This window comes from Bidens hawaiensis, unplaced genomic scaffold (assembly GCF_021521415.1).
Source record: "Bidens hawaiensis isolate Kalapana, Puna unplaced genomic scaffold, B.hawaiensis_p1.1 tig00012283_1, whole genome shotgun sequence".
In the NCBI taxonomy this organism is placed as follows: Eukaryota; Viridiplantae; Streptophyta; class Magnoliopsida; order Asterales; family Asteraceae; genus Bidens; species Bidens hawaiensis.
The window spans coordinates 568,317-712,495 of record NW_027491999.1 but is presented as its reverse complement, the minus strand read 5'-3'; the positions used below and the strand labels follow the sequence as shown (position 1 = coordinate 712,495).

The 144,179-nt window shown below is 35.9% G+C and overlaps 7 protein-coding genes and 2 pseudogenes across 9 annotated transcripts; 5 read left to right on the top strand and 4 right to left on the bottom strand.

Moving 5' to 3' along the window:
* Positions 1–8,748: 8,748 nt before the first annotated feature.
* LOC143540611 (bidirectional sugar transporter SWEET14-like) lies at positions 8,749–10,238 on the bottom strand (annotated as a pseudogene). Its single transcript, XR_013136617.1, has 6 exons — positions 10,088–10,238; positions 9,974–10,010; positions 9,683–9,893; positions 9,423–9,583; positions 9,226–9,345; positions 8,749–9,134 (listed from the first exon to the last, which is right to left on the bottom strand). The product of XR_013136617.1 is annotated as a bidirectional sugar transporter SWEET14-like (transcript).
* Positions 10,239–49,371: 39,133 nt separating this feature from the next.
* Positions 49,372–51,780, top strand: LOC143540630 (bidirectional sugar transporter NEC1-like). Its single transcript, XM_077033635.1, has 7 exons — positions 49,372–49,537; positions 49,630–49,666; positions 49,747–49,957; positions 50,048–50,204; positions 50,547–50,572; positions 50,690–50,809; positions 51,496–51,780. Exons 1-7 carry the CDS (start codon positions 49,381–49,383, stop codon positions 51,778–51,780), a joined length of 993 nt encoding a protein of 330 aa, XP_076889750.1. The 5' UTR covers positions 49,372–49,380.
* A 3,828-nt stretch (positions 51,781–55,608) lies between these two features.
* On the top strand, positions 55,609–58,652 carry LOC143540631 (putative protein S-acyltransferase 7; annotated as a pseudogene). Its single transcript, XR_013136624.1, has 5 exons — positions 55,609–55,755; positions 56,622–56,804; positions 56,896–57,166; positions 57,251–57,484; positions 58,054–58,652. The product of XR_013136624.1 is annotated as a putative protein S-acyltransferase 7 (transcript).
* A 901-nt stretch (positions 58,653–59,553) lies between these two features.
* On the bottom strand, positions 59,554–63,002 carry LOC143540610 (putative serine/threonine-protein kinase At1g54610). Its single transcript, XM_077033625.1, has 7 exons — positions 62,696–63,002; positions 61,926–62,210; positions 61,534–61,851; positions 61,234–61,461; positions 61,055–61,155; positions 60,088–60,211; positions 59,554–60,012 (listed from the first exon to the last, which is right to left on the bottom strand). The coding sequence occupies exons 1-7, from the start codon at positions 62,954–62,956 to the stop codon at positions 59,665–59,667; spliced, it is 1,665 nt and encodes a 554-aa protein (XP_076889740.1). The 5' UTR covers positions 62,957–63,002; the 3' UTR covers positions 59,554–59,664.
* Positions 63,003–71,278: 8,276 nt separating this feature from the next.
* On the bottom strand, positions 71,279–73,728 carry LOC143540609 (ubiquitin-conjugating enzyme E2 27-like). Its single transcript, XM_077033624.1, has 5 exons — positions 73,551–73,728; positions 73,312–73,360; positions 72,229–72,388; positions 71,753–71,842; positions 71,279–71,533 (listed from the first exon to the last, which is right to left on the bottom strand). The coding sequence occupies exons 1-5, from the start codon at positions 73,726–73,728 to the stop codon at positions 71,426–71,428; spliced, it is 585 nt and encodes a 194-aa protein (XP_076889739.1). The 3' UTR covers positions 71,279–71,425.
* Positions 73,729–75,471: 1,743 nt separating this feature from the next.
* On the top strand, positions 75,472–76,543 carry LOC143540582 (uncharacterized). Its single transcript, XM_077033600.1, has 2 exons — positions 75,472–75,702; positions 75,926–76,543. Exons 1-2 carry the CDS (start codon positions 75,472–75,474, stop codon positions 76,541–76,543), a joined length of 849 nt encoding a protein of 282 aa, XP_076889715.1.
* A 2,758-nt stretch (positions 76,544–79,301) lies between these two features.
* On the top strand, positions 79,302–81,115 carry LOC143540608 (CASP-like protein 1F1). The gene is made up of 3 exons (XM_077033623.1): positions 79,302–79,507; positions 79,600–79,723; positions 80,870–81,115. Exons 1-3 carry the CDS (start codon positions 79,305–79,307, stop codon positions 81,089–81,091), a joined length of 549 nt encoding a protein of 182 aa, XP_076889738.1. The 5' UTR covers positions 79,302–79,304; the 3' UTR covers positions 81,092–81,115.
* Positions 81,116–115,885: 34,770 nt separating this feature from the next.
* LOC143540607 (V-type proton ATPase subunit C-like) lies at positions 115,886–120,397 on the top strand. Its single transcript, XM_077033622.1, has 11 exons — positions 115,886–116,002; positions 116,082–116,150; positions 116,257–116,384; positions 116,460–116,559; positions 117,066–117,133; positions 117,211–117,352; positions 117,457–117,573; positions 117,999–118,124; positions 118,849–118,932; positions 119,024–119,103; positions 120,273–120,397. The coding sequence occupies exons 1-11, from the start codon at positions 115,886–115,888 to the stop codon at positions 120,367–120,369; spliced, it is 1,128 nt and encodes a 375-aa protein (XP_076889737.1). The 3' UTR covers positions 120,370–120,397.
* A 17,804-nt stretch (positions 120,398–138,201) lies between these two features.
* Positions 138,202–140,108, bottom strand: LOC143540606 (basic helix-loop-helix protein 80-like). The gene is made up of 8 exons (XM_077033621.1): positions 139,687–140,108; positions 139,405–139,578; positions 139,231–139,296; positions 139,025–139,093; positions 138,829–138,915; positions 138,564–138,746; positions 138,342–138,451; positions 138,202–138,217 (listed from the first exon to the last, which is right to left on the bottom strand). The coding sequence occupies exons 1-7, from the start codon at positions 139,951–139,953 to the stop codon at positions 138,362–138,364; spliced, it is 936 nt and encodes a 311-aa protein (XP_076889736.1). The 5' UTR covers positions 139,954–140,108; the 3' UTR covers positions 138,202–138,217; positions 138,342–138,361.
* Positions 140,109–144,179: the final 4,071 nt, after the last annotated feature.

Sequence of the window (144,179 nt, the reverse complement as noted above, 5' to 3'; positions counted from 1 at the left end):
TCAGGTTGAACTGTTCATTAAGCCCAAGGTAGGATTCTTTATGCTCCATTGTTTTAAGTTTGGATGAACGTGTTAAATGAACAAAGGCGACAAACAACGTCACCCGCATCACAATAGTTTAGTGGCTTATAAAAGAATACCAAAAGCCTACGAAAACACCTGCTTTAAGGCCAATAATTAGATAATGCATCGTTCAAATAACGACATATATATATAAATAATTAGTGTGTGAAATTTAATTGGAAAAATGATTGGTATCGATCGGTTAAACTTTAGGCTATTAGGCTACACTAACTAATATGTACTTAGGTTAATTATTTAATTATATAGTTAGATTATTTAGTCAATGAAAACGGTTATGCTTGGTTAGTTAAAACCGTTATATGTTGTGTTATATGCTGTCTCTTAAAGTCTTTTGTCACAAAGCAATTTGTCAAAATGTGTCCATCGGAAGCCCGTCGTCACTAATCATGCATTCGGATCCTTTCTTTGATTTAACAGTTAGAAAATTGACCCCTAATAACTACGGAAAAATACCTTCAAATGCAATGAAACAGTTGAATACTTGAATACGTCATGCATTTGTCTTGGAATAGTATTTAATTGTGAGGGAATTGATTTAAATTGATTTAAAAATGATCTATATATTAATGTGAACTAAACGGAGTGAAGTAATAATAAGAGCAAAAAACCTATATTTATAAACAAAAGAATTGGAAAGAGAATAAGGAATATAGCTTAGGGCTGGAAATTAAAAATAGAAAAGGTTAAAGTGCAAATAAACATTTGGTCGAAAGAATGTATATAACTATATATGTTATAATTTAGTACACTTTGAGCAAACAATAAAGCAACACCACAACCAACAAGAAACGTTATCCATATACATCAAATCAACGCTTTAAATTAAAGAAAGTGGCAAGCAAGCAGCCACAACCAAATGATTGATAGCAATCCAGTTAAATATCTAAACAAATGACTAATGAATTACTGAGATCATAAAATAGCTAGATTCTTACCCGTAAGTTGCCACATGCAGGCTTAATGTTTGGTGTTTTTTCTAAGCTTAGAGGAAATGGAATTAGAAGGTGTGATAAACTAACCAATTAATAAAAACTGAATAACAAAAAGAAGATCTTTTTTGATGAATCGGTTTACCAGACAACGCTATGGCCTATGAAGTCTTTTTAGGAATCAAACCTATAACACCCGTAAGTGTTAGCAAAAATCCCGACTATGGGCCGATTAATCATCAATTAATCAATAGTCCTCACTTCACAGATTAATTTTGGGCTAATCAATCAAGGCCAAAATTGACGGTTTCCAGCGAGATTCCGACCAAAATCGGTGGTTTCCGGCAAGATTCCGACCAAAATTAGAGGTTTCCGGCGAGATTCCAACCAGTGGTCTCCGGCGAGATTCAAGGCAATTTCCGGCAAAATGTGTTTATGTGTGTATAAAACTGAAAATTACATATAAAATGTGTGCCTACATATATAAAATTGAAATACATTAAAGTCTAATCCGATTAATCCAATCAGCAACTAGCGATTTTTACAACACTGCTTATAACACACACGCAACAACGTGTGAGTATAAGAATTAGTTATAATTCATTTGAAAATTATTTTCCTTATATTTTCATATTTTAATCCTCTTAAATAACTATTTAATAATTATTTCAATTATATATTTTCCTTTATGTTTATACTTATACTAAAACTAGTGATTTACCCGGCACATTGTGCCGGAACAGATCAGTAAAACCCAGTCGAACGGTGGTAAAACTCAAGCGCTGAGACGGTAAGTCGATTTGAATTTAGCTGGTTTTGGTTATTGTGTTATTGTACTGGAACTAAACCATAAATAAATATAAAAATTGAGGTGGACCGTGGACCAATCATCAATGGGTAGCGTCGGTCGGTCAAACTCGAGAGTTGGTAAAACCCAACCGTTGTCGATCCAGGGTGTTGAAGCGATGAGTCTATGCAAATTCGGTCAGTTTTCTTCATGTTCGTTACCATACTGGAATTAAAAAAAATTGGCATTCGGTTGTTTCATTACATTCGTTACGGTATTAGAACTAAAAGAAAACGCGGTAAGTTTAGCGAATTCGGTCGGTTTTCATCACACTCATTACGATACCGGAACTAAAAAACTAAAAAATAAATTGTCATTCGGTCGATTTACATTACGTTCATTACGAAGCAAAAAAAAAAAAACAAACAAACAAACAAGCTTGCACCAATTAGGTGCCACTAAGTGCACCAAGTGGCCCAATAAAGTCCTTGCTACACCAAACCTTTCAATTTTGTATAGTAATAATGCTTTTATAAAGTGAAGACTTAATTGCTAAAGTATATGCTCATTAACTCCTACATAAAAAGTAAATAATACGACGATAATTATGATAACAATAAGCAAAACAAAAGTATAGTAGCAAAATAGTTTAATTTAAACATTTAAATGAATGTTGAAATTATCCTACCTTTTTTGGTTTTAAATCAAAAAGTCTTTTTCTTTTAATATATATAAAAGAAGATGGTATAACTATTAACACGAGTTCTAACAAGAATTAAACTCATCCCAGCAACCTTTGTTTTTCTGGCTTTTGAATTGACCTATTTAATGATGTTACAACGTACTTTGTATATATAACCAATGGTGTAATATCTGCAAAGCAAAACACATGAACCGATCAAACAATTAACTCTGAAGTCGGGGAATACCCCACTAATTGAAGGGATGCGTATGCTTATAGTTGTGGTACCATAAAGAAGTACTATCGATGAATAATGCACTTTTATAAGATAAAAAGGAATTCACAATTAATAGATTTTAATATTTTATTATTTTATGCTGAGGCCATCCACTTAGTTGGCACTCAAGTCATGAATGTATCCTAGTTGTATTTGCTTTCTCTCCCATTCAGTCACCTAATTAAGTGCCGGTGACTATAATTAAAGTTAGATAATATGGCAAATTAATTGGATTTAGATATATTCTTTAAGGTGACAGGTAGAAGGCACAAATCTTCCATTAATTGGTAGGGAGAAAAGCAAAAGCAGAACTTCTTAACCCACTGAAGTACTAAAAGATATATGAGTGAAAAGATTAGTACTGGCTGTTTAAACCGAAAAACAAACCTTTGAAAATATTACACTCAATATGAAGAAACCAATTACAAAAGAACAATATTTAAACTTAACTTAATTACAGGAAGAAAACTTATTTTAAAACTCATATTCTAATTCTAAGTAAACAAAAACAACAAAATATAAATTAGTACTTTTCTCCGAGCTAATCTATTTTAATATAAACGCCGTTCATACCCGTCTCATTTTTTTATCTTTCATTCACATGTGAACCGTCTCCTTAGGCTTAAACTTTTCCCAAACTAATACAAATTCTGGCAACAAAGTGGATTTTATCAATAACGTCACAATGAGTCAATGAGTGAGCAATTATACTATCCTTTTTCATAGGCCAAGTTATGTCTATAACAATTGTTCATATTAGATAGGCATCCATATCAGACTTGATCTAAGTTGGATGATTATCGAATCTTGGTTGGTCTATAGGTCGGCCAAGTAATGACTGCCGGATGAGATGTATGTAACACACCAACAAAGATCAAAACAAAATGCTAGTGTCAATGGCATGTAACCATAAATCATAATGTAAATCAAACCACCGTTAAATGTAATTTGATGGTCAAATTAAAAGGTTATATATGTTTAATGCCTTTTTCTTGAGGTAGACCCTCATAAAAAGGTTCCTGAAGAGGTATGGTCCTACATCCACCTAAAGGACAATGGAAGCTTCCGTAGACGGATCCCACATCCACCGCAGAACAGTAACAAACACTAAGGTACGGACGTACATGGCGCCGGAGGGAGTCTAACCTTATGCCAAACATTCCCTGACGTCCGAGGAAGATTGACTTCAAAGATCTTCCTAGGTATGGGCAAAATGGCAGTATCTTGGCGAAAAGAACTTCCGGCCAATAGCATGCCAACGGTGCATCGGCAATAGTACGACATAGTACAAGCATCGCCATCAGTCAGCTACTTTATTCACCAACTCCCTTGGGCACGTACAAGCCCCACGATTGGTGGATTTTCTGACATGACAGGCGATCCATACCTTCTCTCCTCCCATCCGATTATAAATATCTCTCCACCTCCAACGGTAAAAGGATCTAGACTCTTACGCGAGAATCCCTAGTGCTCTGCGATTACTTGTGTTTTATACATATTCGGTCTCCAATACTGTTCTCACGCTGGAGGGTGGTTACGAGAAGACCCCCCATCTCTTTCTCGTAACGAGCTCACGGTGTTCTGTTTTGTAGGTGTTATCACTTAGATCTGCCAGATTATATTATAACCCTTGTGAAAATGACTAATCTTAATCTAAGAACTAAATGATTAGGCCGAAAGTTAAACTAGTGTTTCTTTCAGCTCTCCTTTGTTCTTTCTTTTTTTTTCACCCTGTGATTTCTAGAGTTCCCACTTGTTTTGTAATTGTCAAGTTACTAGTGCTTGGTCCATTGGCCTCTTTCACTCTTTGTAATATTGTACGCGTATATTAAATAAAGCAAGCTAGCTAATAATTCTGGTCATTTTTGGTGGTTGTGACATGAAGATAGAATTGTTTACCTTTTCCTATAGTAAACTTATTTTTCCTTTTTTTTCATAGCATTTGAAACTACCCCGGCCAATATCTGGGTAAGTTTTCCTCCGACGAAATGCTAACCATCTATACTGATTTTGACGTTTCATGCTTGGCTCAATCAGGAAAACGTATTATGATGGAAGAAACCCACCACTATGAAAAACCTCTTTGAGTCAGGTTCTAAACTTGACCTTAAAAATCTCAAGCCTTAACTATATAACATCCCTATGTTACTGAACCAAAAGGTCACATATTTTACCTTCTGGCTCCTCAATAATGATTGTAATATAAATTTAGAAACTCTAAACTTTATCATATATATAAAAGACAACAAAATAACCATTAAAAACCTAATTTCAATAGAACTATTTCTTTAATCTTAAAAGTCCACAAGATATCGAATTTGAACATGATTTACTTAAATTCATTGAAATATAAAACGTTATCATTTTGATTCTAGGATTATATTATACTTCTTGCATAGCAACGGTTTGTCACTATATACGTTCTTGCTTCTTTGCTTTAAAGATAAAGAATAGAAATGTTAAATTATCTCTAATTTACATGCGTAGTTAGATAAGCTTACCTAAGCGAATCTTGTTTCATATGTGATATGTTTGATTAGCCCACTCACAATTGACATCATTTTTATATTAGCTAACTCACGCGAGTGGATCTCTCTTCTTATTTTTTCTCTATTTCTTTTTCTATTTTTATATTTTCAACATCTCTGATTTCATACATATCTTCATCTTTGTACAAATTAGTATCGGAAGGTTGAAAGCATACTTATATTAATAAAAACTTAAACTAATAGTTACAATAAAGATTGCATAAAAAATAAAATTATAAAAAAGCTATTTTAAATCATTTAAGTATTACTATTGTAAATTCTATTTACAAAATAAACAACTTTACAAAATTAAAACAAAATACTAATGGTAAAATTCGAAAAAGGTTGTTTTTTTAACAGCAGTACTTTTACAAATTCGCTATTATCTTTACGCTAATTCCATATATTTTGGGTGGTCTTAAAATTAGTAAAAGTAATTTAACGAAAAAGTATTAGGTTTAGTATCGTTTATAATGAATTTGTTTAAAAATCAGTAAATTTTATGACGGGTTTATTAGAGAAAGCTTTTTTTAATGTATTCGCTCGTACTTGTTTAAGCATATTTGTGTGTATATATCATTTTATATAAAATTTTATATCATAAAGCATGATAGCTAAGTGTTATAAAAAGTTATTAAAAAAAGTAAAAAATGCATGTAAAAATTTGGTTTAGTGTATTTGAAACAAAGTCCGCATAAGTTTATGGGAAAATAATTAGGAAAGTGAAAAAACACTAAAGAGGTGTTTGTTTTTTTTCTGAGAAGCTCTTTCTAATCTATTATGTTTGCGCCGCGTAGACCACGCACAGACGTTTAGGTCTGCAGTATGTTTGTTTTTTAGAAGACATTTCATCAAGAAATGCTTGCGTGTGGTTTTCTTGAAACAGACATGCATGGATCATAAGCTTGAAGCCTCTTCTCTTCAAACTTAAAATAACCTCCTGATCATTTCTTCATATCTCCACCGATGTTCTCCACCTTTGCCCTCAGCCTTCGCCGCCCCCTCCACACCCTCTGCCGTCCACACCACAGCCACTGCTGCCCATCACACCCGCCGGCCACCACAACCTCAGGCCACTATTACTTCTTAATTCCAGCTATCACTGCTACAATTCATCACCAAACGACAAGTCCAAGATTTAGGGATTTTAGCTAATACATGTTCATTTAGGTATAAGTGATGTTAATATTTGGGGTTTTAGTTATAATTATACATGTTAATTTTCTCGATTTTAGGTATAATATATGTTAATTTGCAGCTTTAGTCTAAACTGAACCCAAACTCAAGCCCATAATTGCAGTCTGTAGACGTTAAAAGTCAAACAGTCTTCTTCTTGCAGATAGCAAATGTTTGGTCCATTTCTTTTGCAAACTACAGACATTTTACCTCTGAAAAAACAAATAACACCTAAATACTTTTATGAGCCATTGGGCTTTATTTTGATTGTTTAGTTATTTTGATTGTATAGTATTTATTTCTATCCTTAGCTCTTGTTATTTTTCACGGTTAATTAACATTCTCTATCTTTCTAATATAAACTTAAGGGTGACTCCTAACCTTTTTTTTTTCCAATAGCCAATTTCATATTGTTACACATTAATTCAACCATTAAAAGTAGTGATTGCATCGAAACAGAAGATAAGAACGAACAACGTACAAGCTGTATCACCATCTTCTTTTAAATTGCAACACCTAATATTTTAAAGCTATTTTGTTTTAAGCTGAAGTTTTGGTCCTTAAGTTTTGGGCCTAACCTCGTTTAGTTTTCAAATTTTGGCAAAATGAGCAAAATGATCGGTATAGTTTGATCTTTTATTTTCCAGTAAAACTCACTCAAATTTATATATAAGAAATCATTAGAAAACTAAAATGTTACGAAAAACGAGAACTAACAAATTAAATTTTATAAGTTCTTTATATAATAAATATACAAAAAATAATATGTGCAAAGCTCATGAAGTTTTACATATCTATACTATATATAATACATAAGTTATGGGCAAATTAAGACACCTCTTTTTTAAGTAATTTACAACTTATAATGCATAATGCACACATTATATAGCATGTAAGATAAGAACAAACTTGTACATTAAAAAATATGCCTATAAATAGTTACAACATTACCCTCTTAACTTTACTCAACTTTTGTAAATTTAAGAAATAATTACAACTTTGGACCTTCATCTTTACCAATGTATTTATTTTAAATTTAATTGTTAACAAACTTCCCACAAACTATTTTCCAGCGGCCGTAACTTTTTCGTATGTTAATATTCTTTTAAGAAAATTACACTATAAAAATGAGCATTTTATTGTCTTTAATTTGGGTATGGTATTGCTATAGTTTATTCCAATTAAAATTAGGATGTTACGTATGGATTTTCATAATTCGGTTTTAACAGCTTCTAAGTTAAGCAATAAGTCAAACCGTCGGTTCATATTTTTTCATTGAAAACTGAAACTTCATCGTTGAAAATTCAAACTGAATCGTTACTAATGGTTTGGTTTCACACATTGAGCTTCAATAATAAGTTTACCAACCGGCCTGGTTTTATATGACCAATTTTCAGTATAAAGCATAAGCTCAAATTAATGTTGTACGAATTTGTAACGGCTTCACAAAAAGTATGAAGGCCAAACTTAAATCGTGGGTATAACCGTTAGCAACGGGTTTTTGTCGAAAACCAAAAATGACCGGCCAGAAGTTAATGAAAAAAATCAACCGTGAAATCAAGCCATTGACCAGCTTGAATGGTTTCACGGTTTTAAATCAAACAACGAACAACCATAAACTTGTTACATGATTACCAAGGTATGTGTTTCCCGCTGTATCGCGGGCACCCGCCTAGCGCCTAGTATATGTAACTTATATGCTACAGATTTTTATTTCATATGAGAATGCTAGGGATGTATGGAGATTATGAATTAAGAATGAAACCAATCAATGAGGGATTCATCTCATATTAACCAAATCTATGAAGATTCCGTTGGGGACGCCTCGAAGATCATGAAGGTTATTTTTTTCTCCAATTATTAAATTAAAAAGGCATGGAGATCGATTATAGAGATTTAGTTGTGACACCAGGAAGATCATGGAAATTTATGGACATTTAGTTACCAATTTAAGCGCATTTAGTTGTTAACGATCACATTCACCATTTACGTTTGGTTTCACCAAACCGATTTAACATGGAGATTCTCCTTGGAGAAGCCTAGGTGGTAGTGTTGCTGATATAACCGAGGAGACCGATTCACCATAGTTGCCCTGAATACTCTAAGCAAGAAAATGTATATCCGTTTTCTACGGTAAGGATTTAGAATCTGTTTTAGGTTTCAAAAATTGTTGAGTCACTTGTATGTTTCAATTACTAAAGTAAAATGCTAGGTGTAGGAAAATCTCAAGAGCAAAATCTAAATACTAATGAAGAGTGCAAAGTTTTTAATTGCATAGATCAAAACACCACGTAAGCAAATATCTTACAAAAGATCCAGAAAACTATACACGAGGGATGGAAACTAATTATGCCATATAGAAACAAGCATTACTGGAATAGTTTCATGCACCAACTTCAATGGTGTGATTTGGTATTTTGTGGAAAGCTTGAGGTTCAGGGGCTGCATGATCAAGCTTATGAGCGTTTTTCGCAACCACCGGAAGAATCTCTGCTTGCATATAAGCATTCAACTTTACAACATCGATGATTTTCTGATCTTTAATTAATTCTGGAATCTTTTGCTCTCCGATATCGACATTCTTTTCATGTGTAACTGGCTTATTGTTTTTGTACATAAGGTATGGTATCATTTGAATGATACCAGATGTGAACCCAAGTACATTTGGAATCTGTAAAATTAGTATCAAAAAGCTCATTAAATATTCTAATTCTACTCAAGGAGAAGATGCTTGAAAATGTGTTGTATGTTTAATGCCATACCGCAATATTAAAGTCACCAAGAAGTAGGCCATAAAAGAACCACATAACCGCACTAAGGGTGAGTGCTACTGAGAGTAGAATGGGCATGTACTCCACACTTTTTGTTTTAATCACTTGTCGCTGCAAAAATATGTGGATATACGTTAACAAAACACGAGTCACAAGATCAATATATGCTTGTTATCAGGCACACTTACCAGAACTCCCAAAGGAGCTACAAAACACATAATGAGAACACAAGGCAAATCCACCCAACTATTACCCCACGGGTTACTCCACTCGCAAGGAATTGAGTCAAGACAACAATCAATCCAAAACCAACAAATATTAGCAATATTATAAGCTTCAAACTCTCCATCTACATAACCGAGACTTTTTTTGTTAGTTAATCTTCTTCACTGATAGCTAGCTATATATGATTAGTAAATTTCATTGTAGAATATTGATTAAAACATACCCTAGCCTTCTTTGGTGCATAGAAGAGGAAGAATACAATGTACACGGTTTCAATAACGCAACCAAACGTGTTAATGGTGATGAGAAGCAGGACATTGGTCTTAAGCAATGCATAGTATATCCAAAGCATGGCACTAAATAAGCCTACGACATAAGGGGCTGACTGAAACCCTTCGGTTGATTTCTTTTTGTAAACTTTATAAAATGTTGGTCTGTAATCGTGCCCGAGAAGTTAGGTCAACTGTAGTACATAATAAAACGATGATTAAAGGAAAAAAAATATGAGGCTTACATTGGTGCAAGAAATACCATAAATGAGACGATATTGCCTGAAAATATTACGAAACAAAATGTTTAGTACATCATAAATATTACTAAAATGTTTAGTAATGAAGAAAATTTATACCAAGAAGGCCAAATGCAAGAGTCAAGTGAGCCAATGTCCCGGTCATTTCCGCAATCGGTTACTTATACAACTATTTCCCTCTTTGTCCTTCCTCTTTAATTAACCAAACCAATATTTTTCAAAATGGTGCTACCTTTTTCCCTCTCTTTCTCTCTCTGGTTTTCCTAAGTATTGCATAAGATATGGTAGAGAGATCCCTTTATATATACTAAGCAAAGTGGAGGACATGAGATGGCGGGTCCACCAATACAGTAAAGACTTGTTGTGGCCAAAGTAGCTAGAATATGATAGTTTTAGCCACAATTAGATGGACCCTTTTCCGGTAAAACTAACCGAAAGACTGATGTATCTTGCATACTTTACTAAGAAAGTTTATTTGCCAAACTAATAGATAACAGTACATGTACATATACAGCAACACATTTTCCAAATGTTCTGTCAAATCTGAGACTCAAAATACTATCGCTTTAGATCATCAAAAACAGTTGAGCTACTTGTGCTTCAATTCACATTGCAAATATTAGTTTACCATCAGTTTTACACAATTTCTCTCTTTCATAAAAAGTATTTTGGTGATAAAATAACTATATAGATCAAAATTAGAGTTAGCAATGTGATAAAATGATGACAAATTCTATACAAAATTGTTATTTTTTTGGAAGCGAAACATAGTTTATTCTACAAGTTGTCATTTGGGGCAACTATATCTAGCTAAACGATTGTGGGTGTAAAGCTAATACTACTAGTGAAATATGTAATATTTTTTTTTCCCTAAATTGTTACATATTGAACTCATTGACAGATTGAATATTATCTCCTGGCTGCACTTTGTGATCCATATGTCACCCACCCATCTAGTTAGAAAACATGCGATCGTCATCAGCTGCTTTATAGGTAATAAGCTTATCCTACTTTAAAACATATATGGGTGTGCTACGTATGGAATTAATTATCGATCACGACTCTCAATCGATCAATATCTTTGTGGCTGTCTTTTATTATATAATGTGTGCATGCATTATTGAAGATAACCATTTTGGGAGATAAAAAGCGATTGCATTAATATATAAAGTCGCATGTTAAATATTGTCTCATAAATCAGCGTGTTTTCACTTTTTGTACTGGTTAATAATATTGTTTACTACAACAACGAAAAAAGTGTGATAAACATGTGTGAGCGTTGCGTCGATTAATATATGGAACAGATAAAGAAAACTCTTTCTCAATTAAAAAGAAGAATCTTAATTGGCTAATTAGTAATTATATGTTTTATTTGCAGCGGTGAACTTATTTTCAGCAAGTACAAACTTTTGGCGAATATTATGCAAACATGATTATTCATCCCAATCAACTGAAAATATATACAACAGAATAGTATCTATCTTTTCTATAATGTTGCTAACTAAATAGACTAATTCAATTACATTAAAATACAAAATACTAAATACAAATATACTTATAGTAACTAGAAACACTAAACGTATTAAGCTGTTACCGACTATGCATGTTGTCGTTAAACCATATGTCGTCACAAAAGCCTATGGTGACGACATGCCCTCACCAAAGACTTCGTCACTAAAGGGGGTAAATGGCGTCGCCTAGAGTTATTGTCATAAACTATCCCTGTAGCGAGGACCAGTGTCAGATCATGAATATTATTGCTATGGAGTTACTTTTTTGTATGCTTCACTTTCATAAAAGCTTAAATAAAAATTTTCGGATCGTTCAAGAAATACCTGTAATATAATATTTTTTTAATAACGTTTGCAACTATCCCCAACGTCCGAGCGAGCTTTTCTGAGACGGGATGTCAACGTTAATAGGTTGACAAAATATCAACTAGAACTATCGCTTTCTCATCAATACAATTAATTTTTTTTATTTGTCTTTAATGAAAGTTATCAACCAAATTTTAGTCACTACCTTACCAAATTTGTCGTGCTTAATAATTAGACTTTATTTTTATGTGCGTGTGTATGTGAACTCACACTAAATCTATCTCTAAGGTAATAAATCAAGTTGATTTATTAAAAACCAAAAACTACGAACCATGAAACATTCTGTATCAAATAGCATAATCGTATATATTTATTATTGATTGTTACAATTTAACCTCATAAGTCCACTGTTGTATTATTATCCTTGGTCATATATTGTCCGTTTCTTGAATAATCTGCAAATGCCAACAACCATTTTCTCACTTCTCTTACAAATTAAAAGCACCATAAAGGTGAAAATGTTTATGAAGAGATACGATCATGTATTTATTGACAAGTGATTGCAGCCTCTGTCAACCTGTCAGGTTGGCGGATCTATGTTCAAGGATGTGGCGGGTTTACGGGAACCCATTGAGTTTCGGATTTTATATAGAACGTCTATATAAAATATGAGAGTGAACCCATATGTAAGTTATGAGTGAAACTATAATTGAAGTGGAACCATAGTCTAATGGTAAATTCCTTGTTTTTCAATCTTGGGAACCTGTGTTCAATTCTCACACTAAACGACAATTTTTATTCTTTTTTTTAAAATTGCATAATAACATTTCTACCCAACTCTCTGTCCTCACTCCCCAGTCGCAGCACTAAACACATGTAGTACACATAATGAAACACAAACTACATAAAAGTATTAAAGTGTATCACAAATAAAAGCTTATTTTGGATTATCTGGAGGGTATGCTGATCAATTGGTTACAGACATTTTAATGTATTCATTGATTGCTTTTGTTTACTTTCATATTTTTTTCCTTTCTTGAAAACCTATGATGGGATAAAAAAAATCAAGCTTCGAACAAATTATTCGAAGCCAAAAAAAATATTTACATCAGTAAAAGGTCCATACAAGTTACTTTTTATGAGGTATGTGCCTATGTATTTGCATTATGATCTTTCTTTTCTTCCTTACTCTACTTGATTATAAGCAAGTGCCTTTGTGCCTTTGTACCTTTGATTAGATGAACTGGTGGAGAGGCAAAAAGGGTAACAAATTTAACTGATAAACACTTGAAGCTAGTGACAATATTGCGACCAAATTTAAGCAGTCGTAAATTTTGCAATTGACGATATTGACCTCAAATTGAACCGAAGTGAAACGCCAGGCCGCAACTTTTGTGACCACGCGCCTAGTTCCGGTCGCAAATCATTTTCAAAAATAATAATTCAAAAGTACATGTTGCAAATATGTGACAAATAAAGGGGTGTTAAACAGGCGTGGTTGTAGGTTGGCGGGTTCAACTTGGCACGAACCCGAAACCAAAAACCGTGTAAGACACATGAAGCCAAACATGACTCGATTGACCCAAAAATTATTTAATATTTTAACATATTATAACAAAAAAATACCAATTTAAATAAAACAATTACATTTTAAGTATATATAAAATATAGGGTTAGATTCAAATAAGAAGTTTGATTTTCCTAAGAAGGCTAGAAAGAAGGGTAATTTAGTCTTAACACTTTAATATCAAAACTGAAGAGGTAGGTCCCAGCAGAGCCCAGTTGGACCCGCAAGACTCACCTTGAACAGGGACGTCTGCGCGGTTGGACCTGCAAGACTCACCTTCAAGAGGGACGTCTGCGCGGTTGGACCCGCAAGACTCACCTTGAAGAGAGACGTCTGCGCAAAAACCAACTGGATCCGCAGGACCCACCATGCTCAGAGACGTGATGTCCTTACGCGCAGTACGCAAGCTGTTCCCGCAGGAAAAGCCTCCCAATGGTCGACGTACTCCGCCTGTTCCCGCAGCAACGAATACTAGCCATCAGGGAAGGCTACCCGCGCAGCAAGGCTACACGCACAAGGCACTTAACTCTTAAATAATTCAGCAATGTCACCTGAAGAAGGAGTGAGCAAGCCGGGAATACTCCCGCCCAAAGCCGGGAAAACTCCCGCCCAAATGAGTCAGTCCGTACGCTACTGGAGGATCTTTTGTACTGTACCTGCCAAGGTATGGACAAAAGATCTGACCAAAGCTGCGACAGCTCACTGACAACAGTACGACGAGCAGCACGCTCTACTACTTAATGTCACTATCAGCCGCTGCCTACTCACCAACCTGTCGTAGCACGTGCATAGCCTGCAGTTGGTGGAAAAGGAATAGTACACAACCGGCCTGGTCACTATCAGCCGCTGCCTACCCACCAACCACCAGCATGGCACGTGCGTAGCCCACAGTTGGTAGAACAGGAATACTATTCAGCCGGCTGTACCTGCTTGGAAACCTACCTTCGACTATAAATACTCCAACACCTTAGAACGGTATCATTATCTTCTCTCTAGCTATTTCTCTTAATATACACTTATATTCAAGAGCAATCTAGTCTGATTCTCACGCCGGAGGGTGGTCACAAGGAGGTACCCCCCCCTTCTCAGTGACGAGCTCACGGTGTCTGTTTTGCAGGTCATAAGAAGAACAACCTTCTTTGCCGGACCTAACCCTCGTGGGAAACATCTATTTAACCCCCAGATTATCCGTAATCTGCCCGGGGTCGATTAGTGTTTCTTCATTGGCGCCATCCGTGCATAAAAGCTAGAACTTACTTTTTCAGTTTTTTCAAACTTCTGGAAAGATGGTTAAGGTTACTCCGTTGCCAAGGCCAATGAGTGACCAAGAAACCCCGGTAACCACAACCCCAGCTCCTGGGGGGAACACCGGCGAGTACACAATATTTACGAACACTACCCCGGTTACCCAAGCCGGGGCAAGTGCAGTAAATTTTACGAACACTACCCCGGTTACCCGAGCCGGGGCAAGTGCAGTAAACAATCCTTCACTGGGATTCATTAATACCCAGGCGGAGAGACAACAGACAAGGCTCCCCCGCCAAACACTTGATCAAGTTAAAGCGTGGGCGGAAGCACGTCAGAAGGAATTCCAAGCTGAGTTGGACGAACGCTTACGTTCACTCCAACAGGCTGACGAATTCGGAAGCACTCGACAACGGCTCAACATGAGCAATGAGTGCGAGTTCTCGGACGATGATCGGGAGGAATCCGACAGTGACGCAAACCCTCGCCATAGGGCGAAAGGGAAGCGTAACAATTTAAATAAAACAATTACATTTTAAGTATATATAAAATATAGGGTTAGATTCAAATAAGAAGTTTGATTTTCCTAAGAAGGCTAGAAGGGAGGGTATTTTAGTCTTAACACTTTAATATCAAAACCCACTTACTTTAATTTCAAAACCCGTTTAAATTAATTTCAAAAACCCACTTATATAAAACCCACTTACATCTTCACTCATCTCCTACAACCACCACCACTCCACCGCCCACCGCCACTACAACCGTCACCCACCGTCACCACCTCGCCGGAAATATTTATGGAAATTTCGCCGGAAAATTTTACCGGAAAAGTCGTCGGAAAGTCACCGGAAAACAATCCCCGAGAAATTTCGCCGGAAAATTCACCGAAAAGTCGCTTGAAAAAAGTCACTGGAAAACGGGCGCCGAAAAAAGCACAATGGAAAACACTATGAAAAACACAATTTAAAAAACACAATGGAAAAAAACACTATAAAAAAACACAATGATAAAAACACAATTGTATGGCACAATGTAAAAAACACAATGGAAAAAAACACAATGAGAAAAAAAAACACAATGATAATACAATTGTATAACACAATTTTGGTAAAACACAACCCACTAATTTTTTAAAAAAATTTTATATAACAATATGGTACTCATATAAAAGATAAAAAGACACTCGTTATTATGGTGAATTTGTTTTTCAATAAAAACGTCGTAAAAAAAGTTATGGACGTTTTAAAATGATGGGGGAATTTGGCATGTGCCTTGCATGTGGAGAGAGAAAGTCAACAAATATGTTATTCCTTTCATGCCCTTTACCTTGTGTTCACACTTGATTTCCCCTAAACTAATCTCAACCCTCCATGTTTAAAATCAATTGACAAGATTACTTCTTATTCTTCCTACAAAAACTATACTTCCTATTATAACCTAACCCATAAAATATATATCAGTTTACTTTTTCAAGTTGCAAATTTTTACATAAGATAAACAATTTACTTCCTTACATAAAACACGTTTAAAAATAAAACACGTTAAACTCGTCAACCCGCAGACCGGCAGGATTGACTCGAGCCCAACCCATTTAGTTAAGCAGGTTCGCAGATTCGACTCGAAAGTGACCCAAACCATTTTATACCAAGCACAAACCCACGAAGTTCATGTTAGGTTCATCCCAAGTTTTCGTGTCGTGTCAGATATTCACACGCCTAAATGCAAATACCCGGTTTTCTAGCGTACTTGATCAGTGTGGCCAAAAGTAATAATACACTGTAATCAGATGTAATCATAATGTTCGCGTCTATAATCTTAACAACGCTTAATTGAGAAACAAACCTCTACTATATTACGTGCACAAGCCCTTTCTACTATTGTAGGTCAGATAACCGTGCATCAAGAAACAAATTATGATGGCCCCAATCTTGAATTTGTCTCTAATTGAACGAGTTCCACTTGGACCACCATATTCACAATCACAAAAAACACTTGTATGATAACAAGAACATATCAACCAACCTTGCATGTGATTAAAAAAAACGTGATAATACATTTACTTGTTTACAATGACAACCAAACCCTACTTAAACGAACAAAAGATCATGATGGTTTGGATGAGGACGGTTTTATGAAAATTGTCATAATTGGTTATGGGATAACCGTTAATAACCAACTCCCTATAACCGTGGCGTTTAAACCCATCCATAACGATCAGGGCCTGCCATAAGGTGTGGCTGGGTGGTCGACGGCCACAAGCTCGACATCCTGTTAGGCCCGAATTTTTTCTTTAAATTTATGTATTTTTATTAAAACAATATGTATATTTAATGTTTAAACTCAATTACATAACCACTAACTTAATCTAGTGGCAAAAGGTTATTACTCCCAACCTGTTTAATCCTATTTTTATACAAAAGTTTGTTACACAACCTAAATTATAACCAAGTAAGCCCATATTAAAATTTAATTTTTTAAACCCAAAAATATATTCCTTTTGCTTAAGGCCCAAAAAAATTTTCGCATTCGGCCCAAAATTTTTTTTACTTTCTCGATGCCAGCCCTGATAACAAGTTTGTTGGACTACGGGTTAACATACTTGTCCAGCCCATCGGACTTAAACAAAACCCAAACAGGACTAAAACATAAACATAACCATAACCATAAACCATTGTTTTAAACATTACTAAACCGACTCAACAAGTAAATAAACGAAATACATAAATTAAACAAAACACGAGCAACATACTAATGAATCACATGTCAAATTTGTTAGGGATTTTGAAATAGTAACCTGGATTATTCAGAGAGTCATGTGATAACTTTCAGATTAAAAGTTATTTTGGTCGTTCTCTAAAACACTTTAATCGGATAAAACTCTGAATTCAGACAAGAATTTAGTATGGAATTTGTGAATAAGATGAACCAGCGAACTATTGATCAAAACAAAAACCGTGTTTTAATTATCTCTAGGATGGAACCAGCGAACTTCTGTTTCGATGCAATCATTACTTTTCAGTTTAATAAAAAGTCTTGGTAAATAATTAAGAAAAGGGAAAGTCTTGGTGAAGGATTCTTCCAGCAATTGATATAGGCAACTGCACTGAGTAAAAAGGTCTATAACTAATAAAACTTAATCTAAACAGTTATTAAGATAACCCTCCACTCCCTGCATATTAATTATAAAGCATGGGACCCTAAAAAAACTATAAAGTACCTCCATGATGCAAGGAGAAAACATCTATGAAATCACCTCCTTAAAGTAGATGAGCAGAAGGAAAAGAAAAGGGGACTACGCCACTAGCAGATGATTAATTGATGTTATCTTCTGGTGGCTTGCGTTATCCTTGCAAAAGATCTAAATATAATTACAAGGGAAGTGGATTAATTAGAAGAAGCTAAAAACATTCCAATCTGAGTTTCAACAAATATACGTATTTCTAATGCAACGCGCACGATAAAAAATTTTGTTGCACCTGCATAAAGGTGTAGTGTATTGTTAATGGATAAAGGGCATGTTTGGCAGAGAGCTTTTAAGAACTTCTAGTTTCAAGCTTTTAAGAAAAAACTCTTATTCAATTAAAAGCCTTGTTTGGTTGAAGGAACTTGAAGCTTTTAGGTGATGAGAAAATGCTTAAAGCTTGAAACTCCTACTAATAGTGTTTAGAAAATGCTACAAGCTTTTAGCATTTTAAATTACTTAAATAACTTTTCAAAATAGATATATTTACTATTATATTTTTTAGCTATGCCCATTTTGGTTATTTTATACATTTTATTAAAAGATTCAGCTACTCTGCCAAACATCTAAATATATCTAAATAACTACAGCTACCAGCTTTAAACCACCAGCTTTCAGCTACAGCTACATCTATTTTTGCCAAATATACCCATTTTCTATCATGTAATCGACTTTTTCCTAAAGTTTTTAGTTGGGTTCTACATTTTATATTAGTATTCAATTAGTAGCCTCTACTTATTTTAAGTTACAATATACGCTCACTCAACAAAATTAGAATGATCTAATTATGTATGTAATGTCATCTTCTGCGCCACTTAATTAGCTACCTACAATGGGTACATCATCTATCATAATCTTGATTTTGCTAAGCAAGAAAGACAAAAGTCCTGAAGCTGGCGTGTAGCTAATTAAGAAGAAAAGCTCAACTTTTTAACGCACTATAGTTATACTCAATATGTATGTTGTAAAAGTAGGTTTTCAAGGCCGAGTACTCTCTGAGTACTCGCTACAAGGTATGGTGCCGAGGAGAGTTTCTCCAACTCCGCATAGTCACTAAGAATTGATAAAATGTGGTCAACCTCAGCCAAAATCACATCTAATCGGTCAACTTTGGCGAATTTTGACTTTAGGAATAAAATATAATTCATATTTTCTATAATATTAAAAAACATATAACACTTTTTTCAGTTAATCATTAGTAAATTTTAGAATAATTTAGTATTTAAAAATGTATCTCTCTTCTTTATATTGATATTCACTTATTTTGTTATAAATATTAGAATATATATGATATTTGACATATATATAATATTCAAAAATTAATTTTCTTTATATTTACCAATTCCGAGTACTCCGAGTACACCCAACTCCCTAGTCGACCGCATAGGGTCCGCCTAGCGACTTTTGCAACCATTTATACTATATATGATAAAATAAAGAAAGAAATTATTAAATGAAAAGGGTATGGAGGTAGAGGCCATTTGCATTTTTACTTGAGAGGTTGTCTGATTTTAAACATTTTTACAGATGATATTCCTGATTATTAGAAAATAAGATGAAACCGTCATTAATCGATGGTTGAAGTTATCTACTTTATTGAAAATTTTATCGCCGATTATTATATATGATACTGCTTAAAATTGACAAAATATACACAATATTTAGTCCTTGCACTGGCTAATACCTTAGTAATCAGCTATTATACTATCATCTTAAGCAGTCAGCTCAACTAGCTTATGCAATTAGCTAATGACAGATACTGTTAACTATTACCTTCAATGGTTTAGACACACGGTAAACCATTCTCATATATTGATTGTGTAACATCCAGCCTCTCATATAATCCGGTGTATTTTCTGTTTTGCCTACAATTAGCTAGCGATTTGTTTTCGGATGACTGATTGAGTGATTGGAAAGTTCCAAGGAGGTCGATCCATCCATTGATTGCTCTGACTCGAACATGCTTAACTGTGTAGTTCTGCTATCATCCACAACCCTTGTGACCAAAATGCGTTGATGGCATGTGAGGCGTATGCCGTTGATATCTAAGATGTGGCATTCTTTATGCCCAATATTTCACATGTGGACAAATAAACATAACACAATGACGTGGCATGTGCCTAATGTATTGCAGGTGGAGCCATCACTCTCAACATTTGCTACATATATAAAAGGGTCAGTCTAGCATCTGTTATGCACCACTCTTCAGGAATAATAAGAGAGAGAAAGATGACAAATTAGTAGTTAAGGAAGATGACGGGGAACTTAGCTCATCTCACTCTTGCATTTGGCCTTCTAAGTATATACTTCCTTAATTGCTTCCTTCGCTATCTTTTTTTCCCTCCGAATTATGTATATTTTCATGCGTGAATGTGCTGCTAACATTTTTGTTTCTAATATTTTCAGGAAACATTGTCTCTTTTATGGTATTTCTTGCACCAATGTAAGAATCTTTATGTTTCATCAATTCTAATTATATTCCATCCTTTTCATATGATATATATATATATATATATAGGCTAAGTATAAAATGAAAACCCATTTATGTTGTGAAAACTCTAAAAACACATTCTCAACCACATGTTTTTAATTAATATTTAAATCTTGTGGTCCAATTAAAGTGAATAAAAATGTAAATATAAATATACTTTTTTCTCTCTCCTAAAAACATATATAAAAATTAGTAAAAAAATGTTAAAAAATAGCAAAACATTTTTTTTTATGTTTCGATGTTTTGTATTAAATGTTACAACATATATTAAATGTAACTAAAAAAAACGATGTTACATAGGGTTTTCGCGGGTTTTCACAACTCAAATGGGTTTTCATTTTAACCTTACCCTATATATATATATATATATATGTATATGCAGACTAACGTTTTATAAAGTGTAGAAAAAGAAATCAACCGAATTTCAGTCAGCTCCTTACGTAGTGGGCTTATTCAGTGCCAAATATGCATACTTTTCTTTGATTTACAAATATTGAATTCTTAGTATGATATCATGTCTAATGTTTCATTAGAGAAACATATTCTGTAGAAAAGCATATGTATAGTGAAAAGGGTTTTTTGCATGTAACTTAAACGAATGCATATATTCCAAGGACAAAAGGAAACGTCAATGTTTTGTAAAGGTTATTGACGTGGAACGGAAGCCATAAAAATGGCTAGATACTTTATAGCAAACGATTGTAAAAACTCGTATGGAAGAACTTGTGTTACAATTCAAAAGTGGCCCTAACTATTATATATGATCAGCATTTTTTTTAGGATTTTCTATACACACTAACTAACATCTAAGGCCATACCGCTTTAAAACGGTCGTCCAGCTAAAGGTCGGACGACTATTTTGATCAAAAATTTTCATATTTTTGTTGGGTTCGTAGCCTTTGGTTAGGCAAGTTGTCAGTTGTAGACGTATGCCAGTTTAGACCGAACCACGGTAAATTCTCATGTTTGTTTATATGCTTTTGTGAGTGTTTGGTCCGTGTGTGTGCAAGATCCTAACAAGTGGTATTAGATCTTTCATGAATGCTATTCGAATATCAATATCGATGCACTGATTACACAATAACACAAAGAACCGCCAATTTATTCCCATCGTCATCGAAGAAGGAGATCCGTTTTAACAACCATGTTGTTGTTAGCGGTTAATTATGTTTTTAGAAGGCAAGATCTAGTCGGCCTTCTAACCCTTGTTCATCATCGCTGGCAGTGAGTAGAATTCCGTTCAGTTGTGGAAGATAGGTTTGAAGGGTGCTTTTTTGGTTGGGTCGTGATGTAAGGTATGCCCACATTAATTAATTTTTTTTTGTTCGGCCGTATTTGCTTAAACTGTGTTGGCTGGATATATTGGGCATTTGTTTGAAGATCGGTATTTTCTTATCGATTTTTGACTGATAAAAAACAAGCCACACGAACACTAACGGTTAAATCAAGATCTTATGTGTTTCTAAGAACCAATGTCAAATCAAAAGAAACCATATAAGTAACATCCCTAAAACTTCTGTTGCATTTTTGCCAAGTTTTGAAGTTTAAGGGCTAAGTAGTAATAAAGCTAAACTTAAAGTGCAGGGTCTAATGTGTAATTTTTCAAATTTCAGATGAGACGGACCATCAAATTATTAGACGGCCCGTCTCAAAGCAAACCTAGGTGTTAAGTTATAATTTATGACGGAGTGTCTCCTCCGCCAACATTTTGTGACAGCCTGATGAGATGGATCGTAGTCTAACCGCCCCTGTCAACAAGAGGTGTCAAAAATTGATCCTAACGTGACGATATGCGATTGTTGACTCATATTCTCATCCCTGGCCTATAAAAACACACCTTGAGGCTTGAACGTCCATTTCATAAACACTTCATACAAACCATATACCAAACACTTAAGATTGATCAAGGAAGTGTTCTTGAAGTTTTTAAGCAAGTTCAAGCTAGTTAAAGTTGTTATAAGCAATAGGAGGTTCTAATCAAGCATTCCAGTGATGTTAGAAGCATTCATAGATCATCACTAAGTTCTGTTGTTGCTTGGAAGTAAGATATAGTGTTATTAGCACTCGATTAAGTTTGTTTATTATGTTTAAGCGAGTATCGTAGCTATTATTGATCAAACCTCAATAAGAATGATTTACATAAATTATACTAAGTGTTTTAGGCATATATATGATTCTAGAACATATAAATAGATGTTGGAAACAAGCTCAAAATGATTTTATCCTTAACGGGTGTCACAGCCCCCGACCCTATACCCCGGGAGGGGAGCCGTGAACGCGAGCGGTGGTATCGATGTTAATTAATTTGGCAGCGGAAATTCATTAGGACCGTAGTTAGGAAAAATTTTATCACTGTAAAACACCATGATTTTTAATTCATAAACTGCGATAAAATCAGCATTTGTGTGTACAACGGTTTTATAGGAATAAACCCTAATTTACAAAATATGTTTCTTTCTTTTGGAGATAAGCCACTTAGTTAAGCTGGAAGGCCCGCATGCATCATTCCTTTGTCTTTAACAAGTTACCGGGAACATGTTTAAAATATTTGATCAGCAGTAAATACTGGCGAGTACATTCATTTGTTAATGACACATTTTTACGGTTACAGCATTAAGATGTTTTTACATCTTTCTGCTTACAAATTACCGAAAGGTACTTATCACTCGACCATAGCTGTGTTCATATTACTTATTGGCTAACACTTGTCCAATAAATAATGTATAATAGTCCATTAGGCAAGCCTTGTGTACAAAACCCCACAATTTCCAATAGTAACCATCCCGTAAGTCTAAAGAAACTTAATCACTATAATGTAATTAAAACTCTTTAAAAATATTTTGAAAACATTTGGATTATTTGTCATGAGTTTTAATAAGTTTAAAAATCATGACAATATTGGAAAACCAGTTGACTCACACAAATGTGAGTTGTACAAAAACTCGAATGTCTCACCTTGCAAGTTTACTATTTATGAACTTCCTGGTATTAAGCACCTAGTGTAATACATATATTTTAGTATAAACTGAAAAACTTTAACGATAAGCACGAGATTGAAAACTTTACACGATGGCACAATATCTCACCTTGTTCAAGCCGAGACTTGGATTCGTGTACTAAAGTCTCGATCAATCAGACTAGGTATCGTTGAAGCTACTCGAGGTATTATACTAATTCTCTTGTATAAAATAAATCGAGAGAGATTTGAGAAATTTTGGACGAAGAATGATGGCTTCACCTCCCTTTTACCACTGAGCTACTGAGGAACAACGGACTTAAGGAAGCCGACTCTCGTTCTTTGGACCAACCTATGACCGAACAAAAAGGAGTTTTTTTAGCATATTTTAGTTCGGTCGCGTATCGCGACGAACTCAGGAAAAGGTCATCGCATAGCATGATGGCCTTATATCTTGGTTGAGTCAGCTCTATCTATGCACGTGGCAAACAACATGTCATGGATGCATAGCCTCCACATCACGTATCGCAATGGGTCACTTAGGTACTCGTGGCGTAGTGCGATGAACACCAATTTTTCTGGATAATTATAACCCTTCGCATATCGCGACGAGGCCTATTTCCACCCGTCGCTTAGCGCACGATGCGAGCATGAGAAGTGCAAAGTGCGCCATAAAAGCGCCACTTTGTGCGCTTTGCCCATGCGTGTGCGCGTTGGGTGCGAGCACCCCGCGATAGGACCACTGAATGTGTCTTGTCATACAAGAATATTATCATACAAGCTCTCCTCCTTATAAGGAGATCACAATTTTTTAATCTAGCGATATATGACAAGAACCCACTTTCTTATTTATATCAAGGTGGAGTGATTCCATTTTCATCATACACCAATGTGGGATTCATCTACATCCCATATTCTATTCTTTTGACTATGTTACAACAGGCCAAACATGTCACACCTAACCTATGGTGGAAATGCCGGGGCGCGACAGATCTCACAGTAGCTCGCAAGACACTATTAGTTATAAAGTGACATTATCCATTTATTTAAATTTAAATAATCCAAATACATCACATGATTATCTGAATTGCAAATAAACATTATCCATAAATCAAAGCAATATTTAAAATAGAAATTTGAAATATTATTCGTTGATATCCTACGGTCCAATTTATAAGCTTCAAATTTCTTTCATCCAATATATTCATCTACAACATGCGTAAAAATATATACATATACTGTCAACACAACGGTTGGTAAGCAAAACACATGTTTTCGATATATACAATAATAAATAAAACAATTCACGGATGCAGTAGTTATAACAATTAATTGAATTAATAACAAATAAAATTCATTCATCGTGATAGTAAGTCAAGCTACTAAGATGGGTATATGATCATACTAACGAGGATGAGGATGATGTTCACCAAAATAATAAATAAACATTTTGACAACTAAGCATATAGCAATTAACGAGCAATTACGCATAAACTCATTAATATGAATTGTGGTTGAGGACTTGACGTAGGCTGTCGCGGTCTACTCAAAAACAATTAATTAAAGACTTAAATACCTATAACTAGTACGGGTAAGTAAGGTCGTCTCCTCAGGGACTCAAGGAAAGTGCAAGTTTATTTAATTTATAACTAATTATTCAATCTAAGCGAACAGACGATGTCAAGCAGTTTTTATAAAAAGATTTAATTAAGACTAATTATTACTTAAAAAGATTTTTAAACAATATTAATTAAAAATCATTCATTCTAGGTTCGGGTTATGTGTTCCATACGTCAATCACAGATTCTCTAGTATTTAGTTTTACAATAATTGCTAGTCCTATGGTTTGATTTATGATGACAAGCGATACCGAATTGTTGACACAAATGAACCCTGACACCACAATTACCAATTCTATGTCTAGGATAATTAACTCAATGATAAGATTTGATGATTATAGTTCAAGGACACAAGAGCCTAACCCTAAATGTTAATGAACAACCAAACAAACGACACAAATCAATAATCAACCAAATAACAAATTAAGCAAGACAAATCATATAAATTCAATCAAGCTATAACCATTAAGCATTAGAATCTGATCAAAACAGTACTTCACACAAAACCTTAGCCTAGAACGAACACACACGATTAGCCGGACATCGACATAATCGTTAAAGTACTTATCTTAATGAACATAAGATCTTAGGACAAACCGAAAGCTTTGGAATGATGGAAAATCGCCCTAGAACTCCTCTTTTACCTCTGGAAGTCGTAATTAGCCGAATATGGTCGAAAAATCGTTTATATAGTGCAAAACCTAACTTTTGCCGACTTTGAGCATCTTCGCGTATCGCGAAGTTGCCATGTGGTGCATCTTCTCGATACGCGAAGATGCAACTGACTTCAAATTTAGATTCCTCTCGTCGAGAAACATGAAATTCATATATTATGGATTCCGTAACTCATTTTCTAGGACAAGATATGCCCGTTTTACTAAAACACACTTTCCTAGTAACCCATGTTGTTCAGTTTTCACTTCGGCTTCATGTTTCTCATCCAATCCTCTCCCGAATCCTTCTTAACCCTCAATACATGTTTCCCCATGCTTCCATCATCTCGAGGCTTGCTTAATCTTCATCTGGATGGCTCTGAATTAGCTCGTTTAAGCTCCTTAACTTCCAATGTCCTGAAAACACATAGCAATGCTTGAAGTACCAATGTTCATTCGATTATTTAACTAAAATTAACTAGTTAATATATAAAATAAACTATTTTTACCCAACCATCAGGACTCGTTAATACTAAATTAAATAATTTATTGTACACATGTTACCCTCAAAATAAAGCATAAAACGAAGTATGAATTACTCACCCCTATATATACACATGCACACTACACTTATCTAATTAGTTCATGCGTTAAAAGTTATAATTTTATTTACAAATATGCTATTATTAATTCTGATCGTTGATTAAATGATCTACTGGTTGAGGTTTCTTCTCACATTAAAAAGTCTGTCTTGCATAAATCTAACTCTCTCTCTGTCTCATATCAGACCATGCGTAGTCCCCCCCCCCCCCCTAAAAAAAACGCTTTGGGCTTTTGTTTGGCCTTGAACGCCTCCTGCAAAATGCCATCCCCTTTGATCCTCCAACCAATCAGTTTTTTCCATAAAATCTAACTTATCAAATATTTATGTTATTTATATTTAATTTATAATAACTGAGTAATAATTACAAGAGCCTTATACCACTTGATGTGTGGGTGAAATATTATGTATTAAATGAGTCATATCACATGTTTTATGAGTTTATATGTCGGAAACACGAGTACTTTGTTTGAGTTTATGATTACAGGTGTGCGGAGCTTAAAGGAGCTAAATTGGAGCATAGGATATGGAATGGAAATGAAGATTTTATTGCATAAAATGATAGAGAATTTGAAGACGAAGACGTGGCCAAAAACGAGGCATAAATCGGAGTTCAAACGAAGAAGTTACAGGCGAAACACCATGGTGGGTGACAGGCCCACCATAGCCTACGGTGGGACTGCCACCGTAAGGCAGAAGATGAAGACCGTAGGCTACGGACTGCCCCCTGGGCGGAAAAACGCGATTTTAGGTTTTTTCTTCCATATTTAAGCCCAGTTCAACCCTATGCCGCCTATCCTTCATACCCTAATCTATTGGGACGATTTTGGGGCCATTCTCCACCATCTTAACACCTCCCAATCACCATAATCATCCATGCCATCATCCATTCAAGAATCAAGAGACCTATTGAAGATGCATATGCTAGGCTAATCCGCTCGTGACCATCTCCGTGTGTAGGGTTAAGTTGTTCATTGGATTTGTGGTACTTTAAACCTTAACTTTTGGATTTTGTTTGTATGCTTGAAAATGTTCTCGGGTAATCAATGATATTTGAAGTTTATCAGTTAATAATTTTGGTTATCAACAATTAGGATTGAGTTCTTAGTGTCATTGGCCTAGTTATCTTTAACCATAGAACTAATGTTTCATCATTACCTAAGATTTACAATCAATTAGATTATTGTTTAGCCGTGTCAATCAATTTGATTAAGTTCTAATGATCAACATAGTCAAACATCTAGTCTCTTGGTTTATTGATTCAAACAAAGGTTATAATTCAATATGCTTAATCATTTATCCAATTTACTTCAAAACCTGAAACCTGGAGATTGGTTACCTTTTTTATAATTGTTTACAAATCAATTCATTAGTGTTTTCGTTTAACAAATCTTTGAAATTGCTTGACATCGTCTGTCCGTTTAGTATAATTAGTTATTAAGAATTAAACTTGATTAGCATTTTCCACTGATTCTCTGTGGATTCGACACCTTACTTGTCCTAGCTAGGAAAGGTAATTTTTATAAATATTTTTGATTGACCTTTCGACATCGATCACCACTACATCATTTTTTTTTGCAAAATGTCTCCTTGATGTGTTGCAAAACATCCTTAGATTGAAAGCTATGGCTAAATAGAGGTGCACAGAAAACCCGAACCCGGAACCGGACTCGAAAAAAATACCCGGAACCGGTTTTTTTTATAGCGGAGTTTTTAATACCCGATCTTACCCGTAGGGTACGGATAGGGTATGCATTTTAGTACCAAAACCCTTACCCGGAACCGGACCCGATTTATACTCGGTAATACCCGAAAACCGGAACCGGCTCCATACCCGGAACCGGGTTTTCCAATACCCAAACCCAATTTTTCAAATACGCTATCAATACCCGAAAAATACCTGATAAATACCCGAAAATACTCCTAAAAATTGTAACCCCTTAAAAAAAATCCAATCTATACCCGAAAAAAACCCGAAAGAAAACCCAAAAATAGAGTTTTTTCAATACCCGGAAATAGGGCATTCAAATACCCGGTTTTTGAATACCCGGTTCCATACCCGACCCGAACCCGATGCATAGGGTATGGTTTTTAGAGACAATACCCGGACCCGACCCGGGTATTACCAATACCTGATTTTCCAATACCCGGTCATACCCGAACCCGGGTATTTGAAAAACCCGATTTATGCACCTATATGGCTACACATAGTCTTATATATGCATGTATATATCTGTCTATATATATATATATATATATATACACAATCACCTCAACTTTACATTCAACTTCTTTGTACTCTTACTTTTATTATTAAAACATGATTTAAAAAAAAAAAGTCTTCTCTACATTTACAAAGGTAGCTTTGCTTTACGAACCAGCTAGTTTTCGTTTCCAATTTTGTAAACAGTAATAAAAAGGATACAAAATATTCAAAAAAAATCTCAAAGGAACTAATTATTAAGACACCTGGCTTATAGTTAATGTCTCTAGAGTGAGTCGTATTTCTAAATATTCATTGAATAAATGTATTAAATCATCAAATAGTACTTGGTTATCATGTTCAAGTAGTTTGACTATCATGTCTTTTTTTTTTTTTTCCGTAAATTCTTAAAATAGACCAAATGAGAAGAGATATTCCAATTTTAATCTAAATTTCTAAAACTTTCCAATAATGATCCATTAAAAACTCACAAGCCATGACATTTGGGTTCGTATCTATGCGCGGACATATGATTTATTCAAAACCGAGCCGGTCAAATTTATATCGAGATATTTTTACCCGCTCGGGTTTTGAATAAATCTTATATCGGCACGTAGATTAAAAAAACACGTCTCAATGGTGTATTTAGATTTTAGTAAAACTTTATATTTTAAAGTTATATAAGAAAAACTAATCATGAGTAAAATTAAATATAATAATATATTATTAAAAAAGTACGAAAAAATTCATAAAAACTCGTCCATACTGTTTTTTACCTAAATTAACCGTCCCGACAAGTTTAGGGCATCAAAATCCTCGTCCTTTAATTTTTCTTAGCCTAAAATAATCGTCGCGTCTAGCTTTGTAAACTACTCGTTGACACCAAGAATCTAGTCATCACAAATAGTTTTAAATACCTATTTTTGGAATTCTTTACAAATAATACATAAAACTTGAAACTTATTTTTAAAAATACCTATTTTAGGAATTTTCTCTTATACAAGTTCTACTTTTGTCTCTTTAAATAACTAAATTTTGTCTCACTGTGTTTTCTTATAAGGTATTTAACAAGACAACACAGTTGATCATGTATAATAATTATATATTATATAGTTCCCGGTAGATGTAACCAACCAACCTTTGGATGAATGTCAACCATTGGATGAAGCTAAAAACAAATCTGAACAGTAATAAGTCCCTGATTTGCTTCTAGAAGCGCAAGTTGGGAGCAGTTTCAGACTTGTTCCTACGCTGCTTAAATATGAGAAACATTAATCAGTCAATCTCCCCTGTTAAAGTGTTTGTAGCTTGAATCTCAATCTCATAAGGAAGCTAACTGTATCGTATCAGGGTTGGGAGTCCATCAACCCCAAATCAATAGTCAACACCTATTATCACAAATAGGTTCTAAGAGTCTTCCTTTTCAAAATCCGACAAGGTTGAATTGTGCAACAATCTGTTTGCTTTCTTAGGAGAGGTAATAAAATTAGTCATATTTGTTTTGATTATCTTGCATTGGTAACCTTAATTTAGGCTTAGATCATGTATGTTGTAGGATCATAAGAGGGCCAGATGGTAGTAGATGAAAGGTCAAAGTCTGCTATAAGGGTTGTTTCAAAGAGGAAGAAAGATACACCTTCTGATGATGATTGCTGCCAATTTGCTTTGATAATTTCTCCATTGCCTTTAAATTATGCTATATATGGACACTGCTTTTATGGTAATTTTTCTATTAGTTTGCTGATTTTTCTATTAGTTTTGCCGATATTTTGTCAAACTCGTATTCTATTTTGCCTCAGTATTAGTATTACATGCTTTGTTTATCTGGAATAATATGCTTTTGATTGAACATATTTATTCACAGGTTTCGTGAATCTTATTTTGATTCATGGCTGGTATATGTAAGTAATAACCTTAATATCTTTTTTCTATCATTGTTATTAGCCAATACTAATCGCTTTTGAAAAAAACATTTATTCACAGGTTCAGGCAGCCTATCTAAGTTAATTGGGCGTATGCCGCTATGCTAGTAGCCAAAGAGAAGACACATCAGGTTTTGTTTTTTTTTTTTTGGCTAAAGTTGTTGGTTATACAAAACATATAAGCAGATCTATATAAATACTAAAGTGTCTATATAAATATCTAAAGTGCCTAATTTAACGTATAAATATCTTTTTGATTTCATATCTATATAAATACTAAAGTGTCTACAGGTTCGTCGGGCTGGATGTAAGGGTGTTCAGTTGAGGAGTTGCGGAAATATTTATTATATGTTATATGAAGTCATGTTGACTCATTATCATACCTGTGTGATGAAGCGTATTGTTGCTATTAAAATGGAAAAAAGAATGGTGCAGTTGGTTGATGGAAAAGTAGCATGAAGAATAATTTGGTCTTTTGTGCATTATGTGAAGGATTGGTTGGTTGATGCTGAATCTTTCATTTATTTTGGCTTTCAATGGATTACACCATTAGATGATGTTTATAATTTTGTTTAGAATGAGGACTGCACCATTAGATGAACCTGGGGCAATGATTGTGACTCGTGGGTTTTGTATTCTATAAATCCTTTTGTGTTCTATAAATCCAGTTGTGTAAAAATAAAAGTTTTTAGTTGAATTTTTGGGCCAGTACATGCCTGTGTCTAGGTATAGGTTTTATGCTTACAATTGCTTGGGATCTGGGGGATTGTTTCAAGAATTGTTGCTAAGCCCATTTTTTTCTTTGAGTTCTTTGTAGGTAAATATGTAATTGTAACTTAATAAATTTACCATGGCACTGTTCTCCTATACTAAAAAAATAAATAAAAAATTAACCCTTTCATATATAACATGAACCTTTTGATGAAGCATTCTCACACATCTTCATTTGGAAAAAATATTATTTTTAGAATGACAATAAAATGCCCATCCATCGGACGGGTATAAAACTAATTAATATAGGTTTAAAAGATAATCAGTTAATATAGGTTTAAAAGAAAAGAGCTCGTATTCCAATAGTATTTAAATTTGTATTTTAAAATATATATGTTGTGTATGTTAGTTTCTCTCGATTAAACAGAAAGAACTAATGAACAAAATAAATTTCTTTTTCTGTCTCTCTTTTGTTTTCCTCAAATATATATTCAACTAGATTTTATCCCATGTATTACGGGGGTTGTTTTACATTATTTGTTTTTAATATTTATATATATATATTTGGATTTTAATTTTATTTATTGTAAGAAAGTTAATAATTAATATACTTGAGATTTGATGATGAAATGGTTTCACAAAGGTTTATTGGATTTTAATAATCCCTATTGACTGGTATTGAACAATAATAATCTCTATTCATTTTATCACCACTGGCGGTCCCAAATTTAAAAAAGTTGGCCCCCAATGGTCCGCCGTTAAAAATGACTTAACAGTGTTATACTTTTTTTCCGAATTTCAAACTAATGTTTTAGGGCTTTTGATCGGAAAATATATTTTTCTTTTTAAATTGGATATCAAATTTTAGTATATCCCTATTTTATAGGATTTTCATATCAAATAATTGGTAAAATTAATTTTTAATTTAATGAGATGTTATAACCCGTTTAACAACTATATAGTTTTGGTAAGACCCATACCTAAGAATTTAGGTGAAATCAATGAGAGGCCTGCATTTAAAAATCAAACAATCTGATGGCTTCCATGAAAAGGAGGAGCGACCACATCGCGACACGTAGTATTTTAGGGGTTTCGTTTATATATATTACTAGCTTTTATCCCCCGTATTATGGGGGTTATTTTACATTATTCGTTTTTAATATTTATATATGTATATTTGGATTTTAATTTTATTTATTGTAAGAAAGTTTTGATGGCTTGAGAGAATGATTGTTTTACATTTGTCGTTTTTTAATATTTATTTTTTGGATTTAAATTTTTTTATTGTAAGAAAGTTAATAATATACTTAGGGTTTGATGATAAAAGGGTTTCATAAATAAATGATATGTTATAATCCGTTTAAAACCTATTTGGATTTGGTGACCGATGACCTGCTCATGTTTTTTTACTATAAAATTGTTTATTAATTATAAATAATATCCTTTTCTTTTTAAATTAAATATTAAATTTTAGTATATCCCTATTTTATAGGATTTTCATATCAAATAATTAGTAAGATTAATTTTTAATTTAATGAGATGTTATAACCCGTTTAAGAGCTATCTGGTTTTGGTAAGACCCATACCCATAAATTTGGGTTAAATCAATGAGAGAACTCCATTTAAAAATCAAACAATCTGGTAGCTTCCATAAAAAGGGGGAGCGACCATATCGCGACACATAGAATTTGAGGGTCTTTGTTTATATATATTATAGATAGATAGATAGATAGATGACAATGGGTTATAGTCACGTGCGGCAGGGTCTGACACCATGCCTATTAAAGTATAAATATGTTGGTCCTTTAAAATCATATTGATTCGTTTAAAATTTAAATCGTTCTTTATTTATTTGTTAGAGCATTCTCATCCAACCCCTCATTTAATGTGAGAGGTGTTTTTATAATTTAGAGAGTGATTTAAGGTGTTGTGAGTGAAGAGTTTTTATATTTTAAAAGAAGTAGTGATTTTTCTGTATATTTGAAAAGTTACTGTTCATCCCCTATAATTTTTTAATATATTTTGAGAGTGGTTGTGAATGAAGGAAAGAGAAAAGATAATGATAAAAGGTATAAAAAGTATTATTTAATTGGAATAGAGAGTGAAAATGTAGTGAGTTTTAGTGTAATTTTTAGTTTAGGGATAGAGGGTGGGATGAGAATGCTCTTATGCATCAAAATTCAAAGATTCATCCTTAAGTTTAGTCAACTATTGAATAGATTCTTAAACCCAGATCAATCCCAGTAATTTCTTTAACTGCTTTAGAGCATCGTCAATAAAGAACCTTAAAAACATTTAAAACATGTCTTGTCCGCTACCGCATCAGAAGAACACCAATTCTTCAAGATCTCTATATACCTTTCCAATAAGAAAACCCAAAAACATGCCAAATCATTCAAGGCACAGGATCGATCAAACACTTTATTATTGCAAGAGAAAACTGACTCAAAAACTCGTTACAATAATTCTCTATTGATCATACATCTAAAACGTCTAACCAAGCCCTATATTTATAATCCAACCCTAACTTGGTGACAAAGACATTACCATAATAATCATATTACAATTAGGAAACAAAACCAACTTGACCAACTTGTCAACTTAGGTCCTTCCATATTCACCAACTTGTGAACACGGTCCGGAATTACCAACAATCACCCCCGTAATTTCGGAACCGTAACTGTAACTCGATTTTCTTGTACAATAGCCATCGATCTTCTTGTGTTCTTGATCCAGTCCTTCGGATCACGGTTCAGATCTGACTTCTAACTTGAAATCAAAATCTGAATCAATTAACCAAGAAAATCAAAGAGCGGTCTTCTTGTCACTAACTTGGGCAGCAAATATGACTCGGCTTTGGTTCCGCAGTTCCCGGAATTAATAAACAAGATCTTTCGCAGCTTCTTGAAGCAATCAGTAGGCAGTCCTTAGATCTTTCTTGGCGTCTCTGATCGGTTGACCATAGATCTCACTTTGTAGATCTCTCCTTGTCAAAAACGATTTGCCCTAGATCTATTCACGACAGCAACAGGCTTCCATGCGGCGGCTGGATCTTGATATTAATCCCGGGTACCACGAGCTTGGGCCACGATTACACCAAGCTCTGATACCACTTCAAGGCACAGGATCAATCAAACACTTTATTATTGCAAGAGAAAACTGACTCAAAAACTCGTTACAATAATTCTCTATTGATCATACATCTAAAGCCTCTAACCAAGCCCTATATTTATAATCTAACCCTAACTTGGTAACCAAGACATTACCATAATAATCATATTACAATTAGGAAACAAAACCAACTTGTCAACTTAGGTCCTTCCATATTCACCAACTTATGAACACGGTCCGGAATTACCAACAATCATTACTACCTTTTACTTTTATTTTAATTATGGAACTTTTTTTATTTTAATAAACTATATAGGAAAATATTTACATGTTATTCGTTTGTAAATATAAAACTTAAATAAAGTTAATAAATTATTTTAAGAGTATAGTTTAGAATAGAAAGTGTGTGTTTGTAGGTTAAAAAGTAGCAAATTATAGTAAAAATAATAGACTATTTAATTTAAATGTTAAATTAATTTATTATTTTAGTTTATTAATATCTATTGTTTATAACTTTAAGCAAATTTATATTTTACAACTATGCATATAAATATATTCATATGCTAATTCATATGGAAATAATTTTTTCTTTCAATTCAGGCCCAGCCCAACCCATCCATGGCCCACCATATCCATAAAAAAATCTGTTGTAAAAGAATCTCACTTCAAGAATCAAGTCATCACAATAGGGTTGATAACTAAAAATCTCCACCTATGACTCAAGAATGCTCAAAAATCTCTTATTGGAGATGGTCTTAGAACAAATGGTTGTTAGCTTGGTGATTTCGAAATGCTTATCACCCGCATACAACCCATTTTACCCTATTTAAAAGCCTATAACAGTACAGTGGTGTTCACCTTTATTGAAATAAATTAGGACCACCAAGAGGTCTCGTATAATTGTTTGCTATAATTAGTCATTTTTAAACATATTGTGCGATGTAAATTAATAGCACACATATACCTTGATACTCAATAAAATTGTGAGAAAGGTTTACAATAATTATTTCATGATTCTCGATAATCCTTTTATGTAGCTGGTCAGATTGAAGGCCCGGTCATAGTTTATAAGTGAGCCTATCTGAGGAGAGATGTTTTAGCCTGTTAAAACCATTATGGTTAATTAGGTTTCTTGTTTGTCAAGTTTGGGTTACTCTATAAATAGATCATTACCGAGTATGGTTTGATCAAGAGAGTTATTGTAATTCGGTTTTTAGTTATTTTTCTAATTATAATAAAACGAGTTTTATCTAAATTGTTTGTGTTCGTATATTTGTTTCGTGTTCTTATATTTGTTTCAAAACCCACAGAATGATTCATTGGGGATAGATGGGTTTCCATAGATGGATTGGCATGCATATTTTACCATGAGTTTCGCACCAAAGTGGCAGATTGAAGAAAATGAATTGGCAGTTTGGCACATCGTGTTAAATGCTAAAGTGACTTATCAGTTATTTTTTCATGTTGTGCACAACAAATGGCAATTGAATTAGTACCAAAGTTTGTTGCTCACAGCTTGTTGCCCGCTTGCCTTCTGTTTCGATGTAATCCAATAAATAATTTATAATATTAACAATATGTTTATATTTATATATTAATTAATATTGTACCAAAGTCAAAACTCGGAAGTTGAATTATAATATTTTACCCAATAACTTGTAAGATAAAACGACATTTAAAATATATTAACTAGCTACGGACATATTCACCGGGTGTGAGTAAAGACTTCAACGTACTTGAAGGGGTATGCACCCGCCTTAACATCGAGCGGGGCGGGTCAACCCACAAGATATAGACAAGAGGCTTGAAATCAGGAAACATCTGCGCGTGGCGCATATCACATATGCGCAAGCGCAAGCGCAAGCGGGGCGGGTCAACCCACAAAGCCAAAACCTATGCGCAAGCGTATGAAACATCTGCGCGTGGCGCATATCACATATGCACACAACACACACATTTAGTGTGAGAATAAAGAGAAGACCTTGCGCATCCCCGGGATAGGCGCATAAAGGCCGCGCGTAAGCGACACACAACAAATGAGACAATAGTCTAATTCAAATCAGGATAAGGACAACCATGATTGTACTCATCAGGCAACCTTCCAGAAGGTATCTTTTAAGGAATAAAGAATGTGCTGATGTTGACAGCTGCCAATGAAGGGTGGACAACTCAGCAAAGCCCATGTGCCACCACGTGATGGCACATGGGTCAGGTGAAATACCTTGGTCAGAGAATAATCAATGAAAAAGCACCAGGTGTCCTAAGTACACGTGGCGCGAAGCAATAGGAGGAGGCCAAAAAGGCCCTAATTGGGTCTGAGCCCAATCATTGGAAACCCTAATACTATAAATACCACACCACCTCAACAGTGGGAAGGGGCAAGAAAATATATTCTAAGTCCTTTACTCATTTTCACATCCTGATTATCCTCTCCTACAATATTTGATTCTCACACCGGAGGGTTACCCCAAAGAGGACCCCTCTGTCCCTTTCTGAGGGATAAGCTCACGGTGCTGTTCGTTTTGTAGGTGGAAGAACTCGTATCTCGGAAAACCATCGGTGATATAGCATACTCGTACCCGAGGAACGTTGATCGTATACAAGTAAGTCGATACACGCTTCTTCATTGGCGCCATCACCTGTTACAACGGCAACAAAACCACTATTTCATCAATTTTCTCTCTGAAAATCTTCACCATGGTTTCCGGTGTTCGAAACAACGATCAAGTTCTAGAGGATAATGAGCTTGAGGATGTTAATGAGGGACATCAGGTTCTGAAGGCGCCGCGTGACACTGCGCGCACCACCAGTAACCATCCCTTCAACACAACTCCTCATAGTCAAACTGAAACTCCCCAGACGATCTCACGTTCCAAAATCTTACTGGTACAAAACAAAAAGGACCAATGGGCCCGGAAGTTGAAACCAGTGACCCTAAAGAATGGCTCATAAACGAACAACGGCGTTTAATGGACAAATACAATGAGTTGGTAAAACACAAAAAGTTAGCCTATTTAACACAAAGGCTCGCATTTGATAAACAAACCATTCAGGGAACAACAAAAAAGACGCGCGCGCTGGAAGACGGTCATTCTGTTCACACCGAACAAGCTGATATTAGTGATGAGGAAGAGGTGCACATCATGAAGAAGACGCGAGATACTCATGCAGGAGGTTCACAGCTTCGCGCACACATGCACATAGCACCTGGAGCCAAAGCTGATATGGATTTATACACGCCATGCAACCCACAAACGAAAGGGCAAGTGGACGTAACCACACCATATAGGCCAGCCATCTTGGTAAAACATTCAAAATTCGCTGAGCACATTGCGAAGGCTCCCATTCAACACAAAACCAAGATGCCAAGTGGTTTAGGCAAGTACGATGGTACAACAGATCCAGATGATTTCTTACAAGGTTTTTATAACACTGGAAACTTAGAAAGCTGGACGATGCCAACATGGTGTCACATGTTTGCTCGCTGCCTCACGGGTGCAGCGCGTGTCTGGTTCGAAAGCCTGCCGACAGGACAAATCGATGGGTTCGAAGAGCTATTGGAAAAGTTCCAGGCTCACTTTGTACATCAGCGCAGACACACGCGCGACCCCGATGACATCATGCACTGCGTACGCAGGAATGATGAAACCATTGAAGACTACATAACTCGTTTCAATCAGGAATCTCTTGCAATTGGAGGCATCACTGAACAACTCTTGCGCGTGGCCTTTATACAAGGTGCGCGCAGTGATCAACTCCGCAGAGCTCTCGTGAGCAGAGAAGGCATGCCAACCACTTGGGCTAAGCTTATGGAAGCATCGCGAGTCTTCGCGCGAAATGAAAAACAAATTGCCCAAGACAGAGCAAGAGATAAAGGGCATCAAACAGAAGCACCACGCAACAATGAAAAGAGGCGTAAACAAAACTCCGTATGGTCCAGGTTGCAACAAACCAATTATTCTCCTGCAGAAAAGCAAGCGCAACAAAGTTCACCCCAACCCCAAAAAGACATTCTTAATCGCGGAGAAGGTGACAAGAAGGAAGGCGGCAGAGAGCCTAACAGACCTCTACCAAGAATATGGACTCCCATCACCAAAACGCCTTCGCAAGTGTTAAGCACAGAGAATGTCCAGTTTAAAAACCCCAGGCCATTACTCCATAAGGGACCACCGAACAGTGGCAAATATTGTGAGTTTCACAAATCCACAGGGCACAACACCGATGTGTGCCATCATTTGAAGGATGCGATCGAAAAAAATGTGAAATCATGCAAGTTGGCTCACCTGGTAAAAAATCCAAGACCAGAGAACGAACAACCAGACGGAGCCTCAGCCAGTAAAAAATTCAAAAGAATCTGTGTAGCTGAAGGAAGAAGGCAAGGGCAAGGATCGAGGAAGAGAAGCGCGCAAATCCAAGGGGATTGGCGCGAGCAACAAGTAATCTTTCCAAGAATCAGATGAGGCCCGTCTATCAGCAGTCCTCTAGTCATCACTGCACACATCGCTCATTATGAGGTGTCAAGAGTCCTGGTGGACACCGGTAGTGAGTCAGACATCATGTATGAGCAATGTTTCAGGAAGTTGGATCCAGCAGACCAAGCAAGGCTCGAAGTTGTGAGTGCACCAATCTCGGGTGTCTCAAACAAAATTATTCACCCCCTAGGTCAGATACAATTCGAACGAACTATGGGGGATGAGAAGCACAGGCGAGCTGAAATTGTCAACTTCCTGGTCTTGCCCACCACTTCATGCCATAGTATGATCTTGGGTAGAGGAACGATTGCCCAATTCAACGCCATACCGTCACCAGCGCATGGCGCGTTGGGGTTCCCAACACCAACAGGAGTAACATTCGTGTACCGAGATCATTTATGCGCAGTAATAAGTATACCTCGAGAGGGGAGAATGAAGCTTCCAGTGGCAAACAACGCGCCAGAGGAATGGATTCTCAACCCAAAATTCCCAGAACAAACAATCACAATCGGAGCTACGATATCAAATGACACAAGAGTGAGAATGAAAAAGATTGCTCACAACGTATATGTCAGTCTTCGCGTGGCAACATTCTGATATGACTGGGGTTCCGCGAGACCTGGCGCAGCACTCTCTCAACACATTCAAGTCCGTGGAGCCAATTGCTCAAAAGAAAAGAGTCATGGGAGACGAGAAGACAAAGGCCATGAATGAGCAAGTAGAAGATCTACTGCGCGCGAATATCATTCGCCCAATACGATATCAAACATGGGTAGCCAATCCTGTGATGGTAAAGAAGAGCAATGGGTCATGGAGAATGTGCATTGATTTCAAGGACCTCAACAAGGCGTGTCCAAAAGATTGTTACCCCCTCCCAAACATTGACATGAATGTGGACTCTGTGGTGCAATTTAAGCTCAAATGTTTCATGGATGCCTATAAGGGCTATCACCAAATTCAAATGGCACCACAGGATGAAGACAAGACTGCTTTCAGAACTGACAAGGGTGTTTTCTGTTACACAAAAATGCCCTTTGGTTTGAAGAATGCAGGAGCCACTTACCAAAGACTCATGGATGCAATTTTCAACGAGCAGATTGGAAAAAACTTAGAAGTCTACGTGGATGATTTGGTGATTAAAAGCAGGGAGGAAAAACAAATGCTCAAAGACATCGAAGAAACCCTTCGGCGCCTAAAGGAAGTAAACATGAAGCTCAACCCGAGCAAATGCACATTCGGCGTGGAAGAAGGGAAATTTCTCGGCGTAATGGTCACCAAGGATGGTTTCAAGGTGAACCCAGAGAAGGTGGAGGCTATCCTCGGCATGCCCTCACCATCCACCATGAAGGAAGTTCAAAAGTTAAATGGTAGATTGGTATCAATTAACAGGTTCCTAGCAAACCATGCAAGCAAATCTACCCCATTCATTAATACATTGAGAAATTGCTTAAAGAAAAGCCAATTCAAGTGGACGCCTGAGGCCGAGCAAGCTTTCAGTGAGATAAAAGAATGTCTGATAAATCTGCCTGCGCTCACAGCTCCACTACCTGGTGAAACTTTAACGTTGTACCTGTCAGCAGGAGAGCGCGCCATTGGCGCAGTATTATTGGTGGATCGCAAGGGAATCCAAACACCAATTTATTATGTAAGTCGGGTGCTGACAGATCCTGAGACGCGCTACACCATCATAGAAAAGTTAGTTTTATCACTAACGCATGCGTCGCGCAAGCTTCACAGATATTTCAATGGTCATCCTATTGAAGTCCTGACTGATTACAACATCCAGCAAGTCTTGCGATGTCCCGCGCTCTCAGGAAGGCTGACAAAATGGGCGCTGGAATTAGGGGAGCACACGATCACCTATAAGCCTCGTCCAGCAATCAAGGGACAAGTCTTAGCTGATTTCATCGCAGAAATCCTTGAAGGAAAAGTCGAAGAGGCTCAGCGCGAAGTAGACCCTCCGCAAGCCAATAATGAAGAAAACGTTTGGAGATTATTCACTGATGGAGCTTCAAACAACGAAGGGTCTGGCGCAGGCCTCAAACTGGTGGATCCAGAAAATCATGAGTATACTTACGCAATCAGGTTGGATTTCAAGAGCACCAACAATGAAGCTGAGTATGAAGCCCTGCTGGCTGGTTTGCGCATCGCGCACAAGTTCGGAGTTAAAAAGCTAGAGGCTCATGTAGATTCATACCTGGTAGCAACACAAGTCAATGGCCTTTATGATGCCAAGGAGAACACCATGCCTCTGTATCTAGAGCAGGCGAAGAAACTCACCGAACAATTTGACTTTTTCAGAATCATACACATTCCGCGCAGTGAAAATAAGTCTGCCGACGCGCTAAGCAAGATGGCATCAACCAGCTTCGATCATTTTGGCAAAGATGTCAGGGTGGAAGTAATGAGCAACCCGTCAGTGGGAGCGAAGTCTGTTATTGTAATTCATACAACACCTTCATCATGGATAACTCCAATAATGGAATTCTTGAAGAAGGGAAAGGTACCAGACGATCGCGCACTGGAGAGGAAGATAAGACACAAGTCGCAGAACTACGAAATGTTCGATGGTACGTTATATCGACGCTCTTATCTTGGACCACTCATGAAATGCCTAGACGCTGAGGAAGCAAGCTATGTGATCAGAGAGATACACGAAGGAATCTGTGGAATACATGCTGGCCCGCGCATGGTGATCGCCAAGGCAATGAACGCAGGTTACTATTGGCCAGGCATGTACTTGGACGTGTTAAAAGAGATCCAAAAATGCAAAGCGTGTCAGAGCTATGCGCCAAATACCATTCGGCCAAAGAAAAACTTGATTCCGGTGACCTCTGCATGGCCTTTCCACAAGTGGGCAATCGATATTGTGGGTCCCTTACCACAAGCGCCAGGGCGAGTAAAGTTTTTGGTAGTGGCAGTAGACTATTTCACGAAATGGGTTGAAGCCAAGCCACTGGCAAAAATCACAGCCGAGGCAATGAAGCAATTTATATGGAGCCACATCGTATGCCGTTTTGGCCTGCCCATGGAAATCGTGAGCGACAATGGCAAACAATTCACTGACAAGAAGATATCCAGTTGGTTCAAGGAATTGCACATCAATCAGGTCTTCACTTCAGTATACCACCCTCAAGGGAATGGCCAAGTGGAACGCGCGAACCAAAGCTTGCTAAATGGGCTGAAGAAAAGGTTGGAGGGACAGTCCCATGCATGGGTCGAGGAGTTACCTAATGTCCTGTGGGCGCACAGGACATTAAGCAAAACCAGCAATGGCGAGTCCCCGTTCAGCCTAACCTATGGAACGGAGGCTATGATTCCAGCAGAGATTGGATGCCCATCCTATAGAGTGCTCATGATGAGTAAGACGGATAACGAGCAAGAAAGGAGGTTGGATCTCAATTTACTTGAGGGACGCAGAGAGGCGGCTATCATCAGTGAAGCCAAATACAAGAAAAAGCTAGAAAAATACTACAATCAGCGCGTGAAAGAATGCCACTTCAAGAAGAATGATTTTGTCCTTCGGAACAATGAAGCTAGTCGCGCAATACCCCCGGGAAAGATGTCTCCCAACTGGGAGGGACCTTATCAAGTCTCGGAAGAATTGGGAAAAGGCGCATACGCTTTAAAAGATTTAAATGGAAAGAAGATCCCGCGCACATGGAACGCAGCACAACTTAGAAAATGTTTCATGTAAAAGTTGTCAAGTTTGTAATCAAGGCTTTTTAAGCCATTATGAATAATGATACGCTCTATATGCGTTTTATTACCTTTTGCATACATGTTTCACACTTCCCTTTATTAATTTTGAGCAATATGACAACATTGTATTGACATCAAACTAAAAATAAAACGAAGTAAAACATACATGCGCGAGCTTCAAGCTCAGATGCGTTAACGAGTTTTAACTCTAAAACGTCAGGGCCTTAGCCCAATAATATGAGCCTTAGCTTAAATTACTCATAGCATCCATCCTACGTATTGCGCAGCTGGACCATAAAAATACCTAAGCACAACTAAGGCAAAGCACATGCCAAAGCATAGTTGTTAAGGTCTCAGGTCGGGGCCGCGCATGGGATTATAATGGATATAGGCAGAGTAACACGTACTGACACGTAAAGGCTAAAAAACTCATTCATAATTCCCTATAATAAATGCACGATAACGTCGCGCAAAAGAGGAATAATGAAATGCCAAGGCACGTGTCAGCATATTCAGAATATCGCAAAATAACTTGAAATATGACAACTGTTAAGGATTAAGTAAAAATAATTTCCTTACAACCTTGTTCAAGTTTCAATGTGTAAGCATACCTTATATTCAACAAGCACACACATGCAATATAAAGAGATGAATTGGGAATGCGCAAGATGCGAATAAGGGAAAAAACAAAATTTCATTCCGAAACATAGAAGTTTACAAATTTACAAATGATGAGGTAAAAACTACAAACACAAAAAAAAAAAAAAAAAAAAAAAAAACAAGAAGGGCTTTTCAAGTCTCTATGTTAATATCAGCCTCTTCATCTTCCTCATCATTATTTTCTCCCTCAGCATCTGGCGCAGCCCGCTCCTCGTCATCTTCAAACTTACCATAATCAAGCTGTTCGTCTTGAATATAGTCGTCTTCTGTCATGATAGCGTCAGGAGTAGGTCCTTTGGCCACGCCAGAGCCGCTGGCAGAGGTAGCGTTGCCAGCGCCATCATCATTGCCACCAGTCTCTTCACATTCATCAAGTAATTTCTTTAAAGCGCCAAGATCGGGCTGGTCAGCAAGCGCGGCTATCTGCAAGTCACAAGGAACAGTATAAGTACAAGAGATTATGAAAATAAGTCAAGTAAACTCATTAAGGTTAAAATACCTGCTCAATGATGGGAATTGGAGTATTCAAGTACTTCTCCCCCACCTCAGCCATGTCAGCGCAGACAGCGTCGAGCTGATAAGGGTAGTCGGATGGATTCTTCTTTAGCATGCCATATTCATAACCATCCTTAAACCCCTCAGCCCGACCCACCAAGCGCGACGCCGCATTACAGTCCATCACAAGGGTCAGAAACTCGTCTGAGTATTTCATGGCATAAGCGCAACGAGTCACACCCTGTGAAATCAGCCATTGACGGTCCTGCGCGAGGGAAGAAAAAGACGTCTCAAGAGCAGGGATTTGAGAGTTTAACAGCTTAACAGTTTCCTTGGCTTGTTTTAGCTCTTCTTTGTCAAACGCTGCTGCCGCCAAGGCTTCATTCTTTTCCGCTTGCGCAGCATCGAGCTCTTTCTTCAGGCGCGCAACCTCACTCTCCAATAAAGATTTTTCAGTATTAACCTGCGCAATAGTTTGGTCATGCGCCTCCACTGCCAACTCCAGGTCACGCGCTAGACGCGCGTACTTGGCCGCATCTGCCTCTGCCACTTGCAGTTTCTCCCGCGCAGCTTGCAGCTCAAGCCCGCGCTTCACAAAAGCAGCGTTGGAACTTGCCCGGTTCTCGCTAAGTTCTGCTTGGAGTTTCTCAGCTTTCTCTCGGGCATCAGAAAGATTCCAAACAGAAATCTTAGCCTCTTGCTTGGCCTCCGCAAGGGCATCACGTACCTTTATATAATCATTGCGAAGCTCTTGGGAGGCAGCAAAAAACGCAGACCCAGCAAAAAGGTGGTCATTAAGCAAATCCACGCGAGCGCGGTCCTCTTGAAACCTCCTTTCAGCTGGAGGAACAGAGTGAGCCCAAAAGTCTTCACATACGCCCAAGGATTGGAATGAGCTCTCTTCAGTGATACTCCAGCTCGGGCGGTATATGTGATCGGCTCCCTACAAACACAAAGCAACGCGAAGAAACGTTTTAGTTATCTAAACACTAATTTGGAAGTCTACACAGCGGAGCAAAATAAACTTATACCTGAGGAGAACCGGCAGAAAGATTAGCGCCAGCTGATGAGCTCCTGCCTGCCCCATGAGAAAAAGGCTTGCGCCACGAAATCTCGTGGCGCTATAGGGCTTACGCGGCCACCATCAGAACTTTCAAAATTAACCTCCTCATCATCCTCTATAACAGGTCTCTTCTCCAGCGACTTGGAAGAACCAAAAATAGTCTCACGAGGAGGGCTGCGCGCAGGATGAGGTGAGGGAGGTCTTGACGCTGTTAGAGCAGCGCGAAAAATAGTCTCCTACTCCTTAGTGATCCCAATGAGGGGAGATTCAGTACTTGTTGGAGCAGGAGCAGAACTAACGGCGCCAGCGCTAGCAGTGCCACCAGCAGCTTGTGTGCCAGCTATAATTCCTATGAAAAAACCAACAAGGAGAGAATGATTCATGACTTGAACTAAAGGAAAAAATCAGACAATCAAAGCGCAATAAATACCTTGGCGCACCGCAGTCCGCGATTTAAGCATCGCCATGAAGTCCATTTTCTCCCTTTTTGAGGGCAAAACAGAGGACTTCAAAACAACCTTCGGCATAGCCTTGGCACCTTGCTGCGCCTGAGGTTGAGCCACCAACGTTGCCGGCTCTACAAACATTTGAGTGAACAAAGCTTCATTAATAACTCTATCGGAATCACGCTCATAAAACCACAAAATATAAACAAAGTATACCTGTTGGAGAAGACGAAACAACAGGCCCAGCACCGCTTCCCTTGTCCGCCGCGCGCAGAGATGAGGTGGCAGCACCATACCTCGTGTGGACTGGAGGATTGCCCACACCTTGAGGCAAAGAAGACGAGGAAAACTTGGAAGTAAAACCCTTGGTTTTCTCAAGTCCCTTCACTTGAGTAGGAGGAAGATTCTGGGCAACAGAGGCATCATCGTTTTTCTGTTTTTTACTGGCCCCTGCGCCAGTTTTCCCTTTAGCCTTGCGCTTGAGTTTTTGCGCTTCAGCTTCTTCCTCCTCCCCTTCCTCTTCCACAGGCTCCAACTCATAATTAGCGAGCGCATCTACAATACGCGCAACAGAAATGTTAAAACCAAATTTGGTATTCTAAGGGCCTAAACACGAATACAAGGGCTTACCAGGCGCATCGCTGTCAAAGCAAAATTCTAAGTCGACAGGGATGAACATATCATCGAAGCTATCAGGGAAAGCAACCTCCCCAGCGTTCAGGGCGACAGAGCCACCTTCTGTATGCTCGTCATAGGCGGCGTGGATGTATTCCTTGCTTTCTGCATAAAACAAGACAAGTGATATCAGCAAAACGAATTATACCCGCGCAAAATTAATGCAATGAACAAACAACCCACCTGAGCCATCAACATGGATGACAGGCTCAGTCTCGCTGTCAGTCCACTTCTTGCTCATACCAACCCCCACCAACGCTTCCTCGCAAAAATTCTTGGCGGGGGATGGTTCAGCAATTAATTTTTTAACCCACGCGCCAGATGGATTCTTAAGAACGTCATCATCCGCGGGCGCGGAAGTAATCGCGCGCATGGTCATACGAATGGGAATAACACCAGCCTTGATATAAAAGAATTTTTCAGCCAGTCATGAAGGCTTCTGAAGGTAACAGTACATCACTTAACCTTCTGACTGCGCGGTGTGAATGAGAACCAAGAATCTTGGATTTTCGGCTTATAAAATATTGAAAGCGCCGAGGGGTGGGCTCCTCGCGCTGAGCTTTGCACATGAACTCAAAATGAGTCATGCGCACTAATCCACAGGGATGGACTTGAGATATATGAATCCCGTAAAATTGGAGGAGCGCACCTATAAACCTCGTCATCGGAAGACGAAGATTACAGCGGGTGAAAAAGTGAGAATATAAAGAGATATAGCCGGCGGGAGGATCCGCCGCCGTTTGCCCGGTCGCCGGGAGCAAACAACCATACTCAGGGAGAAAACCCTGAGAGGCGACGAGATTATCAAAATCAGGTTGTTTCAACTTGCAGGGAATCTCATCCCATCTCTTCACCGCCTTGTTCTTCCCTCCCTCCTCCGACGAGGCCTCGGCAACCCGAGTACCCTTGCCGGTTTTCTTCAAAGTAGACATAACCACTGATTTTAAACGGCCTTTACTAGGGGAAATTGTGGTGTCTGGGTTATCAGACATACAATTGCGAATCGAACAATATGGTTACTTTAAGCACGGAATTCAGGGACAAAGACGAAAGCTCTTAATCGGAATGTAAATGATAGGCAAAAGCTCTAAAAATGACAGTGGAGATGAAGAAAAAACCGTTCAAAAGGTTTGGTTTTATAGGCCCAGGGGAGAGAAAGAGAAACAAGTAATAATCAGATCTACGCTCACGCGCCCCCACTCGCATGCGTAGGCCAACATAAGCGCGACACGTGTTCCTGACACTGCATGAGGAGACGTGAAAGGCCACTGTAGCACCTCGAGCACACGAAGGGTCTGACACATAACGTCTCTATCTCTGATGCATGTCAACACCAACCAACCACGTGCATTGACGATTCGTTTTAACCAAATGGATGGAATTTCGCGCAACGCGCGTACAAGAAAAGAAAAAGAAAAAACAAGCCCTATTGAAAAAGCAAACTATTAAGTCTAATATCTATCTTACCTCGCTCGCGCGAGACAAGACACACATTAGACTGGGGGGGCTTGAAGGGGTATGCACCCGCCTTAACATCGAGCGGGGCGGGTCAACCCACAAGATATAGACAAGAGGCTTGAAATCAGGAAACATCTGCGCGTGGCGCATATCACATATGCGCAAGCGCAAGCGTAAGCGGGGCGGGTCAACCCACAAAGCCAAAACCTATGCGCAAGCGCATGAAACATCTGCGCGTGGCGCATATCACATATGCACACAACACACACATTTAGTGTGAGAATAAAGAGAAGACCTTGCGCATCCCCGGGATAGGCGCATAAAGGCCGCGCGTAAGCGACACACAACAAATGAGACAATGGCCTAATCCAAATCAGGATAAGGACAACCATGATTGTACTCATCAGGCAACCTTCCAGAAGGTATCTTTTAAGAATAAAGAATGTGCTGATGTTGACAGCTGCCAATGAAGGGTGGACAACTCAGCAAAGCCCATGTGCCACCACGTGATGGCACATGGGTCAGGTGAAATACCTTGGTCAGAGAATAATCAATGAAAAAGCACCAGGTGTCCTAAGTACACGTGGCGCGAAGCAATAGGAGGAGGCCAAAAAGGCCCTAATTGGGTCTGAGCCCAATCATTGGAAACCCTAATACTATAAATACCACACCACCTCAACAGTGGGAAGGGGCAAGAAAATATATTCTAAGTCCTTTACTCATTTTCACATCCTGATTATCCTCTCCTACAATATCTGATTCTCACACCGGAGGGTTACCCCAAAGAGGACCCCTTTGTCCCTTTCTGAGGGGTAAGCTCACGGTGCTGTTCGTTTTGTAGGTGGAAGAACTCGTATCTCGGAAAACCATCGGTGATATAGCATACTCGTACCCGAGGAACGTTGATCGTATACAAGTAAGTCGATACACGCTTCTTCAATACTGCTATTACCAATGAGTAAAGACTTCATCATCACAGTAGTTGACTCTTTTTTTCTGCGTTTAATGTAGTTTGAAAAATATATTCTAATTTTGCTTCATTTATTTCCCTTATGTGTCTTGTGTATTGTCGTGGCCATGCAATCAGCGGAACCAAAGCAAGTCGGGGTCGGTGATCATTGGGCCGCCAAAATTTTTATTAGTAGGGTACCTAATGTATTTGTTTCTTCTTCTTTTTTTTTTACATTAAAATTATTATTGGTAAAGTAGTTCAAGGGAAATTAAAGAAGTAAAAATTAAATTATCAAAAATGTTGAATTATATAATCTTTTTTGTATCTTTTATGATGCAAAAAACTGATTATATATGCATAGTTTTAGGCTCCTTATTATAGATGGTCATATTTTACGGAAAAGAAGAATAATAATTGTATTTAGATCGCTATTTTTTTCTTTAATCTTTTCATGTCTATTGTCGATTGGAATTACCGGTCAATAGTGTACCATACTCATTAAGTACTCTATTTTATTGCCGATTGGTGTATAAAGTGAACATTAGATGGATTTTATGAGTTAATTTTAGGGTGTGTTTGCGTTTAAAAATTGTATTTTTATTTAGTTACCGTATCATGCTACTTTATTGTTTTATAGATTTCTTCAACTCAAGAATGATTAGCTTTTTATTTTACTTTCTTAGGATAAAATTAAAATACAAAGAAAGATAAAAACGAGAAGTATGAAAAGAATTTGTGACTACACAAAAAAGTCCCTTAAAAAAATATTAAAAAAATCATAACTCAAAATATAAATAAAAAACGAAAAAATTTTAATAACTAAAATGTTTCCCCGGTCATTCATGTTAAAAAAATGCCGAAAAAAGGCAATGCGAAAATAAACAAAAAACACAATCATAAATAAAAAACACAAAATATAACACAATGTTGAGTAATATAACATAATATCAAGAAAAAAAATACACAATCAATTATTAAAATAAATAAAAAATACAATCAATGACGAAAAGACACAATGATATTTTTTCGTCAACTTTTTTTTAAAGCGAGGAAAACGGTGAAAACATTTTTTTTTGTTTTTACTTTTTTCATTTTTTTAATTAAATTTTAAGTTATGATTTTTTTATTACTTTTTCATTATTTTCTTTGAGGAGGGTCTTTTTTTAATTTTTTGTTACAAGTCCTTCTCATATTTCTCATTGTTGCTCCTCTTCATAGAATAATCTAACCCTTACTTTATATCATTCTTTTAAACATAATTTTATATTATCATGTTTAAATGTATAAATGTCGTCTTAAAAATATATATTTCTATATAGGAAAGTCGTTGCTATGTTCATATGCTGGTCTAACCATCACCCTCAACCCTTGCTACCTATATATAAGGGGGCCAATGTAACATCTCTAATGCACAATTGTATTATTACTAAGGAGTTAAGTAAGATGGCTGGGAACTTGGCTCATCTCACTCTTGCATTTGGTCTTCTTGGTATATATACATATGCACACACTTCATTCATTTATTGCTTGTATTTTCATGCAAGAATGTGCTTATAATATTTTTGTTTATTACATTTTCAGGAAATATTATCTCGTTTATGGTATTTCTTGCACCTATGTAAGAATCTTTATATTTCTTCTCTTTCTCATTACTTTTGGTCTTTGTTTAATAGTTTCCTAACGTTAATAAAAATATAGACCAACGTTTTACAAAGTTTACAAAAAGAAATCAACTGAAGGCTTTCAGTCAGCAGCTTACGTGGTGGGCTTATTCAGTGCTATGCTATGGATATATTATGCATGTCTCAACACCAATATTGTGCTTCTCATCACCATTAACTCTGTTGGTTGCTTCATCGAAACCGCATACATTTGCTTCTTTCTTTTCTATGCACCAAAGAAAGCTAGGGTATGTGTTAATAATATATTTAGTGATAGAAACTTCTGTTAACATATATTAATGAAGGTTAAAATAACAAAAAGGAACTTGGTTATGTAGATGGAGAGTTTGAAGCTAATTGTACTGCTAATAGTTGTTGGGTTTGGTATGATCATTCTCCTGACTCAGTTCCTTGCAAGCGGTGATGCCCGTGGTGTGATAGTTGGGTGGATTTGCCTCGTGTTTTCTTTGTGTGTTTTTGATATAGCCTTTTCTAGTAGGCAAACACTCCAAGAGAAATAGAGGGAACAAGGAATTTTGGGACAATTTTCTCATATCTTTCCAAATGCAAAATGCAACAATTTAAACATGCAGGAGACAAAGGCTCATAACCCACGTCCCTTATTTCAAGGATAACATGCACCACTATCTACATACATTAACTAAAAGATGCTAAAAACTAGTTCAAACGTGGGAAATAAAATAACAAACGCAAAAGTGGAAACGTGCAGCTCAATCTGCCAATCGAATGGGCTTCTTGATTTCTCGCTTGGGCCTTTCATTGAGATTAGAGTTCAGCTGGGCTTGATTGACTGATGGGCCGGGCGGGTCGTATCAGTTTTCGTAGCACCTTTGGGAGTTGTTGTAAGTATGCATGCGTGCATAAAGAAAAATTTTCACCGAGTGACACTACATGTGGTGATATCTCATAGTGTATGTATATGATACTTCTTAATACTAACTCTTCATATTACTTTGCAGCGACAAGTAGTTAAAACAAAAGGTGTTGAGTACATGCCAATTCTACTATCGGTAGCACTCACCGTGAGCGCTGTGATGTGGTTCTTTTACGGCCTACTTCTTCATGACTTTAATATTGCGGTATGAAATAAAGCATGAACTTTGTACACGAGTAGGTGGTTCAGCAAAACCGCTTATAATTCTAGGTGGTTTTTGGAAGTTCATGTAAAACTATGCAATTCGCTAGTAGGGAAGCAAATACATGCAAAGTTAAACTTCAGGTTTCACTTAGGTTTGCTGGCTTGCTATCCTAGTGAACCTAAGCCAATTCTTAAAATATTTGCTAGAAATTTTGATGAATTAATAGTGAATTGTCTAGTTTCACCGGTTTTTAATTTCAAAAAGACCACCTAAAATTACAAGTGATACTTCTAGACAAATTCAGCAAAGCCTACAACACAATTCTATAATCACCATGCTTATTATGGCCACACACATAGAGAGGAGAGTTCTACGAAGAAGAAACCTTTTTTGCAAGAACGAAAGAACAAAATTTTTAAGTATAAGAAACTGGTGGCACTATTATCGCTTATATAAAATTATAAAGTATACCATGGGTGCATGATAATGGAGACCGGGGTCCCTGTCCCCAGTTTTTTGCTCAGTAGTGTAAATTTACCTATTTTAATCCGAATTTTTGAACCCCCCCCCCCCCCCCCCCGCGTTTTTGTCCAAGCTTCACTACTGAAGTATACTACACAATTATCTTATTATGCTCCATGATCTGCCAACCTATCTATCTGAATTTCTTGATAATGATTTTGCAGATTCCTAATGTTCTTGGATTCATTTTTGGCATCATTCAAATGATACTATACTTCTTGTACAAAAACAAGAAGCCTTTTATCGATGAAAAGATTACCAATTTTGAAAAGAAAAACGAAGAAATGAAGGAACAAGAAATTCCAGGACTTAAAGATCAAAACATCATCGATGTTGTAGCTGAGAGTCTTCAAGTGGTTGTAGAACACCCTCATAGCATCGATCATGTAGCTGTTGAACCTCAAGCTCTCCCAGATATGCCAACTCGCATCATCCAAGTTAGCGCATGAAACTAAACTATTGATTTTGCCTCCGACTAAAGAATGATAAACCCGCATCTTCTAAGTAATTTGCATGTGTTTTAATCTTTCATTTTTAAAGCTTACCTTCCTTTGTATAAGGAAAACTTTTGGTGTCCTTCATAAAAGAAACAAATATACTTTCTTTACTTTGTGGGAGGCAACACAAGACAATACCATCTATACATAACAAGATATATGTAACATAAATATTTCCTCTACATGAATGATAAAATAAAAAATATGTTGTTGGTAGGAATCAAACTCACTATCTTGCTTTAAAATGCTTGTAGTTTACCAACTCAACTAAGATGAATTGGTGTTAGCCTTTTGCTTTAAAAGACCAAACATAGTATCATAAAATCAATTGTTCTCCACAAATAAACAATAAGGGTTAATTGGGTGTGCTCTCTCCAAAGGAACGACTGATGCATGATAAAGAACTGCTACAGACATTAAACGACTGAAGATGTAGAAGTGTTGATCTAGAAGAAGAAAGATTGTTATAATAAACATAAGATATTCACAATACCATTTGTTCCATTAATTAGATCAGTAGTTTATTATTGAGATTACTCTATAGAATAGTAATCAAGTTTTGAAATTGTTCGAATCAGGTCACTCATAAAATATTTTATAAGTAACCTGATTGGAACAATTTCAAAACTTTGTTACTATGCTATAAAGTAATCCCTTTTATCATATTTCATTGAATGGACTAGGTTGTCCGAGTAACCTAGATCTTGGTATCTATAATAAACTAGGTCATGTTTTTCTTGTATAGCCTTTACCTGGGCTTTAGTTGCAATCTAAAGCTTAAACCTTTCCTCATGCATTTGGGTGTCATGTCTAAAATATTATTACTGACTTTATAGAATCAACAAAGAGAATCTCTAATTTAGATCAGTTGCATAATGTGTTTTGCGACTTTACGCCACTCACACGTACATATAGTCAGTACCAAAAATCTCCATATGATTTTTCTAAGCTATTCAAATTCTATCAACACAATAACCTCATATATATATATATATATATATATATATATATATCTCATCGTGAATCTACGTAACGCTTTGTACTTGGGATGGAGCAATACTTTTATAGCCAAGGTGTACTCCAAATACAAAGAAAAAAATATGAAGTAGACTGATGGTGAGATACAAGATAATCCTCTAAGAAACTTTGAATAACTTGGAAAATCTTAGGAATGTGTTCGTTGTTGCTCATATGATTAGCAACACTCGTGCACATAATTTTCTTATATTATTATGGATTATCTAAATCCTTACTACCAAACTTTGCAACTCGTCTATTAGTTCATTGGCATTTAATTCTTCATTGGCATCAATACAAGTCACCCCATAATTAAGTGGGTTGATAAATGTTCACCCTGTCCATAATATACGGGTTGAGAAATGCATATAGTTCAACTTAAAATAATTTATGTATTGTTAAGCAAAACTCAATCATGTATATAGTTCAACTTACAGTAATTAAAAGCTCATGTTAGATGTTGTTATAAAGTACAGTGGCTACTATTGCTAATTATAAAGTTTGGGGGTAGTTTGGACATACTTGTAATGATTAGGTGTGAGATGGTTTAGATCACAATTTGTGTTGGTTGTTAGAGTTAGTTAACCTACAATCATTTTGAGGTTTTTCTTTTGTAATGTTCATTGATCTATTGAAGAGAGTTAATTATTTTCGTTCTTAATTCAGATCTTCAATCTTGTTTTCTTTCGTATATAATGGTGATTTAAGTTGTAATCTTAACAATTGATATCAGAGTCATTGCAGCTCATTATTGAAAGAAGGTAATCAAGTTTGATTAGAGAACAATTGAAGATTCGGAATGGATTTGATGAAGTTGGAAAAATTCAACGGTAAGAATGATTTTGGATTATGAAGAATGAAAATGAAGGTGCTATTATTTCACCGGGGTCTTGTTGATGCTATAGCTGGAGAGGCTAGGTTACCGCTAGCTCTTACCGAAAGGGAAAAGAAAGACATATTTATAAAAGCACATGATGCAATCATTCTTAGTCTCGAAGATTGAGTGTTTAAGAGGTATTGAAAGAAGCCTATGCAGCCGAAATTTGAGCGAAACTGGAAAGCATGTACATGAGTAAATCTCCAGAGAACCGCCTCTAATAGTGACGGCCTGCCTATGTTTCCCATTAAAACTACCCTGAAAACTTCTCAAAAACCAAACTTTGGTCTAATGCAAACTTACGAGTGCACAACCTGAGATTCCGACTGTAAAACATTATATGTACGTTAGCATTACACTTTATGTAGGTACATTGGGAGTGGAATACATGTTTGCTAGCCTGATGCTAGCTAAGCTTGGATATTTCGATGGTCAACTTCTAATATTGCTTGTTAATCAACAACATAAACCCGATCGTGTTTAACATTGCAAATATTCTTCCAGTTCCATCCATGGGTTTGGGTGTCATCCGGCACCCTAAATTACTCCTTATGTATGTCATCTATAGAAACAAAGCCCGAGTGACAGCCTAACTTAATTTACACTAATATTCATATAAATAACTGGTGTGAGAAGATTATCAATTGAAATCTTGCCACACTGATAAACACATGAAATCACATTCCCTGTATTTTATTATTATTATTATTATTATTATTATGGAAAGAACATTTCATGAAACCACATTCCTTAATGTTCAAAGATGTGCATGTTCGAACATTTTGCCGTTCATTTTTCTTTACATTTTCCCTAACTCTTTTATCTAAAATTGATTTTAATAACATTAAGAGTGAATTAGTGATTATTATATATATGTCATGCATGATAATAAAATAACAAGAAGCATGTACATATGAGAACAAAAGTTACATGTATGTATGGGTTGTCCTCATGCTGTAATACTCTGTTATTATTATTTATATTTATTTATTAAAAGAGTAATTGACCACCACCACGTTTGGAAGGTTCAGTTGTGTTTGTTGAAATTTCATTATTAATATTTATATTTATTATTAGAGGAGGAGGGGCACTAGTGTGGGTAAGGTTTTGGGTAGTTTATCACATGGCAAACCCACACCTAACTATGTGGGTAGTTTGCCAAATTATAATTTATGGCAAAGGTTTACCGTGTAGTGTTTATATGATCTTGGAGATTTTTGAAGAATTTAAAACATCCATTAATACTCAATTTATTACATATAAATACCAATAACTTTTCATCATTTTTATTCACTCAAACATTTTATCACTCAACCTTCATCATTTCTATTCACTCAAACCCTCATTGGCAAATTTCTCAAACAATGATCTCGGAATATTCATCTAGAGAACAAAGACATATACTTGGCCACACGATCATCTAGGGGACGAGGTGAATAAAATCGCTATAACCCGAAAACAAGAAATTGCAGAAAAATATAATTGTTAAAAGGATCATCTAGTTTAGATGTTCGTGTTTTAACTTTTTTGGTTTTGATCGTCATATTTTATTTTTCCGGTTTTCAATTATGTAATATATTTAATTTTAATAAAATTTTAATTTTAATTATATTTAATTTTTATTTATTTTTAAATTTTAACAAAAAATTAAAAAAAAACTTTTAGGGTACTTGTAGATAGGTGTTTCCAGTTATTTAGAGGTTTGTGTGTAGTTAAGAATAGAAATAAAATAACGATTTATGATTGGTCGGTATACGCCATATAGTCACCGTTTCGTCTCACGCTTTCCCTCTTAACCTGCAATGGAAACTCATCAAAACTTATAAAGTCAAAGTCAAACCCCAACTCTCTCTCTTTGACCTCTTATTATTATTATCATTATTCCCAACAGCTTTATACTTTTAGAGAGAGAAACTAACAATCAGTTAGAGAGAGAGATGTATGGAGTACAACCGCCGACTAACTCCGGTGAGGCCGACGGCGGTGGCACGGCGGAGGTCATCCGTACGTACCAGACATGGAAAGGCAGTAACGTAAGCTTTCTTTCTAACTTTAATTTGATTGAATCATGTGATGATTGTGAATTTTGTAATCAGCCTGATCCGATTTCACTGATTGCTCTTGATATCAGAATATTATTATTATTATTATTATTATTATTATTATTATTATTATTACTTGGTTATTTAGGATCAGTTTTGTAGCTTAATAGATACATGAAATTGTTTGTTTTAGCTTTTTAGGGTTTTAGGTTTTGGCCTCTACTGGAATTTAGGGCAAGTTATGTAGAGCTATAGATACATGAAATTGAAGACCTAAGTTTCGAATTAACATGATGATTGCGAGCAGTTTACGTGTTGATAGATGATATTGAAGGCTGTAAGTTATTGATTGGAATTCAGATGATGATTGCAAGTAGTTTACGGTTTATGTTTGCAGCCAAACATGTAGATAGATGAATGATATTGAAGACTGTAAGTTATCGATTGGAATTAAGATATGATGATTGTGAGGAGTTTACAGTTTATGCTTGTAGTCAAACATGTAGATACAAGAAATTGAAGACTGTATATAAATGGATGAAATGCGATAGATTGAAATCGAGATGATGGTTGTGAGTTCTCGATTTATGCTTGTAGCTGAACATGGAGACACATGAAATTGAAGACTGTAAGTTATTGATTCGAATTAAGATGATGATTGCTAGTATACAGTTCATGCTTGTAGGAGTTGTAGCCAAACACATGTAGATACATGAAACTGAAGTCTGCAAGTTAATTGATTCGAATTTAGATGATGATGATTGCAAGCAGTTTACAGTTTATGCTTGCTGCCAAACATGTAGCAGCAACTTTGAATGATCATAATTTTGTCTACATTTTTGCTGTTTTTATTGCAGATATTTTTCCTCGGTGGAAGATTTATATTTGGACCAGATATACGATCAATCTTCATGTCAATATTCCTAATAGTTGCACCAGTTGTAGTTTTCTGTGTATTTGTTGCCAGAAAGTTGCTCGATAAGTTCAGCCATCATCTTGGAATATTAGTTATGGCCATTGCAATTGCATTCACAATCTATGTAAGCTATCTTCATATTCTTCTAATGTATTTCTCATTATATTCATAACTATTAACTTAAATTTAATTACTATGGAAATGTTGGTTTGCAGGTTGTAATCCTGCTTCTAGTAACATCCGGAAGGGACCCGGGAATAATCCCACGCAACACACACCCGCCAGAACCAGAAGTAATAGACCAGAACGTAGAAGTCGGGTCAACCCAAACTCCACAGATACGTTTACCTCGCTTCAAAGAAGTAATGGTCAACGGGTTCACAGTCAAAGTCAAATACTGTGATACATGCATGCTTTTATAGACCACCACGTTGTTCTCATTGTTCCATATGTGATAACTGCGTTGAAGGACAGTGCATTGGATTGGTATCGTATGACACAACCTTCTGTTTTAAAAGTTTTATTTTATGAAATATATCAATTTGTAACTTTGTTTTTTTTTCCGTGCAGCGTAACTACCGGTTCTTTTTCATGTTTGTATCTTCAGCAACTCTACTTTGTATTTATGTATTTGCCTTTTGTTGGGTGTATGTAATAAAGATCAAGAACAGTGAGGAAACAACGGTTTGGAGTGCGTTAGTCAAAACTCCCGCTTCGATCGCGTTAATTATTTATACGTTTATATGCGTGTGGTTTGTTGGTGGTCTTACAGTCTTCCATCTTTATCTCATCAGTACAAATCAGGTAAATCACTAGTCCTTTATAAACCATGGGTGTGCATGAAACCGAAAGAACCGAACCAAAATAATCATACCCAAACAAAAATTGAGAGTTCGGTTATTATGTTTTCGCAAAAACTGAACCTTTGTTTTGGTTTTGCATGTAACTAAAACCACCGAATTTATAGATTACATTTTTTATTTTTGAATTTTAAGAAATTTACAAGAACTATGTAAGTTGGTGTACCCAAATATTTTACCCAAAAGCACTTTGTTAGTAATTAACATAAAGATTTAGGCCCAAGTTCATTATAATTTTAGGCCAAGTTTTTCTTTTTTGGTTGAAAAGTTTAAAGCCCAAATGATAAAACTAGAAAAACATAAACCGAACCGAACCCATACCGAAAAAAAAACCGAAACTGAACCAAACCCATACCGGAAACGGAAAAACCGAAACCCAACGGTTTACAAAAACCAAAATTTTGGTTTTTGTTTCAATTTGAGCCCAAAACTGACCCATGCACACCCGTATAAACCATTGTGGTTGCTAGAAAAACTTTTGAACTTTTTTTTTAACATTTTGTTATTGTGCAGTCAACATATGAAAACTTCTGTTACCGATACGATCAGACAGAAAATCCGTACAACCGAGGGATAATCGAGAATTTCAAGGACTTGTTTTGGCGAAGCATTCCGCCTTCCAAGAACAATTTTAGGGCTGTGGTGGTTAGAGAATCGGAAACCACTCCTCAGGCTACCGGGGGTAGTTTTGTAAATTCAAATGTGGAGAAGACTTTGAGAGAGAGAAATGGGTGACAGGAAAGTTTCTGGGAGTAACGGGTCAGGTCGGGCTGATCAGTATGATCAACTGGGTTACCATCGGCGGTCCAGTTGGGGAAGGAGAAGTGGAAGTTGGGAGCTACCGGGTGATATAGGTTCGGTTGCATCGGGTCGTGGTGACTCGAACCGGATCACTGGTGGGAGTAGTGACAGCTTGGATGGAAGCAGGGGTGGCCAGTTGACTGGTCAAAGTAGGCAATGACTGGTGAAGGTTTATGGTGGTGTTTTCATAGTTGTGGTTTATTTGACCTTTTTTTTGTGGTGAATTATTGTGTATAGAATGGCGAATATAAGTTACTCCTGACTTATGATATATATGTGTGGTGGTTTGTTTCTTGAGACTTCGAATATAGATGCTGGTGTACATAGCTTTTGGCTTTTTTTATGTACAACCTTTTGTTTTATTTTCAGTTGGCTAAAGCGTGTTCAACAAACCGAATTCGAATTATTCGGACAACAAAAACAAACCATATATATACAATAAAAAATGAAGATCTATGCATAATTCGAATTTGAATTGAAAATCATAAATTTGATTCAAAATTCAAAATCTACATTTGCATCGATTGCTAATTCGTGTCAGAAATTGAGAGACCAAATTTCATATTGGAACTAAAATTCGAACGGAAATTCTGAATTTTACAATCCAATTCGACCATTCAACACTCTACTTGAGCATGGCTATTGTGTGAAAAAAAAATTGAAACTAAACTTGTCTATATCTTTAATTTGATTCATAAATTTGTTCCATAGAAGATGTATTCATAGTGGAAAGTTAAAAGGGTCAAACAGGTTCAATATACAGGTCAAAAGAGCTATAGGTTGAGCATGTCAGTTTTTAGTATGGGTTATGTTAGGTGGTCATAGGACTCATAGCAAAGCTTGTACTGAGCAACTGGACACTTATATAACATACATATAAGCATATCTTTACTAAATAACGCATTACACACACAAGAAAATTATTCACAGTTAAGGCGCACAAGTTGTATATACATTTATAGACGGATTCATTTAATAATCAGCAATAAGTTATTAATCGCGACACTAACATAGATATGTTTTGAATTTATTAATTAATGTTAAGACGTCAAAACCTCATGTCACATCGAAAATACCAATTATCGTAGTATAAAAACTAATTAATCATGATTTACATCGATTAGTCATGCATCGTCATGTCAATATCAAGGTTATTATAAAGAACATAAACGGGTTTATTAATTACACTTTCAGGCTTAAAAGATAACAAAACGAATCAGATTGCATTCAACAAAACTATGTAACATGAAAAAAGTGTCAAAATATATAAACTAGCACAAAAAGATCAACTCCAAAATCAAAACCCATTTATGATTTATTTATCTACCTTCTATTGTGAAAAACCGCTTCTTTATTCTTGAATCTTAGATCCATCTTTAGACTAATGGAGGATGCAAAAAAGGTCCGTAAGAACTTACGAGAAGATGCCACATGTGAGCGGGCCCTCTTATGCTTTCTAGTAGACGGTCCGTCAACAGTCCTGGCTTCTTTGACCGAAGAGGTTGACTCAAAAACCGATGAGCTAACTGATGTGCCGTCATCTGTACTGAATGAAACGGGCCCGCCATTGTGTGAGGAGTCAAAATGATGCCCGACAGCTGCATCCCTATGAGTTGGTGGGAATTTTTCACTCTTGCTTTTGGTATCTGAGTTATTTGCAACTCTCCATATCTGTAAATGAAACCGAAAGTGTAACATTATTTAATTAAATATTTCAAAAATCATTAATATGTAAAATTAACTTACATCTAAGTTGGATTGGATCTCTGCATTTGCCTCGGGAGCTGGAATTGCCCGGCCCGTACGGTCACGGGTTCTCGGTTTTTTATTTCCATCAGCGGCTTGAGATTTTGCACTTAGTCCTCTTCGCCTATCGGGAATTAGAAATAATAATGCAATTTACATTAACATATAGATGATATTTAGACTTAACAAATAAGTAAATGTTGTGCCATATGGCACCATTCTATGACCTAAAGTCCGGTTTTCCCGCTTCTATTATTGTATCAACTTATTTATCATTTATCATAATAATAATCAATTATATAAGGATATTTAAGAAACAGGATCAAATACATTTTATTCTTAACATGAAAACAGTGAGAACCAATTTGATGTTATTATTAGGTTTATTTTTATAAGTGTTTTCTGTTATTTTTTGTTCGTATTTAATTTTCGATTATGAGACATTATAAGTATTTGCTTATTTATATTTTGTTGTTATTATTAGATTTTTTCTTTTGCTGATATAAGTATATGCTGGTATTTGCTGTTATTATTTTGTTCTTGATTTTGATTCTTTTGTTGTAATTTTTAGGTTTTATTTCTTTGTTATTACAAATAATTTTTTATGTAGTATTGTAGTTGATATTGTGTCTTACGTTCTCATTTTTTTATAAATTGCTATTATTTCCTACATTCTCATGTTAAGACTAAAATGCACATGAACCTTATTACTTATTATAATAATAGTCAATAATAATCAAATCTCTCTTTCCATTTTCAATATTATTGCTTTATTACTTAAAAAGTACTTACAGGTAATTTCAGTCATATCTTATTTCAAAATATTGTTTTCTAATTACTAAATATTCATTGCTAACTATTAATAGTTCCTTTATTCAACCCATGTAATAAAAGGGTATCCAATCTAATAGGTAACGTAAAGTAGATACGAATATAAATGCAAAAAATGAAAAATGAAGTTAAAGACCTTCTGGCTTCTTCATCCCTCAATTTGACATCCAATTCTTTACTGGGAGGGTATTTTGGTAATTCTGATGGCTCACAAGCATAATGTTCAGTTGAGAAGAACTGTGTAGACAAGGAACACAATACTTAGTAACATAAAACTGAGCACGTACTATTGTATTTAAAATAAGCAAAACTCACATCACCATTGAGCGATGAGACAGCAGACCCGCGAACATCAGGGTCAATTGCAAGAAGCATCTCTAATAAAGGAAGTGAAGAAGTCGGAAAATCCTTAAAAGTTTCACTCATACATCGCTTGTATGGCTGATGTGGCTTAAACAAAGTGGCGTTTGGCAAACGATACCTCTTCCAGTATTCCTCCGATGGCGATCCACATAATTTAAATATCTTGTGTAGTTGTTCAACCTAAAAGTTACAAAATTTCCAAATACTAATAAATCATACATGATATTAATATAGCATTTAAACAGTTTCTACCTCTGTGCGACCTGGCATTATCGGTTTACCAGCAAGGAGCTCAGCCAAAATGCAACCAGCACTCCACAAGTCAACACCGACACCATAATTAGTGGCCCCGAGAAGAAGCTCAGAAGGTCGGTACCAAAGAGTAACAACACGGCTAGTCATTGGTTGCTTATTCTGTGGATCATAAAAAGAAGCTAATCCAAAATCCGCTATTTTAAGAATCCCATTATCATCAATCAGTAAATTGGACCCCTTGATATCCCTATGCAACACACTGTTCTTATGGCAATGTTCAAGCCCACACAGTAACTGTTTCATGAAGCATTTGACCTACAGACAGATTCATTTTATAATTTTATCACATTTTACGTCAACAATACAGCAATCTGGATGTTAAAATTCACCTGTGGTTCTGTGAATTTGACAGTTTGGGTAGCAGCAAGACCAGCAAGATCATGTTCCATGTACTCAAACACGAGATAAAGACTTGAAGACATTCTAGACGTAACCAATCCTTCAAGCTTAATAATATTGGGATGATTAAGCTTTTTCAGTATCAAAATCTCTCTAGCCATGAATTTAATATTCTCCGGCTCTAAAGTATCAACTCTAACTTTCTTCAAAGCAACTACCTTCCCGGTTATCAAATCCCTAGCCTTGTACACATTACTATATGTCCCTTGCCCAATCTAGTCACCAATCAATAACTAAATTAGAAACGTGAAAAAACGACCAAAACAGACATGTTTAACCAAAATATTCTTGAAACCGGCATTGAATTGGCTATCGGGCCAAAGAGGTGCCTAAAAGGCAATGAATGGGCTCTAGTGTCGTCCTGCATTTCCTTTTATGTTTGTTAGGAAATGACATTCCGTGCAATAAAGGTTAGGTAAAGGTGGAGCTAAAGGTGGAGCGGGCTCCACCTTACCGTAACTATTATTTCACGCAAATTACCTTTCTCAACAAACATAAAAAGAAGTGTAGGACAACACTTGAGTCCATTCATCGCCCGTTAGGCATCTCTTTAGCCCGATAGCCCGTTCAATGCCTGTTTTAAGAATATTTTAACCAAACATACCTGTTTTGGTAATTTTCAATTTAACAAAATTAATTCAGGATCTAGGTATAAAAATTGAATCCGTAATTAGGTTTAAATATTTAATTAATTAATTACCTTATCAAGCTTCTCAAACTGATTAGCACGAGGAGGAGTCCAATCGTTGATAGCGTCACCGGCGACGTCAGAGAGCCACGTGGGAGCGGTGTGGAGGCTATACTGCAGCTTCAACCTAGGTCCGTGAGGGCGAACATCATCCTTCTGGTGGACGTTTTGTGTAGGTTGCGTATTGGAAGTATTAGTGGCTGCTTCTTCGTTTGAGTTTGAGTTTGACCGGCGATCTGAAGAAGCTGCTCTGGTACCGAGCACACAGCCCATAGCTGCTTAAGCTTAACCTAGCTGGCCATCAGTTGTTATATAATATCTAGGGTATGAAAAACAACTGGTAATAATAATAATAATATTGGTTGTCTCTGCATTCAATTTTGAGAAATTGTAAAGATGTGATGCCGGTGAAGATTGATTCCGGCGAGTTGTACAGTACAAGTTATGCACTGAATTTTGCAGATGGCAGGTTTTAGAGAGAAAGAGAGAACTAAAAAGGAAGTCAGATTTTACGAGTCTTTTTCTCGTTTAGATTTGGATTTCGATTCCAATTGTTTTATCACCAATTTTTAACCCATGGTTTTGTCACATAATTACATTTTTGCCACTGAAGCTTCATATCCATTTTTCCAATTAAATAAAACTTTATTTTTTTTCTTTTTTCATAAATCAACATTCCTTTAAAACAACCATCTCTGGGGTTATTTGGCAACCTATGCATTAGTAAATGTGAAGTACATTGATGTGATGGTTATTGGTGGTGGAGGAGGTGGTCCGAAAGTGGTAGATTGAGGGTTATGAGCGCATGTGAAAAGACGAGGAGGTAAAATTTTCATTCGGTGTTATTTTAAAGATGGGTAAGATATTTGATGATTGATTCAAGGGTTTAAGAATGGTTATGTTAAATTGGCCTTAGTTAGCCGCAAGGGGATTTGGGGGGTTGCTAACTTGAACTGCTAAAGATGCAGAATTGCTCGGGAATCCGTTGATCGTATTTTTGTTAATTGCTTGGTGTCTAGTTGTGTGTGGTGCAATATGTGTGTCGGTTAAGGCTGGCTTTATTTTAACCTGAATTCCACTGTAGATGAAATACCTTAACGACAACCAAGATCGAAGAATTGGAAAAACAATCAATGTGCCACTTTGGAGATTATGGATTGCTAGAAATGACATGGAGTTTAATGAGAAGTCGAGTTCTATTGTTAGGTTGGTCGAGACCATCGAAGATGAATTCTTTTTGTGGTTAAAGTTTATATTTAAAGTAAATCCTTTGATTGGATTGAGGGTTTGAATTTGATGTTGGAAACTAGTTGTAATTTGTTTGATTTTTCTTGTTTTTTTTGGAACGACCAACTAACCAACGTCAGGTACTCCGTACGCGGTCCCAATGGCTAAAGGTAGCCCAAGCCAGCCACGAGTGCGGACAGACGAAGCCCCTAGCGTTCCGCCTATTGAGGGATTCCTCGGATAAAACCCAACCACCACGTCCGTCAAACGGCACGACAGCAAGGAGCCGGTAAAACCAGATGAGATCAGGACTCGAACCCTGACAAAGTCATCCCTCATATCCCTTTTTTTTTTTTGATTGTTAACTTGTTTTCTTTCCTTTTTGCTAGGCTCTATATTTATGGGAACCCCTATATTTATATGTAAAAGTGGGTTTAAGTTTATAGAAAACTATTAATTTTTTTTAATCCAAAAGAATTTCAGTTTTATTATATTTGACTTGAATTTTGTTAACTCTAGACGTGAATAATCGAAGTGTCGATGCATCATTGCCTCAACTGGTGGCCCGTTCTCATTTCTCAATAATCCAAAAGATACGATAACTGTTCTCATTTATTTTTCTTGATTGCATTGATTTATATGACTACAAAGCTTGTACAAATGTACCAATCAAATTTGACTTAAGTATTTAAATGAATATTATACTTGTGAACTTAATTTAGTGGGACCACTTTGTTCAAGTTGATCGGGATATATATTCTCTTGTGAACTTAATGAAAGGATATTTTAAGGAGAAAATTTTGAAAAAAAGCTTTTCAGTAGTCAACACATTCTTATAGTGAAATAAATATGTTATCGTTTATTCGTTTACACTTTATTTTTGCAAGCGTATTCGCCTACTTTGTGTGATGGATAAAGTGTTTAAAAGTTATAAATTATGTTTGTTTAAAAGAAAAAAAATCTATACACGTTATAAAAGATGTTTAGAAGATAACGCAGGTACATATATTAAAACATACATAGATGCATGAAAACAAATAATGATATGTTATTAGAGACAAACCAAGTAAGAGTTCGCTACACTACACACGTGAACATGCATGTAAATTAATGAAACTTTTAATCATAAATCTAGTTTTTAAGGATAAAATCAATAGTTAACCTGCATTAATTTAAAAAATTAAAAAAACAAAGAAAGCTTGTCTTGTAGGTTTTTGGTTCCGTGGCAAGAGGTTTTCCCTTAAGGATTTCCTTAGGCAAAGGTCCTGGATTCGAATCTCTAAAGTGGTCAAACTAATAATAAACAGTTGAAATTTTGTCTTATGTCTTAAACTCAGGTATTGATGATTTATAAGCCTAACGGTTTACTGTGTAGTTAAAATATAGTTAAATTAAGTTGTATTGGATTCTAAGGAACAGCCGAACAAATAATAATTATGAAATGTGAGATTGAGCTTTAAAATAATAGATCCGACATAACATGTTACTCCTTTTTATTAATGATTCACACAGTTGTAAATATGATGACTTTTAATCCTTTTAATATTATATATACATTCCACTTTAATTAACAAGAGTACCTAATAACTACTGCTGCATAGATTTGTTTATTGTTTGATAACATTAAATGCAACATATTATTATTATTATTGATAATTAAATTACATCTAACAATGACATTTATTCGTTTAAATATTGCATATGCCTTCGAACCTTTTTGTGAAAGTTGATCCGTATTTATGTCCTCGATTTTTAATTTTGATCATAATCTTTTATGTAAATAATAAGCCAATGTAGACCAAGGAAAAACATATGAGGAGTCCGCGTCAAAAAAATCGATTTTAAAATTTATACATATAAAATTGACATAAGAATAGTTACAAAATTAAATTCACTGCTTGAACCCGTAGAACTCGTTAAACCAGGAACCATTGAGATGGTTTAACTGTGAGTTAATAAATTGAGCACTCATAAACCAACAAGTTTTAATTGAACGATTCATGCAAAATAATTAAAGTTACAGCAAAACCGTTCAAAGTTGGAAACCACCGATGTTTGCCTCATCCTGTGCTATATCAAGCAGTTTTCTAAATTGTGCTTGTCCGACTATTAAATATTTTCTTCATATTTTTTTTAAACATGAATTTTTAAGTAAAGATAAACAAAAGTTCATACAAGAAACATAAAAAATAAACAAAAAGGAACATTTTATGCTAGAAAAGGATATCCCGATGCTCACGTGCATTTAAAATCAACCCAAAATGATTACTGCCTTTTTTGCTTTTCCAAATGTGAAAACTACTTTATAGTTTCAAAAAGGAGCCAATTTATATAATGGAAATAAAATAATAAATTTATTATTATTATTATTACATGAAGATAAAATAAAATAAAATAAAAATCATCTTGAAGGTGTTGACCGAACAACATTGGGGTTTCACATCATAAAACATGTTTGGAAGATTGTATTTCGTGCAACTATGCAAGACGTGCTTTGGTATATTCTCTTAACCCCCAAATCATTTATAGTTTTCAATTAAGGATTTTGATAATAATCTTTGAAGATAAAAAATATGAACTGATCTAGCTAATATATTAAAGCAAAACCAATGTGTCTATTTGCCCTTCTCCTAAGGTGTTCACTTAATGTTTCATGTCATCCACTTTTCATACTTATAATTTTCACATAATTAATCAATTAAGTTTAATTATAATGCTAGTTAACATTTAAACCAATATGTAACATAAGTATCGGTCAAACTTAACATTTAAAGTTTTGAATTCATAACTTAACATTTAATTTAATTTTATTACAAGAAGGCATAGGTTAAATTTTGTAACAAATAATTATAATTAACAAAATGATCACAAAAGCTTTTTTTTTTTTTTTAATATTACTAAAATCTCGGTTTGACAGTGCATTTTTATTTAAATTAGTAGTCCCTTCTGTTTTGAGTTTTTACTTCTTAGTATCTTATATTTAGATATCACAATTATGATATATGCATTTTAATTGGATATTATTTTTTAATGAAATTTTGGTAAAAAAAAATCATTTTATGTATTATGGATTTTAAAACTTTAAAAACCATTTTAAATTTAAATTCATAACTTTAAGTATAGTTGAGTTTGCACTACACTATAGGTTATTTGTTAACAATTAATTATAATTAATGAAAAGATCATGAAATTATTATTGTTACTTTTAAATCAAGTTTTTAACCAAAATGGATGGAGGAGCAAAAATATTTTCCAATATAGGTTATTTTGCAAATATTTATCAAAATATGGATTTTTTTTTTCTTTTTACTCTCCTTCTTATTTAATTCTATTTAACCCTAGGGTTAGAAAAAAAAAATGAAAACAAAAAAAAAGTACCAAAAACGATTTTGATGAAATACAACAACGTTTTTAAAAGTCTCATCTAACATCAATTCTTTTTATCTTTTATTTTCAATGTTTTCGAGCAACTAACTATAGTTTAACTTTTCATTTTTTAACTTATAGTGTTTTAAGTTTTATCACTTCTTAAGATTATTGATATTCTGCTTATCGGTAATCTAAGGTACGTTCTTTTGCTAATTCCTTCGACTTTTGTAACGTACATCTATTAAAGTTATTTGTATATGCATCAGGATATATTGTTGTAAATTTTGTATTAAGATTATTTGATCTTAATTTAAATATACTATGGTTTTTAATTAGTCAGTCGAATTGAAGATTACATAATGGTTTTTAATTAACTATTATTGTTATGGCAGGTTGTAAATGAAATTGCCTTCTTTTGGTTGACAATTATTTAGCCCATGATGCTGATATGCTATATGGTGAAGTTTTTAGATGATATGTTATTTTTGATGCAGCTTGTAAAGTTTTTTGATTATGTTTAGAATAGTTTGGAACTAGATGTATATGTTTTACTATTCTAAATACTTTTGGAACGTTGTTTGGGTTATGATGTTGCATTAACGTTATGATGGTTAGTAGGATATCTTAAGGGTGTGTTAATGTATGTATAATCCTTTTAGTTTAATTTTCTATCCCATGTATGTTGTATCCAACATTACAATAATTAATAGTTTTTAATTATATAAATCATCATCTGAATAGTTTTTTGTAAAATCATATTATACAAATTGTCCATACTTTATATTCACTAGCAATAATCTTACTCTCCCCCCCCCCCCCCCGGTCCCTTTGTGTTTAAATAACACTGTTTATATTTCCACCAGTCACGTCTACGGGTCAATAACCTTGAATACAATAAACAAAGGATATTAGTCTCCAAATAAAATAAATAAATATAAAAAATCAAATTTTCCAAAAATTAAAACATAACTATGAAAAACATATTATTCCTTTATTAGTCAATAAATGCTAATCATAATTTGAATTTGAAGATGAAAATAATTTAAAAAAGTCATCAATTACATTATTTGATAAAATGAAGAGGAAACTTGTGGACATGTTTGACGTTGATGATGAATCTACCATATCAGCAATTAAGTGTAAAACATCAAATGTGGAAGAGAAGACAAATGTGTTTAGTGGTGTCGATGAAGTTGATGGCAAAATGATATATGGTATTAAACTTGAACTCCTAAGTTGGAGAAGGTTTCAAAAAGAATGGTTATGATTACTATTTATTGATTGATAAATAAAGATAATGATGCGTTTTTTATTGTTATGTTTTAAGATTTGGAGACTTTTTTTTATTTTAAGACTAATTTCATTTGTTAGCTTATTGTACTCATGGTATAAGTTATAAAATGTTTTAACTTTTCATTTATCTCATTTATCTTTGTTAGTTTTCGTAGATTTTTGTATTTGAATAAAAATGTCTTTTAATTCATGCAAAATTATTATCTATATATAAATACAACATTTGCATTTCAATAAATTTATATGATTTTACATATATATTACTTTTTATATATGTTTCATCCATGTGTAACACGGGTACTATCCTAGTATCCATATATTGGAAAACTGACCATTTTTTATTAAGAATGCATTCATTGTCGTTATTTTTTTTTATAGTTTTGACTTAAATTATTATTGGTAAACGGAATTATTAATATGTTTCATCGAAAAATAAAGAAAGAACAAAGTCAAAAAGAAAATACTCAAATAGTCTACTTTTTTATTAAAAAGAAAATAATAATAAAATAGTAGAATTACAAATCCACCAACGTCGTCACAACGTACCAAATATTACTTGTATAAATTGACTTACATTTTTGTTTCTTATTCCATTGTTCTGAAAGTTTATTATAAATATTACTTGTATAAATTGACTTACATGAAAAATATACGAAGCTTAATTACTATTTAATGAAATATAAATTAAACGGAACAATTGTAAGTCTTTTAACTTACTTTTTTTTCGCATAATTATCTCCTAATACATATTAAACTTGAAAAAAAAATCATGAATAAATATTTCATACGATCCACTTAGGTGTCTTAGTTTTAATTATTTTAGGGGTGTCTTAGTTTTAATTATTTTAGGGGCTGTTTGGGATTGCTTATTTTCATCAACTTATAACCTATTAACTTTTTGAACAGTAATAAGATGTTTGAGATTGCTTATACTATGAGAGAAAAAATTTCATAAGTTACAATGTTGTAACTTATTAAATTAATAAAAAGTTATAAGGAGGTAAAACAAGGAATCCAAAGTCCAAACAGCCCCTTAGTATTTAAAAATACGAAACTCACAACAATGAAATATTTATGGAACAACGAATCACTTGGATTGCTATTGGGTGAAGTATTCCTTTTAATTCTTCGATACATATGAATTTTATTCTATAGTAATTATTATCCTTTATTTTCTTAAGTCTGGTTTCCTAGCCAAACTAAATCCTCTTATCGATCTTGATTTCAAAATGCGGTGTCAGTGTAGTTGGGATGGAACGGAAATTTTGTTTTTAACTTGTAAACATAGAAAACCATGAAAAAAGCAAAAATTTGAGCATAATGTTTGTTTGAACAAGTCAATAGTATTATGTTGTATGGAAGCTATATCTTATGCTAGTCAAAATCGTGACGTTTTTGTCCGTCGTTGACCAAGAACTTTGAGCACAAATGTCAAGATGAAAAAACATCGCACATTCAAGCACGAAAGAAATGTAACATGTTGCTTTTTATGTCTTTTCAACATATATTTGATTATATATGCAAATATGTGTGCAAATTCACAAAAAACTACACAAAAAAGGAAAATTGTATAAACTATAAAGAATTAAAGTAATCGATGTGGCCATCGGTAATTGGTTAAAGAGAATATATTGAAAATTCAACAATGTCATTTTCGTGTAAGAAAACCGAAAGCAAACATTTAAATGATTAAATCACACGCAATGGAAGTCAATGGTAAGTTTTAACTTTAAGCTTATGTTTTTCTCTTTTTATTTGAAGTATAACGACTTGCAAATCAAAGCGGGTGTTTGGTCCCCTTTAGAAAGAGACTTGCAGGGAATATTTCACCTAAACCTTATATGAATAAGTTTGTTTAATGTTTCATTAAAATGCCACTTTCCTTTTTAACAACAAAAGCTATAACAGGGTCATCTTTAGCCATTAGGTTATCCCGGATAATTACTTTATTCATCGATCGTTAAAAGAAAAAACACAACATTAGCCATTAGGTTATCCTGGATAATCAGACTTTATTTGTTGATCGTTAAAAGAAAAGACACAACAAAACCTATAACGTTTCAATATTATTCAAATTTTGTGGATTATCTACCAAATTGTTTAACTTGAAACAGGGTATAATCTTGAATTCATAATTTTACAATTTAAATCAACTTAATAAAATATACACAGTAAATGATAACCAATGTACATATTTTTCCGTTTGTCACTTGATTTTAAAAAACTTAATGTTTAAAAGTATATTAACAACATTTGAACAATACCTAAACTTGAGCAGCTTTGTTATTAGGAAAAAAAATTTTAAAACTTTATACTGAAACTTGATTAGACTGTATGTTGAGGACTAACTATGGGGCGTTATTAGAGCTACATAGGCTTGATACTGCCCCCAACCGCCATGCCGCAAACCCACAAGAATCAAAATTTCTTCCTTTTTTTTTTCCCTTTTAAAGTTAACACTAGTTAACCAACACTACTCAAGTTAAGGGGTGGGTTTGTTAAAGCCCCACCGTCAACATAAAAGTAACGTAACGCTTTAACTAGCATGTGCCATTTAGCCCGCAACATTTATATCTCATGATCTTTTCCTTAAAAGTTTATTAGAAATGAGCAGTGCCCTACATACTTGGATCCCCCAATATCCAAAAAAAAATACTTTATGTTGGATATAACTCATTTCCTAATAAACTTGTATCAAAATAAAGACCATATTAACAAACCCATGTCCAAAACCAACAGTTTGATTTCATATCTATCATTTGATTTTATAGTTTTCCTCTTCCTATATTGATCCAAATAGAAAAAAAAAAGATTCTCAAGTCTTAACAGAACCAGCTATAATTAGAGTTATAACTAGCCAGAACAGAGCTTCTCCAAAGCCATGTTTTCATCCCCACCAACAGCTTCCAGAGCACCCCTAACCATGCCTTCAGGGAATCCCATCTCCACAAGCTTTTGCACCTATCCGAACATAAAACGCGAATTAAGTTCTGTTATAATTAACAAAAAATCGAATAACTATGATAAAATGAAAAGGAGTACAACGAGCTGAAAGTTACTGACAGCATGTTAATGAAGCATTAAGTATTTGAAAATAGACATAATTGTGTTTTGGGTTGGCCCATCCTGACCCTTTGACCCGCTACCCAACCCGCCCATGATGCAGACTGTATACTTTACCTTCTCTTCAACCCCGAGAGATGATGCCTTTGCAAATGACTCAGTCCAGTAACGAGCGGTGCTTGCAAAAGTTTGATAGTCTTTCAGATACTGAAATACAAGGAAATAAAGTAAGCTAATTAAAGATCAAGTTTAATCATTTGACTACATCTCTAACGCGTGTTTTAATCATTGTTGTAAAAATCGCACTTAAGACACCGATTAATCAGAAATTGGAGGGCTACCGATTCGATTTCACCCAATTGGCTCCTAAAATCGGTACCAATCAAACCGGTAAAAATCAGTCAAAAATGGTCCTTACTAAATGCCAGTCAGTACCCCCACCGTCCGACTAGTGCCTCACGAGTTCTACAACACTGGTTTTAGTCTTTATAGAAAAAATAGACATAAATGTATACATTATTATGTCCAACGTGACAAATATAACATGAATCAATTTTGGATTAGAAAAGAAAAACAGTTGATAAATGTTATACCTGTTGTGCGACGACAGCATCTTGTGGATCATCAGGTTCAGGGGCCGAAAGCAAGGCCTGGATAGAGAGAAGTGCCGTCTTCAAAGTAAGGGCTGGGCTCCACTGATCCTTCAAAATGTCCAAACAGATGGCCCCACTTTGGCTGCTAATGTTCGGGTGCCTTCAACAACGAATCAACAATTAGGATTACGTATGAAATGTATGACGAAACCAATAAGGAATACGTATGAAATGTATGACGAAACCAATAAGGATTACGTATGAAATGTATGATGAAACCAACATAAACCTACAAACAAGATACCATACCAAAATACCAATCCTAGACCCATCATAATCTATTTAATGTCCATAACTGCAGCATATTCACACTCAAAACCATACACTATTCAAACACGTTATACCATGTATATAACATTATAAGTTTATAGCCATCAATAATATAATCAATATAGCATCTTCCAGTAATACCAAATTCGGATATAGAACTACGCAAGGAAGCCGCTTTAAAGTTAGAACACAGGTATAAGTGTAACATTATGCTAAATTCCTTTCAGCCCTAAATAGCAATGACGCTTTTCTACTACGGCCTAGAAATACAAACAAGCCGAGCTGCTTGCGAGCTACTCGAGCTCGGATTAATAAAGAGCTTGAAATGAGCCGAGCTTTTTCGATTGAGTCAAGCCCGAGCCTCAAATAAAGCTCGTTTAGTATCGAGCCCGAGCTCAAGACTTGTATGGGAAGCTCGTTTAGGCTCGTCAAGCCTTAACGAGCCTCGTGTATTTTAAAGATCCCCCCCCCCCTCTTTTGGACCACTATGTATTAATTTTTCATTGCACAACCGAGTTCAAGCTGAGCTTTGGCTCGTTTAACGTGCTACACGAGCTCGATCCAAGCTTAGGCTCGTTATAGGTTTTTTTTCAAAATATACAAACAAAATTAAAAACATTTTCGAACTAATTAATATATAATAAACGAGCCAGGCTCGAGCGCAGCCCAAGCTTGAAAAAAAACAACTTTCTACACGCGTTCAACGATCCATTAGAAAATAATGACAAATGAAGAGAATGTAACCATTCTTACCAAACTTTAGTTGCAAATTTCATCCTTGGTGGCTCGAACGGGTACGCATCTGCAAAATAAAAAAGAAAACAATCAATTACACAGCATAAATTACTTGATGAATGAGTTAATTATGCTATAATCATCCCTACGCAAATCAAAATTCGGTGATTGAACTATGCAATTGATGGTACATGCTATGAATTACGAAATGAAATAGAAATACGATAAAAGCCCTAAAATTGAGTGACATTACATACCAGGCAAATCGATGTCGATCTTGAAGGTTCCGCCTTCGTACGGAGTGCCGATCGGACCGGGGATTGAGCCGGCGAGATTGATGAGATTGTCGGATTTAGGGGTTACGCTGATACCAGACAGATTGACGTCTTTGTTGCATTCTTGAAGCTCCTTTTGAACTCTACCGAAATCCAACATCTTAACACACACAGACACAGTGTTGCTGTGTTTAGGGTTTACGAATGGATATATATTTGTGGTTGATTCGGTGATTGGGAAATAATGAATGTCATAAAGAAAGCACACGCAAAGTGAAGAGGTAGGTCCTTACCAACACAACATCATCTTTTCATATTTTCATTTTTACATTTTCTTTTTCTTTAAGAAACATAATCATTTTAAATCTGAAATTTGAAGTCACTTGAAATATATCACGAACGGGAGTCTCTCTCTTGTCTCTTGTGATGAGATTATAGGAACAACGGGTGTCCGTCTGGCCGACCCTCACTGGCTTTCTCATCATCTGGAATTCTCTGTTTTGTGGTTAGTCATTCGTTCGTGTTTGTTTCTCTTTGTCATTCTGCAAGGGCTCCATCGATGGGAAGCATAGAGATGGTCGAATGTAAGATACAACGATTGCTAAATATATTTGATCTTTTTTTTGGCGAGAAGATATCGAGAATCAGTTTCATGAAAATGAAATGTTCTTTCGAATTGATAAAAAGAAAGTGGTTGATCGTTGTCTGAGCAGTTATAGAATGTGTGCTTGCGGGGTTTTGTGACTAGAGATTGAACGGTGTAATAATGGTTATAGTTTTGTTTGTGTTCAATGATCATTGTATAAATGCGATAGGCGTTCTAGGTTACTAAAAATGTCTTCTTTTGTTTTTCTTTGTGTACCATGTTGAAATTGATTTTTTGATTGCGATGTTTGTTTTCTTAACGGGAAACACGTCTATAAGTTTCTAGTTATGGTAAAATATTGTTTTTTTAACTTTATGAGTCTCAAAACACTTATTAGGAACTAATAAAGGAGGGAGTGGCTGGATTTTTCGAACAATTAAAGAAGGTATGTAATTATGTATGCACTATTTGAAGAGTAGTCTTATTTGTGTGGTATGGGTGATGGGTCGTCATGTGACCATCATATAAGTTAAAATGCGACAGGTTCTTTAGATAGCATGATTATATATTTATGTAATAGATGAATAAAAATTGATATGCGTTTATTAGGTAACTATTAGAAATAAATTAAAAACTAAGCCCTATTAGATAACATTATACTCACACTCTAAAATCAATTACTTGTATCTACGTGGTCTTATTTGCTTTTATTTTAGAACGATGATTTTCTTGTATTTAGGTTACCATACCTTTTAACTTTGGAGAGCCCCAATATCCCACTCTGACCATACTATGTTGTCATAACCGGGCCCACACTGATTTAAGAGTTTGGCTTGGGCGTTCCTTTAGGAAACCATACCGTCAACTGCCACTTGACAGTCGTTGTGTCACCACTAGAGCATAACTCTCTGGCGTAACACATGGTGGGATGAAAACCCGGGTAGGCTCAGGGTTCGAACTGACAACCTTTACACAAGGCTAGCTCAAATCCTTAATTGCCAATATCCACCCAAAAGTAACAAAAGTAGGATTGGAACTTTTAATTTCTACTGAATAACCCAAGCCTTCTATAACTATTTTCACACTAATATTTGAAAAGAATAAAAAACTATGTATTCTATATTTCTATGTATTTTTGTAGGAAAACAAAATGGGCCTTTAAAACCTTCAAGCCCAGTTTTAGAAATTAATTTATGGCATTGCAAGGTATCGACCGTTAAGGAAAAATTAGAAAACCAACCTTGCACATTATATTAATCTGTTTTCAGAACATCAACTATATAGTAAACCTTCAAGCCCAGTTTTAGAAATTAATTTATGGCATTGCAAGAAATAAATCTTGCATTGCTTGCGAAGTGGTGGTGGAGATTTAAAAACGAAAAAGATGGAATGTGGAGGAAAATTGTGTGGGCGATTCACCATTTGGATAGGTCTTGGTCTTTTATTCCGGCGAAGGTGTCGATCCCGGGTCCATGGAAATATATAGTAAATATTAATAAGGAACTTCTTAAATACGGGCTTGACTTATCAAAGAGGATTGGAAAGGAGGTGAATAATGGGAATAATACTTCATTTTGGTTTGATTGTTGGTGGGGTGATACTCCATTTATTTCCAATGTTGTTCGCACTCGAAACTAGAAAAGGTTGCATGGTCTCTCATAGACTTGTGATGTACGAGGGTGAAATTTGTGGAAATTGGGGCTAGAGCAGACAACCTGCTGAGGAAAATGAGGTGGGTGAATTAAGGTTATTGTTGATGTGCTGTCAACAGGTGGTGTTGGGAGATGGTATGGATAGATTGGTGTGGGATTTTGAGGATAATGAAGGATTCTCAGTGAGAAGTTTGATTAGGGATCTAGATGAGCTTAAACCTCATGATGAGAATTATGTGATGGAATGGAACAATTGGGTTCCTAAAAAGGTAGGAATTCACGCTTGGAGAGTGGAAATGGGCTGTATTCCAATTTTGTTAGAGCTTCTTAAAAGAGGTATTGTGGTGACGAAGGCGGTATGCCCGATATGTGAAGAAGAGTTGGAGTCGACGGAGCATTTGGTGATCTCGTGTCAGTTCGCTCAAACTCTATGGAGTGTAATCTCATCGCGGTGTAAGGTGTCTTCTATTTTTGCTTTCTCGGTTAAAGACTTGTTAGATTTACATCGGTTCTCCTATTTCCCAAAGCGGAAAGCAAAAGCGTTTAATGCGGTGTGTTTGACGACGATTTGGTGCATTTGGCGCGCGCGAAATGCTCTTGTGTTTGAAGGTAAACAGATTAATATTAATAATGTGGTTGGCGAGATTAAGGCGCTAACTTTTTTATGGGTAAAGAACCGAGGAAAGAATCGAAGTCTCACATGGGAGGAGTGGCGGGGTTTTAATTTCATGTTATAACGGACGTGTGTTCGAGAAGTGTATCTCATTTTGTTGGTGTTTATTGTGGTATAACGGATGGGGGTGGTTTTTGTTTTTTTGTTCGTTGCTAGTGTCTTGCTTGTAATGATAGTTTTTATATTAATAAAGTTTTGACTGGTTGTTAAAAAGAAAACTATATTATAAAATATATCTAGTAAATGATACATGAAAAGAAGCATACATATACGGTTAATAATTAAAGAAAAATGATTGGTTTGCTGCATCTCTATAATCATTTGCAACTTGAATTGTTCTTGCTACATATAGAACACTCACTTATGGTAATGCAAAACTCATTCATGGTAAGTTTTCATCCATGCCAAACAAAAGCCAACTGGACCACCGTGTATTTTTTTGGACAGATGGACCCATCAGTAAGATGGGTAAATAATGGTGATTATATATGTTTTTGGTAGATGGACTCATGGATATAAATTACAATAAGGTTACTATATTTAGGGGCATAAACTAAAAATCCCAATTGAGCCTCTTGATGAACATAATTTTAACCAAATAATCTTTCACATTATCGATCTCGATCTATCCCGGCAACCACAAACTAAAACTAAAGTCTCACACACATTGGTGGATGAAGAACCGGGCGAAATATCTAAATGGAAATTTTGGTTAATTTCAGTTTTAGTGTTCTTCAATCTTCGTGAATCATTGAAGGTTTGGTGTTTGTATAAATTCATTGTAGCCTCTTGCTGGAATTAGTAGTTTTTCTACCTTTTTAAAAATATTTTGCAATAAAAAAAATCAACCTAATATTTTTTGACGCAAGAGATAATTTATAGCTTCTTTTGTATCAAAAATATAATTTATCTTCCGCATGGATAATTAAATGAGGTAAGAAAATAGTTTACTTTAGGGTATTTGGCATTCAACTTTGTTTACGTTGTCGATGCTCGTTTGCGACTCATGTTTATATATTTTTCTGCATGTTCTTTTTTTATTGATGACCGCACAAAGAAAAAGAAAACAAACATCGTTTGTCAAATTTGTAGTTCCATCAATATTAATAAACTATATTTTGATTTTTTAACAACTACACGCATCCATCTATTCCAATAAACTATACCACCTAGTAAAGGCCGGAATGTCTAATACTTATATTGCTAATTTCAGTCGCTACAGATCAGATCGTTTCTATTGATGCCATATTTTGAATGCTATTTATGAATGTACTAGAAAGGTGCCCGCGCGATGCGGCGGGATACAAAAATATCAGTAATCATGATGGGTGTTCAAGGTTCGTTTGAAACCTTGAAAACGTTTAAACCAATCACCACTCTTGGTCAGCTGGTTTCTGAATGTACAAACCATAGCAAACGGTTTGGTTTACGATTTATACCAAAAATCGAACATATAAAACCGGATAAAACTGTAAACTAATTATTAGCTCCATACGTGAAACCAAACCGTTAGTAATGATTCAGTTTAATTTTTCAACCTTTCAGTTTCGGTTTTCAATGAAAAAAAAATCAAACCAACGGTTTAGCTCACGGTTTAATTTAGAAATCGTTAAACCGATTTGTGAACGCTCATATGTAATGTGTTAATTTTTTTTAGTTAAACAACCTATAGCAATACCATACCCAAATTAAAGGCAATAAAATGCTCATTTTTATGGTGCATTTTCAAAAAAAAAATATATTAATGTACGAAAAAGTTACGGCAGTTAGAAAATCGTTAGTGGGAAGTTGGTTTACAATTAAAATAAAAAAGGATACATGGGTAAAGATGAAGGTTCAAAGTTGTAACTATTTCTTAAATTTACAAAAGTTAAGTAAAGTTGAGCAATGTTATAACTATTTCTACTATTTCTATGCATATTTTCTAATGGACAAGTTTGCCTATATCTTACATGCTATAGAATGTATACTTTATGCTTTACAAATTGCAAATTATTTAAAAAGTATGTGTCTTAATTTGCTCATATATCTTATATTATATATATTATAGATTAAATATAAATGGTAAACAAATATCGTTCTTCTACAAGTTGGATTGGACCAACCAGTCGGAATGGAATGTTTACATAACTTGTTTTGTTGAGTTCATTTGACCACCTCTTATATAAACCGGTGAACCAGACGGGATGGTTACATATGATTTTTTCTTATTTTTTTATTTGGGTTGGTTTAAAAATTATATGGGTTGATTTGGGTAATCTATTTTAACTGAAAGCGTCAAAATGAGTCACTAGAAATTCCATTTTGTTATTTTCGGGTCAAAATTGGTCGACAAATTTAAAGACGTGGATTAGTGTACTAAGGAAATGTGATAGGTTCATGTCGGATAATTTTCGGCACAAAACAGGTTTTGAATTGGAACGAGTTCGGTTCAGGTTTTGCCTCGGAACATGTTAAGGCCTGTTTAGACACGAAAATTAGCAGGTAAATTCGTGTCTACTTGTTTAATACACGAAACATGTTAAGACCTTACATGTTACCTGCAGAAGTCATATAAACACGTATCATACATTCATGTCTCGTGTATAAATTGCCACACAAAATTATGTGTATTTGTATTAAGAAGACAACTTAAATAATATGATTGAAAACAATTGAATTGAAATTTACCAATTGAGAAAAGAGTTGACCAATAAGTCTCCAATCCATGACCAAAATTCCCCAATTAAAGCCCATCTCTTTCTTTCATTTCCACTATAAATATTAAATACACACCCTCTAGTCTTCACCTACACCTCCATCCCATCCCATCTCCAAAATCAACCATGGAAACCGAAACCAACAACTCCGGTGACCTCAAACCCCAACCAAACACACATTCCACTTTCACGGCTTCCGAAATCTCACTCAGAATTACCGCCGCCGCCACTTCACTTACCGCCGCCTGTCTGATGTTCAACAGCCGTCAGTCCAAGGTGCTGTACGGGACGCCTCTCGACGCACGTTACACTTACACTCCTGCCTTGAAGTACACGTTTATTTTTTCTCTGTCTTTTGCTTGAATTATTTTTACCAATTACGATGATGTTTTTTTAAGGTTGTTTTTTTTTTTATTTTCAGGTTTTTTACTGTGATGAATGTTGTTGTTTGTGCATTGTCTGTGTTGTCGTTGCTGTCGGTTTTTATGCTCGTCCGTAAATTCTCAAGCTCGGTTAATTATTTCTACCTGTTCCTTCATGATTTGGTAACATCTTCTACTTCATTTCCAATTATTTAAAGTAGTTTTTTTAACAACTAATATTTGCTCATAAATTAACTAACCTGTCAAGTATGGGATTTGAACCATCCACCCTTAAATATAGCGGGCACCTATTACACTATCAAATACTGTTAGACCAAATGTTATTTAGTGATTTATTTAGTTGTATATTTTTTTAAACATTATTTTTATGTTTTAACACATTTATGTGATTAACATATGTTTCAAAACATTGACCTGTTTAATATCTACAATATATATAAACTAAACCTTTAAAAGCTTTCTGGTTGCTCCCTGCAAGCCACCTGATTGCCTTATTTTTAAATGGAGACTTCTTATGAACTTGACTCAAATTTATGGGTATAAGTCTTACCAAACCCAGATAGCTCTTAAACGAGTTATACCATCTCATTAAATTAAAAGATAATCACACCAAATATTTGATGTGAAAATCCTATAAAATAGGGATATATTAAAAATTAATATATGATTTTTTAAAGATATTATGTATAATTAAAAAACAATTTCATTTTATAGTAAAAAAAATAAGCGGGTCTTGTGTCTCCCCAAACTCAAATAACTTGTAAATCAGGTTATAACATCTCATTTATTTGTGAAACTGTTTTATCATCAAACCCTAAATATATTATTACATTTCTTACAATAAAGAAAATTAAAATCACTTGGTTGCGGCGCAGCTTGTTGCCCGCTTACCTGCCACTTCATTGTAAATCGTTTGGTTGGTTTTATCATTAAAATCTTAAAAATGAATAGTAAAAAACGCAAAATATAAAAAAACTCCTGTAATACAGGGGATAAAACCTAGTTTATACATATATTTTGAGGTATCCCACTTGGTAGAGGTATTTGTCTTTCAGATGAGAAGTCTTATGTTCAAACTTGAGCAAATGCGTAGTTTGGTATTATTACGCATAGGAGTAGGTGAAATATTTGCGGTTAAATAAAAAGTAAATCCCTTTAGTTTGTGCCACTTTGGAACTCACACAGTTTTTTCAAATAGGGAAGACACCTTTATTGCTTCTATGTACAATGAAACCCTCGTCTCCCATATCTATTGTTTTTTGTAGGTTTACATCAGTTACATAACTAGTTTTGGGTTGTGATATACAGTTGATAATGGTATTGTTGGCGGGTGGAATCGGAGCCGCGACTACCGTTGCACAAGTGGGCAAGTATGGAAACAGCTATGCGGGTTGGATGCCGATTTGTGACAATTTTGGGAAATTTTGTCATAAAGTAGCTCCTTCTTTGATCTTGGGTTACCTATGTTTGTTTTGTTATTTGGTTCTTGCCATCATATCGGCTAATAAGGCGAGACAAATGAAGGTTTAAATAGTGGCAAGTAAACAAACTACTAGCTTAGTTTAGTGATGGTGGTGTTTTAAATTAAAATGTTTATTTATTTGAATGAGTGTTCATGCTTCAAATGTTCAATAAATATCTGCATGTGCATGGAGTCTAGCTGCCCCTTGTGTCTTAAAGTGTGACTTTGAATATAGGTACTTTGAACGATGGTTTAATATAGCTCTTTACATTCGTGCATTCATTGTAGTGTTAAAAGTGATTCAATATTATTTTTTTATTACCAAACGTAGGCCACATGAAACTTGTTTTTCAATATTAAGATCATAACCATCCTTTCATTTAAAAAACCTTATAAACTAGTACAATCAGTTTTCAGAGCCATTACTAACACAACAACCATTGCCTGTTCTTTTTGTCCCGAGTGTTTGATCGTTATCCTCCGTATCAAACATGAGCCTTACCTATAGCATTACAATGTAAATGATAGAATAATCATCAATCATGTATAAACCTCACTAGATACTATATTGCATCTATAGCCTAGAAAGATACACTCATTTTGGGCCTTACTGGTTGGATTAGCAGCTGGTGGTGGTGTTTTATCATTTGGTCACTCCGTATAGAATACCTAGACAATTCTGTGTTTGTTGGCCAATATTCTTTTATAATAATTATTGCAAAGCAAAAACCAGAGAAAAAAGGTTTTTTAAATGTGTAGTATGTAACATTTATATGTAGCAAGTTGCAATCAATCTGGGCGTTGCGACGGCGGAATGCCAAGAATTGGTTGATATTGGTTCGGATTTCTAACTTCTACATTAAAGCAGTAAGTACAGGATGAATTTTTTACAAAAATGTGAGAAGGTAAAAATTTATTTACCAAAATGGTTGATTTGAAAACTATTACCAAAATAGATACACTTATTTGTGTAACCTTATTTCTAACTTCTGCATTAAAGGAAGTTCAGGATTGTATATATAACTTTTTGAGTGAACTGCAGTTTTCGTCCCTGTAGTTTGTCTAAATCTGTGGTTTTAATCCAATAGTTTTAAATCTGCGTTTTTCGTCCATGTGGTTTCATTTCACTTGCAATTAAACCCGAATTCACTAATCACGTTAAGTCTGGTCGTTAAACCCATCAGCGTGTCCTTCACATGAAAGACAGTTTTGTCCTCCAAAATACACCCCAGCCCCTCACGTGAAGGGGCTTGTGGAATTAGGATTGGAGTTTATTTGGAGAGAAAATAGACAAAACTGCCCCTCACATCAAGGACATGCTGATGGGTTTAATAACCAGACTTAACGGGATTAGTGAATTCGGGGTTTAATTGCAAGTGAAATGAAACCATAGGGACAAAAATTGCAAATTTGAAACTATTAGACTAAAATCGCAAATTTAGACAAACCATAAGGATGAAAACCGCAGTTTACTCTAACTTTTTTAAAATTGATGGGTTATTTGTGTAACCTTCGAGTGAGAGATTTTATGAAACCAGTGGTGGGCCACACCCACAACATAGATTTTTAAGTCGATTTCATAAAAATATATTTTTTCGACCATGTAACAAATAAGGGTGTTTGGGATTCCTTATTTTACCTCTTTATAACTTTTTATTAAGTTAATAAGTTACAATATTGTAACTTATGAAACTTATTCTCACAATATAAACAATCCCAAACACTTTATTACTTTTCAAAAAGTTAATAAGTTATAAGTTGGTGAAAATATGCAATCCCAAACATCCCCGAAATATCCTGGATTCACCATTATATGCTAGATACATTATATGAAAATTATTGACATCAAGATAGCAAATCTAAGTCAATTAAGAATCTAGTAAGACTCATGAAAGCATATAGAAAAAAAAAAGAAAAAGAAAAAGGCACACATGGTCAAAAAAACCACCAACTGACATAACCTCCAAAATCTTCAGAACCAGATAACCAACACATAATTAACGTTTTTAACACCTAACCTTCATTAAAAATATTCAGAATCAGACAACCAACACATATCTAACGTTTTCAACACATAACATCCATCAAAATATTTAGAACCAGATAGCTAACACATATTTAATGTTGTTAGTGCATAACCCCCATCAAGACATTCAGAGCCAGATAACTAAGCTGTTTGTCCCATTCTTCTCGGTTCGTTCTTGTGATTTTCTGCTGGGCTTTACAGTTTTAGTTTGATGAAATCTGCGGTGCAGAGACCTTGGTTCCTTGGTCTTCATATCAAAACCACGGATGCAAACATATCCTGCACAAAACATAAAGCCGACAGTGTGCCTGCAAAAATGTCAGCATCATACAGTGTGCATGTTTGCGGCGGTATGGCATGAGAGGTGTAAATATACCTTTCAAAAAGCATTCTTGTCTTTCCTTAAATGTCATCCCTGGATTACATAATATACAAGTTATCATCAACTATGCTATACTACAATTTTAAAATTTTCTACCTTCGGATATACTTGAGATAGAGGTTCCACAATAAAGTGTCCTTTTTGTTAAATTGAAAAGCAACTTTCGGGGCATAACAATTGGGTATTTGCTAGTATAATCATCTGCAAACACCTGCATATATGTGAACCCTTATATATATTATGCCACCTTTTTTTCTACCAAATCAATCAAATTAAACAAAAAGGGAAAATGCCTCGTTAGTCTGGAAGTATGTTCCATCCAATGGAAAGGAACCTCTTGTTGCCGTTCGACGTGGTACCTGTTTAATTGTTTATATGTCCATTTTTTAATACAAAAGAGCCTAAATCTTTGAATAAAAACAATATTAGAGATTAAAATAACCGACACGTACCAAAAACGTTCCAAGCATTGTTTCTTCTTGCTGCGAACCACTTGATTTGTCAGCTAACGGATAAATAAGTAAATACAATCTTAAGTTATTCTGGTTGTGAAGATGGAATACCTAAAGAAACTTTTAATTTTTAATCTAAATTAATAATAATAATTTTATCTACCTGGTGGCCATACAGCAAGCAAGGATTTTCATCATTAGGGTCTCTTTCATCCAACTGTAACACAAACTATGCACAAAAAAATCAAATCAATATACATGAATACATATTTAAAGCTGGAAGCCACTAACCCGTTGCACAAGAGGATGTGTATCAGGAAGCTCATAGCTGCATTGCGTATACACACCGATTATTAGGACAAATGTTACTATAATGATAAAAAAAAAACAGTAATAAGTTGACTAAAATTGGTTACATACACTTGGTGTTTTGTCCTTAATCGAGCTGCAGTCTTATGAGCCATAGGACCGAGGCAAAGATCTTCAATATCTACTAGTTCAGGAGTGGACAACACACGTGTAGTTGGAACATATGTCTTTTCACCGCTGCTGTACCATCATTTAGTAACAACTGCGAGTTGTTGGTGTTGGCATAATTTATAATTTATATGTGATAATTTAAGAATCGCCGAAAACAAACCGTATGGATGCACTAGCAAAATGCTTGCACTCATTCTTCAGAGGACAAGAATTACAATTTGGTTTCGTCTTGGTGCAAAACACCTGTATAATTTTAAAATATAAAGTATACACAACACACAATAATAAATCACTAAATAATAACCATTGTTTGGTTTTCTATTTCATTTTCAAAAATATATATAATGATTGTTTTACGTTCAAAATCTAAATGTTTTAGCATACCTTTCCAAAAGTAATCATTTGATAGTGAAGCTCGTATCTGCATTGCATCACATATTAGTTTGTGTGGATGGTATAATGTAGTAGAATAAGTCAGCAATAATTAAGAGAAAACTATGTACAATGTGTCGACATCAAGGATAGACAGCCTCCGTGAAAGATATTCTTGAACATCTTCATTGTTAGGGTACCTTGCACAAATTATGTTGTCATAAGAACAAATGCATCAGTACACGCACACACATATTTTAACATGAGAAGTTTAAGTATATATTAGAGTGATTATGCTAACACTTGAGTAATCGTTACTATGCTATAGTTTTTAGCCACCGTTGTTATGCTACAAAAAATATTTTTATTATTACTCTAGTTCAAAACGATAGCGTAATCATAGTTTCTCTAGTGTTAGCATACTCTAATGCCTCTTGCACTTCTCACGTTAAAAACTGTTTGTACCACATCCCACCCATATGTATAATTATATACAATAGTTAATTGAAATGGGATTCTCACTTGTTTAGCTGATGTAACAGAACACCATCAGGAAGCGGCTCAAGTGGGACCCATCCCAAACGCACTACTGTTCTACACATGTCGGTCAACCTTGTAAAACAAACCATGGAAAATGTAATTCATCATATGATCAATATATTCCCATCCCATTGGAGGCTTAGAATTTAAATTACTATTCATAAGAAACAAAAAAGCTTACAGGGAATGCACGTTGTCGTAGTGTCAATAACCGCAGACAGTCTGTGCTTTTTATACCTAGTCCATATACTTCCATAAAGTAATGCCTACGGGTATATGCATTTAACTCACTTGATTACAAATCAAACCATGATTACACCAAATTAACTCAGGAGCTGGAGAATCTTACTTTGCTTCTTCAGCCGTGGCGTTTCTTAACCACTCTAGATCAATAAGCCCCGTCTCATCATCATATATGCTATCAAGGAACTCCTACACCACATAGAAACCATTTCTTTAATCGTATATACGGTTACACACATATATGATATATATATAGAGAGAGATTTCTTTATACTCTTAATTACCTGAATTCGCTTTGCAATCCTATTATTCATGCCTCTTCTATCGATGGTCTTAGAGATCTTAGAATGTTCTGCAGTTCTTACTGCGTCCCAGTTTATGGTATGTTCGGTGTGTTTTCCCGTTACGATTTGATTTGGGAATTTTGCAGCAAGATTCATGAATGCAGAACTAACCAAGATTGCATGTGTAATAATATCAGGTGAAGAAATATATATTAACTATACATGACAACAACTAAACTTACGTTGATGAACTGTCTGTTGCATTTTGGGTTAGGAAAGCACCAACAACAGAATCCACAACAGAACCTTTCCAGCCCATGAAAGGCCTATATCCTGTTAAAATATAAACTTTTTAATACATTTTGACGGAATTTTATAAATAAGTTGATGGGATTATGAAAACATATATAGCTTAAAAGGTTTAAGTAACCAAATTGGTGATTAAGATTACCTTGAACCGAGCGCATGGAGCAGATGAAGGATGAAGCCCTTCGTCTGAATAACTCCTGCTCTTCCTTCAACAATTTCTTACCTTCTATCATGTACATAATCAAAATCAAACAAATAAGTAAGGGAAATAAGTAAGGGGGTGTTTGGGATTTCTTATTTTACCTCCTTATAACTTTTTGTCATAAGTTAGTAAGTCAGAATATCCGGACTTATTAGCTTATTGTCTCACATTATAAGAAATCCCAAACAACTTATTAGCTTTTCAAAAAGTTAACAAGAATTTACATGCAATACCTTGGATTCATTTATTTGATGAGTCTAGGGGCGGCCCGACCCACATGTGCGGGATGGGCAACTACACATGGCCCATTTTTTGGGGGGCCATAATTGGTAAAAAAAAGTTTATATGTTTTATATGTAAATTTATTTTAAAACAAAAGGCTAGAAATAGAAAAACCTACAAATAGTCTTTGATACAATGGAAATAGTGTTGTTTATGAAACAAAAAGTTTTGGGTTCAATTTATGAGGGTGACATTCTCATATAAAATAAAATTAAAAACTTTTCTCTGGGTATGAGCATTCTCAACAGCTCCCCTAAACTTGTGCGAGAGATCTTGCAAATTATAAGGTGAGGTTACTAGTGGTCATGAGTGCGAATTATAGGGTAGAGAGAGAAATACAGTGACTTTTTTTAAATTTGGGGAAACATTGATTGCCCTAATTTATTTTTTAATATTTGGTGTATTGGTCGTGAACAGAGGAGTGAGAAAATTGTAATAAAAAAAATATAAAAAATATTATTTAATTAAACAAGAGAGAAATGTAACGATTTTTAGTGTAATTATAAAGATTGGGACAGGATCTGCAAGGCATTCTCTTGACCCTGAAATGTATTTTAAGGGATTCTCGCGGACGGCCTGGATGATGACTACTCTACATACATAGAATATAATCAAAAAGTAATGAAAATCAATCTTAACAAACAGCGAGTAGAAAGGTTCATTAATGTACTTACTAACTTGGTTTTCATCTTCAATGTAGTTGACTTTTCGGGTAAAACAATGGCCACTCCTGGTGTAAATGTTCATCGTTTTTGTCTTTGTCTTAAGGGAGCCAAAGTCCAGAAGTCTCAGGCAACAAGTGTCTGGGGAAACTTTAGGCTTGAACTTGTTATAAGTTTGCGAGTACTTGACTCTTTTGTTTGACGACTCTTCACTTTCTGGGATCGGAGTGCTTGGCGGAATAATGTTATTGCCGGACCGAGTGTTGCCTGCACACATTAATAAACTATCAACCTTTGCACAAGTTAAATAAAATGAAAATGAATGAAGAAGGAGTACGTTGGTTCTTCATTTGATTACTATTTTGCTGAAACACACAAACAAATGAAGAAAGTAAGAAAGCTTCTAGGTGTTGATGATCACATGCAACACTCTGTAATGTAATGATGGTAAGATAAATGGCGGCACCATCTGTCTCATCGGTTAATTAGTGGAGAGGCACCTTTTGATTACAAATGGCACAAGTTTAATCACTAGTTAAAAATTTATTATTGAACTTATTTCTCTTTGGTTTTAACATACATAAACTTTTATTAATTTTTTGTATTTACACATATTGATTTGAAGGTATGTATATATGTATATCTTTTGGTTGTTAATTAACTAGCTAGATATGTAACCTTCGTAAAACTTTTCTATTTCATTATGCTCGCAATAGTAAACGAAAGTGAAATGTAGTTGTATTTTTAATAGCGTAACGTATAAACTCGGCTACCAAGCTTGCGCACTGCGGCGGCCAATGGTGAACCTTGGGCAAAGGCATCCGGGAGAGGGAACGAAAATACGTATAAACATTTTTGTAATCAAGAGGGCCTGGCTCAAAATTTTCGGACGAAAACAGATAAAATTATATTACTACACAAAAAAATTGAGTGGGTCGGGGCCACCCCTGCCCTAACCATCCTTCGCCTTTGATGACGGGCACCAAACAAAAGATAAAACTAGAAAGAGGGTTCGGTTAATTGATCAGATAAATAGATGAGTTAATAAAAAAAGATATAAAAATGAATAGAATAATAAAAAAGATGTAAAAGTAGCTTTAAAATGTAACCACATATGCATACAAAAAGTAAAACACATATGCATACAAATATACAATACTACTTAATAATTGTATATGTATATAAATTCAGCTTTTTTAATATATTTTTATTTTATCTTTTCTGTTTTATTTTTTTTCTATACAAATAAGTTTTAAGAAAACCAAAACTTTTGTTGACTCAGAATGGTTTTTAACATTTTTGTTCACTGAAATGAAAAACAATTTTAATTTGTTTCATCAAAACATTATTTAATCAACAAATAAGCCACAATTTGTTTCATCAAAATTATTAATCGCTTTCATTTTTGGTTCACTATATATACACAAAACTTTGATTCATTATATTTACACAAAACTTGATCATTCAAACATACATATATATATATAACGAGAAAAAGACTTCAGCAATCGATCTATCATACGCCCATTAGAGCATAGGGAGTTATTCAGTTTCTTCCCGTTTTTTCCATTTTATCTTGTATATTGCATTAACGCCACGTTAGTGATTTTTTCTTCGGTTTCTTTCCACTTTTCCCTGACTAGTAGGGTGTTGCCCCATTTTGTCGCAACTTTTCTCGTTTTAATTCATTTTTAAAATAGAAAAATAAAAGTAAATTTAAATAAAATATTAAAATTTAACTATTACTATTAAAATTATATATAACCAAATGGGGGTTTTCATTTGCTTCCATAGGCAGCCTCTCAATCCTCGATGCTAATTTATGAGCAAACCGATCCTAAATGTTCTCCACTTCCTTCAAAAGAAATGGTGGGAAGATCCCGCTGACACTCGAAATAACGGCGACGGTAAATTAGATGTGTTTTGAATTTCTCACCTAAGTGAGAAGGAATCAGAAATGGCTTAAATTGATTTCCGAGAGAAGGTGAGAAGATTGATGGTGGTAGGAAAGTACTACACTTTAGGAAGGTGGTTTTTAATGGTCAAATCCACACAAAATGGAAATGTGACAAACCATTGTGTCCATAGTTTGATACTCGGTTCTTACCATTACTTTATTATCATTCAATGGATAGACTTGCCTTTTGTGTGTGTTGTTTAGCTGAAAACCCACTTTAAAACCATAATAAAATTGAATAAATAGATATTGGCCAAGATCTCAATGCCAAAATATGCAAATTCAAGAGAATTGGCTTCAAATCAAGAGTTACACTTCAATCATCATTCCGTGGAGTAGCAGTCAAGATCAATTTGTGACCATCAGAACACCAAAATATATACTTCTCAAGATACTATCTTTGCAAATTGTGAATTTGTGATTAACACATGAGGAATAGAAAAAAGAAAAGCATAAAAGAATCACTTTAAATAGGAGTCAACATTTGTCCACTTCAAATGTCAAAAGGTCAGAATTATTAGGTTCATAACAAGTAGAAAAGTGAAGTTCTATCACATAGTGTCATAGGGATAACTTAGTGAAGACCTAAGCTAAATGGATATGTATCTAGTTGGATGTAAAACAGAGAGAGATTATTATAATATATTCTTTTATAACGTCATGAATGGGAAAAAAGAGAAGCATTTTTTCACAAGTGGACGTGTTTACTTGGGTAGGTGTTGGATCGTTATTTGTTGTGATCAACTTCACCGGGGGCGGATTTAAAGTGCAAATGGGTGGTTCTCTGGAACCACCCGAGTTTCGAAATAATAGTGTATCGATATATAGAAAATATTAGAGGAACCACCTTATAAATTAGAAAGGAATCACTCTATTTGTGTTACAAGCGTTGGACTAACTGGTAAGTTGCTTGTTTTGTAAATGGAAGGTCATAGGTTCAATTCCATGCAGCAAGTAAATTTTTAAATTTTTTTTAAGTAAGCCTTATATCAATAAGTTTAGATTTATTTGTGAAATATTTAATTGTTCTTGATGTTGTTAATTGTTAATTTATTTGTTAAATTTTAGTTTTAGTTTGTTAGTTTTTGTTAGCCTAATAATTTGTTAGTTTGTAATGAACTTTGCCCGAACCATCGAACCGACCTGGAATTCTTTTATACCTGATTCTATGAAATTGAAGCATATAAAAGTAGTGCACCACCTGAAAAAATTCCTGAATCCGCCACTGAACTTCACATATTCTCATCTTCTTGGGTCCTTTATATATAGATGCTACTCAATAGCGATAAGTATGGAACCAAATAGTGTAATGTGTGATGCTAGACTGTCGTGATATATTCAACAACAATAATAATCAAATGTTTTAATCACTTTAAACTAATTAGGGCAAGTAGGGTGTCAAACCACGAGGACTATGTGATCAGTGTAACATGCAATCAATTTCTAACATTACGAAGTACCAATTAAGAGTGCTGATCACACTAGCAATAACTTGAGTTTAGAATTAAACAAGCAAATAATCAAGTTTTAAACAATTAACAAGAACAAATCACACATGGGTTTCATCTGGTTAACCAATTAGTCAAACATTAGGCATCAACAATCATTAACATATAGCACTGGTTATCAGAGGTTCTTTGTCAGTGTGACTCATGTAAGGCCCCGTTACCGGTAACCCTACTTTCGTGTTGGATTTACTCATAAACACAGTTCTAAATATCAGAGTTAACTAAAACATTTACGCGTAAAATAAAACTTTCATAAAACTTTACATAATTCATAACTTGTCTCAAAACATTTATTGTCTTTCACATTAAAGCATTAAAATCAACACATCATAGGTCTTCAGATGCCAGATTCTTGTTCAGTGCCATGTGTCTCCTCAAACGAGCTGCCTCATCCTACTCACCTGCGTGCATACTAAAAGTCAGCTACGCTGAGTGAGTTATAGATAATCACATAATCATACCATTCACATAACATTATATTCTTTCATTCATACTTTTATACTTTCATACTTTCTTACATTCATACTTTCTTACTTTCATACTTTCTTTTGTATTAACTTACTTTCATATCTTGTGTTATAAAGAGCATTACGCCCTACATTCCTCGAGTATTATTAGGGCTCGGTACCCTCTTTCCTCGAGTATTATTAGGGCTCGGTACCCTCTTTCCTCGAGTATTATTAGGGCTCGGTACCTTCTTTCCTCGAGTATTATTAGGGCTCGGTACCCTTCTTCCTCGAATATTAGTAGGGTTCGGTTCCCTAGTTCTCGAATATTAGTAGGGTTCGATTCCCTCTTCGTTACCATACAACCATACATCATACCTCGAGTATTATTAGGGCTCGGTACCCTTTTCGTAACCATACAACCATACATTATCATTTCTTTCTTCTATTATCTCTATCATGTTCATACACATAAACATACCTAACATACTTACCTTATACATAGCGTTACAACCTGACAGTACGTGCAATATCCGAAGATCGTTCACGTACCATCAGGCAATCATTCATACATTTCACATTATCCACATAAGGCATACACTTATCTCTTAGGATAAGTGTATTAACAAACATATTGAGTATGCACACAGCCCCGAAAACGTAACACATAAATGGGGCTAGAAACTCACCTGAACACGGTTACGTTCTCCGTTGATCGTAATCCCTTTCTTCAGTTGTGCACGGCTGACTGTATAACAAGTATACATATCAATTTAACTATCACTACTTATAACATCTTTCTAGTCTTAATTACTACCCACAACGAACGGGGGTCCGGGGGCAGCGCCCCTGGCAGCGGGGTCTAGGGGCGGCAGCCCCTAGCAGGGTCCAAGGGGCAGAGCCCCTGGCTGGGGTCGAGCTGCCAGGTCAGCTTGGAAAAATTTTATTTCCATTAACTGTCTTAACACATTTTCATTAGATTTTAAATTTATTTTCTAAACGAACTTGGCTTTAGGCGAAGTTAAACCTCAGGCGAACTTATCATCAGGCGAACTTAAACCTCAGGCAAACTTGTCATCAGGCGAACTTAGCTTGCAGGCGAAGTTCATCAGGCGAACTTAGCTTGCAGGCGAAGTTCATCGCTTGAAGGCGAAGTTGCCCAGATGAAGGCGAAGTTGCCCAGATGAAGGCGAAGTTGCCCAGATGTCCGCTGTTTCGGTTTCTGATCAACATTTCGGGCGATTTTAACACCCTTGTTAAGGTTCAATACCACCCACTACACTTCCCGACCATTTTCGGTCGTTTATACACTAAAAGCTCGGATCTTTAAACTTCCAAGATCAAGAATCATACCTTTTGAGCTTGTTTGGATCTCGTTTATCTTGGTATCACCACTAATCTTTCTCTCTTACCCGGACCTCGCTCGATCCTTCCTTCTTTCTCGGCCCGGCCGGCGGCGGTTTTGGGTGTGCTTGGTGTGTGTGTGTATGTGTGTGTTTAGGAAAGTAGGGGAAAATGAAGATATTTTGGGATTTTGGGGGTATTTATATCCCTGAAATCCCATTCTCATTTAACCCATCTCAATTAATCCAAGTCCAAGACCCGCTCCTTCCCCGACATTAATCAATTACGCGAAATCACTAAACATAACTTCCTTTATTCATCATTAAAATTTTAGGATGTTACAACTCAACTAAGGACAATTGTATGCTTCATCATATTCAAACTAATCAATACAACCCTATGAAACACGTATCACAGCAATTGGCAAACTAATTGTTTTGATTGAAATAAACCTAAACCGACTGAATGCATAATAATACCAAACATCAATGTTCATAGATTGATAATCAACAATTGCAAATATTCAGTTCTTAAAACATGAGAAAAACTATAAAGATTACAATACTTTACATCCCGGGTATGACTTAAGGAAATTAGCCGCTCATCATCTTCATTAGATCTTCAATTATGATGAGGAAAGCCATTAAGATCGATCAAGAGATGATTGGTAATTCTGGAAGTCATCCAAAATCACCTAACAGCGGCTGGAAATCGTGATAATGGTTTAGGGTTTGAAAAGTATAAGATATAGGTACAAACCCATTTTTTCATATTTTTTATGTCACGATGGGCATAGCCTAATGTTGTCGCCTAGCACGACTAAAGAAAACCTCATTTTTGGACTCCTCTCGTCGCGACCCAAAATTCATATTAAAGGTTTCGCAACTCATTTTCTAGCCCAAGAGATGTTCGTTTTACTTTTTGGACGCTTTTTGTCAATCCATCTTGTTTAGTTTTAGCATCGACTTCAGGTTTCTCATTCAAACTTTTCCCAAATCATTCTATAACATCCATCTTCACTTTCATATGCTTCCTATATCTCAGAGCTTGTTTAATCATCGTCCTAATGGCTCCGGATTAGCTCGCATGTAACATCCCGAAATTTCTAAAGTAATATTTAATATATTATTTTGTCGGGTGAAATAAACGAGTTAGTGGAACGATAATAATAATAGCAAAATATGAAGACTTAGTAGGATAGTTAGATGGGATTAGATAGGGACCAAAAGGAAATATGGGCCTTCGGTCCATGGGCTTAAGGGAGTATAAATACCCCCTTAAACCTCAATCATTTCGATTCCATCCATTTATCCATCCTAATCTCTACACACCCCAAAACACACAACCCGAACCAAGATCCAAAGGCGAGGACCCGAGCTCGTTGGTGCTAGATCGTCGTGACGAACCAAAGCAACAAAACCAGCTCGTGTTCGTAGTTCGACTCATTTACGGTACGTTTATATCGAGAACTTGTTCGTTTAGGTTTGGATTAGTATAGAAATGATAGATCTGTGTTTGTATGGTAAAAACGAATCCAACAAAGCTAAACTTACTGAAAATGGTTACGATTTGATGGGTTAATCGATTGATAAAAGAACCCGTAACCTATATGCCTAAATCGCACCCTTTAAACATCGATGTTAGGTCGATTTGATGGTTGGGGTTTGTAGGCGCTGGTCAGACGATTCCGTGGATACCTAAATCGAGTTATTTGGTTAAGAAACGAAGATGATTAAGGACGAACAGTAGCTGCAGCCGACAACTTCGCCTGCAAGCTAAGTTCGCCTGACGAACTTCGCCTGCAAAGCTAAGTTCGCCTGATGACAACTTCGCCTAAGGTTTAACTTCGCCTAAAGCTAAGTTCGCCTAAGGTTTAACTTCGCCTAAAGCTAAGTTCGCCTAAGGTTTAACTTCGCCTAAAATCAAGTTCGATTAGAAAATAAATTAAAAACGATAAGTAAAAGTAATCTAATACTAGGCCACCAGATTAAATCAGGCGAGTATTGATACGTGTAACTTATACAGTCAGCCGAGCTCAATTAAAGAAGGGATTTACAACTATCGAAGGAAGAAGCAGAGTTCAGGTGAGTTTCTAGCCCCATTTCCTTGTTATGTTTTCGGGGCTGTGTGCATACTCGATGTGAAGTGTGAATACACTTACCTTAAGTGGTAAGTGTATGCTATAGATGTTATACGAGGTAGCTATTATATAATACTTGTTGGTGCGTGAACGATCTTCGGATATTGCACGCATCGCCAAGGATAGTGATTGCCAAGTGGTTATTAGTGTGTATGAATGTTATGATGTGACTTGCTTATTATGTAAATGATATGAAGCATGTTGTAGACAAGTAGAGGTGGAGCGTGTTAGAAGTGGCAAGAGTGTAGTAAGAGTGTTAGTGGCACGACGATAGTACGTGGTAGGGTAAGCCTATACGTGACTACGTTATTAAAGCGGCAAAGTGGCAAAGTGGCATAACGTTATACGTTATTAAAGTGGCAAAGTGGCATAACGTTATACGTTATTAAAGTGGCAAAGTGGCAAGGTGGTAGGTGTAAATAAGAGGCTAAGTGGTAAGGTAAGCAGGTTAGATAGTGGACTACGTGTCTGCGGATACGTATATGATGCATGTAGTGGTTGTATGATAAGTTGCTTGATTAGCTAGAACTCACTCAGCGTAGCTGACTTTTAGTATACACGCAAGTGATCAGACCAAAGAACTAGCATGAGGATGGCACATGGCATGGATTGAACGGCTGGCATCTTAAGATGGAAGAAAAGATGTTTTAAATATAATGATTTGTTTTATAGTATCAGAGAAGAGATTGAATGTTTTGTAACGAATGCTTCAAGTAAACGTTTCCGCGAAAGTTTTAATTAACTCTGATTGCAAGAACTGTGTTTATGAGTAAATCCGACGCTAAAGTAGGGCTACCGGTTTGGGGCCTTACATCGCATAAGCATCAAGCACTTGCAATCATAACAGAACTCAAAGGATATATGTAAACAATTAAATACATGAAATAACACATATATGCACATGATTTATACCCGATCATCAACGTGCCACGAAAAGATATGTTGATAAAAGAAGGGGTGTTATATCTTATGGTTCTAAGTGTAGCGAGAATATTTTAATAATACCTCGTTGATTAAAAAGTTTTTGGTTTTTCTTGTGATAGATTTGCATGAGTATGGTGTAACACCCTGGCTTTAAGCGGAATACATCCGGGTGCAACGTACAGATAAATCATAAGTTCGTAACACTATTGATAATGATAATATAATTATTTTATTTCATAAATTCGCAAGTACACAAATAGAATGATAATAAGACAAATACCATTACATCTAATAAAACAGATATTATTCTTATTTAAATATCCTAAGGTCGACTAATGATCTTCGTCCTTAGCACATCATTGATCTCCACCATATTATTACTATATAATAAAATAGAAGTTTGGTGCCGCTTGAGCACCTATTGAACCAAGTGGCATGATATCAATAATGTACGTAATGTACGTAAGCGGAAATTAAACCAAGGGTTTAATCTTGATAATCAATGGACCACGTGATCTTTTATGTTTTTTAATGTACGTAATGGAAATCGATCAAATTCGTGTCAACTCTACAATGCTCGGGATCAACAACGCTTGAGTTTTACCAACATTCGTGTTTTACCTATTCCCCGTTGCCACGCTAGGGATCGATAATACTCTGGTTTTATCGACGTCCGAGATTCAACATCCGGGTTATACCACCGAATAAAATTCGTCTTAAATATTTTAATCCTTTTTATGTGTTAATTCGAAAGATTTATTTTTTGGGTTTAATTTTGATACCATTATGAACGTAACCGATGCTGAGCGAATAGTCATTGACTCGCCGTCGCAACACTTGTGTTTAACCAACGCCCTGATTTTGCCGACCGAATACACATTGTTTTAAATATGTTAATTTTTCTTATAATACGCTATACTAGTGCCACTACTCTTTTTTTTTTGGTTTGATTTTCAATATGTTAAGTTTGACGAATTTATTTTTTACGTTTAGTTCTGGTACCGTGACAAAGGTAGTTAGTACCGACCGAATTCGTGTTGACTCCCCGTTGCAATGATCGGGTTTTACCGACCAAATTTGAGACGCAACACGCACGGGAAAGTATCGTTATTGTTATTTAGTATATTAATTTTTATCTATACGAACGTAGCTACTGTTTTCTGCGTTAACAATTAACATACATATTTTTTTAGTTTAGTGTCAATATCTTAATGAACTTAATTTATACCAACCGAATTCACATTAGTGCACCACTGCAGCGCAACAGGTACAAAAAGAGATCGCAACTGCCCGATGCGTTGTGCCGACTAAAAAATCTAGTATTATATAAAAAAAATTAAAATAAACGGATATAGCGAATAATTAAAGCTCTGAAAAATCGGGTCAAAATCTCAATGTTGAATAGGCAAATTCATGAGAGTTTACCTCAAATGAAGAGTTGACACTTCACAAGAGGTCAAGATCAATCTGTGACCATCTTAAAACCAAAATCACATACCTCCCAAGATACCCTCTTTGCTAATCGAGATCGAACACACGAGGAATCATAAAAAGGAAAGCATAAAAGAATAACTTTAAATAGGAGTCAATTTCCAATTTGAAAAAAGTCAAAACTATTAGGTGCATAAGAGCATTCTCATTCGATCCCCCAGAATTTTGTAAGAGTGGTTTGTAAATTATATGGTGGGGTTTTGAATGGTTGTAAGTGTAAATTACAGGGTGAAGAGAGAAAATGTAGTAATTTTTTATAAATTTAGGAAAAATGTAGTGATTTTTTGTAAATTATAAAGTGAAGAGAGAAAACTGTAACGATTAAAGTACAAAAAAATATTATTTAATTAAACAGAAGAGAGAATTGTAGTGTTTTTTAGTGTAATTATAGAGATGAGGATAGGGATCGGTTGAGAATGCTCTAAGAAGTGAAAAGTATCACGTAGTGTTCTGGGACAATTTAGTGAACACCCAAAGTGAATAGATGTATCTAGTTGAATGTAGTTGAGATATAGATTATTAGAATATATTCTGATGGGTAGTTGATTAAAAGTTATATAATGTACATGAATGGAAAAAAGAAAAAAGAGAGAAGCATTTTTTTTCACAAGTGGACGTCTTTACTTTAGTAGGGGTTGGACCGGTATTTGTTGTGACTTCACATATTCTCATTGTCTTGGGTCCTTTATATATAGAGGTCTCTCAGTAGCAATAAGTATGGCACCAAATAATATAATACACCTGAAGAAACACTAAGTAACCCCGGGCAGATTATGGATAATCTGGGGGCTAGATAATGTTTCCCACGAAGGTTAGGTCCAGCAGAGTAAGTTGTACTTCAGGGAACCTGCAAAACAGACACCGTAAGCTCGTCACTGAGAAGGGGGGGGTTCCTCCTTGTGACCACCCTCCGGCGTGAGAATCAGTCTATATTGCTCTTTGAATATAAAAGTATATGAATACTATAAGAGCAGTTATCAAGTAAGTTATACGAGATTGTAGATGATCTTACCATTCCAAGATATTGGAGTATTTATAGCCGAATGTAGGTTTTCTAGAAGGTACAGCCGGCTGAATAGTATTCCTGTTCAACCAACAGTGGATTACGCACAGGCCATACTGGTTGGTGGGTAGGTTACAGCCAACAGTAATAAAGTCGGCTGCACTATTCCACCAACTGTAGACCATGCACGTCCTACTGACTGTGGATTGTACGCAGGCCACGCTGGTTGGTGAATAGGTTACGGCCAACAGTAATACTATTCCACCAACTGTAGGCTGCGCCTGCTCCACAGTGAGAGTTGGTGAGTAGGCAGCGGCTAATAGTGACAAACAGTACTAGAGGGTGCTCCTCCTCACACTGTTGTCGGTGAGCTGTCACCCTGTGATTGGCTCATGGGCTGTTCTGGTCAGATCGTCTGTCCTATCCATACCTTGGTAGGTATGGTACAAAAGATCTTTCAGAATCAGACTGGCTCATTTGGGCGGGATTGTTCCCGCCTTGCTCATGCCTTCACGTGACTGCTGAAGTAGCTAATCTTGTACGTGTAGCCTTGCTGTCTGCGGGTAGCCTTCCCTGATGGCTTGTATCCGCAACTGCGGGAACAGGCGGGGTACTTCACCATTGGGAGGCTTTCCCTGCGTGTACAGCTTGCGTACTGCGCGTAAGATTCTATGAGCATGGTGGGTCCTGCGGGAGCAGATGGCCTTTGCGCAGACAACCCTGTTCAAGGTGAGTCTTGCGGGACCAACTGGTCTCTGCTGGGACCTACCTCTTCAAGTCCCCCCAGTCCAATGTTCTTCTCATGCGTGTTTAATAAAGTGAGGTGAACTTTTGGACTTAAGCAAAGGGTTTTGAAAAGGGTTTTGTAAGGTTTTCCATGGGAAGTCCTTGTCACTTGCAGAAATGCCCGAGTTTCCTGCTTGGTCTCTGGGTATGATGCGGGTAGGTCTGTAACCTCCTCGCAAGTCAGGAGCGTTGGGTCCCAGTTGTATGTATTTTCCATGAGGTTTTGGTAGTTTTGAACATAGTGATCAATTATGTTAAGACCACCAATTCCATCTTGGAGCTTCAAACAACGTAGTTCTCGACGTTCCCGCTATGCGGGGATGTTACTTCCGTTTCCGCAAGCATTGCCCAGAAGATCCTTCTTGGTTTCAATTCCCAGCGGAGCGCTAGGTATGTGAAGGGTTTTGCCTTAACACTGTACCTGCGCTCGTCTTACGGTTACTTTACTTCCAAGGTATTCCTGGCGTCAATTCCCTGCGGGTGCTAGGTATGTGAAGGGTTTTGCCTTTACACTGTACCCGCACCCGTCTTATAGTTACTTGGTTGCCGGGGTACTTGGCTTCAATTCCCTGCGGGTGCTAGGTATGTGAAGGGTTCCGCCTTAACACTGTACCCGCAGCCGTCTTACGGTTACTTGTTTACCAAGGTTTTCCTGGCTTCAATTCCCTGCGGGTGCTAGGTATGTGAAGGGTTTTGCCTTAACACTGTACCCGCAGCCGTCTTACGGTTACTTGTTTGCCAAGGGGTAAGGGATATTTTCCCGCTTACTTTTTAATATTTTCGAATTTTGAATTTTGAAATTCGAAGAGTTGGTGAAAAGATAAGAACAGTCCAAACCTCTGAAACGTCGTGCGACAGTTTCTTCTGACTGTGTCAGGACGTGCAGGAAGTTATGGTGACGTGACAGAACATGGTCATTCCAGTCGTTTTTTCAGGCGCGTGGGCGTGATTTTTCAGGCGCGTGGCCGCGAAATTACTGGCACACGTCCTTTCAACAGCTGTTGCCAGCCTGCTTTTTGCCACGTGTCATAGTTTCATTGCACCTTTGATTTCTCTCTCCTCCGCATTAAATTCACCGCATTAATTGCGATTACTATATAAAGGGGGGGAGAGTTATCTGTAATTCACACTTTCACCTTTCTTCTTCTTCTTAGTGATTTCCGGCAAATACTCCCCTTTTCAGGCAAGCATTTTCCCGAAATCACTTTCTTCTTTCCACCATGTCTTCTCATGATACTGATGATCAGAAGACTGCTGGCGAGTGCCAGTGTTCTCTTCCTGTCGATCTGTACCAGTATATCGTCAGGAAGTTCATGCTCGAGTCTCTCGAGCCTGAGTTTCCTGAACCCCACCATACTGTGTACGATGCCCCTAGTGGCAAGATCGGGGTTTATGCTGCATTCTTTGTCTACGGAAACCTTAGGTTTCCGTTGACAAAGTTTGTGTACCGTGTCCTGGAGAGGCACGGTGTGCACCTGACAGAGGTGCACCCCATGGCCATTGCCAAGGTCCGGGCACTTGGTAGGATGGCTAACCTTTACCCTCTATCTGACCTGCGTGTAGGTTTTTCAAAATTTCTAAGGCATTAAGTTAAACCTTTGAACGTGGTTGATAATGGACTAAAGTTTTTGCTTCCTCTTTCGTGATTGTGCGGGTGTAACCGTCACTTGCACTTAGAAGGATGGCTTTAACTTTAGACCTATATCTGACCTGCGTGTAGGTTTTTCTTATCCTTTTTTAAGTGTTCATAAGTTAACCTTTTAACGTGGTAGATGGTAAGTTAAGTTTGGCTTCCTTGAATGTGATTGTGCGGGTAAGACCGTCACTTGCACTTACAAGGATGGCTAAACTTTACCTACATCTGACCTGCGTGTAGGTTTTCCTTAACTTTTTTAACATTTTGGCGTTGTGTTTATGCGGGTATTGCCGCCTTCCACACGCAACTACTTCCTGTAAGGGAAGTTCATAGGTTACAAGCTATCAATACATCATGAAGGGAGAATCATTTCCATTAGAAGTGGCTCTAGGCCTTTTCTTTACAAGTTGGAATTGATCTACATATAACATTTGCGTAATTGAGCTCCATTCCATGTTCTAGGGATGGGAGTGCCATCGAGCCTTTCGAGCCGGTACGCGCCCTTTCCCAGAACCTCTTTGATAATGTATGGCCCCTCCCAAATCGGGGCCAACTTTCCTGGGCGTTGTTGGTTCGAAGCCTCGTTGTTACGCAGTATGTAGTCTCCTTCCTTGAAGTTGCAGAGTTTTACCCGCGTGTTGTAGTATTTTTGCATTTGTCGTTTGTAGTTTTCTTCACGCACGGCGGCTAAGTCTCTGCGCTCTTCGGCTAGCATAAGGTCTAACCGTCTTTCCGCATCATTGTCTTCTGGTTGGATTAAGACCCTTGGTGAGGGTAAACCGATTTCGACTGGGATCATGGCTTCAGTGCCATAAGTGAGACTGAACGGGGTTTCTCCCGTACTGGTCTTCTTCAGCGTTCTGTTTGCCCAAAGGACGTGTGGAAGTTCGTCCACCCAACCGGATCTATGTTCCAAGAGTCTTTTCTTTATGCCTTCGACGATGCTCTTATTTGCTCTTTCCACCTCACCGTTACCTTGCGGGTGTGCCACTGAGGTAAAGGTGTGGGTGATTTGAAGTTCTTTCAGCCACTGCTGCAGCTTCTTGTCAGCAAAGTTGGTGCCATTGTCGCTTACCAAATTCTGTGGAAGTCCAAAACGACAAATAATAAATTCCCAAATAAATTTTTTGATATGCTTTGCGGTTGTTTGGGCTAAAGGTTTCGCTTCTATCCATTTGGTGAAGTAGTCAATGGCTACCACTAGGAACTGAACATTCCCAGCTGCTGTTGGAAATGGGCCTGTCACGTCGATGGCCCACTTCTGAAATGGCCACGAGGAAGTGACAGGAACAAGATCATTTTTCGGGCGATGCGTGTTGGGTGCGTAAAGCTGGCAAGATCTGCATTTTCTGATGTATGCCAACGCGTCCATATGCATCCCCGGCCAGAAGTATCCCGCGTTGTTTAGCTTGGCTACCACAGCGCGGGGGCCTGCGTGTACTCCGCAGATGCCTTCGTGAACCTCCCTCAGGAGGTAGTCAGCATCTTGGTTGTCCACGCATCTTAACAACGGGCCAAGAAAGTTACGTCTGTAAAGGGTGTCATTGACCAGCTGATAATTTAGTGCTTTACAGCGTAGTTTTCTTGCCTGTGACTTCGACTCTGGTAACGTTCCTGCTTCAAGGTATTTTATTATTGGGGTCATCCATGTTTCTGTACCGGTTTGGATGACACAAATTTCCTTGTGCGGGACTGATGGTGTTTCGAGGAGTTCCACGCGGATGTCCTTTCCCAAGTGGGTGAAGGCCAGTGATGCAAGCTTGCTTAACGCATCCGCAGATTTGTTTTCGCTGCGCTTGACGTGTATCACTTTACAATCATTAAAATCGCGCATGATGGTTTTGGCTTGGGCAAGGTACAGGGCCATTGTGTGGTTCACAGCCGTGTACGTCCCGTTTATTTGGTTTGCCACTAGCATGGAATCAACGTGGGCTTCCAAGTTTTTGACACCCATCTTTCGCGCAATCCTCAATCCGGCCAGGAATGCTTCATATTCAGCTTCGTTATTCGTACTTGGGAAATCCAGCCGAATAGCATAAGTATATTCCTGGCCTGCTGGGTTTGTTAATTTTAACCCTGCGCCTGAACCCTCGTTACTAGCTGCTCCATCAGTATAGAGTCGCCAGACCTCATCGATTTCGTGTGCTGGGGAGGGTTGAACCTCCTCCTGGCACTCTTTCTCCCGCGCAGCGGGGACTTCGGCAATAAAATCAGCCAGGACCTGGCCTTTAATGGCTGGTCTCGGCTTGTATTGAATCGCATATTCTCCCAATTCAATTGCCCATTTGGCTAGGCGTCCCGATAACTCGGGTTTGCCTAGAACATTTGAGAGTTTGAAGTTGGTGAGAATAGTGATTGGGTGACCCTGGAAATATCGTCTCAACCTGCGTGAAGCGTGTATAAGTGCCAAGACCAGTTTTTCCAGGGTAGAGTACCGGGTTTCCGCGTCTGCCAGCACGCGGCTAACATAATAGATTGGCATCTGGATGCCTTTTCGTTCTACAAGCAGGACTGCCCCGGTTGCTCTATCTGTTGCGGAGAGGTATAGGATTAACTCCTCTCCCGCTTGTGGTGCTGTGAGTGTTGGGAGTTCGATCAGGCGTGATCGAATCTCCTGGAAAGCTGCTTCCGCTTCTGGTGTCCAGCGGAAGTGCGTTTTCTTTAAACAATTTCTTAGTGTTGACACAAAAGGGAACGACCTATCCGCATGGTTTGCCAAAAAGCGGTTAAGCGCGACTAGTCGTCCATTAAGTGTTTGAGCCTGTTTTATGGTGGTAGGTGATTCCATTTTGACAATGGCTTCGACCTTTTCAGGGTTCGCTCTGAAGCCATCTTTAGTAATAATGACCCCTAAGAACTTCCCTTCTTCCACCCCAAATGAACACTTGCTCGGGTTGAGCTTCATGTTTATCTTTCTGAGCGTGTTGAAAGTTTCCTCAATGTCTTTCAACATCGTCTCTGGCTCGGGGCTTTTGATGACCAAATCATCCATATAGACTTCCAAGTTTCTCCCAATTTGGGCGTGAAACTCTTTGTCCATTAGTCGTTGGTACGTGGACCCCGCGTTCTTAAGTCCGAACGGCATCATTTTATAACAAAATGTGCCATCGGGCGTCCGAAAGGCGGTTTTGTCCTGGTCATCCACAGCCATGTGGATTTGATGGTACCCCTTATACGCATCCAAGAAGCATTTAAGGCGAAATGGTGCCACCGAATCCACCTTGAGATCAATTTCTGGCAACGGATAACAATCTTTGGGGCATGCTTTATTCAAATCTTTGAAATCTATGCACATGCGCCATTGTTTGTTATTCTTCGGTACCATTACGGGATTTGCAACCCATGTTTGATATTTGCTAACGCGCACGATGCCCGCATCAAGGAGTTCCTTGACTTGGGTTCTGCACGCGTTGGTTTGCTCGGGCCCCATTACTCTGCGCTTTTGTACGATCGGTGTTACGGCCGGATCGCATTTGAGCTTATGCTCTGCCTTTCCCCGGGGTACACCAGTCATGTCGGCTGGTGTCCACGCGAAGATGTCTGCGTTTCGCTGCAGTAAGCGCTTGAGTAAGGTGCGTGTTGGATCAACAATTGTCGGGCCAATGGTAACGGCCTGATCGGGATATTTCCCGTTGAATGCCCACTGTTCAGGCTCAGTGATGGTTTGTTTGGCCATCTTCGGTTTGGGTTTAGAGGAGACAGATGCGATGCATACCTGGGGAATGCCCGTGATCATCGCTACGCCTTCAGTTGTTGGCCATCCCATCATGCCGTGGACTGAGGATACCACAGCGTTGAATCTTGCCATCCCGTCTCTCCCGAATAGGATGTCATACGTATGATGTGGTTTTTTCATCACAACAAAATCCACATCCTCCGTGCGTGAATAATTCCCATCGGTGAGAGTGACGGGGAAAGATAGGATGCCCAAGGGAGTGTTCATGCTGCCGTCAAACCCTTCCATTGAAGCGTAGACCGTCTCCAGGCGTTCCTTGTCTTCATCATCGAGCTTGTCGAAGAACTGCCTGTACATCACTGTCGACGATGCGCCATTGTCAACGAGGGTGCGGGAGGTGATGTAGTGCCCCAGCTGGCTTTTAATGACAATGGGGCCTTCTTTGTTTGGGCCTCCCGGCACTCGCGGGAAGCGCACTTCTGCTTCCTTCCATGCGCATGGTTCGGTCATTGGTCTCTTTCTTCCTCTGACCTTACCATGGACCATGTTGATGCTAATGTCGACGGGCTTCCGTCCGTTACCCTTGTACCTGTTGTCGTTCCTTCCTCCCTTCTTGATAGATGCCACGAGGTGTGCGAGCCTCCCATCCTTGACGAATGTCTCGACGATGTCCCTCAAGGATGTGCACTCCTCAGTGCTATGGCCCTTTGTCCCATGGAAGTCACAAGACTTGCTTTGATCCGCATTGGGTTTCTGTCGGATCACTGGAGCTTTTGGCCATGGCAGTTTTTCCGTGGCAAATATCTCCGTGACGCTCTTGGTGAGTGGCGTCCAGCGGTTTTTTCGGTTCAAAGGGTGCGTTTTGTCCCTTCCGCCAACCAGAGGGCGAGAGCTTGAGGGGGTGTCAAAGTTTATCCTTGACTGCCAAATACCTTGCCGCCTCTTTTTGTTTAGCCGGGCGGTTCTTACATTATTCTCCCTTGTCCTCTGCGTGTAGAGGTTTGTATTGTGGGGGAGATCTCTTCCCAGCTGTTTCTCTGTTTCGGCAAAGCGCTTGGCTGCCGTCATTATGGCATCCCACGTGGATGGCATGCCGTCTTTACCCGTCAGAGTGCGGATGAGTTCTGGGTATTCAGCGCCCTGAATGAAAGCGGCGCGAACGAGGTCTTCACTGATGTTGCCCAGACTCACCTTCTTGGAGTTGAAGCGGGTGATGAAGTCCAGTAAGGATTCATCCTCTTCTCTGACACAGTTGAGGATCGTCCACTGCTCCTCAGTGTGCTTCCTCTGTTGACTAAACTGTTGACTGAACTTGTTCTGGAAGTCTGCCCAGTCATAAATGTGGTGGACCGGTAAACGGTCGAACCATGCTCTGGCTGCTCCTACCAGAGTCATCTGGAACATGTAGCACCACGTGGGTTCCGTCCAGTTACTGACGGTTGCCCCCGCAATGAACCTGTTCAGATGGTCATCTGGGTCGGATAGACCATCGTATGTGCCAACGTTGGACATTTGTTTGGCACTCCTCGGGGCGATTGCTTCTGCAATGTCCCTTGCAAATTTTGACCTCCCTGCGTTTGTAGCAGTAGGTCTAAAGGCCTTGGAGAAGTCGCGAGAGCTTTTTTCCGTGACTGGTTGGAATGCTTCCCCAAAGTTCCTTTTTGGCTGGGGATCCGTTTCCTTACGCTTCCCTTTCGCCCTATGGCGAGGGTTCGCGTCGGTGTCGGAGTCTTCCCCCTCGCCGTCTGAGTACTCGTACTCACTACTCATGTTGAGGTGCTGGCGAGTACTACCGAATTCCTCAGCTTGTTGGACTGAACGCAAGCGTTCGTCCAACTCAGCCTGAAATTCTCTTTGACGTGCCTCGGCCCATGCCTTCACTTGATCAAGTGTTTGGCGAGGGGCTCGAGGTCGTTTTTCCAGCTGGGCATCAGTGAATCCCAGTGGAATATTTACTCCACTTGCCCCTACATGAGTGACTGGGGTAGTGTTCGTAAAATGTATTTCACTTGCCCCAGCTTGGGTGGCTGGGGTAGTGTTTGTAAACATTGTGTTGCCGGTGTTAACCCCAGTGGCTGGGGTTGTGGTTACCGGAATTTCTCTAGTCATCTTGGAAGTTTTGAAAAACTGGAGAAAGATGTAGTTCTAGCTTTATGCACGGATGGCGCCAATGAAGAAACACTAAGTAACCCCGGGCAGATTATGGATAATCTGGGGGCTAGATAATGTTTCCCACGAAGGTTAGGTCCAGCAGAGTAAGTTGTACTTCAGGGAACCTGCAAAACAGACACCGTAAGCTCGTCACTGAGAAGGGGGGGGTTCCTCCTTGTGACCACCCTCCGGCGTGAGAATCAGTCTATATTGCTCTTTGAATATAAAAGTATATGAATACTATAAGAGCAGTTATCAAGTAAGTTATACGAGATTGTAGATGATCTTACCATTCCAAGATATTGGAGTATTTATAGCCGAAGGTAGGTTTTCTAGAAGGTACAGCCGGCTGAATAGTATTCCTGTTCAACCAACAGTGGATTACGCACAGGCCATACTGGTTGGTGGGTAGGTTACAGCCAACAGTAATAAAGTCGGCTGCACTATTCCACCAACTGTAGACCATGCACGTCCTACTGACTGTGGATTGTACGCAGGCCACGCTGGTTGGTGAATAGGTTACGGCCAACAGTAATACTATTCCACCAACTGTAGGCTGCGCCTGCTCCACAGTGAGAGTTGGTGAGTAGGCAGCGGCTAATAGTGACAAACAGTACTAGAGGGTGCTCCTCCTCACACTGTTGTCGGTGAGCTGTCACCCTGTGATTGGCTCATGGGCTGTTCTGGTCAGATCGTCTGTCCTATCCATACCTTGGTAGGTATGGTACAAAAGATCTTTCAGAATCAGACTGGCTCATTTGGGCGGGATTGTTCCCGCCTTGCTCATGCCTTCACGTGACTGCTGAAGTAGCTAATCTTGTACGTGTAGCCTTGCTGTCTGCGGGTAGCCTTCCCTGATGGCTTGTATCCGCAACTGCGGGAACAGGCGGGGTACTTCACCATTGGGAGGCTTTCCCTGCGTGTACAGCTTGCGTACTGCGCGTAAGATTCTATGAGCATGGTGGGTCCTGCGGGAGCAGATGGCCTTTGCGCAGACAACCCTGTTCAAGGTGAGTCTTGCGGGACCAACTGGTCTCTGCTGGGACCTACCTCTTCAACACCACAAAAGATATGGCGATAAAATAAGAGGGGTGTTATATCTTATGGTTCAGAGTGTAGCAACAATTTTCTTATAAGACCTCATTGCTTATAAAGTTGGTTTGTCTGTGATGGAGTTGCAATGAGTTTGACAAGGAAGCTTAAATGACAAGGAAGAGAGGTCTTATATGAAGATTGAAGAGTGATTTGGATAGCCAAGAATGACTTGCCTAAAAACATGTACCCTAGAGTTGTAAATTGTACTCGTACAATTAGACAACTTTTGAAATGGCTTTTTAGGAAGTCGTCTTTGGCTCGTCTAAAATACTCCTATCTTTCATGTTAGACTTCCTCTTCCATTATTGTTATCTTGTGTTGATCCATCTTACTAAGCAAGCATATAAAAGGTATATTATCTTACTTATTTTCAAAAGTTACATTCTTCTAAATTGTGTACAATGTTTACGTGTAGTATGGGTTTGAGGAATACGACAATCAACTAAAGAAATATGATCAATGTTGATGGTCGAGTACCATGATTGCATTCAATCTCTTAGTGGTATAGTCTTTCATCAAATCATGATAGCGTACTCTCACTTATGAATAGCTACTGGTTATTGGACAGCCCAACGACCTGTTATTAAAGAAACTAACTCAAATATATCTTACTCTCACTTCTATTAGTTCGTTAATTTTAAACTTTCTTCACCCAAAAACGATATATGAGTACATTAAATTCATTTGTGTATGTGATAAAATTCATACATGTATAATAAACAAATAATCAACACTTAAAAACCACAAAACTATATTTTTTGATTAAAACATGCGTACATCAATATACATCCATATGATTAATTGATTATAAACTTTAACACGTTCGATCATATGTGTAAGTGGTGTTTTTGTAATGATTTCTTTAGACATGTGTACATATATGTACGCTACATTGTACGTAATAAATTACTTATTATTGTATATTTAGATTAAAAAATAATCAAGGCCTGATAACAAAAAATAGCATTTTCATTATAACATGCATATGTTATGAACCCAATGGCTTGACGCTCATATGTGAAAGTGATGATTTGGTTTATGCAAACCACAGACCGATATACATGTAGATGCTAAATTGCATAGATGCATGTAGATTAAATGAATAATCAATAATTTATCACAATAAAAGCTCCACTTGCAGTTAAAGCATGTATGCATACATGTATGAAACTATTCCTAGCTTGAGAATCTCAAAAGCTTGAAAACATACATAAGTAAATAGTTATTTGAATGAAAATTCCAAGAATCATGATAACACACTATATAATATATATGCCCACATACATGGCAAACATTTCCTTATCTTAACGAATCTATACAATGTCACCTTCAACATACATTATCGATTATTCACAACCTTATAACCCGAATCAACATTCCTTGATGATTGATCTAGGTTATAAACCAATTGAAAAGAACGAGGGAGTTAAAATCAAGGGGGGAGAATAAGCAAAATTAATTAGTTAATCAGTTTACTTTAATACTGATCTTACGTTCAAAGTTATATATATATATATATAGGGGAGGGATATTTTGAGAATTATGTTGAGTTTTAAAAACTTAAGAACTCAATTCTAGGCCACACATTTAATTAAATAGATTGGAATATGTTGTTGAGATTAAATCTGGCAAAAAAGTCAAAGTAGGAGAGAGAATAAATATGTAAGTGGTTACACTAACTTTTACGTCTGTTACACATGTGTAAAAAGTCAACTCGGTGCGTAAAAAATTCTGTAATTTTTTTACGTGTATATAACTTACATATATTACGCATGTGTAAAAAAAATTCGAAAAAAAAAAATCGTTACGCTGAGTTCTTTCGAGTTCTTAAAACTCAAAGGGGTTCTTAATTGAAATCTCCCATATATATATATATATATATATATAGAATGAGTATCATTACAGAACTCTTAAATTACATATTACATGTATGTAAAACAAGTATAAATGACTAGTGGGATTTTTTTTTCTAATGGTAATACCAATTAACCAATTTTTAATTGTATTTTAATAACCAATTTTGATTAACCGGTTATTAACCGGGTCCTGCTCCAAATCTCTTACCGCTCCTATACCTACGGTTAATATTAGTTATAAACCGGTTACTACTATACTGGTTCAACATCAAATTTCGGATAACCGGTTAGGGTTTACAACTCAAATATAGAAGAAAAGGGTTATGGGCTAGAAAAGCTGTGTATTGGGCCGCACCTATTTATACGTGAAGAAAAGAGGCAGGCTGGCCTAGAGGTGCACACAGAAACCGGTTAACCGGTTTCTAACCGAAAAGCTAACCGGTTACTAACCGGTCGGATCCTAACCGGTCCTAACCGCCGGTTAGTAACCGGTTTATATTCTTGATGTCAAAACCGGTTATTAACCGGTTAACCGAACCGGTTAACAGGTTTCTTTATTATTATTTTATTAAAAACCGTTTTTTAACCGGTTAACCGACTTTCTTTTTTTGTTAATTTTTCAAAACCGGTTACTACCCGACCCGATTAACCGGTCTAACCGGTTATTTCCTACCCAAAAAAAAATCCGGTTAGGAAAAAAACCGGTTTTAGGTTAATCGGTTAACCGGAATGTGCACCTCTAGGCTGGCCAACTGTTTGGCCTAAACTTTTGTGTTAGCTTATAACTAATTGATTAGACTACCCGTTGTAGTCCCTGGCGAGCCGTCGTGACCCCGGTCGCGTCTGATAAAGTCGAACGTTGGGCTTGAGACTTGTTTTTTTGACCGTTGGGAATGGGAAAAAAAAACTTTTATTATTGTTTTTTTTTATTTTTTACCTATATAAACCTCACAAACCTTTAACAAATTACCAACATTCTCAACTCTTTCTATACTACTTCAAAAACAATATCTTCCATATTCTCATCTACATTTTTTAAAAATTATGAATCCATGGGGTGGTTGTTATCGACCGGAAATGCCTTATGCTCAAGACGACGATAATGCGTTTGGCGCTACTGAGATGGAACAAAACTTGTGTCAAATGCCACTACTATATCCCGACTTTTTTGTTCCGGAGACTCAAGAGGCTCGTAAAGAGGCTGCCAAGGGCAAACAAGCCCAAAAAAAAAGAAGAAGAACCGAGGAGGGGTGGGAGGCTCGAGCCGAGCGGCCAAGGAAGTCGTTACAAAAAGAAAAACAACTTCTTGGGCAAAAGAGGAGAAAAAGGCTTTGTGTCGTGCATGGGTTGAAATATCCCAAGATCGAAAAGCTGGCATTTTTATTATTTTTTTGTTTCGTATATAATTTTAAAAATATGTTTGTAACTTATCTTTATTTAATTGTAGCGAACTATCAAAAGCGCCGTGTATTTTGGGCAAAAGTGAAAGAGTTTTTCTATAGTATGGCGGGAAGTACGGACCGTACCGGCAAAAGTGAAAGAGTTTTTTTATAGTATGGCGGGAAGATGGTTCAAAACTCGCAAATTTGTCGGCCTTTTTACAAATTTGCATAACAGAAACAGTCGCCGAATGCGACCGAGTGGGAGCGATGATCTTCAAGTTTACAGATTCACATACAACGAGTGGAAACCCGAAGTGTTCAACAAGTAGGGTACGACAAAAACGTGGGACGAGGAAGAGTTGTGGCACATACTGAAGTCGTGCTCGAAATGGAACGAGTTAGTTACACCAGACTTTGATAGTGGCTCAATGCCATAGTGTATGAAAACTACTACGTCCGGTGCATATGTCTCGTATAGTAGCTCGGATGCTCATATAGCCATATTGGGATCGACCTAAACGTTTCCGGGCAAGAAGATCAACCACCAGTCCTGTGCCGACCACCTGGAAGGGACCGGGAAAAAGATCAACCACAAGTACCGAGGTTGATTCGGCATTTGTCGAAGATGTACACAAAATATCGACTAGTATCGAGGTGGCGGCCAGGGTGAAAGTTTCGAAAGATAGATTTAGGAAGTTAGACTTTCTTACCAAGAACTTTAGCAACCTCGACCTCATGCGCCGACGCATATTCTAACAAGAACAAGCGATTGTTCTTGAGGGAATCAAAGGAGATCAAGAACGGAGGCGTAGAGGTGGGGCGGCGGAGATCGGTAATAATTTTTTTTTTTTAGGATACTTAATTTTTTTAATTTGCATTTTATTATTTTATTAGGATGTTAATGTTTTTTTTATTATATAAATTTGTTTTTTAGTTATATTCTTATGTTATATTAAAACAAATAAAAAATCAGAAAATTTCTGAAGCCACCGCTCGCCTGAACCACAACAGGCTTAGGCGACTTCAGCAGTGTATTCAGCAAGGGTCCAGTCAATATCCAGTCAGCACTGCATGACATAATATTATTGGATAAATTCGGAGCCCAACTTGTAACACCCCAGCTTAAAGCGGAAACGTCCGAGTATGACGTACAGATTGCTCAAACACACGTGGCACTATTAAGTGACCATAATAACATTAATTCATTAAATAGCCAAGTACACAAGTTCAATCAAGTAAATAATATAAGTTTAAATCAAAGATAAACAATAATCAAAGCGAATGTCTCGTTTATTAAATAACCTAGGTATTTTAAGCGTCTTCTAGTCCTTCATCCTCTAATCACGGTACCTGTAACATATGTATAAAATATGGTCAGCTATAAATATAACTGGTGAGTTTCCACAGTTTAAATACGTACATAAAAACCATACAATTCATAGACATGTGGTAAACGAGCAAGTAAGTCCTCTCCAGTTGGTACAACCAACGTACTTGGATAATCGCGCAAGTAAGGTCCTTTCCAATTGGTAACAACCAATGTACTTGGATAATGAGGTGTAGGTTCCCAGCCGGATCTACACGAGATATCGCGTACTACGCAGGTGCGGAATCCCTACGTAAGACGTTACGAGTATAGAAAACAATACGATTAACACACGATAATCAAACACGTTGTATACCAACCTTAAACACGTGATACGAAGATCACTTGATTACAGACTCTCTCTGACTCGAATACACGAAAACTCGTAAACTGTTAACTATTATGGATATTAAGCCGTAACAGATGGCTTATATAATCACGACAACTTCGCCTGGCATGTTCAGGCGAAGTTGTCACTAACTTCGCTTGTCTAACAAGTTCGCCCATATCAGCGAACTTGTTAGCAACTTCGCTTATACAAAACATAAAACATTACAAACACGATTACAGACACTAGACACTGAACTACTGACATCATGCACCAACATGAGGCCCTTTTCCACTCGATACAAATGGACCGGAGTGCAAAGGGGGGCGTATGATCATACTTAATGAGGCTTCCCAATCGTGCAAGTAATACAAGTAACACACAAGTCCATATACGAATTGTAGTTTTGTAATAGAAGAAATAATACTTGAATTTTTATAAGGATACATATGCTACCCCAAAACATTAAAACATTAAAAAGGAGTGGTGAAAAACTCACCTTATTAATCGACGTGAAAAAAGAAAATAAGAATAACTCGAAGGCGTCAAAGGAAACCGAAGCGGTCAATCCGTACGAAGTATAAATAAGAATAAACACGACTTTTAATGACTATTCTAACGGAACTTTAAAGTTGGTTAAATGAATAGATTTAGAAGCTAGTTATTGTTTTATTACAAACTTTACGGCTCTTTGATTATTATATTAATATTTATGTTTTAATGGAAATCGGTTATTAATATGGTTTAAGTATTTTAATGGTGGGGATACGAAGTTTTTATGTTTGAAATACTTGAACTAATGTTTACAAGTCGAAAAATATAATTTTTGTTTTGACGAGATGATTTTTAATATATTAAAGTTTACGTCGCAATTAATATACGATTTTTAGTTACGGCTTACGAGAATGAAAAACTCGGTTTCTAGTGTAAAATGGTGAGATACATTTTATATTTAATTTATATAATTTTTATTTAACTTAAAAAAAAGTTTTTATAATTTTATTTTGATTTTTAATTGTTTAAAATGATTTATTAGTTATAAATAAATAAACTGTTATTAAATAATATATATAAAAAAAAACGTGACTGACCCGGGTTTCAAACCCGGGTCCGGAGGTTATTAGTTTCATGTTTAACCAACTGAGCTAGGCCTCATATTCGTTATGAACATGGTTTCAATTATATATATATACAGTATTAGTTTTTAATAGTTTTAATTAATAATAATAATAATAATACTAATAATAATAATAACAATGAACAGTTTACAAAAAGAAAAAGCTTGACCCGGGTTTCGAACCCGGGTCTGTTGGTTACCAGACAGCGAAGTTAACCAGTTGGACTAGCAAGTAATTCATTTAAGGTATAAGAAAGAATATATATATATATAATATACTTTAGGTTCATCTTCTTCACATGAATCTTAGATTTTTCAATTGGAAAAACTGTTCTATGTTCATTCAAATTTGTTTAGGGTTATTGTTCATTAGTTAATCGACATTAGAATGCGCATATCAATTACCTTTAGATGTTTTGATTTGGCCGAGATTAAGGTTGTCGGAAAATAATTAATAAGAACTCCCAATTACAGAAACTCGGTGTATTAGAGGGGGATTGAGAAGTGTGAGCAAGTTGGTTAGAGGTTTAGGCACCTATTTATACTGGTGGAAGGAGCGTCTACGCGTTAATGTAATTAATTTGATTATCCGGAAAATCCGGCAAGATTACGAGGTTGATTTGCGATTTTTAGGATGTTATAACGTAATTAATTTGTTGGATATTGTTTAGTGTTGATGGCAAATCGTTTTTATATATTTAATTTGGATAAAAATATGTGTTTTAAGGGGATGGCAGCCACCTCCGGCGTCGGATTCCGGTGGCTGGAGGCCCCGCCGGAAAAACGTGGACGGGGAAGGGTGGGGGCTGGGTATTGATTATATTAATTAATATATTATATTTGAATAATTTACATTCAGATCCCTCAAGTTTCATAAACATTTTAAATGGAATTTAAATATCTTTTAAGTTAATATAAGTTTTCGATGTTAACATTTTTGGCTTTAAACTTTATAACCAAATTATATAACATTTGGTTTTGGATTGTTTACGCGTTTAACCCGCACGACTCAATTAAAGTTTAAGACTCGGAAACTATAATAACATCGGACGTTGAACTTTAAACGTTAGGAACACTTCAATAATGATCAATAATACATCGGAACGACCCATCGGGTCGGGTTTACAAATACAAAAGTGAACAAAAAATTTGACGAATGTCACACAACTTCAGCGACAACACATAGTCTTATCATTATACATTTAGGCTTTCGATTTTTACTTAAAACTCAAACAAAATTTATTATCTATAACTTAAGTTCGATTTTTCGGTCTTAGTTACACGCAAAATCAAAACCGAACCAAAATTTTGATTTTATACTAAAATACAGGGGCAACTTCATAGAATAGTAATTAACTTTAAAAAATGTTCCAATTAGGTCACTTAACTTTAAGAAGTTTTCTAATTAAGTCACTCAGCTTTCATGTTTGATTAAATTAAATTTTTTAACATGTTTTGTAAGCCTTTTTCTTTCTTATTTCACATAGGAAATCTTTTTATCTTTTTTTGAAGTTGACACTGAGTGGCGACGTGAATTTTATTTTTAAATTTTAATATATTTAACGTTTTTTTAATTTTTTTAAATTTAACTACATATATTGCAAATTCCGACATCCACATCTTATCCTCCATTTCTTTCTTGATGCACAAAAAAATCGGTGAGACTTGATTTGAAGATTCAGTGACCCAATTTGGAGAAAATATGCATCAATGACCTAATTAAAACACTTTTCAAAGTTGGTTACCATTCTATGAGATTTTTCCTAAAATAAAATAATGCACCAATAAAATATCCATTTTAAATAATTTCTTAATCATCCCTCACTGTTGTCCTAGCAGTGAAAAAGCTTGGGTTCTTCAGTGAAAACCAAAGTTGAATCCCCACTTGTGTCAGTTTGGGTTATTGGCAATGAAGGATTTGTGCTAGGCCTTTTAAGATTGTCAGTTTGAATCCCGAGCCCACACAAGTTTTCGACCCACCATGTGTCACGACAGATATTTCTGCTCTTGTGGCGATGCAACGACTGTCACTTGGCAGCCGACAGTATGATTTCTCGAGGCATTTTATCTACCCCTTCTTACCCTGAAAAAGTAGGGTCACCTTACGTCATTGAACCGATAACCATCTTTCGGCTAACTTAGCCTCCTCCGTCCCTCGGGACCAACAAGGGGCAGTATAGGAATATTCACCTGTTGTCCATCGACTACGCCTTTCGGCAGAACATAAAAATCAAACTCTGAAACCAACGAGATTATAGAATGTTTATAAAAATAATAATTTGTTAAGTTTCCGAAGCTGATGGTGTAAAACGGGTTGAAAAACCCGAATCCGGATACAAACAAGCAATCAATCGTGAGAGAAACAAAAAGTATTCATCATTATCATTCATCCAGTTTGCTGATCTGCAAATCTTCCACAACAATGGCTACAAGGTACTGGATAGCTTCTCTTGCCGTTCAATCCTCCTCTGCTTCATCTCTTTGGACTCGCTTACAAGATTCAATCTCCAAAAATTCATTCGACACTCCTCTTTACAGGGTATATACATATACATATAACAATCAAACCCATCTTCAATTTCACATCTTTTTTACTAATTCACTCATTTTCTTTGCAGTTTAATATCCCTAATCTCCGTGTCGGTACACTCGATTCGCTTTTAGCCTTAAGCGATGATCTACTCAAGGGCAATTATCATATTATGTTATTATTTGTTATATGATATGCCTTTTTTTTTTTTTAAATTATTGTTGTTATTTTATATGATTTGATTTGATTTGTGAATTGTGTAGTCGAATACGTTTATTGAAGGGTGTTCTCATAAGATAAGGCGTCAGATCGAGGATTTGGAGAAGGCGTCTGGGATTGTCGCGAGTTCGTTGACGGTCGATGGCGTTCCGGTGGATTCGTATCTTACCAAGTAATTGTTTATTGTGTTTCTGTTTGGGATTTGGTTGAGGGTTGGTGTTGATCCGGTTGGATTTTGTTGGTGTAGGTTTGTGTGGGATGAGGCGAAGTATCCAACTATGTCTCCGCTTAAGGAGATTGTGGACGGTATTCATGTGCAGGTCGCCAAGATTGACGATGATCTGAAGGTATTCGATTGCATTGTATCTAATATTATTTTTTCATCGTAGGCATTGTGTTTGTGCAATTTACTAAGAAATTACAGCAGTCGGTCATATGAATAGTGCATAGCAAGTATAACACGCAGTTGGCTTTAGTCGTAGAAATAGATTATGGTTAAGTTAGTTTATGCGATTAAACTTAGTCGATATTTTCAGGCACATTAGGTTTTGAAATCTCATCCTGCTAGTATAATATGGTTTCATCCTTTTTTGTTATTTATGTGCTTGTACTCTTGTAGCTATCTAATCTGTATGCTATGCAGATTTTTGTGTTTCTATATATTGTTTTGTTGTATTTAAAAACTTTTTTCTCTATAATTTTTTTCAACTTTTGGCAGAGTTTGTTGTTTTGATGCTATGTGCATGCTAAACCTTTAGCAGAATAATCAGTTATCAGATACTTTATTGAGATCTATATTCAACATATTTGAAACTCGCGAAAGGCTTGATTGTTGTTTTTTTTTCTATGCTAGGTTTGTATTGCTGAGTATAACAATGTTCGAAGTCAACTCAATGCAATTAACAGAAAGCAGACTGGAAGGTAATAAACTATAAGAATTAGAGTACAACTTGATAACATATTTTTGTGATCATAGTTAACACAAATTCATGTTCCAGCTTAGCTGTTCGTGACCTGTCCAATATAGTAAAACCGAATGACATTGTCACTTCAGAACATTTGGTTACACTCATCGCTGTTGTTCCAAAGTATTCCCAGAAAGATTGGTTGTCTTGTTACGAGACACTGACTACTTATGTGGTAAGGTCATCCTATTACAATTATGATTATGATTTTGAAATCAGCACTGCATACAAGTTTATTGATTCCTTTGGTATACTTTTATACGATTCTTATTGTTCCAGGTCCCAAGATCTTCCAAGAATCTACACGAGGACAATGAGTATGCTCTCTACACTGTAACATTATTTAATCGTGACGCTGATAATTTCCGAATTAAGGCACGCGAAAGAGGATTCCAAGTGAGTTTCTTAATATTATTAGTTATACATATGGTCTCTGTGGTTTAGTACAAGTAACAAGTTTGGGGTCTAACTTTGAAAAGTAACACGTTTGGTAGCTATGGATTTCAGTATGTAACATATTTTGATCTAGCATTAGCTTCTGTTAAAAATTCTGTTACTTTTTACAAAATGACGATTTCACCCAATCAGCCAATTACGTAAATAGTCCTTGTAGACATTTTTAAACATATCTGGCGTCTAACACTATTTGTATAATTAACTCCACTTTAATTTATTTTTCGACCGTTTTGAAAAACTGACGGTGGTTGTTCGCTATTGTACATAAAAACATACGTTTGTAATATGACAATAACTACTGTACATAGAAACATCTAGTATTTTTTGGATCATGCTCATTTTATTTAATTCTGATTATGACTCAGATTCGTGATTTTGAATATAACTCGGAAACTCAAGAGAGTCGGAAACAGGAGCTTGAAAAACTGATGCAAGATCAGGAATCCCTGAAAAGCTCGCTTTTGCAGTGGTGTTATACCAGTTATGGAGAGGTTTTTCCATTTCTCCTAATTCATCCTTTTTATTTATTACGCTTAATATATGCTCTGTGTTTATTATGGTTAAACTTTTTTATACAAATATATCAGATTAAGAATTCCTGAAACCTCAAGAACTAGTCCAACATATTATGAAAATAATAAATGGATTCGGAAAAATCATATTAAACTTGAAAATTCATAGAGGCTTGGAGTTACTGGTCCCGGTTCTATCTTTAGTCTTTACATTGCCTGTAACAATATGTAATACATCCAAATGTACCCAACAATGAACAAATAATGCTAATCTGCATGGTATCAAACAAGGAACAAGTGTCCAAATTTTCCATGTACATAAAGTGTCAGAATCTGAATGACTGAAACTAGGACATATGCACTATGCACATTTATAGCATGCAGTCACTAATCATGCATGTAAATATTCGTTTCTCTTTTTTTTTTAAACGACAAATTGGACAGCCATCTCACACTATCACTACTTCCTGTTTATATGTAAACGGGCCAATTTGCATTATACTTCTTCTCAAACCAGGGTCAAGTGGACCAAATTTGTTTGTAGCTAAAATGAAAGCGAATAGGTCAAACTAGTCAATAGTCGCCCAGAGCATAAAACATTATTAACCGTTTTATTGACAGAATTATATTATAGTTTTTAATTTTTTATAACACTTTTTCTTAAGCATTTTTCAAATTTAACTGTACGCACTTATCCTTGCAGGTTTTCACTTCGTGGATGCATTTTTGTGCTGTTCGTTTGTTTACCGAGAGCATTTTGCGATACGGGTTACCCCCTTCCTTTTTGGTATTAAATTAAAACATTCGAATTTACGTTTTCTTTAAATATTAAATGTTGGGTTAAGTTTATGTATTAGTGTCTTTTGATTTGATTCCAGTCTGTTGTATTATCACCATCTGTGAAAAGTGAGAAGAAGGTGCGCACGATCCTCGAAGGCTTATGTGGCAGTTCTAACAGGTAATTTCTTATAGTTTTGTCATGCATGGTTGATTCTTATAACAAAAATGATATGGTAGATAATTCACAAAAATTATGTGACTTTTTTGATTGTTTGTGAAGTACCTATAATACCCTCTATTATCTAAATATAAAGCGACGAATTGGAACCAATTCACTACCATCAATGACCAGTGGCGGATCCAGGAATTTTTTTCAGGTGGTGCACTACTTTTATACGATTCACTTTCATAGAATCGGGTATAAAAAATTCCGGGTCAGTTTGAGGTTCGGGTCGGTTCGATGGCTCGGGCAAAGTTCATTACAAACTAACAAATTAAAAACTAACAAACTAACAAAAACAACTAACAAACTAACAAATTCAAACTAAAATTTAACAGTTAACAACATCAAGAGCAATTAAACATTTAACAAATGAATCTAAACTTACCTTTACAGTGGGAGGATTCTAGGAAGAGTAGCAAGGGTGAGTATGAGGGAGGGAGAGAGACGGCCACTGTGTAAGTGTCTGTTTTATAAAACCCTAAATTGAAATAAGGCTGAATTAAAGAACGAAAAAAAAAAAGATTTAAAAATTCGCTTGCCTCACAAATCGAACCCGTGACCTTCCGTTTACAAAACCAGCAACTTACCAGCTAGTCCAACGCTTGTGGTGTGAATTGGGTGGTTCCTCCTAATTTATAAGGTGGTTCCTATAATATTTTCTATATATCGATACACAATTATTTCCAAAATCGGGTGGTTACCACCCATTTTCAATATAGATCCGCCATTGTCAACGACGAGGGGTATATTGGCAATTTTATCTTTGAAATCATTTTGAAAAAGTTGTTCTATACTTCTATTGTTGACGGGGTTATAAAATGCTAAGACTAAGAAGGAACAAATACTAGATTGTGGATGGTGGTGCATACTCCATTGAATTCGAAATGGTCATAAAACCAACAAAGAGGTTTATAGGTTAAGGGTACGGTCTGTATCTGACCATTTAATCATGTACGAATAGTGATAATGGAGGTTCTTCATTGGTTTCATCACTCATGCATTATGTATATGACCACATGATCTCTAATCTTATGATTCGGTCTAGGACCACAAGAGTCAGATTGCTATAACTTATGCAGTAATGCGAAAATTAATGGCATTTTGGTCATTTGATAATAATGCAGTACATTCTGGAAAACCGAAGATGAAGGAAACATGGGTGGCTTGGGTGGCGAAGCTGATTCTCACCCATACGTCTGCTTCACCATTAATCTTATATGAACTTAGTGGTGGGCAGTGATGGTGGTTGGCGGTGATGGTGGTGGTGATTCTTGTCTTCTTGATTGCAACTCAATAATGTGATGCTGTGTATTATAGGGTGGCTTTATACCCGGTTTTAGCCGGGAAACCTTGTTCTTTTGTTTAATTCATTGTATTACAATCCGAAGATGTATCCATCTTTCGATACATTGATATTTGTTCCTTAGAAATAATAAAAATGTTTTATTAATTTATAAAATGAATGTTTATAGATGACAGAAATTGTATTAAAATGTATTGTCATGTACCATTAGGGGTGCTTATATAAGATGAAACCGGCTGAACTGTCTAAAGATTCACTTTTATTATTTGTTTTTTTTTTAAATTTGTTGTGTATTTGTACTATAATTACAAACCATATTTATTATTTTTATATTAAACTAATAATTTTGAAAATAAATGAAATGTGATTAAGCAGCAAAAAAGCTGCCCGGCTTGACTTATCTAACAAACTCGGCTCTGGTTTGTCATTTCTCGAAATTGTTGCTAACGTTTAGTTCATAACTTCACAAAAACTGGTCGAACTAAACCGTGAGGCGTGAACACCCTAGTATATAACTTCATATAGCTTGAAGAGAGAACTTTATACATCTAGTAATTGATACAAAACTGACCATACAAAACCAACCTCAAATTCTTTATGCATTAAAAAAAGGCATGCAGGCATTTTAACTTCTTGAGACCACAACTTTTGTCCCCCAATGTTGCATTTCATATTTAAGTCCCATGGAGTGTTCTCAAAAACTTGCCCATCCTTTCCATTTGTGCTTTAATCCGTGTGTACCTTGTGCATTAACACAAGTACACAATACCTATGTCGACGTACACCTCATATGGGTTTGTTTGATCTTAGTTGGCCCCAACCCACCTCACAACAGTCACTTAATGTTGGCGAGTGGTCTTATTCGACTTTAATGCTTTATTTGGATTTCGACTGCTCATTCGGTAACACTGCTAAGCAATGCCATATAGTCGATATTTGCGATATGATGATAAACATCAATTTGAGTGTGGGGAAATCCTAAATAAACAAAATCCAAAGAGGAGACAAACAAATCAATGTGTTGGCCCCATAAATGTCGTTTGATTTGATGGCTCTACAGCTTGGTTCGATACCATCAAATAATTGTTGTTGCGTATAATAAAAGGCATACATTATTGCCTTGTTTTTTCTTTTCGAGTTTGAATAAATATCTATAGGTTCCGCAAAAAACGCTTAGTTAAAATTCACATGTTTTATTTGATAACAACACGATCCGGTTATCAAATAAATTGCAATGCAGTTGGTCTGTCGATTTTTAGGTAAATTGTGGTGGGGGTCCTGACCCCTTGGACATGAACTCACCATTAATGCAAGTTCAAACAACTTTTCAAGTGTCCACATTATGCTTTATCTTATTTTTTTAATTTTTATTTTTTCCCTTTTGTTTTTAATAAGTTAGGAAAAAACTGAGTATTTATGAACTTTACAAAAAAATTGAGCCAAACCATTACGACTTTAGCAAACGATAAACCAAACATACGGGGTTGTTATGGGTTAGCCGGACCAGCTGGTTTGGTGGTTTTATTGTTTGGTTATGACGGTGAGTTTCATATTCCTTTTAAACGCTAGTTTGTATAATTATAGTGATTAAGATGCTCAATAAATAAATACACATAAACAACAATAATAATTATAGTGATTAATGATTTGGATCGTTAGATCAATTTCAACGGTTTATAAACCCACATAATATGATTAATATCATCATCATCGATAACTAAACAAATCAATATCACTTGTCAAAATATTTGAATGTTTGGACCACATGAATGATGTTACAAATACCTGTTTTACTTTGCATTTCCTTTTATACAATTAATTTGAATCTACATTATAAAATTTAACCGACTTGTACTACTTTGAATAAGTTTGTTGGAATGAAAGGTCCTTGTCAACTGTTGGCACTTACTCACCCTCGTTATCAATCCATATATATGTCTAAGATCATCAAAGTAAACTGTCACAAATTTTGGGTGTTTTCTAGATCAACATTTGTACGAAGCCTAAAAAACAAAAAACATTTATTGCCTTATTACGTTGTGAGTGTTTATGTGTTAAGCGTGTTTTAGACACGGAATAACTATGCTTTTGATTATTATTGTTGCGTCTTATATTTATAAGGGAAATATGTTTTAATCTTGTTATTTATACTATTGAAACTTACTATGGCGTTTAGTGTATTGTCTTATTACACAATAACAACACATCTTGTCACTTGAACATCCCATGTCACTCAATTCATGAGTTATAACGTATCACAAATATGATGAGAGCGACAATATCAGAATCCTTTAACCAGAGAGTATTAATATATATATATTAAGGTGAAACTCACTAAGAAAACAATAGCATTGGATACGTATGTTAATAGAAAATTGGGTGATTGGTTAAAATAACAATGAGAGCATGTCAGGATATGATACATAAGCGTGCTAGTTAAAAGCACACCGGGTTTTCAGATTATTATTTGTTTATTTATTTTGGAATGGTTTAATTTACATGCAGAAAGGACGTTCAAATTAAACCGATTCATTTTAGCCTCTGATAGCAATAGCATAGGGTGACGTGACAGAGATGTATCATGGGTGGTGGAAGGATTTGATGTTTCAATTCAAGAACTTTCATTAATTTTTTTGTAAGAAAAATAATTGATTATTTATTAATTTCATCATACCGCTACAAGTTCACAAAATGGACTTATTGTATTCTTATTTATATTATTTATATAGCTAGCTACATGTTTAAGAAAATATAATAACATATAAATTAATTGTTAACCAGAACAAAAGAATATTGAGCGTATAAAGCAAAACCATGGTGTGCACACAAGGATTTAAACAAATATGAGATGATTTGGTAAAAACGATGTGTGTATAGTGTGCACACACGATAATTACTATTTTAATCCGACTGGTTTGGTTGTGGAATGGAATTTGATGAGTCTAATGTTGCTTATATTCCTATTACATATATAGATAAAAATGCATGGCTTTGTGATACAGAAGTTTTAGGGTCTTTTTGGTAATGGAGGATGAAACGTATGAAAGAATGTAATGAATGTATGTTGTAATGGAATGTACAAATGAATTAAATAAATCATTATCATTCGATTGAGATATATGGTTACCATGTGAGAATGAAATGAATCATTACTTTGTGTTGTTTGGCCTGTGATGGTGGTGAGGGGTGGCAACAGGGTGGGCGGCAGGCAATGGCTACGATGATTGGGGGAAATGGTTGGTGGTAGTGGGTGGGTAATGGTGGTTGTTACAGCAGCGGTGGCAGGCCATGATGGTTGGTTGTGGGTGGCGGTGAGAGGTTGATGGAGGTGATGTGGGGCCAAAGAAGAAATTGAAAGAAAAAAACTGTTGGGAAATTATACAGAAAACCGGGTATCTGGGATTTATGAGAGCCGTGATCACACTTTCAAATCAAAACTATTTGTGGTTCACAAATGAATTGATCGGATAAAACGATTGAGAGCAAGAAACTGAGTATGATAATTGTGAGAGTATGTTGAATCACAAAAAGAAAATCTTATGATCGATACGAAGTTTTAGGGTTTGGGGTCAGAAACTGCTTAAGCAGTTATCACAAATTTGAATTTCAAATTCATTAAACACGCTCCTCATTGGGGCTGCCGCCCCTTGGACCATGCTACCATGGGCGATACCACCGAACGCCCGCTAAGGGGCCGTTGCCCCCTTGGAACCCCTATTACTTAGTGGCTTCGCCCCTAAGTATCAATAGGGTATTCAATTATAATAAATAAAATAAGTATGCACCATGCATCTGACTCATTTCAATTCATATTACGATTAATTTAATCAACAAACTAATCCCTAATTACTCTAAAATACCCAACAAAAAGAAGGGGCATATGGTATATGAAATGAACTTAAGGTGTTTAAGAATAGTAACAATGGCCCCTAGACTAAACCATCCTACTTCCCTAACTATTTTTCATCACTTTTTCTCACTCTCTCTCATCAATGCCAGTGCCATATCATTCCATCTCAAAAACATCACAATCCATCCCAAAACCTTTGCAATCATTCCAATTCATCTCTAAACTCTTACAACTATCCCTAAACCATCTCGATCAATCTTTCAACCATTTTATTTATTGTTTTTCCTTAAACTAAATTATTTTTAAATTAAGATACATAAATATAATATAATTAAAAATAACCATAAAATACATTCATTAAAAAACATTAAAGCATAACCTTAAAATACTAAATTAAAAGAAAAACATAAAATTAATTCTTCACTTTGGTCTTCGGATACGCTAAGTTGGAGTCGTTTTGAGCTAGAGCCTCCACAGCAATCAAATCACAAACCGAGGATGATTTCTTACAACATTTCACTCTTTGATGTTTAAAAAAACCTTTTAAGTGACATAGTTTCAGTTGCTACGATACGCTTATGAATACGCCTGTTCTTCAGGCATCTCAGCAAGTACCCGTACATATAATCAATGTAATATGTGAAGAGTTAAAAAAAGTATTCTAAAACTAAATCGATTAAAAATTGCAATAATTGAAGAATATATAAATAATTAAATTTTTTTTAGATATGTAAAAGATAAATAATTAAAGATGGATTGGATAGGAAATGTGGGTTTATGGTTTATTCTGCTATTTTCATGTCGGCGTGTTTGATTCTGGCACGTATATATGCATGCATCATTGAAGAAACACTAATTGACCCCGGCAGATTACGGATAATCTGGGGGTTAAATAGATGTTTCCCACGAGGGTTAGGTCCGGCAAGATGGTTCCTCTAATGACCTGCAAAACAGACACCGTGAGCTCGTCACTGAGAAGGGGGGGGGGGTACCTCCTTGTGACCACCCTCCGGCGTGAGAATCAGACTAGATTGCTCTGAATATGAGTGTATATTGAGAGAAATAGCTAGTGAAGGTAAAATACCTGATCCTCCTACCGTTCCACGGTGTTGGAGTATTTATAGCCGAATGTAGGTTTCCAAGCAGGTACAGCCAGCTGTATAATATTCCTGTTCTACCAACTACGGGCTACGCACGTGCCATGCTGGTTGGTGGGTAGGCAGCGGCTGATAGTGACCAGGCCGGCTGTGTACTATTCCTTTTCCACCAACTGCAGGCTATGTGCATGCCACGACAAGGGTTGGTGAGTAGGCAGCGGCTAATAGTGACAAACAGTACTAGAGCATGCTCCTCGTACTGTTTGTCGGTGAGCTGTCACCCTGTGATTGGTTCATGGGCTGCTTTGGTCAGATCTTGTCTATTTTGTCCATACCTTGGCAGGTATAGTACAAAAGATCTTCCAGGTTATGTCCTTTGTAATCAATTATGCTTCTGGAAGATCTTTTGTACTATACCTGCCAAGGTATGGACAAAATAGACAAGATCTGACCAAAGCAGCCCATGAACCAATCACAGGGTGACAGCTCACCGACAAACAGTACGAGGAGCATGCTCTAGTACTGTTTGTCACTATTAGCCGCTGCCTACTCACCAACCCTTGTCGTGGCATGCACATAGCCTGCAGTTGGTGGAAAAGGAATAGTACACAGCCGGCCTGGTCACTATCAGCCGCTGCCTACCCACCAACCAGCATGGCACGTGCGTAGCCCGTAGTTGGTAGAACAGGAATATTATACAGCTGGCTGTACCTGCTTGGAAACCTACCTTCGGCTATAAATACTCCAACACCGTGGAACGGTAGGAGGATCAGGTATTTTACCTTCACTAGCTATTTCTCTCAATATACACTCATATTCAGAGCAATCTAGTCTGATTCTCACGCCGGAGGGTGGTCACAAGGAGGTACCCCCCCTTCTCAGTGACGAGCTCACGGTGTCTGTTTTGCAGGTCATTAGAGGAACCATCTTGCCGGACCTAACCCTCGTGGGAAACATCTATTTAACCCCCAGATTATCCGTAATCTGCCCGGGATCAATTAGTGTTTCTTCAATCATCTATTTACTTTTCACTTTTGGAGCATATCCAATCCATCTATCATTGAAGTGTCATCTCAAAAAGAACTTCCTGGAATTCTAAAGAAAAGTGGTTTCTTTCAGCTATCGACAACAATACATGAAAAATAACACACACGTGTATATATATGCGCATTAGTCAGTTACTATGCGAAATCACTATTGCGTGTGAATTATGATGACACTTGCATTTTGGTCGACGATATACGAGTTCTAATCTAATTATGGATCGTGTATCATTTTATACATCATATACATTATGCATTATTATAATCATCAAATAACAGTGTTGTTCTACTGTGATCGTTAATTACATGATATTCTTATATAATTATGCATTCTCATAATCATCAATTAGCATTGTTCTAACTAGTAGGTTGCAGATATACTACGGGAACCCACTGAATTATGGATTTTTAATGAATAGCCTACATAAAAAAATTATAGTAAACCCATGTATAAAATGTTGAGTGACCTAGACTGTAAAATTAACCATAGTCTAGTGTTTTAACTTATATAACTGGTTTCTTTCGATTCCCCTTAAAGCGTCTTTTCTTTTTCTTTTTCTCTTTTTTTTTAAATACTAACACAACATTATTAGGGAAATTAAGAGATAGAAGCATGTACGCATTCAGGCTTGCTGCCACTTAATTAATGATTTGAAATCCTACAAATCTTTGTTTCAATATTGAATTCTTCTTTTAGGGCAGGCACTCACTTAATAGTGAAAATAGTTCTTTTTAGACCAACATTCGATGACTGTCTAATTCAACAAGACTATGTGGAGAGCTACAATTTACCTGAAGCTAACTAATTTCTGGGCGCGGCATGTCGCGCGGGTCGTAAAAAGTAATTAACGTTCAAAGACAATATTTTTTTAAATTTATTACTGTATAGTATTTTTATTATGCTATGAATCTTACATGATCGGACCATCGAACAAACTCGAAAATTTTTACTAAGAAATTTGAGCTTCTAAAAATAATGTATCAATCTATCAGTCTACCGCTAAACCAGTGACACTGGTAACATGATCGATTTGATATTAATCCATTTATGAAAGCATTAACGTTTATGTAGTCTTCGTAGAATTACATGAATAGATATGTTATTAGTTTATTTTAAGCAGATGATTGACAGTCGACAATGATGTATTGGCATCTTGTAAGACATTAAAGTTTTTTGTTTTATATTAAAATACAATATTTAATACTTGACACTTAAGTATCAACTATTTCCAAATATTGTAATTTTTTATTTGGCGTCGGCTAATATATAATGAGGAAAAATAAGCCAAAGAGATCCAACAACCGGCAAAGGTCTTCAAAAAAAATAAGAAGTGTTTTCAAAAGTTTCTTTCATGTATAGAACTAAAATAATGATCGATAATTAAGTTACATAATTAAGACAGACAGCAAAAAGAGATAATTAATGAACAGAGGAACGGGTTTTGTTTCACTTAATGAATAATGGAAGTAAAATCATCACACACATACCCATAAATTCATGATCATATAGTAAGAGTTAATTGCAAATATAAACTCTATGGTGAAATCTAAAGCGCAGTTTTCAACTCCGTGAAAACATTTTCACATATATGGACCATGTAGTGGTCATTTTTTTTGCAATCGGGCCCGGCTTTTAACTAGCGGCTGTTACGCCCGTTAGTTTCAGGGATATTATCGTATTTTCACTCCTAAACAAAACCTCGGCTCCATATAATCTCTCACCATCACATTGTACAACCCTAATGTAACTATCCTGTAACATTCGTTACTTTTCAAATCCGGAAACCCGACTCATTTTAAATTTTCGGTTTTGTTTATATATATATATATATTTATATATATATATATCTCAAGTTTCGTTTAACGTATTTTATATTCGTTGATTTTTATTGAATTCGTTAAGTCGACCCGATTTATCGTTTACGCATATTCTTGTTCATTATTCATCATTAATATTATATTCACGATGAGTTGCGTTTATCGTTCGTTCGATTCCTTTTCATTTTATTCAATTCACGAAACTCCGGGATTTAAAGTGTTTAATAAAGCTAAACAATTCGCAAAGTCTGCGGGAATAATATGTTAATTATCCAAGTTTATAACTCCTTATAGCATTTATAACTTTTATTTCAATACAAATACATTTCATAGTTCAAGGTCTTAAAACAACTTGTAAGTTAAGGGACTAATTTATAAATATATCTAAAATCCCGTTTTAATAACCATAAGAAACCTGGAGGGTTAAATGTAAATTAAGTTTAAAATATAATAATTTATATTAACCCCCCCCCCCTCCCTAATCCCCTTCAGCGTTTTTCCGGTGGCCGATCACCGGCGACCATAACTTAAATTCCGACAGCCCTTAAACGATGTTCTAACTGACTTTATAAACCAATTAAAGTCTAGTAACAACAATAATCTATAACGACGATCATACTCAAACAATAGTTACGCGTGATAACCACTTATAATGAACAAATTAAATCATAACCCGCCAGAAACGGCCGGTATCTTATTAAAACTCAATAACACTCTTTCAAACACCAAGCGCTCCAATTGTTGGTATAAAAAGGCCAAAAATGATTATCCAAATTCGTCCCAATCCTCCATTAAATCACATATACTCTCTATATCACAGAATCAATCTTCAAAGTTTGTTTTTCCGGTAAACTCGTTCACCGTGAATCTAAAACAATTACAGGTAATATTAATATGCTTATTGGTCGTTTTTCATTGTATAACAAAACCCCTAACAACTAATTTAACATTCTTGTAGCAGAAGTAATGACTTAAAAAACCTAGGGTACTAATGTAGATGATGAACATGAGTGTTGTGTGTGTATATTATTTTGTTCTTATATCAAAATAGCAAAGTGGTCTAGTTGGTAGTTTGTTGTGTTAACACTAGGGATGAGCTCGGTACCGTACCGGTACCGAAAATACCGGTACCGAAAATCACCAAATCTTGGTATCAGTACCGGTACCAAAATATTCTACCGGTACCGGTACGGTACCAGGACGGTACCTGTATTAAAGGTAAAAAATCAGGAAATACCGGTACCGTACCGATCCCGGAACTTAAAACTTTGGTACCGATTCGGTACCGACGGTATCAAGTCGGTACCAAGTACCAAATGTCCATCCCTAGTTAACACCCATCAGACCTGGGTCTATGCACCCTTTATGGTTTTATTTTTTTCTTCATTTCTTATATTTAATTAATCAAATAAATTATATAAAACTATTAAAAATAATAATAAATTAAATAAAATTATTTTAAATTAAATAAAAATAGTTATAATTTATATTTATCACTTTCCAATTAAAAACAAGCCAACTTTTCATTTCCGTCAAGTTCGTTTTCAAACTCGTTTAACATTTATATATTTATTGTTTGCTAAACTTTATAATTCATTAGCACATTCGTTTTCAAAATAAAATATAGTTCGTTAACTTTAATATTAGTTTCGTTAGATTTTAATCCGTTAACTTAAATTCGTTAGCTTTTATTTCGTTGACTTTAAACCCGTTAGTTTTATAAATCGTTAATTTCGTTACCATAACTACCGTTCGAGGTAAAAATTACCAATTAAAATCCGCAAATCTTATTATCGTAACTTTCATATTAAAATAATATAAGCCGTTTAAAATCTGTTAAGAACTTAAAATAATATTAATGCTTTAAGATATTATAAAATAGTGAAACTTATCTAAAACCAAAATTAATTAAATCCCGGTAGCTAGTCTTGATTTTCTTTGCATTTTCATTTATAATTCGTGACATTCGACCGCTTTGGTTTCGTTATCATGCTTTTGGTTTTCATTGCAATGTTTATCTTCAATTTGAAGGTGAGTTTCTCACACCCCGCTTTTAATGCTTTTATATTTTTGGGGGTAGCATATATATCATATCCAAACAAACTATTTATTATATTCGTTACAAAACTGCGATTCTTATCATGGACTTGTGTGTTTACTTGATTACTTGCTCAGAATTATTTGCTCATGGTTGTCTCAATAAGTATAATCATACCCCCCCTTGCACTCAGGACCATTTTGTTATGAGTGGAAAAGAGACCCCCAATCCGAGTACGTTGGTTGTTACCGACTGGAAAGGACATTGCATGCGCTTTAGTTACACTTGTTCATGGAATTGCATGGTTTTTACGTACTTATATAAAACTTGCGTGAACTCACAAACAATTCAATTAGTTGACCGCATTTTATATATATACTACAGGTACGATTATTAGAGAATGAGACGGGTGAAGACATAAGAACTAGGATATTTAAATAATGGACAAGTTGATGTTTGTTGTGATTTCCTTTCAATGTATTTGTTTACATGAACACTTGTGTACTTGTGATTTAAATGATTTAATGATAATATTGTCACTTAATAGTGTCGCATGTGTTTTGAGCAATCTGTATGTCACAATTGGGTGTTTCCGCTTTAGCTGGGGTGTTACGCATCCCGTATCCCCCCGTCGTCCCCACCGTGGTCTCCTGCCGGTTTTTCACTGCTGTCGTCTCCCACTATCGTATCGTGCCTCGCCGATCAAACAGATGATTTGGATTTTTGATGCAATCCTTAATACCATGTTTTTCACAGGTATCGGAATTCACATTTTTCAATTAACTTCAGTTTTAGGTAGATGCTCTGTAAGTGAGACGATTATGTTGTTGCTTTTATAGCCGCAATTTGGCTGGATGTTAGCGTTGATCACCTAGAACTTGAGATGGTGGTTTTGGTGAAAACCTGGCCATATCGGATCTATAATCTCCAGTTTCAAGCAGGCGGCTAGAATCAAAACAAGCAGGGTTTAAATAGTTGGTGGTTTAGGTGTTTTGTATATATTAATATAACTAGTAATGACCTAAACTGGTAATCATGTATTTTGTATTATACCAATTACGACATTTTGTATCAACAACTAGATTGCTAATCTATTTATGCAGGGGCAATGCTATATTAACTTATGTATGATTAATTTGGGTGTGATTGTGTCTGTATCTATGTATAACTTTGTAAAAATGTGTGCATATGTATGCTCATATGTTGTATGCATACCTAGATGTATGTGTGACTGTATTAAGGAGTTAGGTGCTCTGTTAGATTTTATTAGGTGTATGCTTCCATAATTAGATACATTTGTTGACTTTATTTGACTTTGTAGAACAATAATAACAAACTAATTAGTTAAGGAATTAAGTGCTTGCAATATGTGTATGCTTATTTATGCAAGGGCATAACAGTCTTTTTATGTATGTATGTATTTATAATTAGTATGTATAATTAGATGCAACAAACTAATTAGTTAAGGAATCAAGTGCTTGCAATGTGTGTATGCTTATTTATGTAGGGGCATTACAGTCCTTTTGTTTGTATGCATGCATGCATGCATGTATGTATGTATGTACGTATGTATGTGTGTGTGTGTATAGAGAGAGAGAATGGTTCAAATAAAAATAAATAGTTTCCTAACAATGATAAGAACCAATAAATTTTTGATATGTGGCATTACATCCTATGGTGGAAGAAGAATTCTAGTAAACTATGTCGGTTATAATGGTGAAAAAGTAAAACTAGGAAACTATCGGTTTTTAAATCTCAACCATTGATTAGCATGATCGAATGACTATGATTTATTCCTAGTCTTCCTAGGAAACTACTTGTTTTTAGGATAACCCTCCCCTATATATATATATAGGGGAAAGTTTATATACAAAATAATCTTAACATGAGAACGTAGAAAACAATAACAACTACAATAACAATCTACATAAGCAACGTTTTATAATAAAAAAAAACTTAAGAATAACAATAAAAGAATCAAAATCAGCATCAAAATAATAATAGGAAATACTTATAACAGCATAAGAAAAAAACCTAATAATAACAACAAAATGAATCAATAAACACTTATAACATCTCATAATTGGAAATCAGCATATATGAACAAAAAATAACAACAAACAATTATAGAAACAAACCTAATAATAACAACAAATTGGTTCTCAATAAAATGTATTTGATCCTGAAACTTTATATATATATATATGTGTGTGTGTGTGTGTGTGTGTGTATCTGTGTATGTGTATATACATGTATATGTGTATCTGTGTGTATATTTATGTATGTATTTGTGTATATACATGTATGGGGTAAGGTTAAAATAAAAATCCACTTGAGTTGTGAAAACTCTAAAAACTCATTCTCAACTACATGTTTTTAATTAAAATTTGAAACCTGTGGTCCACAATTAAAGTTAATAAAAAATGTAAATATAAATATAACTTTTTCTCTCTCCTGAAAACATATATAAAAATTAGTTAAAAAATAACAAAACATTCTTTTTTTAGTTTTCGATGTTTTGTATTAAATGTTATAACATATATTACGTGTGTAATAAAAAAAAACAAAAAAAAAAACGATGTTACTTTTTTTAGTGTGAAAGATAATGAGTATGTTTTTATAAGTCAATACATGGTCGAAACTTTGCAGGTGTATGTTTACTGTGGTGCATGATGTGGCAACGAAGTTAATGTATTGGTCCGCAATTGTACACTTGTGTAGGTAATAGCCTCACATGAAATATGCATAGTCCTAGACATTTAAGTCCCTTTTTCTTTTTGTATAGTATGATATGACATGAAGACATGTTTTGTACCATTGCGGTATGTACGTGTTATTATTCTTTTATGATAAGTGATATGTGTGTATGAATGTCATGAAATATAGAATTCACTATAGCAACGCGGGCTTTTAATATGTACATTAGGTTGGCAAGTGCATGGTATAATTAGACATGCATGACTGGCATTCATGAAATGATGGCTACCTGGCTTAAGACTGACATTCGAAGTTATATTTTAATTATGTAATGTTTTAGACTATTTTAGTTTATGTATAGATAGGGTGCCTTCGGGCATGGATGATATGTTTATGCTATACAAATATGGCATTCTTTAAGTTTAAGAGCTATGTTGCATATGTAAATCCATCCGTTGAGACACCCTGATTCGGAGCGTTTCGTATTCTATATGATAGTCCTAACTTTGAACGTATTTTTTTTCAACGATCCCATATTGACTGAAAGTAAACCCCGTTAGTGTTTTTATGGCATGGACTGCTTATGTGGGTCCTACATTAATATAAGATTATTAATGTTTTTGCCTCATAAGCAGTCCACATCATCAAAAAGCTAATGGGATTAACTTTAAGTTAATATGGTATTGACGTAGGAAAATAAGTTCAAAGTTTGCAAACATTTACTGAGGTGAGGTTAATCTCAGCCAATATGTCTAAGTTGGGATATTAAAATACAATTTCCTTTGAATGAACTAAGGATGAGCTTGATAAAGAAAAGACCGAAAATCCCCAAAAATGGGTACTTGTACGGAAAAAACTCAATTCGATATTGGTACCGAATACAAAAATTCGATAAATACCAATACCAGGCCGGATAAGTGATACCGCCACTGTACCAATTCCAAAACCTCAAACAACAGATACCGAATTGGTACTAAAGGTACCCTATTCGATACAACTACCTGTAAAATTTGCTCATCCATGGAATAAACTACCACTGGTTTAAGCCAGAGCGTGTATAAATTGTGCTGCTTGCGGGTAAGTTTTTTTTTTTTCGATCGGGAAATATATTAAGATACATGAGAAAACTAACATAATGCAGCTCTAGGAATAGCTCAAAATGATATCTCCCTACATGCTTTAGGTTTGTAGGTGTGTTTAATATCCACTTTTGCAAATCATAATTGTTCCTATGGACTGCCTCATTTAGCTAGTACAAAGTTTGACCGACTAGTACATTTATTTTAATTTTCTTATTGTATGGTTTGACCGTTATTACTATATTAGAATACATATAATATAACCCAAGGGTTAGCAATTACAAAGTGTCATTCACAAAACAATGAAAACAATATCGTTAGTAAGTCACGACATATAATTTTAGTTGAAAAGTCCGCATAAATAAAATTGTTTGTTAGAATTGGTTGTTTTGGAGGTTAAATGTGGTAAATGTGACATTGAATCCTTATAACATCCCAAGTTTGAGAAATAAAATTATTAAAACTGTTATGGACTTGTATAAGGAGCTTGCGGAGTGGTATCGGGAAAGGCAAAATGAGGAAATGGGAGTTAAGGTGGAGGTGGAAGGTGATCGAAAATGGGGAAAACCGAGGGGATATTCACCGGATTCCACTAAAATGCAAGAAAAATAAACATGAAATGTGAAGCCCGTCACCACTCACTCATATGCTTCTTTCTTCACTAAGTTTTAGAGAGAGAGAGAGAGAGAGAGTGAGAGAGTGAGTGAGTGAGTGTTTTTGTGCTTGTAGAGAGAGAAATCAAGTGAAAAAGGTTTAAGATCACGGTTATGAAATTCATCAATTTTGGTTAATTATTTGTATTTGTTTTCTGGACCTGAGCTTGTATTTGGACTTTTATAATTAATGAAATCGAGTGTTTATTAGTATTTTATGATGTTATTTGTTTGATATCTAAACATGTTAAAACATCCTTAAAAACACTTGGGCATACCCTAAATTTAGGTAAATATTCCTAAGTCAAATAAAACTAAAACTAACCAAAATTAATAACAAAATATGAATTTAATCTTAAAATTAAAGAAAATAGAACTTAAACAAGTCAAAAATCGATTAAAAATGAAAATCTGATATGCGGCTCTTTAGCGCGTCGCTAAGGAAAAGGGGGCGCTCCGCTGCGACGTGAGACGGGTTAGTTCCACCAACTTTCCCATTTTGGCAGTTTTGACCCTTTTAGGTTTAGAAACGCATTTTTAGGCCAGATTAAGTGTTTTTAAGGATGTTTTAACATGTTTAGAAGAATGTTTTAACATGTTTAGATATCAAACAAATAACATCATAAAAATACTAATAAAAACTTGATTTCATTAATTATAAAAGTCCAAGTATAAGCCCGGGTCGGGTAAACAAATACAAATAATTGACGAATGCCACAGTATTCCCGACATTGTAGTAGTTATTCTCTTTTTGGGATGAAATTTTCCTAAGTCATGTTAAAACATTCTTAAAAACACTTGAGCACGCACTAAAAATTAGGGAAATATTCCTAAGTCAAAATAAAACTAAAACGAACCAAAATTAATAACAAAATCTGAATTTAATCTTAAAATTAAAGAAAATAGAACTTAAACGAGTAAAAAATCGATTAAAAGTATAATCTGATCTGCGACTCTTTAGCACGTCGCTAAGGAAAAGGGGGCGCCCCGTTGCGACGTGCGACAGGTTAGTTCCACCAACTTTTCATTTTGGCAGTTTTGGCCTTTTTAGGTTCTAGAAACGCATTTTTAGACCAGATGAAGTGTTTTTAAGGATGTTTTAACATGTTCAGAATTTAGGGCCGTTCAAACCGCTCGACGCTCGAACTCGCTCAGAAAATGCTCGCTCGTTTTTCGCTCGATTGTAAACGAGCCGCTGTGCTCAGTTTGGTTTGTAAATGAGCCAAGCAACGAGCAAAGTTCTGCTCGGTTCGGTTCAGCTCGAATATTTTTAATTTATTTTATATATAATTATATATGAACAAATATATAAATATATAGACAATACACATAAAATATAAGTATACAATTTTTTAAATCATTTTAAAATTTTCCTATTTTGTCAATTTTATAATTTTATTAGTTCGATTCAAGTTTTAAGAATACTAAAAGTTGTTTACATGTTTATTATATCTCACTTAAAACTTCTTTCTCCTAAAAATTTACAACCTATTATACGTTTGTCTAAAAAATGCTAATTTGTTTACAAAATATATTATTTGCAGCCTTCAAGCTTGTTTCTTATTGAAAATTTTAAAGTGAAAAAGAAATAAAAAATGCTCGAAATCGCTCGATGTTCGATCGAAAAATGCTCGGTTCGATTTTGGCTCGTTTCGTTTTTCGCTCGGTTCGAATTTCAGCCGTTCGGTTCGGTTCGTTTGTAAACGAGCCAAGCAACGGGCAAGGCTTCGCTCGGCTCGTGAACAGTCCTAATTCAGATATCAAAAAAATAACATCATAAAATACTAATAAAAAATTGATTTCATTAATTATAAAAGTCGAAGTATAAGCCCGGGTCAACAAGCTTACAGTATTCCAGATATTGTGGTAGTTTTTTCTTAATTTTGGGACAAAATTTTCAAATGTAGGGAATACTGTTACATTCGTCAATTTTGGTTAATTATTTGTATTTGTTTACTGGACCCGGGCTTGTATTTGGACTTTTACAACTAATGAAATCGAGTGTTTATTTATAGTTTATGATGTTATTTGTTTGATATCTAAACATGTTAAAACATTCTTAAAAACACTTAATTTGGCCTAAAAATACGTTTCTGGAAACTAAAAGGGCCAAATTTGCCAAAATGGGAAAGCTGGTGGAACTAACCCGTCGTGACAGGGTTCCTCCTTTTCTTTAGCAACCCGCTAAGGAGCGGCGACAAACGGCGGTATTAGTCGCCGCTAAAAGCTGAATTTCTTGTAGTGTTTGGATAATCTTTGTTATGAAGTTTGTGATGTATTTTGATTATGTGAATTTAAATGAATACTTATTGTCACATTATACTGTGCAATCAGTTACGCTCCTGCATATTCCACCGTAGGTTGGGGTGTGACAACAATTTGGGTGTACGAAAGTATAGGACAATTGCCTAAGTGATTTCAACAAGATTCACCGGTGGAAGTTCACTGAATCAAGCTCGTCATCCTCCTCCTCATCGTGAAACTAAGGTCTCGGTTTAGAGGTAAGTTTCATGTTAAAGGGCATTTGCTTATTAACGGTTTTGCATGGAAGTTTGAGGATCTTCATTTCGAGCTATGAAGAATCACAAAGTGTAAATCTTGAGTCTAAATCTTGATTCGTTTAAGGAATTCATCGATTGAAGCTGTAACAGACCTTACCAATAGCTTTAGTTACTTGTGTCACTAACTGAGTACAGTTTTTGTATAATGAGACAAGTGTATATTTGTTATTCGTATTTTGCTCATTTGGTCTTCTTTATTAAGTTTAAAGTGATTATTCATTTCATTATCATGTGTTAATCAAACATGACAAAAGAACGTTTTGAGTCATTTCATTCTCTTTTTTATTGCATTTCTATGTCAATGCCATATCTTTTATACATTTCATGATCCCATGCTAGCAAAACATTTAACGAGACCAATTAAATTAAGGATGACGTCGATATATTCAAATAAATTAAATAACAAAATATTTTCTTTCGTTACTGTCATAACTGTTCCGGTTTAATTGTCTGAACGAATCCAATATAGTATCTGAAACTCTAGGTCTTTAGTCAACACGATAACAATAAGTAGAACTAATACAGCAAAGGAAACACATATTTTTCATTAGATTGTTTGTGTTCTGACATCTCAGACCCACATAAAAAGCAAAATAAGACAGCGAAATACAATGAACCAAACCAACACATAAATAAAGGTGACACCAACAGTAAACAACTGTAGCCTTAATTAGTTGATGGTCCAAAATATAAAATCAAAAATAATATGGATTTACTATCTTCTACCAACATGCATTTAAAATACAAATTCCATTTTTAACTGTAAATATGTGCTCAATGATCATAAATCGTCAGGCCCTTCTTGATCTTCGGCTCCTCGTCAACGTGGTCGATCCGGAATCTTCGTGTACATATATATATCAAGATTCTAGATAATGATCACACAATGTCACATGTTTTTCTCATATTCACATAAATTCAACTAATTTGCTTTGCCCGTGATGTTGGTTTAAATCCATACATGAATTACTTATAATTCCATACCCTAAAACAAGAAAAAGTTAAAGTTAAGATATATACTACATATACCTGGATTAAATAGATAATATATAACGATATATGCATTTACCATGATTAGTGAAAAGAAGTCAAGTTATTGAGTGCAAAACGATTGTCTAGTTTTATTCTTTGTTCATCCACATCCCATAATTCATGTCCATTTCCCTGAAAATTAAATTATTTGTTTAAATAAATAAATATATATCATACATAATAATAATAATAATAACAATTTTATTTTCAATATTTTTTTAATACTTGATGTTTGAAAAGATACCTGTGACAACATATTTGGCATCTGCAGTTGTTGAAACAACAGTGAATTAGTAGCTGTTGATCCATTAATCAGCTGCGGCAAGTAGTTGTAGTTATCGGTAGCCGGAGCAAAGGCGGCGTCTCCGCTGTTGTGATTGCATTGTTGTATACTTGGCATGATTGGCAGTACCATGTTACTCATATTCTGGACACATTTTAGAGCATGCACTATTAGTGATAATAAAATAAAGTGATCCTACAAAAACCTCAATTTATTTATTAATTACCTCATCAGGTTTAAGCATGAATGTATCCAAATCAACTCCAAAATCATATAGCATGGGATTTACAGAGGCAAGTTTCATGGAAAGAAACTGAAATTTTGTTTAATCATTAGCAAATTAAGTTTATATTCTGAAAACTAAAATAATTAAACAGAATTTATACATATATATATATATATATTGTTATATGTATATATACCTCGACTTGATTTTGTAAGGATTGGACATAATTAATAATTTCATCCAACATGGGGGCCTTTCCAGTTACCTACGTATCAATCAATCCCACATGAAATTGTCAGTTCTAATATTATTATCACTCTAGTTTATTAAATGATTATTAAAATTCATCTATTATAAATAATTAATTAAATAAACAACAAAGACAGAAGCAAGCCAGTTCACCTTGTCACATCCTGGAACAATGGCTTGCAACAGCTTCATCCTTTCACTTATTTTCTCTCTCCTCACCTGAAGAATAAAAAATAAATCTTTTCAGTTAAATAATAACCAGTTTCATGTAATTATTCCAGAAAAAAAAAGAAGGGCATAATTGGAAATTGAGGTGTGAAAATATACCCTTTCAGCAAGGCTATGACTATCAGTAGCTTGGCCTCTTCTTGCTCTAACATGAATGTACCCAACTTCAGTTTCCTCTTGATCTGAAGAACATTTCTTTGTATTCTTTTTCTTTTTTTCCTCTTGATAATCATTTGTTTTCTTGTGCTTCTTTATCATTTTGTTGCTTGTGTCCTTGATCATAATTAATATCATATAAAGTATTTGTTGTAAGTAAATCATTACAGCATTAGGAGAATATATATTAAGCACACAATGAATATATATAATTAAGTGAACTACTTTAGATTGATCTTGATGAGAAACCATTTGTCTGTCCTTTCTCTTTTTTGCCAAGAACTCATTTCCACTTTCAACTTTCAGATCATCAAGAACCATTGACATTGAAGATTCTGGGCTCTGTAACTTATGTGCTACAGAAGCTTGATGATCATGAGGTTGGTTGAACTGAGGGAAACAGGCAGCAGTGGTGGTGTTAGGGTTTGGAAAGAAAATAGTTTGATGATCAAGAATATAAGATTGGTGCTGTTGGTGTGAAAAAGCTGCCATTGTTTAAACTTGACTAATTTAGAGTTTGTGATTTGGAACTGAAAGACTGGGAATTTGATGATTACAAAAAGTGGAAGAATTGGAAAAGAAAATGTGGGTCTATGATGAACTTGGAGGTCACCTATATATAAACATGTGGAGAGAGAAATTAAGGAAATATTAAATAGAGAACCAGAGAAGTGTCAAAAGTTCCCAACTATAAAGTGCATATCAATGAGCTAGTGATAGAGTAGAAACTAGAAAGTAAGAGATTCAATTTTTGTCTATAGCATTTAGTTTCAGAGGTATCGGGATGATAATGGAATACTAGGCGATTAGGTGGTTTTCACTAGTTGGATTCTTGAACTGAACAAGTTTTATCTTACCGCACTGTCGTGCCTTCGGGAGAGTGTTCACGGGCATTGGCCACAGGTGAGGGTTTTTTTCCAAATCGAAAGACGAGTGTATCACGATTCAATGAATTTAACCAGTAGCTCATTTTGAGAATTTGTTGGCCATTCAAAAAACTATAAACTGCATACACTAGAAAGTTATTACAATTAACTTAATAAATATTTAGAGATATTAAATTAAATATTTGTTTATTAACTTAAAACTTTTATATTCTTTGAATACTTAATTTTTTTCGCATATATATTTTATCACGTGTCTTATGTGAGACTTACCCACAATTATTTAATTAAATGTCATACATCAAAAATGTTCAAATGAAATAAATGAAGTTTGGGCCGGACCAACAATTTTTAGAGTTTTTCATTTAATTTATAGACTTCACTAGGGTCATTCAAACCACTTGTCGCTTGAACTCGCTCGTCGTTTGCTCGGAAACTGATCGGAAAATACTTGCTTGTTTTTTTGCTCGATTGTAAGCGAGTCGCTCTGCTCGGTTCGGTTTGTAAATGAGCCAAGCAACAAGCAAAGGTCTGCTCGGTTCGGTTCGGCTCGAATATTTTTAATTTATTTTATATATAATTATATATGAACAAATATATAAATATATAGACAACACACATAAACTATAATTATACAATTTTTTAAACCCTTTAAAATTTTTCATATTCCGTCAATTTTATAGTTTTATTAAGTTTGATTTAAATTTTCAGAATACTAAAAGTTTGTTTATGTGCTCATTATATCTCACTTCAAATTTCTTTCTCCTAAAATTTACAACCTATTATACGTTTGTCTAAAAACTACACCTTTGTTTACAAAATATATTACTTATAGTCTTCAAACTTGTTTTTTATTGAAAAATTTTAAAGTGAAAAAGAAATACCCAATGTTCGATTGATAAATGATCAATTCAATTTTGGCTCGTTTTGTTTTTCTCTCGGTTCGAATTTCAGCCGTTCGGTTCGGTTGTAAACGAGTAAAGCAACGAGCAAACCTTCGCTTGGTTCGGCTCGGCTCGTGAACAGGCCTAGATTTCACTAAAAGGCAAAGAATATATATGTGATTATGTGTGTTTTACAAAAAAGCGTGTGTTATTAGAATTTTAAAATATATATATTACAAAAATGGGTTTGATTTTAAAATTAGCTAGACTACAAAAAAAAAAAAAATGACCGACCCCTTTCACATCAGTTTCATAAAGCTTCACTTCCAACTATATAGTAAACTGTTAGGCTGAGGGGTGTGGGGCGCTAACCGGGGCGCTAGAGCCCCTCCGCTCGCGCCCCGGGGCGCTAACCCCACACCACCGGGGCGCGAGCGGGGCGCGAGCGCGGAAATCCAGTCTGGCGTGAGGCTGGTCGCGGGAGAAGAGAGATAAAAGGTGTCTTGGAGTTCGAAAAAGAGCCGTTGAGCTCTTATAAAATTAAAAAAAAATATTATTGGCTGGAGCCCCTCCACACCAGGGCCAGGGGCTCCAACGGGGGCTCCAACACCCCCCTTATCCAGTTTCTCTCTCTGCCACACGTCATAATATTATTGACTGGAGCCCCCACTAGAGCTCCCATTAGAGCCCCCACACCCCTCAGCCTTAAGAGGTGTTTTTGTTCCGATCAATCTATGTATGAAAACTATGTAAACTGTTTTTGTTATATATAGGTGAGGATACATACTGCAGGGATTTCTTATCAGTCCAATAAAAGAGACTGCTTTTCCACTTCGGACAAATCTAAACCTCTTGTTTTTATATGTCAAGTTTTTAAAAGAAAATGGATAAAAGATTGGTCTATGATTATCAAAACCCTAGCCCTGTTAGACTAATAGGAGTGTGTGATTCAGTCTTCAGAGAGAACCCGAGCAGCCCATATATAGATTAGCTCCTATCTTTTGTTGTATCGGAATACATTATTATTGTTGGGTTGTCCACTTCTCCTTAAATAAAGGGAGTTCATGTTTTTTTTAAATCAATCTTCAAAAGGAAATCAACCTTAGGTGTAAATACCCTCAGGTCCAACCTAAAATCCCTATTTTTATTTATTGTATATAAAATTTGGATCCAAGAAATTTTCATTTTTAAATAAAGTTTTTAGTTGTATCACCTCAACCATTTGAACTGAAAATCATTTGCCAATAAGAGTTCACGTGTAATTTTTTATAATTATATATAAATAATTAAATAATATGATAAATATACTACTATCACAACTGGAATCAATTTATATTTAAACTATCAATTTATGTTTAAAAAAATGATCTGTATGGGTTGTACATCGAAGTTTAGTTTTAAGAAATTCGAACTTGTCTACAACTAATTGACTCATTTTTACCTGAGCGTTTTTGCTCATTCCATCTACCAGAAATAAAGGAACTACAAGCACAAGACTCATGTTTAATGTGTGATAATCCTATTGTTAAGGGATAAATTAAACACAAGACGTCGGAATTGTATCATATCACATTTATCGTCTCTCACTTAGCTAAAATCTGGTGTCATCGCTCACAGTCCAAGAAGACTCTGTTTGCGGTTGTATTAGCTCTAATGCAGCTTTGTTTCTATAATAAAGGTTGCCTTTTAAACTTGGTAGTCTTTTAAACTCGGCCAATTATTTTTTGTATTGGTAGTCTTTTAAACTTGGTTTAACAAATGACTATTGCTACTGAAGCTGCGATTGATAGCACGCATTTGATAATCAAGGTATTTTTCGGTCGATTAATCGACCGCGTTTTAGTGACTAACTTAGTGGCCGAGCGGGCTCCAAGTTTTGGTGACTAATTTTGTGGTCATTATTGTTGACAATTGTTAGACTACAACTATTCTCTATAAATATCGATTATTTTACGCTGGTTTGCCCATTTGATTTTAATGCAAATGGTCTTTTGGTTTAATGGCATGGGGTTTAGGGTTTAAGACTTGAGATTTTAAGATTTCAAGTTCAAAACATGACTCAATGGGTTTCCCACAATCGCCGGTTTCTTGAAGGTGTTTTTTGGTGAGTCAGATATGAAGCGTCAAAATTAGTATTAATGGTTGACATCCCGTCTCAGAGAGACTCATTCGAGTATTGGGATTAGTTTCAAAGTTTGTTAAAAAAATTAACATTTAACTAGCTACTGATTCCAATTGTTGTTCAAATTTTAGCTTACAATATCTGTTAACTTGTTAAGCAAAAATCTTATCACCTCAAATGGAAACAATTATAATATATAATTTCATATGAAATCATTAATAAAAACAAATAAATAAATAAAAAAAAGAAAAGAAAAGAAAGAAAAGGATCGTTGTGGTCTGTGGTGGCCGAAAAGCGTATTAGTGGGCTTAAATTTATTTACATTTAACAGAGAATCTTTTAGGCCCAGCCTTCTATCAAAGTAGCTTCAAGCCTTCAACCACGTACTTATAACCTAGCCCATACACATTTGACTCTTTTTTTTTTTTTCTTTTGTGTGTGTGTGTCACGGCAAAAACATGTTATTACAACCCTAAGAACATGAAAGTATCAAGTATGGTGAAAGAGTACACTACTAATTACACAACGATGTAAACCGACGGATTAGTATCAACGAAAAAATCTAATTATTAACAAAACTCTGATGGAACAAAAATGATCACTCAACTTTCAAATTTGTATTGTTATACTCAATACACTATACTAGAGAAAGTGCAACTTGCTTAAACATGGGTTAAAATAAAAATAAACTTCTGGTGATCAAAAAGTGAGGAAAAACACACACAAATTGTGAAACTTATTTTAAGGTTGATAATATTGTGGGGGTTCAACAATTCTAGCAAGTTGAGAGGTACAATGGGACAAAATATGGGGTAGTTAGGAGAAAGG

What these genes read in the sequence shown, in the direction of transcription:
- LOC143540630 (XM_077033635.1), top strand. Translation starts at nt 49,381, where the DNA reads ATGTTCATATGCTGGTCTAACCATCACCCTCAACCCTTGCTACCTATA. An exon ending in TCTTGCATTTGGTCTTCTTG is followed by an intron (nt 49,538 to 49,629) that starts GTATATATACAT and finishes TTACATTTTCAG; the next exon opens with GAAATATTATCTCGTTTATG. An exon ending in ATGGTATTTCTTGCACCTAT is followed by an intron (nt 49,667 to 49,746) that starts GTAAGAATCTTT and finishes ATAAAAATATAG; the next exon opens with ACCAACGTTTTACAAAGTTT.
- LOC143540610 (XM_077033625.1), bottom strand. Translation starts at nt 62,956, where the DNA reads ATGGGCTGTGTGCTCGGTACCAGAGCAGCTTCTTCAGATCGCCGGTCA. An exon ending in AGGGATGAAGAAGCCAGAAG is followed by an intron (nt 60,212 to 61,054) that starts GTCTTTAACTTC and finishes AATTCCCGATAG; the next exon opens with GCGAAGAGGACTAAGTGCAA. An exon ending in AGATCCAATCCAACTTAGAT is followed by an intron (nt 60,013 to 60,087) that starts GTAAGTTAATTT and finishes TTTCATTTACAG; the next exon opens with ATATGGAGAGTTGCAAATAA.
- LOC143540609 (XM_077033624.1), bottom strand. Translation starts at nt 73,728, where the DNA reads ATGTTGGATTTCGGTAGAGTTCAAAAGGAGCTTCAAGAATGCAACAAA. An exon ending in GATCGACATCGATTTGCCTG is followed by an intron (nt 73,361 to 73,550) that starts GTATGTAATGTC and finishes TTTATTTTGCAG; the next exon opens with ATGCGTACCCGTTCGAGCCA. An exon ending in AAATTTGCAACTAAAGTTTG is followed by an intron (nt 72,389 to 73,311) that starts GTAAGAATGGTT and finishes TCGTTGTTGAAG; the next exon opens with GCACCCGAACATTAGCAGCC.
- LOC143540582 (XM_077033600.1), top strand. Translation starts at nt 75,472, where the DNA reads ATGGCATTGCAAGAAATAAATCTTGCATTGCTTGCGAAGTGGTGGTGG. An exon ending in CAAAGAGGATTGGAAAGGAG is followed by an intron (nt 75,703 to 75,925) that starts GTGAATAATGGG and finishes TGCTGTCAACAG; the next exon opens with GTGGTGTTGGGAGATGGTAT.
- LOC143540608 (XM_077033623.1), top strand. Translation starts at nt 79,305, where the DNA reads ATGGAAACCGAAACCAACAACTCCGGTGACCTCAAACCCCAACCAAAC. An exon ending in ACTTACACTCCTGCCTTGAA is followed by an intron (nt 79,508 to 79,599) that starts GTACACGTTTAT and finishes TTTTATTTTCAG; the next exon opens with GTTTTTTACTGTGATGAATG. An exon ending in ACCTGTTCCTTCATGATTTG is followed by an intron (nt 79,724 to 80,869) that starts GTAACATCTTCT and finishes TGTGATATACAG; the next exon opens with TTGATAATGGTATTGTTGGC.
- LOC143540607 (XM_077033622.1), top strand. Translation starts at nt 115,886, where the DNA reads ATGGCTACAAGGTACTGGATAGCTTCTCTTGCCGTTCAATCCTCCTCT. An exon ending in TAAGCGATGATCTACTCAAG is followed by an intron (nt 116,151 to 116,256) that starts GGCAATTATCAT and finishes TGAATTGTGTAG; the next exon opens with TCGAATACGTTTATTGAAGG. An exon ending in CACGCGAAAGAGGATTCCAA is followed by an intron (nt 117,574 to 117,998) that starts GTGAGTTTCTTA and finishes ATTATGACTCAG; the next exon opens with ATTCGTGATTTTGAATATAA.
- LOC143540606 (XM_077033621.1), bottom strand. Translation starts at nt 139,953, where the DNA reads ATGGCAGCTTTTTCACACCAACAGCACCAATCTTATATTCTTGATCAT. An exon ending in TTGTTCCAGGATGTGACAAG is followed by an intron (nt 139,094 to 139,230) that starts GTGAACTGGCTT and finishes ATTGATACGTAG; the next exon opens with GTAACTGGAAAGGCCCCCAT. An exon ending in TGCCAAATATGTTGTCACAG is followed by an intron (nt 138,452 to 138,563) that starts GTATCTTTTCAA and finishes TTTAATTTTCAG; the next exon opens with GGAAATGGACATGAATTATG.